The sequence below is a fragment of the Phoca vitulina genome, unplaced genomic scaffold (genome assembly GCF_004348235.1).
Source record: "Phoca vitulina isolate PV1807 unplaced genomic scaffold, GSC_HSeal_1.0 scaffold28, whole genome shotgun sequence".
Taxonomy (NCBI): domain Eukaryota; kingdom Metazoa; phylum Chordata; class Mammalia; order Carnivora; family Phocidae; genus Phoca; species Phoca vitulina.
This window is the reverse complement of record NW_022589731.1, coordinates 679,095-820,301: the sequence shown is the minus strand read 5'-3', so window position 1 is coordinate 820,301 and position 141,207 is coordinate 679,095. Positions and strand designations below refer to the sequence as shown.

Below are 141,207 nucleotides of genomic sequence, written 5' to 3'. Positions count from 1 at the left end.
AGCCTGATGCGGGGCTCGATCCCAGGACCCTGGGAACATGACCTGAGCCGAAGGCAGACGCTTAACAACTGAGCCACCCAGGCGCCCCTTAACTTTATTTTTTTAAAAAGATTTTTATTTATTTTTATTTGAGAGAGAATGAGAGCTAGAGAGATCACAGAGGGGGAGAGAGAAGCAGATTCGCCACTGAGCAGGGAGCCTGACGGGCTCGATCCCAGGACCCTGAGATCATGACCTGAGCCTAAGGCAGATGCTTAACAACTGAGCCACCCAGGTGCCCCTAAGCTTTTAACTTTAAAAAAGGTCACAGACTGGTAAATATTTGCAAATCATATATCTGATAAGGAATTAATATCTAAAATATATAAAGAACTTCTACAACTCAACAACAACAAAAAATGGCCTAATAAAAAAACTGGGGAAAGGACTTGAATAGACATCTTTCCAAAGATATACAAATGACCAATAAACGTGTGAAAGATGCTCAACATCACTAATTGTTAAGGAAAAGCAAATCAAAACCACAATGGGATACTACTTCATACCAATTAGGATGGCTACTGTATAAAAACACCAAAAAACCCCTAAACCACGGATGTGAAGAAGTTGGAACCCTTGTGTACCATGGGTGGGAATGTAAAATGGTGCAGCTGCTTTGGAAAACAGCACGGCAGTTCCTCAAAAAATAAAAAATATTAGACCCAGAAATTCCCCTTCTGGATATATGCCTGTCAGAATTGAAAGTAGGGTCTCAAAGAGGTATTTATACACCCACGTTCATAGCAGCGTTATTTGCAATAGCTGAAAGGTGGAAGAACCTAAGTGCACTGATGGATGATGGATAAGTAAAATTTGACATATACATTCAGGGGGAATATGGTTAGCCTTAAAAAGGAAGGAAATTCTGACACATACTGCAATATGGATGAACCTTGAGGACATTATGTTGAGTGAAACAAGCCAGACACAGAAGGACAAGTATTGCATGATTCCACTTACATGAAATATCTAGAGTAGTCAAATACATAGAGACAGAAAGTAGAATGGTGGTTACCAGGAGTTGGGAGAAAGAAGAATGGGGAGTTATGGATTAATAGGTACAGAATTTCAGTTTTATAAGATGAAAAGAGTTCTGTGGATGGATGGTGGTATATACAACAAAGTGGATGTACTTAATGCCACTGACATTTGAAAATGGTGAAGGGGCGCCTGGGTGGCTCAGTCGTTAAACATCTGCCTTTGGCTCAGGTCATGTTCCCAGGGTCCTGGGATCGAGCCCCGCATCAGGCTCCCAGCTCAGCAGGAAGCCTGCTTCTTCCTCTCCCACTCCTCTGCTCATGTTCCCTCTTTCGCTATATCTCTCTCTGTCAAATAAATAAAATCTTCATAAAAAATTTTTGTTTATTTATTTGAGAGAGAGAGAGCATGCGGGAGAGAAACACAAGCAGACTCTGCACTGAGCATGGAGCCCGATGTGGGGCTCTCGATCTTATGACTGAGATCGTGACCTGAGTCGATTTTTTTTTTTTTAAAGATTTTATTTATTTATTTGACAGAGAGATAGAGAGCACAAGTAGGCAGAGAGGCAGGCAGAGGGAGAGGGAGAAGCAGATTCTCCACCGAGCAGGGAGCCCGACGTGGGGCTCGATCCCAGGACCCTGGGATCATGACCTGAGCCGAAGGCAGCCGCTTAACCGACTGAGCCACCCAGGTGCCCCGTGACCTGAGTCGAAATCAAGAGTCGGATGCCCAGCTGACTGAGCCACTGAGGCGCTCCTAAACATGGTCAATTTTCTGTTATTTGTATTCTACCACAATTTTAAAAAACTTGATTGACAATTTTTTTCAGTTCAAAAAAACAAATTAGTATGGGAATTATCTTTGAATATAGCTAATATATATGTGTATATGTGTATGTATACATATATATTTATATAAAGTCACATATTAAAAATAAAAGTAGAAGGATTTTCTTAACCTCATCATCCCAGGTGTGCAGGCCCACCAGTCATGACCATCCCATTGGTCTTACTGGTGACTTGTGTACCGGTGGGTATGTGATGAGATTCTGGCTGATGGGACATGAGGGCAAGTCCACTGGAGGGGTTCTGAGAAAAGTTTTTTTTTAAAGATTTTATTTATTTGATAGAGGGAGACACAGCAGAGAGGGACCACAAGCAGGGAGAGTGTGAGAGGGAGAAGCAGGCTTCCCGTGGAGCAGGGAGCCTGATGCGGGGCTCGATCCCAGGACCCTGGGATCATGACCTGAGCCGAAGGCGGATGCTTAATGACTGAGCCACCCAGGCACCCCAGAAAAGTTTTTACATTGATAAAAAGAATGCACAGGAAGATAGGGCCTGTCTTCTGCTAGGTCTTCTCTTGTCCAGAAGAAAGTCCTAGAACTGTAGCAGCAGTCTTGAACCATGGAGGGTGCTAATGGAGTCTATGTTGATATTATGAGGATGTCAGAGTTGAAAAACAAGTCATGACACAGTGACACAATGATGACACAATGATGACATCATTGAATTATAAATTAAACAAACCTGGGCCCTCCTTCCTCCAGACTTTTTTTTTTTCCCTAGTCAATATATAAATTTGTATTTGTCTCAGAAATATTATAATCGGGTTTTTGTTTATAATTGTTAATTTGGGTTTTTTTACATTTACTTTTTATTTTTTTAAGATTTTATTTATTTATTTGACAGAGAGACAGCGAGAGAGGGAATACAAGCGGAGGAGTGGGAGAGGGAGAAGCAGGCTTCCCATGGAGCAATAAGCCCGATGCAGGGCTCCATCCGAGGACCCTGGGATCCTGGTGACCTGAGCTGAAAGCTTAATGACTGAGCCACCGAGGCACCCCTGCAATTACTTTTTTAAAAAAATTTAATTTAATTAACATATACTGTGTTACTAGTTTCAGAGGTAGAGTTCAGTGATTCATCAGTCTTACTTAATACCCAGTGCTCATTACATCACGTGCCCTCCTTAATGTCCATCACCCAGTAACCCCATCCTCCCAACCCCCCTCCCCGCTAGCAACCCTAAGTTTGTTTCCTATGATTAAGAGTCTCATGATTTGTCTCCCTCTCTGATTTTGTCTTGTTTTATTTTTCACTCCCTTCCCCTATGATCCTTATTTTGTTTCTTAAATTCCACATATGAGTGAGATCATATGATAATTGTCTTTCTTTGATTGACATATTTTGCTTAGCATAATACCCTCTAGTTCCATCCACATCATTGCCAATGGCAAGCTTTCATTTTTTTTTTTTTTTAAAGATTTTACTTACCTATTTGACAGAGAGAGACACAGCAAGAGAGGGAACACAAGCAGGGGGAATGGGAGAGGGAGAAGTAGGCTTCCCGCGGAGCAGGGAGCCCGATGCGGGGCTCGATCCCAGGACCCTGGGATCATGATCTGACCTGAAGGCAGATGCTTAACCGACTGAGCCACCCAGGTGCCCTGTACCACATCTTCTTTATCCATTCATTTGTTGATGGACATCTGGACTGTTTCCATAGTTTGGCTATTATGGACGTTGCTGCTATAAACATTGGGGTGAGGTCCCCCTCTGAATCACTACATTTGTATCTTTGGGGTAAATACCCAGTAGTGCAATTGCTGGGTCGTAGGGTAGCTCTATTTTCAACTTTTTGAGGAACCTCCATACTGTTTTCCAGAGTGGCTGCACGAGCTTGCATTCCTACCAACAGTGTAGGAGGGTTCCCCTTGCTCCGCATCCCCGCCAACATCTGTCATTTCCTGACTTGTTAATTTTAGTCATTCTGACCTATGTGAGGTGGTATCTCATTGTGGTTTTGATTTGTATTTCCCTGATGCCGAGTGATGTTGAGCATTTTTTCGTGTCTGTTGGCCATTTGTAGGTCTTCTTTTTTCCTCCAGACTTCTTATAGGAGATTACAAATGTTCTTTATTGTTCAAGCCATTTTGAATTGGGTTTTCTGTTACATGTGGCCAAAGACATCCTAATAGATACAGAATATCATAAAATCAGGATTCTCTGACAGTCAGAATGCTTTTCCTTTGTGCAGCTTCCCCAAGTCAGAGTAAATCACATTTTCCTCTCCCAAGGAAACACTGTTGCTTTGACAGCAAAAAGTGGACAGGATTCCCAGTGTAAGGCTGGGAGTTTGTGGGGCTATGGCTGCACACCGCTCCGATCTCCCTTCAAGGAAGAACTCACCATGTTGCTGCCCTTTTCAGCCAAACCCGTGCTCTTCATAGGCACCCCATGCTAAGCATGGTGGGGTTGCCTGAGCATGGTGGGAGTGCTGGGGCCTGGCCATTTCTGCCTGTGAAGGAGTCCTCTTAACCAGCAGTCTTTCCTCCAGACCCTTTCCTTGCCCAATCTGGCTTCTCCCCTCTTTTATCTTTCCCAGGCGTTACTGCCCCCTACCCCAGTCGGCTTGCATGCCTCACTGTGTCTCAGTACTCACTTCCTGGAGGACCCAGGTGACAGAGTTGAACATAGTAATGACTCCTTTTGAAGGATTTGTGCAACCTGGTCTGAAAATAGTAGGCCTGCTTGTTCCTTGTTGTCATTCTCTATTTTTTTTTTTTTTTTAAGATTTATTTATTAGAGAGAGTGAGAAAGAGAGAGTGTGTTTGTGGGACGAGAGGCAGAGGGAGAGAATCTCAAGCTGACTCCCTGCTGAGGGTGAGCCTGATGCAGAGCTCTATCCCATGATCCTGAGATCATGACCTGAGCTGAAACCAAGAGCCAGATGCTCAACTGACTGCGCCGCCTAGGCACCCGTGTATCATTCTAAACATATTCCTAGTACCTTGAATAACTGATCAGCAGACATTCAGTAATTGAGCAAATGTTAAGTGCTATTCATGCTAGCACTCCTGGAGGCCTTGCATTCCTTATCTCATTTAATCCTCAAGGAAGTCCTATGAGATGGGCATAAGTAGCCTTATTTACCAGATTGAGTAAAACTGAGTCTTGAAATGTTAGGTGATATATTCCAAGGTCACATCATCAGAAAGTGACAGATCTCATTTTATTCAGATCTCGCTGTCACCCTCTCAGAGAGCCCTGCTTTCCTGTCTAAAACACCTCCCCTACCTTCATTGTTCTCAACTCCTCTGCCCACTGTACCACTCTTGACACTATCTGTTTATGTGTTTATTGTCTGTCTCTCTCTCCGAAAGGGAAACTTTCCAGGGCAGTGGTCCTGACTTACTTAGTGCTGTATCCTCAGAACCTAGAACAGTGTCTGGCACTGAGCAGTGCTGAACTAGTCACTGAATGGATGCATAAAGGAAACCAAGCTCATCTTTAGGTCATGTTTATATTCATTGTTTTAAATAATAATACACCCTATTATTTGAATAATACTACAGTTTACCAAGTGTTTCCACTGTGTTCTCCTTTGGTCCTTGCAGAAGTCTTTGAGGAAGGACTGACACCGTTGCTCCTTCTGGAGGGTCTTCTCACACTAGCTGGTCTTTCTGCCTCCACTTCTTTGCCTACATCACTCTATGCTTCCTTTGTCACTTCCTTAAGGAGGCTGGCCGTGGTCTTACAGCCCAGGTTAAGAACCCGTGTTACATGCTCTTGGGGCACCTGGGTGGCTCAGTCGTTAAGCGTCTGCCTTCGGCTCAGGTCATGATCCCAGGGTCCTGGGATCGAGCCCCGCATCAGGCTCCCTGCTCCGTGGGAAGCCTGCTTCTCCCTCTCCCACTCCCCCTGCTTGTGTTCCCTCTCTTGCTGTGCATCTCTCTCTGTCTAATAAATAAAATCTTAAAAAAAAAAAAAAAAGAACCTGTGTTACATGCTCTCTTCATACCTTGTAAGTCTCTTGCAGGCCTTATCACAATGGTAGTTAAAGAATTATGTAATTATTGTATGACTGGATCCCCTACTAGCCAAGGCTCCATGAAGACAGGCCCTTGCTGTGCGTGTATAGGTCATAAACCTTTGTGCCTGACACACCGTGGTGCTCATCATATACGTATATGTATATGAATATGCATGTATACTTATTCACGTATATGTCTAAAAGGAATTATTTCCACTCAGTAGATGGGGAAGTCAAAACCCTATGTTCTAGGCTGTGGACTGGAAAACATTTTTGTTTGTTACTCATGTAAGAAATTTATTGTCCATCATGACCCCAGGAAACACACATCCACACACACATACAATAGAGCTTATAGTTATTATGGACTAACCACTGACATTTTTCTATTCTTTTCAACTTGACTTCATGAAAAAATGTGTCGTTCCTATTTATTTCATTGATTTCATGGCCAGCTGATGTCTGAACAACCTTGGCCTAAGTGATTTGCTCAAGGTCATCTGATTAGTATAGTGGTGGGATCAGAAAAATAATTCAGTATTCTCATACCTACTATACTCTGGTGGATTTCTTGCCCTAAGGCAAAACTATCACACAGTCTTGTGTCAGTTTTGATAACCAAAGAACCAATTTATTCTTCTGCTTTTCAGCCATAATTAAAGCAATGCCATCTCACCACCTGTAGGCATTTCAGTTTGGTTAGTCCAGATACCTTGGCTCTCTGCAATGCAGCCTTCCAGAAGGTTCCTTCTAGAAACTCTAAAGGGAAAGACTTAGCCTTAATGGGTGCACACCTATACTTGCTGGAATTCTCATCTGAATTACACCAAACATTAACATATGGGCAAAGGCACATGGCATATTAAATGATTTACTGGGGTCAAAGATCAAGTCAATGGCAGGCCTACAGTTAGCCTGCCACACATCCTCAGAGTCTGCTGGCTGACACAAGGAAGCCTGGGCTAGGCAGCGTGGTCGGCCTGGACCTGGTCAGCTGTCAGCCAGTTAATCCACAACGGCACCTTCTTTTCCTACCAGAGGGAGGTTTGCCTTGAACTCCTGGGAGACATGCCTTCTTGGAATCTAGATTTTTCTGCTTCGGAGTCTAGTTTGGCTGGTGTTGGATGCAGAAGCTAGAGAAAGCTGAAAGTTGTTTATTTGTTCTTTTATTCCTGGATTTATAATTTAACCTAATATACTGTATGTCTGTACATGTGTTGATCTCAAAAAAATGTTTGAGCTTGCCTGCTTCTCAGGCCATGTTGGCAGGCAGCTGCTAAAGCCATCAGCGATGTTTGCTTCCAGTTACAAAAGAAAACATTCTCTATTTGGGGCTATGTTGTTGTTTTTTTTCCTTTCCTGATTTAAAAGGGGAAATAATGGTTCCCAGTAGAGATGTGGGGCTGCCCCATCCCCTTCTAGAGCTAAGAATGACTAAGAACCTTTTTCGGCACACCTGGTTCAGCGTCTTTCTAATATTCATGCTCTTTTTCTCTCCCCATGGAAGAATTCTTAAGGGATTTGGTTTGGAATTGTTTGAGCAATTGGGCAGGTTTCTTGCCCTTCCCTGGGGATAGAATTTATGGCTCAACATCTCCCTCAAATTCTGGTGTGTTGTTAGCTAAGAAAGAGTCAGGTTATGTCCCATTCTCAGGTGCACTGCTGACACAGCTGCTGATGGGACCAAGAAAACACGAGTCATTCTAGCCTCTGCCCAGAACCTTTGAAAGAATGCACAAGCCCTGACCTTACTTTGGAGAGACCATCTGGGGAAAACTTCATTTCCCCAAAATATATATGAAATTGAGAGTTGCTCTGGGTGGGAAGTAGGGAAAACCATATGGCAAATGTGGGGTTTGCATATGCAAATATCTGTTTCAGAGAAAACGATTTAATGTGGTAAGTACACTCTTGAAAGACTGACCTGTACCCTGGGGAAGAACATGGGAGGAGTTGGAGGTAAAGAGGAGCGAAGAACAGAGAAACCAGACAATAGCTGGGAAACAGGACACAGGCAGCATGATTTGCTGGAGGTTGGAGATGCCTTTGGAATCGGCAGACCAAAGCTCAGTAACCAGCTGGAAGCAGGAGAGGCGGGAAGGGTTGAAAACGAGGAATGGAAACCTCCAGGGAAAGTGTGGCTGCCTAAATAAAAGAGGCTTGGAGGAAAAAAAAAAAAAGGACTCAACAAACCGTGCCTCAGAGGAATCCAGCGACAGTTAGAATTGCAGGACAGCTTGGACTGTAAGCTGAAGATGCCGTCTGGGCCACTACACGGAAGGTCTCAGGAACCCCAGGATTTCTGATGAAAGGACGTAGTCAAGTTGAAATTGCTAATCACCTGAATGCGTGACTCTAAGAAACAAGACTTTTAAGTGGTATCTTTTTCAAAATTTCAGATTCCAGTTGTTTATTGCTGGCATATAGGCAAGTGATTGACCTTCATATCCTGACCTTCTAACCCAGACTCTCTTCCCATTTATCTAGGCCTTTTATGTCTTTCATTGGTATTGTCTAGTTTTCTAGATGTAGATCCTGTTCATGTTTAGTTAGATTTATACCTGGTATTTGTTTTTTTTGGATGCTATTATAAATGGTTTTTAAAATTTCAAATCTGAATTGCTCACTGCCGGTCTTCAGGAGAGCACAAGAAACTAGAATTTATCTTCTTACTGCCATTTTGAGCTTGTTCCCAAAGACACTGAGCGAGAGGAAGCTGGGGCATGATGGGTCAATAATCACAGCTGTCTCTGCCCCACCTTTCCCCCCTTCCTCACTCTGTAAATATTTGTTTATTTCATTTGGCTGAGTTGATGTTAGGCTAAAGAGCAGCTAGGGAGGGGAAGAGGTGCTGTTGAGGAATAAGGGGCAATGTCTAAGTCTCAAGGTTAAGATCTTTGGAGGAGCAGTGTTTGAACTCAGTGTTTGAGACAGAATGGTGGTTGTGGGAAAACTAGCGGTTACAGCTGCATGAGAGAGGGCTTCACCAAGTGATGTGGGTAAAGATGAAGGCATATTGTGCCTGGGGTTCCATGTGAGTGTGCCAAAATAGCATTTAAGTTGAGATATAACTCCTCCTTTTGGCCCAGAGTAATTAGAGCATAAGCAAGCCATTGCTGTGCTCATGTTTATGCTACTGTTTGTCTCAGAAATCAACAAGATAGAGAACAGGACCAGTTCCTGTACAACTTGGGGCTTGTTATGGATTCAAGCCTTGTTGGTTGTGAGAAAGTGGGGCTTGCGGTGGAAACTGGGTTGAGAAAAATGTGAGAAAACTCTTTACCCCACCTTTTTATCCCCCAGGGCCTAGCAAGTAGTTCTCAATAATGTATATTGTATATTGAACAAATATGGAGGCAGCTCAGCAAAGTTGACTTTAGTGCCCAAGTGTCCAAGGTGGGGCAAGGAAGAAATGAGTTTAAGCAACTATTACCCACAGAATCTGGGGTAGCAGCTAAGTCAAGATTTATATGGCTTCCAGGGGTTTTTTTGTTCTGTTTTTTACTGGGACAACAGGTAGACCAACACCCTAGACAGACAAGCTGTTGCTTACTCAGTGACCGAGGTAGCTGAGAAACATGGCTCTGCTTTGGGTTGCCTGCAAACCGTCTGTGGTTTCATATCTTCCCTAAATCTGAAGAATGTCTGCTGAACTGTCAGCAGATGAGCTATGTAGCTGAGGAGGCTGCTGGGGTGCTAGAGGACCATGTAGTGCTAGCACCTCTTAGCATCTGTTCTAATCAGGATCACTTATGATTCCCTAGAGCTGTGGTTAAAGAGTTGTGCCCTTTGCTGGAGGGACCCTAATTCATGGAGGGTGACTGCAGGGGAAGAACCCCCGGGAGCCAGAGCCAAGGCCTTGGAGCAGAAGCCCCTGAGTCTTGAGGGGTGTGGGTAGAAAATCACCAAAGAAGGTCAGGAGTATAGTGGGGGAATCATTTCTAAGAGGGCTGCTTCGGGTTGCAATTAAGATATAGTGGAAAAGATACTTTTACCTTTCCACTGTAAGCCCAGCTTTCATTCTGGGTCGCAAGGAAATAATTTACACAAGGTTCTCACCTGGAGCATTTCGTTGAGCACTTGCATATCATGTATGTTTCTTTCATGCCTCTGCAAACACTAAAGAAGTTTAAGAACACCACCATCTTTTTCTTAGGCAAGGACCTAAAATTTAATGATAATATTACTTCACAGAGGGACCAATGTTCATTAACAGTCAAATATGGAGAGAGGTTTTATTATGTGAGGCCAAGAGCATGAGCTTTGCAAGCAGTAGATCTGAGTTCAGTTTTCAGTTTTGCCATACCCTAGCTTTGTGGCCTTGGACAAATCACTCAACCTCTCTGAGTCCCTAAGAAATAGGGGTGGTAATAACAATATCCATTCCGTTGACTTTACAGGCTACTGCTGTAAGCAAGGAAATGCTATACATTAATTATGATTTGTATTGGGGCAAAATTGGAATCGGAAGTGCTATACATTAATGATTTTTATTGGGGCAAAATTGGAATCCGTGCTCCCTGAAAATTATGCCAGGAGAGAGTCTATTTAGAAGGACTGATACGGGCCTACTGATACAGCAGGTCATGAAGGGCAGGGTAACTGAAAAGGGTCAGTCAACAAATATTTATTTACCGTGTACTATATGATACAGAGGGAGAAAAGTGGGGTGGAAGAAAGAGGTAGGTAGTAGGTAGTAGGCATGGTTTCTGTCCTTTGGAGAACAAAGACATGGTGAAAGTATGGCCAATACCAGGTAGTCTAGACAATTGCCAAATGAATAGTCTAGTCGGGGAGTACTAGGGATTTTCATGGGTGGGCTTTCAAGGGGGTCAAAACATGAGTTTGTTTTGATGACTAGGTGGGATTCCGATGAGAAAGGACTTTTCCAGAAAGAACAGGTGGGACCAAAGGCTGAGAGTCCAGGAAAAACAAGACATTCATGTCACTCCTCATTGTATTAACTTCTTTTACATGCTGTTGTCCAGTATAACATGTACATGATAATCCCGCAAATTAGGCTTTGTCATCCCTATTTTACAGATGAGGACACTGAGGCTCATTGAGATTAAATATTTTGCCCAAGGTCATCTACTAAAGAAATGGCAGAAGCAGGGTTCAAAATCAGGTTGTTGAAGTCTAAGTCCAAAAGTCTTTCCACAGTATGTGCTGCTTGCTGGGGATATAGTAAATAGGTCAGTTTGCATGGAATGGAAGGTTTCATGCTGGAGCAATAAGGATGGAGAGAGGTCCTGGGAAACCAGACTCTTGAGTGCTAGGCAAAGGGGTTCATTTTGACTACAAAGCCGATGGGTGGCAGAGGTCTCTGAGTAGCAGAGTGATGGAACTAAAGTTTGTCCAGGATTTCCAAGTCCAAGGCTATGTGGGGGCGTAGGCTGTACCAACTACTACTTGGACAGAAAGGAGGAAGAAAGCTCCCTCCTTTATTCCTGGATGATTCCTCCTCTTGAATTTACTTTCTCTGTTGTGTTATTCCTGGGTTTTCTTAAATACTTATGCAGTTTCCACCCCAGAGAGAGCATCATATTACAGTAAGGGGCAGAGTGAAAGAGATTCAGATTGGTCCTGGATCCACTAGTGAGCTCCAGTGATGAAAATGCTCATAACACCCGAGTACCCCTGAACCAAGCCTTCCAAGTAAGAGGCTTCTACATTCTTTTCCTAAGCTGAAGGTTTCCACATAGGTCAATGGTGAAAGGCGAATTGCTGGAGGGCTAACAGACAATACCCACTCTTTACATTGTGTGAGCGAATTTCTCAACTGATTAAGTAGTAGTTTGCTTGGGGTCTTTAAGTGTGTAGCCTCCAATCCCTCTTTTTAATTGAATTTTAAATTGGATGTTGATCTTCAAAGCTTAAAAAATGTACATGCTCTATGACCCAGCAATATCACTGTTAAGAATTTATAAGCAAATTTAAAGCAAAGTCAAGAATGTGAATATGGAGTACTCTTTATAATGCCAAAAAATTGGAAACACTTAAGTTTCTAGTAATAGGGAATTGGTTGAGTAAATTATGGTACATCTTAGTGGGATGCTATTCAGGCGTTAAAATGATATTGTTGAAGAATATTTAATGGCACAGAAAAATATCAAGGTTATATTAAGTTACACTTGAGGCTAATTTTTAATTTTTAAAAAGTATAGAATCTCTTCACACTTATTAGGATGACTACTATTAAAAACAACAACAATAGCAAAACAACCCAGGGGCACTTGGGTGACTCATCCGGTTGGGCATCTGCCTTCGGTTCAGGTCATGATCCTAGAGGGGTGCCTCCCTGCTCAGCAGGGAGCCTGCTTCTCTCTCTCCCTCTCCCTCTGCCCCTTCACCCTGCCCCCGCTTGTGCTCGCTCTCAAATAAATAAAGTCTTAAAAAAAGAAAAAAACCCAGAAAACAAGTTGTTGGTGTGGATGTGGAGGAATTGGAACCCTTGTGCATTGCTGGTGGGAATGCAAACTGGTACAGCCAACTGTGGAAAACAGTATGGAGGCTTCTCCAAAAATTAAACATAGAATTACCATTTGATCCAGCAATTCCACTTCTGGGTATATACACAGAAGAACTGAAAGTGGAGATTCAAACAGTTATTTGTACACCAGTGTTCATAGCTGCATTATTTGTAATAGCCAAAAGGTGGAAATAAACCAAGTGTCTGTTGGTAGATGAATGAATAAACAAAACGTGCTGTATACATATAGTGGAAATTATTCAGCCTTTAAAAGAAATGAAATTCTGACCTATACTACAACATGGATAAGTGAAATAAACCAGATACAAAAGGACAAATAACTGTATGATTCCACTTACATGAGGTACCTGTGTAGTCAAACACACAGTGACAGAAAGTAGAACAGTGGTTGCTAGAGGCTGGGGAGGGGGAAATGGGGAGCTATTGTTTATTGGGTACAGAGTTCCAGTTTGGGAAGATGAAAAAGTTCTCCAGATGGATGGTGGTGATGATTGCACAACAATTTGAATGTAGTTAATGGCACTCAACTGTACACTTAAAAATGGTTAAAATGGTAAATAATAAATAATAAAACAATAAAATAATTTTTAGAAAAGTATGTATACAAAAGACTATATGGAAGGCTGGGTAGCAGATTATAGGTGATTTTATTTATTTTTACTTACCTTCAGTTTGGCTTAAAAAATCATTAAGTTTTTAAAAATTATTTTTAATTATATGAGAATTACATATATACATCCTCCTTGTAAAAAAGTAAAACATTACAGATAAGATTAAAATCCCCTTAGATCACCTCCCTCGAGCCCATACATACGTGTACCTGACGTATATATAGGGTTGTTTTATACGTGTCATTTTCGTAGTATAATTTGTCAGCTTTTTTTCACTCAACACCATTTCTTAGATATGTTTCCATGTCACTCTTTTCCAGTTTCACTCTTTCAAATGATTACATATTATTCCATAGATGGACATGTTTATTTAGCTAGTTGCCCATTGATAGACATTTAGGTTGTTTAATTGTAGTTTTTGCTATTATAAACAATGTTGGGTGTACACAATTTATGTTTTTTGAGTTGATTCTGATTAAGTGTGTTACACTTATAAAGAGCAAGTATTTTAGGGGTGTCTGGGTGGCGCAGTAGGTTAAGCATTGGACTGTTGATTTCGGCTCAGGTCATGATCTTGGGGTTGTGAGATCAAGTCCCACGTCGGGCTCCATGCTGAGCGGGGAGTCTGCCTGAGATTCTCTCTGTCTCCCTCCCTCTGCCCCCTTCCCCTCATTTGCGCACATGCTCTCTCTCTTTCTCTCAAGTAAATAAATCTTTATAAAGAGCAAGTATTTTAAAATAGTAAAATATCTATTGTTTTAATTTGAGCTGGAATGAAGGCTGTGACTTTATTATTTTTATTTTTTTATTTTATATATATATATTTTTAAAGATTTTATTTATTTTATTTGACAGAGAGAGACATAGCGAGAGAGGGAACACAAGCAGGGGGACTGGTAGAGGGAGAAGCAGGCTTCCCGCTGAGCAGGGAGCCCGTTGCGGGGCTCAATCCCAGGACTCATGACCTGAGCCGAAGGCAGACGCTTTACAACTGAGCCACCCAGGCGCCCCTACTTTTATTTTTTTTAAAGATTTTATTTATTTATTTGACAGAGAGAAAGAGAGAACAAGCACAAGCAGGGGGAACAAGCGTCAGAGGGAGAGGGAGAAGCAGGCTCCCCACCGAGCAGGGAGCCGGACTTGGGTCTCGATCCCAGGACCCTGGGATCATGACTTGAGCTGAAGGCAGATGCTTAACCGACTGAGCCACCCAGGCGCCTCTGAAGGCAGTGACTTTAATTCAGTGTGTGCACCCATATTTCTAGAGACCAGGGTGGCCCAAGATGCACATATAGCCTTTCCCTGTCGATGTGTTAGGAAACTTGGCCTCCTTTTTTTTTTTTTTTCCTCCCAGAATTCAGAATATTATAAATCCATCAACTCCCCAAGTTTCAGGATCCATATGAAAACCATAAAGACCAGTGACTGCTACAGATAGGCGTTGAATCCCATTCCTTCTAAAACTTCAAATCAGAGGAACTGAGTCCCGGGGAGAGACTTCTCAGCCTACAGAGGGGAGGCAGTAACGTGAGATACAGCCACCCGTGTGGCACATCAGAATTCTCCAGTGGAGCTGAGATCATTTGATTCCTTGGATATGCAACCACATTAGCTCCTGTCACCACTGGATCTTCAGCTCCCTCCCTTATACTTGGGATGCTGGAGACGATGGAATTAATGAGGAAATCAGCAAATTCCTAGCACCTTCTGCTTAGTACCATGTCATCTTTAACCGAAGGTGCAACTGAGTGTAAAATAAGTAAAGTTCTTGCATTTGCTAAAATGAATTACAACACAAAGGCTCTCCAGTTTAAAAAAAAAAAAAAAAGAAGAAAAAGAAAAAAGGAAAAGAAAGAAACTCCCCTCCCTCTAGCCTCCCCTCAAGCCTCTAATCTCATCTGTGAAAAAGAACTGTACTTTACTGTCCACAAAACAGTCTATTTTCAAAGTGAGAGGAGAATTGCTGCGTGAGGAGAGCCATCAGTGACTGGGGTTCATGAATTCCTGCTTGTTTATAGAAAGCAGTGACTAAGGATAGACACTTTGAAACCACCTGTGAAAGAATTAAAGACCAAGGGGGGCGAAACCCCCATCACAAACAGAATCTCACTGATCAAGTGTGAAAGAAAGGGAAGAAAGAAAAAGCCAAGTAGATCTTTGCAGGCAACCACTAGATGGACATAGAATTCAAAAACATTCTTTAGTGAGATCAAGGATGGCAGGCTTTGAAGCCTGGAGGGCTGGCGAGTCTCAGAACCGGCCTGGCCGTGGCAATCCCCACACTGACGCGCCCACAGTCTTGCACTTGCTGGAGTAAAGCATTTAAATTGGAACAATGTCAAATTTCACAGCTATCTTATGTCCAGTGACCTTACGGGACCCCGGGGGAAAGACAGATAAAAAATGATTGTTCTCAACACGTTCCTGAAAGCGAAGAAGTCACACAGGCAACCTCGAGAAACAACTTTTTCAAAATGCAAACACCCACAAACTCTTGCTTGCCGGACGGCAAGCAAATTGTGCTTATTTATTTATTTGTTTATTTATTCTTTTTCCTGAGGACTCCTATTCCTTATAGAACACATGCAAAGATCAAGTTCCATCACAATGGCACATAAATTTGTGAGGATAATGTTATTGTGGGAAAAGAAGAGGTAACAACTCTTCTGAATTATTTAATCAATTTGAAACAAGTTTTATTGTTGTTACAAAGAAAGTGAGACATAAGTTCTGTCTGACAGAAAAACCCTCCGTATGTTATGTGAAAGGATAATTTGAGGACAAAGATGAGATCTCAAACCTCTGCTGTGTTTTTAGATAAGAATTTCAATGACCCTTCACATCCCCTATAACTATGCCTAAGTGAATCATCTTAGCTTAATGGGTTTTTTTTTTTTCTTTTAAAGGAAATAGATGTTACAGATGTAGCTAAAATTCCCTTTCACCACTACCCTCAATCTCATTTCCCACCTTCCTTCCCAGAGGCGGCCATTACCATGAGTTTAAGATGTATAGTTCTGTTCTCTTTTTTGTACTTTTACATACATATTCCCTCAAGAGTTAAGATATTGTTTTTTGTGTTAATTTTTTTCATAAATGGCATCATACTGTATATATTGCTTCAAATTTATTTATTTTGCTATTACATTCAGCTTTATGCTTTTCCCACCTAGCCAGATAAATGTTTCATTCCTTTCAGGGATTTAATGTTTTAAAGGAAGAAAGCAAGGAGGAAGAAAAGTTTATTCAGACCAGAACAGTTACATGTACCTATATGTTTCTGCCTGTCTCAATTTAGGAGACTAACGTCAGGAGGACTTCTTGGAGGAAGGGCAACCTAAATTCAGTTTTTAAAAGAGATGAAAAAATGCTAAGTGACAAAGAATGTCATAGGGCATTTTAGAGATACCCTTTAAAATAATGTCCTAAACTAGTAATTGTGAGGTTTGCTATATGGTCTTTCCTTCACTCTTTGGAATATAGGTTCTATGTTTTTTGTTTGTTTGTTTTTTACATTTGGCTAGATGAAGGTTTCACTGGGAAAGATGTTTAAAAAGGGATGCTATACTAATCAAGTAGGGATTTACTAAAACCAGACCACTCCAGAAATTCTACAAAACACTATCATTTAAATCCAACAGGTGGACACACATACCAATTACAAATGAAAGAATCTTTGATTAATGGGAGTCGTTGGTGTGTGCTGAATAAAATCCATTCAAAATCCAAAATGTATTTGTAGTGTGAGGTGAAGATATGGAGGTCACAAGTGAGTGCTGCTTATGTTAGTAGCTTTAATTTTACCCTGTTGGAGCCCCTGTGTACAAAACTTGAGAAAGCAAGACCTTGATTTGCTCAGGTTTCCCTGAGGAGGGGCCGCAGAATCCTTGAAGCATGATTTGAAAAAGATGGATAAGATATTCCACCCAAAATTCAACATCACCTTTAATCTTGCCCTCTCCTCCTCTAATCCCTAGGTAATGTTTTGTGCTTCTTTTGCAGGAAAGCAATTTTGTTAATCACTTTAGCACCAATTCTTGCATCCCTGGCAATACTCAGAACTGCCTCCATCCAAGTCTTTGATGTGGGAAAGAAACACACACACTCTTTCACATGTAATCTGAAAACAATTCACCTCTTGCCAATGAATGCACAGCACTCCACTTTAATAGAGAGCAAGTTTCTGTGGAGGTTTCTAATCCTTTCTGCCAAAGAAGAGAAGAGAGAGAATCACTCAGGTAGCCCAACCTCATTCAGGAGTTAAAATCACTTGGAATGTTTTGTGGTGGGTTGGGAGCTTTTTAAAAAATATTACTTGCTGAAGATTACTGCTCTCAGGGGAAATCAAAACAACTCAAGATTTAAAAAAATTAATAAATAATAAAAAAAATTAAAAAAAAAGATTCCCCATCCCCAACTCAAACAGGATATTCTTCTCAACTCAGATAACTCTTGATCTAAGTGTATTACAAGAAACCTGCTTTAATCCCTCAAAGCAATGGTGTTATAGATAAGTAGCAGTAACTCAGGTGGCTTAAATTCCAGAAATGTACAAAAGATTTGGTTGGAAACAAAACTAAAGAAGAAAGGAAGCTCAATCTGCATTGCTGTGACTTGAAGAGGTAAATTTAGGGCAGTAAAAATGCAAAGAATGACCCCTAAAAAAGAAATAGCCATAAAGTTCAGAATTGTCTTAATGGTCTTATCGGCTGCTTACAGCGTGTGTCTGAATGTGTGTGTGCGCTTTTGGGTGTGTTTGTGTAAGTGTTTGAAGACAGTGAAATTGTTTTACTGATTTCAGGATCTGCTGGAGTTCATTTGAAAACTTATTTATACATTTTACTGTGATGCTACAACATTCTGAAGCTATTTCACAAATGATTTTCTTTCTCCTTTTATAATTTGTAGTTGAGTTCCAGTATTTTCTTCCTGCTCGGTCCTTTTTCCTAACATATCACTGCTGACTTAAAATGCAATGAGATGGACTTGATGCTTTTTCCTTCTGTGAGTAATCACCATATTTTCACAGTCTGGGTATTCATTTTGATCTACTTTCTGACATCCCAGTTAACAGATTGCAAAATCCCCCTCCCCCTTGTCAACTGTAGCTCTCTATAACAAAATAATGGCAATTTATTTCATTATGGCCTCTTCCGTTTACCCAAAACATGCTTGAAAATGCCCTTTCACTTTTTAAAGCGTGCCCCCTTTTGAGAGGTAAATCTTGTGATATGATAGGTGATACATATAAATAGTTAATAGTTAAAAATTCAGAAGGTGTAAAATAGCATGCTACCCAGGTCCCCTCCTTAGAAGCAAACATTGGTACTAGATTTTTGTGTAACTCTCCAGAGATATTTGGCATACAAAAGCCAAAGCACACAAATGTAGTTTTCCCCGCAAATGGCAATATATTCTACACACTCTTCTGTATCTTGCTTTTTTCACTCAGTGTATATTAGAGATCGTTCTATAACAATGCGTATGATCTTCCTCATTCTTTTTCTTTTAAATTTTAAATCGATCTTCCTCATTCTTTTTCACAGTTGCTTAGTATCCTATTCTACAGATGTTCCATGATTTATTTAAACAGTTTGGAATACATTTGTTGGGGCGCCTGGGTGGCTCAGTTGGTTAAGCGACTGCCTTCGGCTCAGGTCATGATCCTGGAGTCCCGGGATCGAGTCCCGCATCGGGCTCCCTGCTCAGCAGGGAGTCTGCTTCTCCCTCTGACCCTCCCCCCTCTCATGCTCTCTATCTCATTCTCTCTCTCAAATAAATAAAATCTTTAAAAAAAATAAAAAAAAAAATAAAAATAAAAAAAAAATAAAAAATAAACAGTTTGGAATACATTTGTTCCAAATGCTTCTATTCTCTGTCAGTGGCTTGTTTCTTCACAGGTGGTATCTGTAACTCTGTCCCTGGTACTGTAAATAAGTGACTGAGTTGAAACGTGGAGGGCTCTTGAACAAATTTTCAAATTTATTTTATAAACATTTAAAAACTTAAAAAAAAATTACCCAAAGGGATATGGGTATATAGTTTTCAAAAAAAAATAGCGTTATGGAAGTTGTGTGGCGCCAAGACTTTGAATGATTTTTTGAATTATTTCCTCTCAGTATCATCATGGATCCCACCAGGATTGTGTCATGACCTAACTGCTTAAACATTTAAAATTCCATTTTTCATGGATTTTCCTATATGGGTTAACATAAGATTCTGTATTGAGAATTTCCTTCCAATAGCTGATATGAACTTTGATTCTCTTAACCTATGAAATATTATTAAATGTTGCTTCATACACCTTTAATTAAAAACCAGTTCGACATGCTATCTCATACATGACTAAGGACTCAAATCAGAGAAATCGGAACTTCTAGTTGACCTCAACTCTTTTGGGAGAGCGAGACAAGCTGTGGGGCCTGCCCATTGTGATTCCTCTCCTATTATTGAGTGGTCTAAGTGATGAAGATCTTGGGAGGATATAGATTAGATCCCCTGAAGCAGGAAGAGGTCCAGGCTAGCCCCTGGGTTGTGCCACACATCCGCCAAGATTGGTCATGCTTAAAGCATGCATGAGGACCTGGGCAAAAATTTCTCTCATGGTTGCTCCACAGCACTTGGAAGCCCACACCCTTGCCGAGTGAGGATTTGAACTCTTAACTCAGCCTGACCAGGGCTAATATCTATGTGATTATTGTTTGGTTCTACTGTCAGACCAAGTTCAGTTTCAGCTTTTTAATGTGTTCGTTTTGGCTCCTGATTTATGAGCTTCTATTGCAGATAGAAGTTTAGCTTTTCTTTGCTCACTCTTTTACTGAGAGACTCTTCTGGCAGAAAGCCTGTCATCTGTTGTAAAGGAGAGCTGGTGTTGACTTGAAGCAACAGAGTTGGTGGTCCAGTAGCCATTGTCCTGTGTTAGGAGCAGGTGGTCTCACTAAGCTCCATGTGTTTGGAAACTTCTCTGACCAGTGCTTGCACTGCTAAAGGAAGAAGAGCTCAAGCTGTACTCCTTGTTTTCCAGGTCAATATACTGAACCTGGGAAAATCCCCAGGGGCTAGCTTGGACCTCTTCCTGCTTTTCTCTCCATGGTGGATTTTAAATGTTGGGGATTTTCCTCATTCATCTCTGCATTTGTGTTCAAAACAGCTGCTATAGAAAAGAGAATAGGCACATTATATAGAATATATAATTTTTAAGGAGCAGTGACACAGGATCTCAAAGGATAACAGTGCAGTTTTAGTACAAAGGCCATAACTGCTCTTGATGTAGTATATGAGAGTGTGTGTATATATCCATTTTTTTTACCAAAGTAAAAACCAAAAAAATTAAATAAGACTTATCCTTATTCCATTTACATCCAAACTTTTGTTCATGTTTAAATTGAACACAACCCACCATCTATTCAAAATAATGTAATTGAAACTCCAGAAGAGTTGCTTTTTGTGTTTCTCTCTCTCTCTCTTTTTAAGAGAGGGAGAGTAGGGGAGAGGGGTAGAGGGAGAGGAAGAGAATCTTAAGCAGACTCCAAGCAGGATACAGGGCTCAATCTCATAACCCTGAGATCATGACCTGAGCTGAAATCAAGAGTTGGACACTTAACCGACTGAGCCACCCAGGTGCCCCTGTATTTTTCTCATTTTTAACAGACTCTAAACCTAGGACAAGATAAATTATATCCTGCGGTTTCATTCGGTGTAATGAATGTCTCAGATGAAAAAAATTAGTTGAAGTTAGGCATTCTTAAATAGTAATAATAATTATAGAATCAGATATAAGAATTTTATATTTGACTTGGCACTTTCTTCCAGAACTACTAAAGATACTTAATTTTTTTCCTAGAGCTTAATTATCACTCTTTTCTTGGAAGAGAACTCATAAGATCATATGTGCATGTATTCTATCTTTTTTTAAAAAAAATATTTATTTATTTTAGAGAGAGGGAGCAGGGGAGGGGCAGAGGGAGAGAGAATCCCAAGCAGACTCCCCGCTGAGTGCAGAGCCGCACGTGGGGCTCAATTTCACAACCCTGAGATCGCGACCTCAGCCAAAACCAGGAGTCGGTGCTCAACCGACTGCGCCAGTTAGATGCCCTGCATGTATTCTATCTTAATGATGACTTTATTTTTATTTGTCTATGTATGTTTGTATGGATATTTGTTTATAAGTGTATATTTATTTATTTAAAGAATTCCCCAGTTGATCATGAAAATTTCACAAGATTTTGTGGTTTCCTTCATCTTTAAGTTTTATATCTTCCATCATCTTGTGCCAAATGAGTCTTCCTACTGACAGAGATTAGAAAAATCACAAATTCTGATGCCACATGGCAACACAGGAATTTATCTTATCCTAATGCTGATTTTCTGTAAAAGTCATAAAATGCTAAAACTTTAAGAAAAAACTTTTATTCTGTAGAACAGATTTAGATTTACAGAAAAATTGTGATGCCAGTATAGAGAGTTCCCATATACTCCCATTATCAACATCTTATAGTAGTATCATGCATTTGTAACGATTAATGGACCAATCAGAATTCCTCAGTTTTTACCTAACGTCCTTTTTCTTTTTTGCTCCAGGATAGCCCATTACGTTTAGTTGTCATGTCTCCTTGGGTCTCATACTTCCCTTGTTTTTGATGATCTTGACATTTTTGAGGAGCACTAGTCAGGTAGTTTGTAGAATGTCTGCCAACTGGGATTTGTCTGATTTTTTTTTTTCATTGGAGACTGGGATTACAGGTTTTGGGGAGGAAGGCCGCAGAGGTAAAGTACAATTTTCATCACGATATATCAAGGGTACCTACTATCAACATGACTTATCACTGTTGATGTTGACCTTGATACCTGGCTGAAATAGTGTTTGTCAGCTTTCTCCACTGTAAAGTTACTCTCCCCCATCTTTCCATATTGTACTCTTTAGAAGGAATCACTATGTGCAGCCCTTACTTTAGGAGTGTGGGTGGGTGAGAGTTATGCTCTGCCTTAGTGAAGATGAAGTATAACACAAATTATTAGGAATTCTTCTGCATGGGTGATACGTAAAATGAACTTTAATATTAAAATGAACTAATACTGAAATATTAAAATGAACTAATTTAATTATTTCTGACATTTAGATATAAATACTTCTTAGGATTTTTCAAGAACTGATTATTTATGTAATACATGTTCACTGCAGAAGACTTAGAAAATGCATAAAAGTGTAAAGCAACAGCAGAAAGAACTACCCATGATTCTACTTCTCATTAAGTATCCATTTCTAGCATTTGGTCATATTTCCTTCTTTTTTTTTTCTGCATAAAGTAACTATTTTTAAACAGTACTTTATTATTTATTTTTATTTAAATTCAATTTAGTTAACATATAGTGTATTATTAGTTTCAGGGGTAGAACTTAGTGATTCATCAGTTGCATATAACACCCAATGTTCATTACATCAAGTCCTCTCTTTAATGCCCATCACCCAATTACCTTAAAATTGTTTCATATGAAATAAAAATCTTTTATCTTTGAATATGACAAAGACGGTGGAATCATAAAAAACAGAAGATCTTGGTGGTATGTCTAACATGATGAATATAAACTACCAACCTTATGATAGTTTCTGAAAACAAAACTTTAGACTCCGTCCTTCAACTTGTGAGATGCTCACATGTTTACAGATACAGTATTTACAGTGTTCACTGTTAGGCCCCTTATTTCTTCTCTTTTCTAATACTCTAATTTGTTCTTTATTTTACTAATACATGATACACATTTTAAATGGAATAAATAAAGTTTAACGAAACTTAGGTGGCTAGTTAAAAATTCTGGTAATAATCTAGGCTTCAGATCTCCAACTTTCTTGTTGCATGGTGTGTTTGGACTCATGACAACTGTTTTTCTTTTTGAGAGACTTTATTGATCTTGTAAAAGTGATACATGCTTCTTATTTAAAAAAGTCAAGGAATACAGAAAAGTACAAAGTAAAATCCAAAAATTTATTACCTAGAAATAACCATTATTTTTTAAAAAAATTTTATTTGAGGGGCGCCTCAGTTAAGTGTCCGACTCTTGATTTCAGCTCAGGTCTCGATCTCAGGATTGTGAGTTCAAGCCCTGTGTTGGGCTTCATGCTGGGCCTGGAGCTTACTTTAAAAAAATTTTTTTTTTCATTTGAGTATAGTTGACCACAATGTTATATTAATTTCAGGTGTACAACATACTGATTCAACTTCTTTATATGTTGTGCTATGCTTACACAAGAGTAGCTACCATCTGTCAGCATACAACGCTATTACAATATCATTGGCTTTATTCCCTATGCTGTGCCTTTTATTCCTGTGACCTTACTCATTCCATAACTGGAAGCCTGTGTCTCCCACTCTCCTTCACCCATTTTGCCCAACCCCCTACCCCTCCCCTTTGGCAACCACCAGCTTGTTCTCTGTATTTATAGGTCTGATTCTACTTTTTGTTTATTCATTTGTTTTGTTTTTTAGATTTCACATGAGTGAAATCATATGGTATTTGTCTTTCTCAGTCTGATTTATTTCACTTAGCATATTATCCTCTAGGGCCATCCGTATTGTTGCAAGTGGCATAATGTTATCCTTTTTAAGGCTATATAATATTCCAGCGTGTGTGTGTGTGTGTGTGTGTGTGTGTGTGTGTGTGTGTGTGTTTGTATACATATACCACATCTTCCCTACCCATCCTGTATTGATAGACACTTAGGTTGTTTTCGTATTTTGGCTATTGTAAATAATGCTGCAATAATATAGCAGTACATATATCTTTTCAAATTAGTATTTGGTTTCCTTTGGGTAAATACCCAGTAGTGGAATTATTGGATCATATGGCATAGAAAGAACCATTATTAACATTGTTTCACAAAATCTCCCTTTGTATATTTACAAATAGGGATAAATTTACAAAAAAGGCTTATATAATATGTACCGTACATATATGGTTATTTATATATTTTTTATTTATTTTAAAAAATTTTATTTTTTTACTTGAGAGAGAGCACAGAGGGTGAGTGAGAGGGAGAAGCAGACTCCCCGCTGAGCAGAGAGCATGACACGGGGCTCGGTCCCAGGACCCCAAGATCATGACCCAAGCCAAAGGCAGATGCGTAACCAACTGAGCCAACCAGGCACCCCCATATATTGTCACTTAAATTTAACAGAGGGAGTTGAAGCTGAAGCAAATTATTAAACTTTAGTTAAATGTTCTTTTGCAAGATAGATTAGTTTCTACAAGTCCCTTTAAAGTTTTGCAAAAAGATTATGAATAGCACTAAGAGGCTGGAGGTCTACATAGTTAACGCTTAAAAAGTATTGGAGATAAGAAAGGAGCTACTTTAACTGCTTAGAAGCAGCTTTTATTTAGATACCAGAACTGCTTGAAGTAAAGTATAATATTATTAAGTGTGTCTTTATCAGTTGCAGGGAATCTCAGAGGACCCTGAATTGAGTGTCCTATTCCATTCTCTGCTGTGTATGGCAAAGGCATGGTTCAGAGTACAGCTTTGGGGTTAGACTGCCAGTTAGGAACCATGTGGCCACAGGCCTCAGTCTCATCTCCTGCAAAAAACTGGGTTAATAGTATCTTCCTCATGTGATTGTTGATGGGAATAGGATAATACATGGAAAGCTCTTATAATACTGCTGGATAAATAGTGTTTAAGCTATTACTATTATACAAATATAATGGTGAGCATCTGAACCAGTATATGCCATTGAAAACTGTCATTCACAAAATTATCTCTTTCTAATTCATCTCAGAATGATCCCCCTGTTAAATCTGCCTACTCCTAAAGTTAAAGGCTGGGGCCCTGAGTGTTTGACCAATGGGTACATGGGCTCCTGTCTGAGACTGCCACCTGTGTTTATAAGAATGGACAGAACACACAATTCTAGTGTTGTTTACAATTCTAAGCATACATAATTACCTATAACAGCAATAGTCACTACTATGCACATCACTTACATGGACATACACAAAGAACTTTATTTCTATACTTAAAAATCCTCCTTAAAAGTAAATAATATTAGTGTTTCTAAATACCGAGTATGAAATTCATATTGAATCTTAAGTTTTAATATATTCTCAGCTTCATGTTTTTGGCTAAGTTTAAAGTAGTCTAATGCTCTCAGTTTATTAATATGCAAATTTAAATTTTTAATAAAAAGCTTTATAAAAATAAAGGTAAATTTCACCCCCTACATTATTTTATTATGATTGCTTCCTGAATTTGAACTTCAAGAGAGCTGATGACTTGTCTTAAAAATATTCTAAAGTCCACTCTACTCTATCTCCCTTTTGGGGAGCTATTAATATATTTATTTTCTTGACAGTAAAATGCTATTCAGGTACTCTATGAAGATATACATTTACTTTCATTATAAACCCATCTTTCAGCCATAATTGTTTTTTTTTTTCTTTTTAAGTACTCTCGCCCAAAAAAGAATTTTGAGAGTAAAAATTCTAGCTGCTTCTCTGAGCTAAGACTATAGTTTTGGGTTTCTTTTCATGCTCAGGACTTTAGGGACACACATAACCACCAAGTAACAGAATAAATGCCAATTTTCCATTTTGGCTTTGCCTTTCTACATAGTGAGTAGGCTTTTTTTTTTTGGTAAATCATTAAACCATAAATTCTAGTTCAAACAGTTCACTTGATTTCTAGTTTGGGTGTGAAAGAGGGTGATTTGATGTTTTAAATGATGGTTTGGTTTCTCCATCAATTAAGGTAACATAGGGTAAAGAGTAAGTTACATTTCTGTGACTTTACACTGACTTGATTTATGTTGGGTTAATTAAATAATTTTTTGTGTCTTCAAGTTCTCCAGTAAAAACTAGGTCATGTGCATAAACTCAGCTTTACTCTATAGAGGAATGGTTAAAAAATAGTCAAAGAGTAAGAAATTACAAACATGTCTAACACAGTCTGAACACAATGTAGGAACCATATGCTGTATTCATCTCTGTCTTCCTTCCACAGTGGCTCATGGTACACAAATGTAGCAAAATCAAATGTTGAGTTGATGACCTTACCTCAATTTGTAGTATTCCTACCTCAAACCTTCTAACGGTATGATACCTATGAATAAATTTCTTTATAATGATCTTTAAGAGATGGTCTAAATTCTTTAGTTGTACTGAAATGTCATATCAAATATTGTTTTTATTTAAGTAAACCACTGGCTGGAGTTTGGAAACCTTTTTCTACTCAAAGCCTTTGTTGTTTTTTTTTTTTTTTGTAAGGGTATTTTTTGTAACAGGATTTGACCTGTAACTATTATTGAGAATTTTCTTAAAGGAGTTCAAAGCATTTTACAGGGATCATCTCATTTATCCCTCGAAAGTAAGGCAGAGGCATTATCTCCACTATAAACTGAGAACACTAAAAGGCCAAGATAGGTGGGGTTTTTTGTTGTTGTTTTGCTAAGATCAAAAGGTAATTCTAGGGCAAAGCCAGATTCTGGTCTGACCTTGTTACATGATGCTTCTGCAGCACCATAATGCAATGTAGTAGCTTTCCTAGGTCTCCCCTTGGCTCTCCTAGGTATTGAATAATTTCCAGAGTTGATTTCTCATTCATTCTTGCTCCCTAAAAATGGGTCTTCAGATGTAAATACAAAATAAAACCCTCAAACAGGACTTGGGGTACAGGCTACACAGGGTTAGTCATCTTCCTCCCATCTTCCTGCCTAGTCCAGTGCTATGTATAGAAAAATAATTGGGGCCATAAATGCAAGTCACATGTATAATTTTATTTTTAATTTTAATTTTTTAAAAAGATTTTATTTATTTATTTGACAGACAGCAAGAGGGAACACAAGCAGGGGGAGCAGGAGAGGGAGAAGCAGGCTCCCCACTGAGCAGGGAGCCCAACTCAGGGCTCGATCCCAAGACCCTGGGATCATGACCTGAGCCGAAGGCAGATGCTTAACAACTGAGGTGCCCCTTATTTTATTTTTAAAGATTTTATTTATTTAGAGAGTGAGAGCATGGGCAAGCAGTGGGGGGGGGGGAGGGGGCAGAGGGAGAGAGAATCTCAAGCAGACTCCCCGCTGAGCACAGAGCCTGATGGAGGCTCAGTCTCACAACCCTGAGATAATGACCTGAGCCCAAATCAAGAGTCCAAGAGTCCATGCTCAACTGACTGAGCCACTCGGGGGCCTCTATAAATTACCTAGTAGTTACATTAAAATGTATTTTATTTACCCATTGTATCAAAAATCTTTATCACTTCATGTAATATGGAAGTATTAAGATAATTAACATGCTTTTTCTTGTATAAGTCTTCAAAATCTGTTGTGTATTTCAAATGCCCAGTAGCTACAATGTGACTAGCAGGATGTGTTGGACAGCATGTCTGGACTTCAGCAGGGTTTTCTTAGCTCTCCCTTCAGATCGGTGCCCTTGTGAATGGAATGGGTGGTGTGGGGGAAGGACTCCTGGGTGACCCTGGAGAATCCATTTGCACTTGTGTGGTAACTAGTAAGAAGCCTTAGGTTTTGCCATTTCCTGATAACATCACTGGTAGTTATGGATTCAGGATCTAGAGGACTGCAGCCTCCCCAAATGTCTAAAATACCAGCTCACTGTCGGGACCGGGTTCCTACCCTGTGGGAGGAGGACCTGGGCTAAGGAAAGTGCCAAGTTCCAGGGCTGCGGTTTCATGGGGCCCTGGGAGGTGGCCTGTGGAAAGGAGGCATCACCCAAGGAGAGGAGGGTTTCTAGAGAGGGAAGGCCACCCAAGTGGATGCTTCTTGAGGGCAGAGGCACTACTAGGTAGATTCCTGGAAGGCGGAAGCTCTTCTTGGGGCCTTCGCCGCCCCGCAGCCGGCCTCACATGCCAGACGAATGAATGCATGTGCTTCCACCCGGCGCTCCCGGCGGCCCTGCCGATGGGGGAGGGGGTCTGCTCCCTGGCCTGGCCCGCACCCCGCAGCGGCTCCAGGGCCGCGGGTGTGAGGGGCGGGCCCAGGTCTTGGCCCGCGCCGCCCCATGTGACCCGGTCCGACATGGTGTCGCCTCCTCCCGGGGCGGAGGTGGCGGCGGCTCGGCTGTGTTTCGGGCCGGGCCTGCGGCCGCTCATGAGCAGCCAGGGCCACCCGGGGCCGCCCGGGAACAGCGGGCCGGGCGAGGGCGAGGGCGAGGGCGAGGGCGGGGAGGCGAGGAAACTGCAGGGAGGGAGGGTCGCGAGGGGGAAGCGAAGAAAGGGGAAGGGGAAGGGAAAAGCGGGAGCAGGACAGGGCGGAAGAGGAAGCGGGGCGGAAGGGAAGCCGGGGCTGCAGAAAGCGAAGGAGGCAGCGGGGCTGGGGGCCGAGGCGGGAGCCAGGGCAGGCCCAGGGGAGGAAGGAGAGGGAGGCGGAAGCGTGGAGGAAGGGGCGAGAAGGATCGTGCTGGGAGATGAGGGGAGCGCAGGGGCGGGGAAGGAGGCCAGAGGAAGAGGTGCTGGGAAAAAGGAGGAATGGAGGGTCAGGCCTGGGCGGCGGGAGGACGCGAGGCCGGGGAGAGCGCAGGGACGAGGGGGTCAGGCGTGGGGCTGCATCGCGGGGGCTGGGGCGGCGGGGGTGGCCATGGCGGTAGCGGCCGAGGAGGAGGCGGCGGCCCGGGAGCCGGCCGGCCGCCCCGCTGCGGGGCCGGCGCTCTTGCGCCTGCCGGAGGAGCTGCTGCTGCTCATCTGCTCCTACCTGGACATGCGGGCCCTCGGCCGCCTGGCGCAGGTGTGCCGCTGGCTGCGGCGCTTCACCAGCTGCGACCTGCTCTGGCGCCGGATAGCCCGGGCCTCGCTCAACTCCGGCTTCACGCGGCTCGGCACCGACCTGTAAGCGCCCGCTCACCCGCCCGCTCCCCGCCCCGGGCCGGCCCGCGTCCCGGGAAAGGGCGGGGCGCCGCGGCCTGGTCGGCCCGGGGTTGTGTCGCACCCCGAATGCGAGGCCCAGACCCGGCCTCGGCGGGGACCCCTCCCCGAGCGCCCCTCTCCTGTCGGAGGTCCCCCTCCGAGAAAGCCTCCCATGAGCATCCCTCAGTCGGTACCCTCCTTGGGCGGCTTCTCACAATTACCCATCTTAAGCACTGCCTTCAGCTTGTAATTGTGTCTTCCCTCGCAGACGGTGACTGGCCAGGTGCCTCACCCCCCAGGAGCCAGGGTGGTCTGAGGCTTCGGACGCCTCCTCCGGTCCAGGTGTAGGACCCAAAGCCACTATGTAGTCTATCAGAACGTTTTTATGGGTATTCATCCGCTCACCCTCTTCTGAAGGTTGTTAGGCTGCAGGGCTCAGGTAAAATCGAATATGGACAAAAGGGCTCAGACCTGAAAAGAAGGCTCCTGGTCCAAGTGTCAACCGTAGTTTGACTTGATCCAGGCAGAACGACACAAAAAAGGGTGCCTGCTTATGGCAGGGGACTGGATTAGGTCTAGGTGGCATAGAAGGGCGTGGTATTGCAGTTTGGCCTGTTTTGGGTAGGATCTGAGACCTGTGCATGGAAAACTGACTTGAACGATTTGAGCTGTTAAATAGGAAGGGGGGAAAAAAAAGAATTGGGTGAGTAAAAGCTTTTATATGGCACCTAAAATTCCATCCAATTTGGGTTTTAAAAAAGGTAATTCTAAAACAGTATAACAACATTAAAGAGTTTTTTAAAACATAAAACGCTATAATACCATTACCTTTAGACAACTATTCACTATTTAAAATTACTTTTCAGTTGTATAATTTTTCCCCCTTCCCAGTTGCTGTTTTACTGATCCTGACAGAATAGGTGCATAATAAATGTTTGTAAACTCTACCATAATGAGATTAAAAACATTCTTCTAATATTAAACTTTCATGTTGTGTCTAGATTTTTGCTATTATGGATAACAGTGAAACAAAGCATTTTTGGGTAACAGCTTTTGAGATATGTCACATACCACATATATGCCTTTTTATTTTTATTTTTTTGAGTGATTTTCTTTTTAAAATTTTTTATTAACATAATGTATTATTTGTTTCAGGGGTACAGGTCTGTGATTCATCAGTCTTACACAATTCACAGCGCTCACCATAGCACATACCCTCCCCAGTGTCCATCACCAGCTACCCCATCCCTCCCACCCCCCCTCCACTCCAGCAACCCTCAGTTTGTTTCCTGAGATTAAGAGTCTCTTATGGTTTGTTTCCCCCTCCGGTTTTGTCTTGTTTCATTTTTCCCTCCCTTCCCCTATGATCCTCTGTCTTGTTTCTCAAATTCGTCGTATCAGTGAGATCAACATACGCCTTTTTAAATTAGTTCCTTAGGATAAATGCTCAAGATTGGCATTATTGGATCAAAGGTTATGGTTTGTAAAATTGTACTAAGTTACTGTGGCACCAGCAAAGAATGATTAAGCCAGTTGCATATGAAAATTTAAAAATCTGTTTTAGTTGGGCATATGATTGTATCCCAAAGTTTTATTTTTTTGCCTTTTTTTTTTTTTTACTACTGACCCCAATAAATATTTTCCCATGTGTTTGTTTCACCTGTGAGATTGTCTATACCTAGTCTTTGCCCATTTATTATTGGGATTTTGATATTTTTCTCATATATTTGGAATCCTGTGGGTCATAGATATTAGGGTCTCATCTGTCATCTTTGATGCAAATATTTTCCCCAGTCCTTTTTACTTTACTGTTTTTAGCCTATAGAAGTTTTACATTTAAATATATCAGAATCTGTCATTCTTTTGTGATTTTTTTTCTTTTTTTACCCCAAAACTGAGAAATTTACAATTTCTCCACAGACCTGATGAATCTTCTTTTTGATATTCTGCTGGTTTTCTTATATTTGATTTTTTAAAATAACACTTCATCAATATCGGTTTTGTTCTGGTGCAAGGGTGAATTTAACTTTTTTTTTTTCCTAAGTGGCTACCTAGTTATCACTGTACCTTTTGTTAAATAATTCTTCTCTTTCCCTTTGTTTTAGAAAGCTTATGTTGCCAATTATTAAGTTTATGTGTGTGTACAGACACACACACGTATGTATGTACATCTGAACTCCATTTTGTTCCATAGATATATTTTTCCATTTTTCTACTGTTTTAAATATTGTTTTTTGGTAGAGTCTGGTATCGATTAGGGTTAGATTTATCCTTGTTGTGTGTGTGTCAGGTCTCCACTCCCATTCAACTCCCCAGCAGAAAAAGATACTGTGCCTTTTCAAAAGTTTCTGTGGTTTTCACTGTAAAGTTTCTCTCTCTATATATAGTCAAATTTATTCCTAAGTATTCCTGTATGTGTTATGCATTTTGTTTTTATTGTGAATGCAGTCTCTTTTTCAGTATGTTTTTCAGCTGGGTGTTACTAATGGTGATGTACAAGATTACTATAAGCTTTTGTAAATTTTGAACCTGATTATTTTGCTTAACTTATATTCTAGTATGATTTTGTCTAGTTATCTAGTCAGGTTTGTTATCTAGTATGATGATAATGATTCTTTGGGATCTTTTGGCATGCAGTCTTGTTACCTTCATTTCTTATAAGAAAAATTCTTTCAAAGGACCTATCAGTTGACCTTTAAGGGAAGTTGGCTAAAGTGACTGAAACCCAAGCCAGCTAAGGCAAAGCTTGGCTTTCTTTCCTTATAGAGATTGAATGAATGAATTGATGTTTATTTTTCTTTCCTTTTCAAATGCTCTAAAAGAGAGATAATGGGAATGAGTGTTCGTTCTGTGAGCAAAAACAACAAAATGAAAATGAGTTTGTAGTATAAAGTGCTTTGAGACTGTTAAGTGATACGGCTTTATTATTTATTAGCCATGTGTGTTTTGATTTCTTGCCCATGTCCTAGGATGGGCTATCTCCGACCTTCTAGGGAAGTTGTTTTATCACAGCACTTGATAAAGAGCAGGGTCACTGCTCATGTTTTCTGAGTTGAGGGGAGAAGTTATGCGTGTTACAGCAGGTGGAGAGAATGTTTACCAGTGTGGTCTGTTTCTGGACAGCTGCAGAGACATGATAAGCCACCAAGAGAGGTGGTTGTCATCCCTGGAGGGAGACAGCATACACCCCAGTCCTCGTAGGGCATCAGAGAGCCTGGGCCCAAAGTATGAGACTGTGGCTGCTCGGATAGTGGCAGGGCTGTAGTGTATGGTTTGGGCTAATTAACTGCAGACTGGACAGTGGGATGTTTTTATGAGCACAACACAAAAGTTCATTTTATCAGAAGTTATACAGCCTCACTGGACCTGAGTTTTATCATCTATAAAGAGTGGGAAAGACCTACCCAGTAAAATGAGGCTTAAATGTGCAAATGTGTACAGAGTTAAGCACATAGTAGGCACTCAATAGATTGTTGTAAAATGGAACTTTTTAATTGCTTGGCTTGTCTAGTCAGTTTGTATTTAGCAAAAGAGATGGTTTGAATTGGAGGTGCTGCCGAAAGACAGGAGGTGGGGGAAAACACACACACACACACACAGAGCGCTTAGTTTCTCTCACCTGTCCTGAATGCTTTTGGAAGCATGACAACAGAACCTGTGGGTCTAGGATCTGCACTCCCTGCTATAAGATCCTCTTGATTCTCAAAAACATGAACTGCTAAGGTTTACTGACCTTCCGGCCCAGGGCAAGTCCCTTTCAGTTTGGCTGTTCCTAACTGATCATAGCTTTGTTGAGTAAGATGAACTGCTTTGGTTCCTTGTGATTTGTTAATGGTCTTATACTTGTGCTTGAAGGCATTTTGGCCACTTTTAAAACCACAAACAAATAACTTGCTTCCCTTTAGGCCTCTGGCCCAGTGAACATGGGTAGGTATCTGAGCTTTAAAAAAAAAAAAAAAAAAAAGTGCACACAAAGACAGTTTGAGTCAGTCATCTGGTTTAAAATCAGTTTTCTTTGAAGGTTTTATGAAGCCTGGGGGGAATAGAAATATCTTTAATATAAAAATCAAGGAAATGTTTCATATAGCGGTCTTTTAAGTTTTCCCTGAAGAGTAGGGGGGAAACTAACATGGTTCAGTCTTCAAGAACAAAACAGTGAAATTTAACCCTCCCAGTTTATAATGAAGGCTAAATGCAAGAAGTAGACAGACAATATGACAGGTGGAAGAGCAGAGGTGCTATCTGTAAGTTCTAATACTGGAAATGAACAAGGGCAAAGAACAGAATACAGTATACCTGTATATATAATCTAAGGGTTTTTTTAAAGATACTTTTGCCAGTCTCATGTTAATTCCTCCCAAATTAAGTCCTGTGTTTTCAAACTTGAATTTTATTTTAACCATCCTTTGAGCAATACCTGGGTGCTCCTTTGCATTTACTTGTGGTAGATTTGCCTAGAATTAACAATAGGTGTTTAGGAAGTAAGGCTCTGAGGTGTTTGCCCTGGCATGTACATTCATTCCTCAGCCAGGGTCTTGCAGGCTTGGAGCTCTTTGAGGCTGGGGAGCAGGGTATCTATTTCAGTGATGATTAACGTCCAGAGTAGTGAGATGGACACAGATAAGCAGAGTGTGTTTGTTTGTTTTAAAATGATTATACCTAAGAGCATTTTTTTGGCCCAGAAAGCATAAAGTTTCCTTTCCTAACTCTGACCTGGAGAAGGCATTGCTGCCTGGTTGCATTTAAGGTCTGAACAGTGATTTTCAGAAAACAATTAGCAACTTAAAGTAGCTTAGGCTTTCTCCTTCGCCTTTCTGCCTTACCCAGGAAGGGGAGTCACTTACTTGTTCTCTAATTGATTGAAAAGTTTCATAGGTGGGTGTATTTCTCTTTAGCTGTTATGAAAAGGCCTTATTTTTAATCGTTTTGTGAGTTAATAAACGTTGAGTTCAATTTACAAGCTTAAAATAAATAATACACCTGTGGAAGCAGGAAATGGTCCAGTGCAGCTAGTGCCTCCAAATCCAAACTGGGAGAATGGAAGAGGCCTTTTCCTCCAAGACCGTGAGAATATAGAGCTGCTTATATCATTTCCAGTCTTGTAAAACTTGAGTAGTAGAGGATGAATTTCCTAACATTCAAGGCAGAAACATGGAGGAAACCCAAAGTCTTCACAGTCTGTAAGATGAGCAACTCCTGTTGAGATGAGATCTCTGAAAATATTTCAGTGCTCTATACTTTGAATTTTCTGTGCTAGCACCTTCACCTTGTAAAGATAGTGAGCTGCTGAAATCAAACTGACAGTGAAGTTACTGAGGAACCATACAGATTAAAAAAAATTTTTTTTTGAGTGTTTGCCATAGAAAAGAATTATCTTTGTGTGATAACGTAACCTTACCTCTGGGTTGACCCTGGCATTGGACTAGTTTCTGGTTCTGACTCATAACCGTGGAACAGGGAGTATTTATTTATTTATTTATAAATTTTTTTTTTAAGATTTTTATTTATTTTTTGGTCAGAGAGAGAGAGAACACAAGCAGAGGGAGCCAAAGACGGAGAAGCAGGCTCCCCCCTGAGCAAGGAGCCTGATGTGGGACTTGATCCCAGGACCCTGGGATCATGACCTGAGCCGAAGGCAGCCACTTAACCGACTGAGCCACCCAGGCGTCCCAGAACAGGGAGTATTTCGGTAGACTCTTCTTAAGGCCAGTAAATTTTGAAAATTTAAGATGAGATAAGCTGTTTGAAAAAGTGAGGACAGTCAAGTTTTGAATTTTCAGTGAAAATTGGGATCCCCCTCACTCTGATCTACAGAAACAGATTTTGTCTAAGCTCCAGAATTTATTTCAGGTGCATCAACCATCAGACCAGGTTGGGAATCCAAAGATTTGGTTTCTTCTTCCTTTTTTTTTGGAAGATTTTATTTATTTGACAGAGAGAAAGAGAGAGAGAGTGCACAAGCAGTGGGGAGCGGCAGGCAGAGGGAGAGGGAGAAACAGGCTCCCCCGCTGAGCAGGGAGCCGGACACGGGACTCAATCCCAGGTCTTGGGATCATGACCTGAGCGGAAGGCAGACGCTTACCCGACTGAGCCACCTGGGCGCCCCAGATTTGGTTTATTCTTGAGGAAAGACTTTTCTATTCAGCAGTCTTGCTCAGATTTGAACAGAATTCAGATGAAAATCCAGTTGTAGTCAATGGAAATTAGGTGGTAGTGCTAAGTAAGAATATGTTTGTGAATTCTCAATCATGTGAACGCTTGAACTGGATCTAAAGCCAAGGATGAGACTATCTGGAGAAAGAATTTATCTTTTGTTAGAGATTTAGCTGCCTTGTGTCAGCTCTGAGTCAGTTCTCCATTAGACCCAAACCATCCTCATTGCCCTCCCTAGAAGTCTGGGCCACCCAATGGGCCGTGGGCTGCCCCTCTTTAGCCCACAATTAATTGCCAGTACATTCTTTCTTCTTCTCCTTCTTTTTGGTATTTGACATGAGCTCAAATTGCTGAGAAAGGTGACAACTGTGAAATGAAGACAGGGCTTAGAGACACCTTAAAAAATACATGCAAAGGCCACTAAATGACAAGAGCAGACCGCCAGGCTCTTTCAAAACATCGCCACGTCTGTTGACTTTCCATTCCTTGTCTGCAGCACAAAATTGGAGGTCAAAGAATCATAGGAGTTAGAGATGGAAAAGACATTTGGGGTCAGCCAGTTCATCCCTCCACCTTCATCTGCCCCTGATTCCGAATCATTCCGTACATTATATTTTCTCCCTCAGCTCTTGTACAGTTTTCACGGTCTTCACTCAACCTCGGCTGTCACCTTCGGGGAATGATGCTGGAGGCTTCATCCAGTTTCTCCTCAGCAAAGAGAGATATTGCCTCTGCCCCCAGTTGACATTCATGAACTTCTTTGTTGGTGGTCTCAGCTGAGAGACTGAAGACTAGCTGGAAGTCTCTCTGCTGCCTGGCATGGGGCTTTTCTAACAGAACTGAAGCACATTTAGTGTCTGATGATGTTGGGGAAGGGTAAAGGGCTGGGATACGGTGTAGTCATTGCTGAATTTCTTCCTAGACTTTTGTTTTTCAAGGCTCTTCACCTGAAAGGAGGTGTGTGTGTGTGTGTGTGTACAAGGCATGTGGTATTGGGGAGGTGGACAGTGACAAGGAGATTACACTGAGTAGGAGTTTGGTAAAAATCCAAACTTGGAAATTGGTGGGTTAAGCAAACAAAAGATCCTAGTCCTGTGAAGTAGTAGAGGACTATTTCAAGAAACGCATGTTACGGAAGACACAGAATGGGGCGTACTGTACACAACTTTCAGCTTACAGTCAAGTTGAGGAGATCAGATGGGTGGAGGCAAGTATTTTGGACTAGGGGATGCTGTTGTTTTTGGGGTCTCTCCTTTAAGAAAGTAGGGAAAGACAAGTCTTACGTTCACTGGATGCATGGTTTGGCAGGGGGAATGGTCATTTTAAGAGGCAGCTTTGGAAGGTTACCCCCAGCTCCCCATCTTGCTCCAGCAGCTGTTGGGAGCAGTCCGAAGGGGGTATTATGTTTCTTCTGGTAACTCTGCCAAGAATGAGAGGAAATCCACAATCTGTGGGCTTTTTGGGGGGAATGGGGATGGGGTGGCAGGTGATGGGACAGGGAAATTAAATTGTTTTATAGTAAATATGTTGAGATACTTTTCCTGGAAAGCTATTTCACCAGAAAGAATGATATTTCCCCTGCTCGTGAGCTTGTAATGGGTTCTTTCTCTGCAGAGAAGGGGAAATAGTCTTCTTCCAGTACATCTTTTTCTTTCTTTCCTGTAGCTCCAACTTTGACCTCCCATGTTTCTTTAAATTTTTTTTTAGAAAGTCCATATTGAAAAGGTGAGTCAAGATTCAGGTATAGGTGCTGTGTGAGCCTAAGAGGGTCCTCTCTTTAGAAGTGAGTTACTAAAGAAGAATCTGTCATTTATCCGGTATCTTGGCTGCAGTTTGATTTTATCATAATGGCCTCAAAACTGGAGATGTAAAAACTTTCTGGGTGGCGTCTGGTTCATGTTCTTTCCATCCCTTCATCCAGGCTGGAACGGCACCAGGGATTTTGAAGCCTGGCTACTTGGGCTGAGAACCTGTTTTAGTGATTAATATGGAAAACAGTTGCAAGATTAAAAACAATAAAAAACAACCCTGAGAAGCAGAGCAGTGTAATTATTCCTTACATTTCAGATGGGGAGCCCAGGGAAAAGTCATTTTCAAGGTATGAGAACAAAGTCCACTTGTGAAGCTGCTAGTACCTAATTCATGACTCACTGAGCAGATGGTCTGTTCACAAAAAATAGTGGCATCTTTCTTGCTGTTGTTTATGCTCAGAAACTGCTAGATCAGCCTTTCTGAAAGTTGTACTGTGGGGTTCGTGAAAAACTGATTCTGTGATCAAATGAGTGTAGGAAGTGCTGTGCTCCACATTGCCTCTCTTGGAGGTTCACAGTGCCCATTGGTAAATTAAAGACACTGAGAAGTCCTGCGATCGAGAGACCTGTTTTATTTTGTTTCAGCTAGCATTGTCTAAAGTGTTTGAGCATAAATTTTCCCCCCTGCTAATATCTTAACATCTTGGAGAACATACACGGGTCAAGTGCCCTGCAAATACAGAACTTGACCAATAGTAGGAGGAAATGAATCTGAGTGTGAACATAACCCTAAATCCTATACTCAGGGTTATGAATTGGGGTTATGCCTACTGCTTCTGAAACTTCTTTGGACAGCTTTGACATGTGGTACCACATTGAGGTAATTTATCTGCTCAAGTTCCTTCCCTCGAGCTTCTCTAGCGTAAGAATTTGGAGGCTTTGGTTGAATTCCTAAAGGTGTGGTATATTATACATTTTTAGGAAGGGACTTTGGATCTAGAAGGTAGCGTGTCTAGGCTCCTGAAAAGCTACAAGTATTGTTGGAAGTGTGACTTGCCAAAGGGAGAACTATACTTTTGAGGACTTACTTAAGCAGTTCCTAAGCAGTATCTATCAAAATACCTATTATGCTAGGCCCAGGGTTCTCCCCTTTTGTGTCTAAGACATACTTTTGTATGCTGTTAGAATTTTTGGTAGTACACGAAAGGATTAAAAGGTAAATTTTTTAAAAAAATCAAGTTTTAGAAAGTTGAAAAACCTGTATATTTATTTATTCACCATGTGGTATGTTACTGTTCTAGTAGAACTGTTTACTGCCCTGATCTTGTTCTCTTATATCCTCTCATATACCTTCCTCCGAACATACAATCTTCATCTTATTTGTAGCAAATTGGGCCAGGGGCCACATTGTGGCTCTGTGGTTTGTCTGAAGTCTTCACGAAAGTGGGTGGATCTTTAGTTGAATGAAAATCAATTCTATAAATTGTTTAAAGTTTGATGGTCCAATTATTCGGGGTTCCTGGTATACCACTGCTCTGCAGCATGCTGGCTGGGATGTACTTTTAGAAGTACTGAGAGGTTAATATTTGATCCTGTGGAATTTATGACTGTACTGGACAAACCATAAAGCTGCAAAAAGTTAACAGTGCCTCAGTTTGTGTTAGGTTCAGCCCAGGGGTTCACATGAGAGGGAGCAGACTGTTTGCAGGACTTAGGAAAGTAGAGGCATAAGCTGGATCTTGAAGGATGGGTGAATTTGACTAGTGCCCAGAAGAGGGAAGCAAGCGTTTGTCAGGGACAAGGTAGGCTGGTGCTGGCAATTTAGGAGAAGGTACGGAGGTAGGGATGAATGTAGAAGAGAGGGGCTTGGCTGGAGTTTGCTTGCATGGGGTGGGACCATGGGAGGTAAGGTCGGTTGAGCAAGGTGAGGCCTTGCAAGGGACAGGTGCGTCTGCTGCCTCACCTTGTGCATGGTCCTATCATCACTGTAGGGAGCAGTCTCACTTCACTCGCTGGTGGGGCTATTCCCCTGTTTCCTGGCCAGAAGGGTAAGCAATTTAACACAATATAATGATTTTTCATTGATTGAAAAAAATCTTAATTGGGGCGCCTGGGTGGCTCAGTCAGTTGAGTGTCCGACTCTTTGATTTCAGCTCAGGTCATGATCTCAGGGTCATGGGATTGAGCCTCATGTTGGGCTCTGTCTTGGGTGTGGAGCCTGCTTAGGATTCTCTCTCTTCCTCTCTGCTCCTCCCTCACCTTCTGCTGGTTCTCTCCCTCTCGATTGTAAATAAATAAATAAATAAATAAATAATAATAAATAAAAGTCTTTAAAAATCTTAATTATAGACCTCTGCTGCTGAGGCTGTTGGAGGATTTAGTCTGATGCAGGTGTAGACGAAGAGTGAGAGGTTTCCTTGGGCTGTGTAAATACCATGCACTGCCAGCTGCACCTCCACACTTGCCCGAGCCTTTTACCCTGGGGGTTAGCATTTTAAAGAGACCCCTCAGGAGTTCTGGCCGCTAACTGCCTCCTCCCCAGCTGGGAACTGTTGACAAGACTCTAACTAGTGATGTTTGTACCATCAAAGACTCGATTTTGTGGTTTAAGAAGAATAAAATTGACTACATTAAAAAAATACATTAAAGGGGCACCTGGATGGCTCAGTCAGTTAAGCGTCTGCCTTCGGCTCAGGTCATGATCTCCGAGTCCTGGGATCGAGCCCCACATCAGACTCCCTGCTCAGCAGGAAGCCTGCTTTTCCCTCTCCTACTCCCCCTGCTTGTGTTCCCTCTCTCGCTGTGTCTCTCTCTGTCAAATAAATAAATAAAATCTTAAAAAACAAAACAAAACATTAAAGCCAAATTCTTAGTATTGGTAGAAGGTAGGGTAGGTATAGGCAATACAAGGGACAATCTTTCTGGAAAGCAAGATCAAATAAAGAGGCAGTGTTAAAATTCCAAGCCCCGAGCATCATTTTGCATAGCCCTGTCGCCCCTCCTTAGCCCAGTGCACCCTGAGATGCCCTTGTTCTCCATTTGTGGACGGGATGCCCTCCTTTGCCGAATTCCCAAATCAGCAGGGAGTTATGCTTACGGAAGTCATGCCAGGCATGCAGGGAGGCGGCGTCCGCAGCATCAAGGGGAACCGAACTGCAAGATGGGGCAGGAAGGGAAACCGAGTCGGGATCCAGGAGTTTACTGGTCTTAGAGACCATGCACGTTTAAGTCCTCGCTGAGATACCTGCACTTCCTGCTCCTTCACCCTGAGGCATTTTTATTCAGACTTACTTGCTTTGAGTTTGGGGGGTGAGGGAGGAGAGCTGAAATGAAAGGGGACTCTAGATAACTGCCTGGATTAATTTCTGTCCCTCTGGACTCACTGGTTGCCAAGATTTGAAGGGGCCCCATAGCGTACCATGGATGCATGTTGTGTTGTTTTTGTTTGAAATAGGTCTTGCGCCCAGGAATGCAGTCAAACTGTAATAGTGACTAAGTGCCGGAAAGCTGAGAGGGAGGGGGCCCAAGTGGAAAATGAGCCTGAGGCAAGAGAAGGCAGGCTGGGAAAATGGAAGTTCCACCAGGCCCACAGGCCGGTTGGAGATTCCTCCCCACATTAACAGCCCTGTGAGAGGTTTATTTACAGGGCACTAATCATTTTGGGGGGAGCACCCCCACTTTAAACCAGCAAGTGTGTTGGAGAAACAGCCAACCAGAGAGCATTTCAAAGATGGGAACAAGGGTCCTTATTGAATTCCAAGGGGCATCTGCTCCTATCTTCTTAGGCACGTCTGCTGCCTTGTTCTACCAACCCCTTTGACTAGACTGTGACAGGTCCCAAGAGGGGGGGCGGGTACCTGTTTTCAGAGAAAGATTATTTTATTCCTTCTGATTTTTCAGGTGCTGAAGCTAATAAGAATATACGTATGATTTTGCCACCAGCTAGGGAAACTAACCATCAAAGATGATGGAGTGGACAAAAGGGATGAAAAAGCTGAGTTGTTAAGCTGCTTTTAACAAAGTGGTACTATTTCTCAAGTCAAAGCCAAAGGGAGTGGCTTTAAAAAGTCGAAATTTGATTTGAAGGGCCAGAGCCAAGTGTCGTGAGGATGGCGTTGCTTGTGGGAGAGGACGCCTGCACCTGCTGTTTGGTAGCAGCTTCTAAAGTTCAACTTTGAAAGTTTCTTGCTGATCAGGCCCGCAGGGCAGTGCTTTGACCCTTAGTAAAGTGTCAGCAAAGGGCAGTTAAGTGATCAGAGAGATGAGAGAAGTGTTGTCCTTAACCCAGTTCAGGAAATATGTTGATTCTTTCCCCCATGCTTCCTTCCTGCTGTGATGTAGAATATTCAATTTTTGTTCACCTCCACCTCTTAGCTTGGACCTAACTCCAGAGGAAAGGTGAGCTACGGAGGATGCCTTCTTTTATACCTGGGAGGGATTTGCAGATAAGATTTGACACGGAGTCTAATCTTTCTCATTAAGAGTTCAGTTCTTTGGTCCATCCTGTTAACTGTCTTTTGCTGTGCTTAGTTCTCTCTCCATCTGGTAGCGAGGCTTGCTCTCTATCAGTGTGAAACCGGGGACCGCATTCACCCAGTGGACGAATCAGTAATATATTTTAGCTTTAATGTGTATACACCCAAATCCTTATCATTCAGCCTGAAAGAGGACTAATGTTTGACATTAGAACAATTTCTAATAATTGTAGTTAAATTAGAAGAAAAATGAATGGTTATTGGATTAGCTTCAGGGATGACACCATTAATCGATATTAACTATTACCTGTATTTATATTTATGTAAGAAGAATGAACCTTTTTTGTACTTACACTGTACTTTAGAGAAGTCAGGTAACCAGAATTTTATAATTAGTAAGAGGCAGAACTGGGATTCAGATCCCAGTTTCCTAAATGTGCATTCTGGGCTTTTCCCACAACTTCATTGAATTTACTATGTAGTTAAAGGTAAATCGAGAGACCTATCAACAATTATGTGAGAGAGATATGTAGAAATGTGTAAGATCTATAAACTCACTTCCAAAGCACCATCTATTTACTTCTTCTGATGTGTTTATGGAGATGTAATTTTATGTAGCATCTCTTCACTTCTACCTTTATAAATTTGATTTCATTTTAAAATTACCATTGCTTGCTACGGTCATTTCCAAAATGTTTGGCAGTTCCACATTTGTCATTTCTAGTGGCAGTGTATTACATTGCATGAGTATACTGTTCTCCCCCACAGACAAACATTTGGGCTATTTCCAGGTTTTAGCTCAAATATATCGCCGCAACTATAAATATCTTTGTAAAAATATGTATTTTTCTTTTGAATTATTTCTTTGTGATTTAGTGCCGAAAATGGGAGTGCTGGGTCAGAAGCTGTCATATAACAATTCTCGACAGAATTCCTTCCTGAGAGACTGTACCAGTGTGCTACCTGCGATATAGAACCAAACACAAACCTGGCTATGAAACCAAAGCCAATTTCTGTTTTTTTCCACCTAGTAATAGATGTGAGGTGGCACTTTAATAATTGTTTTAGTGTGCATGTCTGTATTAATGTTGTGGGATGTTTCCCCAGTGTTTAGTTATGTGGACACCGTGTGACTGTTCTTATCTGCTGTTGGTTGTAGATAAGGGGGTATTGGAGACAGGGTGTTATTCTGGTAGATTTCTATCAGTCCCTTAAAAGTTTTAGAGGTAAAACTTGTACCTATAGTATTGTTAATTTTCCCCTGCTGTTTACTCTGTTTTCATTTTAATCTCTTTTTTCTTCTGTGCAGCATTTAAAATTGAAACACTTTAAAATCTTCTAGTCAAAAAAATATTTTGAATTCACTCTCATTTTGGGGATTTATTTTATTGGGTTATGAGATATTGTCTAAATCAGTTTTTTTCTCCATTGATACCCAGTTTTGTTACCAGCATTAATAATAATTTATTATTTTATTTTATTTATTTATTTATTTATTTTTTAAAGATTTTATTTATTTATTTGAGAGAGAGAGAATGAGAGAGAGCACATGAGAGGGGGGAGGGTCAGAGGGAGAAGCAGACTCCCTGCCGAGCAGGGAGCCCGATGCGGGACTCGATCCAGGGACTCCAGGATCATGACCTGAGCCGAAGGCAGTCGCTTAACCAACTGAGCCACCCAGGTGCCCCAATAATTTATTATTTTAATGAGTATTTTCCTCTTCACCAAAATATTACAGTGTAGAGAAATTGGAAAATACATAAAAACACAAAGAAAATAAAAACACACGAAGTTGGCTATCCACAGTTAACTATTTTGTTTTTTTACTTTTAATTGTTCATTTTATAAATATTGTATTGGTCTGACCATTCCTTCACTGTCTTATAGCGTCCCCAATAAGTGAGGGGGGGGTGGGACCTAGTTTACTATTTTAGAGTATTTACTTCCCATGTTCTTTCTAGGCATGTATATTCCTCTTCCCTCCCTTCTTCCTCATAAACTTGGGAACATGCTACATAAACCCAACAACATAATGAAGTAGTGATTTCTTTCCTTACTTTAAAATTTTACTTTGTTTGTTATATATTAAGTTCATATCAGTTTGGGTCATTTCTGGCTTTCTCTTTTTAAATTGAAGTATCAGCTAGTTTGCTTATCGCTTATTTCCAAGGTCTTCTAATTGGATAAAATACAGGAAGTATAATTGCACTATCAACAAACACATTGATACTTAATATGCATAGGCATTGGGTAAATGGAAAACAGTTCCTGGCACATCATAAACACCATATTAAATGTTAAATAAATTATCTTTTGAATTATGACCCAGAGAGATTAAAACATTCTACATCATTTTAAAAATAGTATTCAGTTGGGTTAACTAAACTCTACTCACTATGTTGAAAGGTTTTCCATAGTAAAATTGAAATAAAAATGTATTTTGGGGGCACCTGGCTGGCTCAGTCAGTAGAACATGTGATCCTTGATCTCAGGGTCGTGAGTTCAAGCCCCACATTGGGCATGGAGCCTACTTAAAAAAAAAAAAAATCTATTTTGGGTTGATCTTCTAGCCAGAAAATTAAAATAAGAAACCCCTTCCTGAACATTCACTCTCTTTAATGTGTTTCAGAAGATTGACATGAAGTCATGGATATGTAAAAATTTTTTAAGTGTCCACATGGATAAAATGCTGTAAAAAGACTAATAAATTGGAACAAAATTGACAATACAGATTATATAAAGAGGCTTTACACACTCACAAGAAAAAGACCAAAGTCCTCATAGGAACAGGGACAAAGGGTATGAACAAGCATTTCCCAGAAGAAATGCTAATGGCTTTCAAACATATGACCAGATATTCAGTCTTATCCATAATTAGAAAAAATACTGTACACATTTAAACAACAGGGAGGAAACTTTTTTTTAATAAAGATTTTATTTATTTCTTTAACTGACACAGAGAGAGAGCTAGAGAAAGAACACAAGCAGGGGGAGTGGGAGAGGGAGAAGCAGGCTTCCCACCAAGCAGGGAGCCCGGTAGGGGGCTCGATCCCAGGACCCTGGAACCATGACCCAAGCTGAAGGTAGCCACTTAACCAACTGAGCCACCCAGGTGCCCCAGGAAGGAAACTTTTTAAAAAAGATTTTTATTTATTTGAGAGAGAGAGAGAGTGAGTGGAGGGAAGGGCAGAGGGAGAGAATCTTCAAGCAGACTGCCCACTGAGCGCAGAGCCTGACACAGGACTCGATCCCACAACCCTGAGATCATGACCTGAGCCGAAGGCAGACACTTAACCGACTGAGCCACCCAGGCGCCCCTAAAACCATCCTTTCTAACCTGTATCTGTTGTAATCTTGAAAGCAGGACTTGATTGCTGCCTTTTAGCAAAGGGTAGTAAATGTGAAGGTATAGCAGAGACTGGAAGAAATGCATGTCTCTCTTTTTTTCTCAATAGACCTGGTAGTTATTACTCTGTTCCAAGCAGTGTACCTTTATTGTCCAATGGAGCAGGCCAGGGAAACACAGGGGAGCTATGGGGCTTAAGGTGAAGTTTTCAAATTCTTGCCCATAATTTCAAAATTCTGTCCAAAGGTGCATTTTCAGAGGGGCTTTGTGGTCTTCTCCCTGTCCCCTACCACTCCAACCCAGTCACAAACTATGCCATTCCTGTTGCTGGTGTGCTCCCTTCTCTCTTACTGCTCTAACTTTCCTCACCCAGAAAGTACTATTGACACTCCCAACATTTTCTTAATTGAAAAATTCAAAACAGAAAAGTTGAATGAAATGTACCATGAACACTCATGTGCCCACAACCTAGATTCTATAGTTAACATTTCACTGTATTTGCTTTATCATGCATTTCAAAGTGAGTTGTGGATATCAGTACACTTCACTTGTAAACACTTCAGCATGCATGCATATAATTGGTATATATTAGTTTATGGGCTTTTTTGTGTAAGAAAAATTTCTATACAGTAAAATGCTCAAATCTTAAGTATATCATTTGGTGCATTTTTTTTTTTTCCATTTGGTACATTTTTTTTCATTTGATGCATTTTTGACTAATGCATACATACCCGTGTAACCCAAATCCCCTTAAGATTTAGATATAGAATGTTACTCCAGAAAGTTTCTGCATGTTCCTTCCCAGTCAATCCCCTTCCCAGTGGTAGGATTCCCAGTGGTAATCACTGTTCTGATTCTACCATTATAGATTAGTTCTCCTTCTCAAACTTCACATGAACAGAATCATACAACGTGAACTCTTGTGTAACGTTTCTTTCTTTCTTTCTTTTTTTTAAGGATTTATTTATTTATTTGACAGAGAGAGAGAGAGAGAGCACAAGTAGGCAGAGCGACAGGCAGAGGAAGAGGGAGAGGCAGGCTCTCCCCTGAGCAGGGAGCCTGATGCGGGGCTCGATCCCAGGACCCTGGGATCATGACCTGAGCCGAAGGCAGCCGCTCAACCAACTGAGCCACCCAGGCGCCCCATGTGTAACGTTTCTTTCATTCAGCATAATGTTTTTGAGATTCACCCGCATTACTGTGTATATCAGTAGTTGTTTCCTTTTTATTGCCGAGTAGCATTTCATTGGATAAATATATACCAAAAGGGTGTATGCCCATTCTCCTCTTGATGGCTGCCTGGGCTGTTTTCAACTTTTGGCTGTTAATGACTGAAGTTCCTATGAACATTCTTGTGCAAGTCTGTTTGTGGACATATGCTTTCTCTTGGGTAATTGCTAAGTCATAGAGTAGGTATATGTTTAGATTTATAATAAACTTCCAGACATTTTTCCAAATTGGGTGTACCATTTTGCTTTCCCACCAAGATTGTAACAGAGTTTTTACTGGCCTTCAAAAAATATATATTCATATACATATGTATATAATTGTGTGTGTGTATATATATTTGTGCATATAATTGAGTGTTATATATTAGTTTATATATATACACACAATTACAGGTATAAAATTACATACATACATATATAAATGCATGTATAATATATACATATGCATACAATTATACATATGTATTTATAATTTCTTCATATTTTCTGGATATAAGCCATTTGTCAAGTATACATTTTGTGAACATTTTCCCCCAGACTGTGGTATGTGTATTAATTTTGGTGAGCAAAAATTTAAAATTTTGGTAACGTCTCATTTATTAGACTTTTCTTTTATGCTATTGCCTTTTGTGTTTTAAGAGACCTTTGCTTAGCCCCCAAGTTGCAGAGATATTTTGATATATTTTCTTCTATCAGCTTTATAGTTTTAGATGTTATGTTTAAATTTATTTTGAATTAACTTTTCTGTTTGGTATGAGGTAGGAGTCAGAGTTTGTGTTTTTCCTTAGGGATAGCTAGTGGTTCCAACTCTCTGTTATCCTTTCTCCATTAGATTGCTTTGGCATCGCTACAGACTCTGTAATGGACAGGCTGTTCTCCTTGGCTTCCTTGGTTATCCTAGGGTGGAGAGAGAAAGTTATTCCTTTCTGGTGTCCTAACCCCATCACTTATATCTAGACGTATTCTAGATACTCCTGAGTTCCGACTCTTAAGCCTGTGGAATTTTCTCTGGTTGGCAATGAGTTGTTGTGACTGGGTTATCTGTTCTGTCTGAACACAGGATGGCCAGTGTCCCGGTGAAGGAACGGGTGAAGGTGTCTCAGAACTGGAGGTTGGGGCGCTGCCGAGAGGGGATCCTGCTGAAGTGGAGATGCAGGTAAGTAGCCTCTTGACTCTTAAAGCTACCTGGGACAGAAAAGCGTGCTAGGAAGTAAAAAATCTGGTCCTAGCTAGAGTGGATATGTGCCTCTCCTGAGGTGTGGCAAAGGGGGCATCGGAGGGACTTTTTTTTTTTTTACATTTGTAAAAATTACCAAAAAATGTACTTTAACAAATTCCACATTTTTATGATTATAAAAATAACACGTTTATTGTAGAGATTTGAAAAAATAGAAGCATTTAAAGAGGAAATAAAACTTCCGTATAATGCTACCACTCAGAGGTAACCACTGTTAATGTACCTCATCAAAAGAAATAAATGAAGCCAGCATTTCAAACCATCTTGTTTTACAGTTATTTTTCTTTAAATCTACTCCGTGGAGTTATGCCTTCACTTCCTTCACTCCATTAGCCCTCTGCCCAACTTTATTAAGAAGGCAAAATAGGACCTAAAGGCTTGGCTATAGATGTTACAGGAGGTAGAGTTCAGAACTGCAAGGAAATTTAGACAGTGGCTTTGGATTGCTAATGCCGCAAATTTTATGCTTCACCGATGCTACGTTATTTCATAGTTATCATTTGACTCCCTACCAAAGAAGTGCTCCTTGTTGATTGGTTGGAATGGATAAGGAACGTCATGGTTCCTCATTCCAGGTTGACCTGCAGACAGGCTTCTTCATCTGAAGACCCCTTCTCTCTTGCTGGTGTCCAGTTTCTGCTGCTTTCATGGGTGGTGGTTGCTGTGAGTTATGTGGGGGTCCTGGTGGTAGTAAAGAAACTACTAGGGAGAAAGACTGATTTTTATGGTAAAAAAACCTTTACCCTCTGCCTCCTGCTTTTACCTTTTAATACCAGAAAGTGGAGTTTATTTCTGTATCAAGGTTTTGTCCCTGACGTCTTTTTTGGGGATGGTTTTCAAAGCAGTTTGGCAAATAAACACACAAAGCAGTTACCAGGCTGCCCCAGGATTCTCCACTGTTCACCTGGCATGAACCTGGTTTCTTGTCCTAGGCAAATGGCTGTTTACCAGATGGCTCTAAACACATGCATTCCAACCACCCCACTTGACTGTGCCACAAACCTGTGCAAGGGGATGTTGAAGGGGGAAGTGTATAATGAGTGAGAATGTAGGCATCTATACACACTCTACACATGTTCTGTAGAATATATGCACACACTTGTAAAACCCCCCTGAGCAGAAACTCAGCTACTACAAAGGCCAAGCTGCATTTAATGGCCCGTCAAGTCAATTTGCAGAACTTTTCCACATTCCCATGACGCTTGTATTAAGGAGTGTGGGGAAGAAACACAGCCCAGTTTGCTCAGACAGGCTTGGCAGTGGGAGATGGTGTCTCTGTAAATGCGGATGAATCAGCTGTCCCTATGCTTTGCTTGGGATCTGGTAGCTCCAGAACTCCTACATAGAGTAGGACAGGCTGCTGGGATGTCTACCTTGGGAAAGGGGCTTAGTCCCCACCAGAGAGCCTGGGGTCTGGCAGAGTCTGTCTGCCTTTCTCTTCTTTTCTTTTCTTTTTTCTTTATTCTTTTTCTGTCTATTTCTCTTCCTCTGTGTCCCTCCCTCCCTCCCTTCCTCCCTTCCTTCCTCTCTTTTTCTTTCCTTATTTTAAAAATATTTTATTTATTTGTGAGAGAGAGAGAGAGAGAGAGAGAGAGAGCACAAGAGGAGGAGCAGAGGGAGAGGGACAAGCAGACTCCACACTGAGTGGAGCCTGTCTCGGGCTTGATCTCAAGACCCTGAGATCGTGACCTGAGTTGAAATCAAGAGTTGGTCGCTTAACTGACTGAGCCATGCAGGCGCCCCTGGCAGAGTCTTCTTTCTTAAGGCTCATTCCGTGCCGTGGGACTGGCCTGTGGCTTCTAACCTTTCTTCCTCCTGCCATACTATAGAGGGAATCTTTAACTATTTGTGGATTTCTCTTATCAGCTGCCTAGGAGAGCTGATTATTTCTCTGGAGCCCCCAAACTGTAGTGGACTGCTGCGGAGCTGTGTTTTCCCATTGCCCCACTTACCCTCTAATACAGAAACGCAGATATCCCATGTGAGGATCTAGATAGCTAACTAGTACATTAGCATCCTTTCCTAAGTGGCCTTATTCCTTTCACTTATAAATAGCCCCTTTGCATAGCGGGATAAGGGAATGGGGCTTCTTGGGGCTCACTCTTCTCTTTCCTCCATCTGCTCTGTTGGAGGAAGAGGTAAGAAGTATGTGTGGGAGTCTTGGAACCTTGAAACTTATCACTTAACACTTCAAATCAGGGAGGATGCAGAATGAAAGAAAATCACTTCATCTGGGTGGAAGTTTTTTTTTTTTTTTTTTTTAAGATTTTATTTATTTATTTAGAGAGAGAGCACAAGCAGGGGAAGCAGCAGGCAGAGGGAGAAGCAGGCTTCCCGACGAGCAAGGAGCCCGATGCGGGACTCGATCCCAGGACCCTGGGATCATGACCTGAGTGGAAGGCAGATAATGGACTGAGCCACCCAGGCTCCCTGGAAGGTTTCTTTTTTAACCCTCTCTGCGCCCCAGTCATTGAATTTGCCGAGGTCTGCCTACCCCCAAGAAGTCTACGCTGCCAGTAATTTGAGTCTTAAGCATTCTCCAATTAAGAGTGATATTTAATTGGTCTTGTAGTTCTGACTTTCTTTTATAAAGTCCAGAACTTTCAAAACAAAGTTTTACTTCTGGAAGTTTCTCCTCCCTTTGCTCTTTTCTTCCTTACACTTTGTATTCTGTCAGAGACATGCACACCAGGAAGCTCTGTCTCTCTGGTTTTCTAAGGGTGGCCTAAGGGTAGGTAGTTTTACAGGAGAGTGGGGAGGTAAAGGCTGAGCCGTACAAGTTATCCTTGCTAAGTTGGGGATCAGTCAGCCTCTCCAAAGATTGGAGTCAGTTTTCATGCTGTATCTCGTTGATTCTTAAATTGTGTTTTACATCTCTGCAGTCAGATGCCCTGGATGCAGCTAGAAGGTGATTCTCTGTACATATCCCAGGCTAATTTCATCCTGGCCTATCAGTTCCGCCCAGATGGTGCCAGCTTGAACCGTCGGCCCCTGGGAGTCTTTGCTGGGCATGATGAGGACGTTTGCCACTTTGTGCTGGCCAACTCACACATTATCAGTGCAGGAGGGTAAGTGCTGCAGGAGTCTCCTTCTACTTCTTCCTTCGCACTCTTCAGGGAACTTCTGCTTGCCTGCCTCTTGACTTTTCTTTCTCAACTCCAAAGGGATGAGGAGGGAGACCATAGGAAGAGGGAGTGTTTTTGTTTTTGTTTTTGTTTTTCCATTTGAAGCAGAGAGATTTACCAAAGGCACTATTAATAGGGTTAGCTGGAGAAGGAAAACAGGAAGAGCCTTTAATGAAAAGTGAAGCTGGTTTTGATACTCTCATGGGGGAAATTTGTTTTGTCTCTCAGCTCTGTTCAGCCCCAAGTGTACTGAAGAAGTAGAGGTGTCTCAAAGCTCAGCGCCTTGTTGAGCTGAATTGCCTAAAACAGCAAATTTGGACATCACTGGAGACTCAGGCTGCTTCTGTAGCCTTGTTCTCTTCCGACAGAGAGAATAATTGGCTGTTGGGGGTGGGCTCCCTATTTCTCTCCTAGAGATGGGAAGATTGGCGTTCATAAGATTCATAGCACCTTCACTGTCAAGTACTCAGCTCATGAACAGGAGGTGAACTGTGTGGATTGCAGAGGGGGCATCATTGTGAGTGGCTCTAGGGACAGGACGGCCAAGGTGAGTGGTCTCCTCCTTACGTATGGTTATTCCCTCATGTCTATAGGGAGTGGGGTGGGAGAGGGTGGATAGGGCCTTCAGTCTTGGGATTGGCTGAGGGCGCTGGGTGGGGGCGGGAGGGGACGACACGATAAAGGACTCACTTATGTGCCTCTGGCATGCAGTTTGCGGTGCCAGACTATGTCCCTGCCAGCTGGCCTGAGAAAGGAGTGGACAGTGGCTGGGAAGCTTGCCACTCACTTGAAATGTGGCGTGAACTCAAAAACAGAGGGCCTGGCCAGCTTTTCCTCCCTGCGCTGAATTTCCTCAAGTTTGTGGGCTGAGTTCTGACCCCAATATTTTATTTTAAAATCTCCCTCCTTTTGCTTGCTCTCTGTTTAGGGAGGTTAATTTTTCACCACCGTGTTTATAAGCAATCAGGCTGATAATTAAAATGTGTTTTTACTGCTTCTCTGGAGAGTGATGTGGTCAGCAAGCAGTAGAAAGACAAGGAGGGAAAGGCGTTTCGGTGCGTCATTGCCAAACTGCCTGGGCTACAGTCAGTCATCTGCCAACAGAAGGAGGCCGATAAGTAGTGTGACCCCTGCTTTAGGGACTCTGCTCATCCATGTTTGAGTCAAACAGGCCTCCACCCATGAGACAGAGAAGAATGTCTTTCTCCCTCCCTGTGTCCAGCAGCCCTAGGCAGGGCCCGCACACATCTGGTCCTTTGGGGCTGCTGTGGGAACTTCGTTGACAATTCAGTTGAGGTGCAGGAAGCCCGATAGTATCTTACTTGCCTGTTTCCCGGCATCTGGAGACTTCATAGTGCCAACAGGAGCAAAATGCCTCTTCGTGTCAGCAAATAGGCTGCTAAGACACCTAGGGAGGGTCTCCGGAGAGGAAAGTTGCAGTTTTTACTCATTAACTTTTCTGACTCCATGTACCCTCTGGTGATTATCCCTTCATATAAAAATGCCACCAATTTATATAAAAAGAAGGGCAACATATGTTCCTTTTTACTTCTGGAAGTTTCTCCTCCCTTTGCTCTTTTCTTCCTTACACTTTGTATTCTGTCAGAGACATGCACACCAGCACAGGAAGCCTGAGAAAAGCCCAGAAAATCTTTGCAACCAACTTGGAAACTGAATTTCCTACTGCCTGTTTCCCGTTTCCCCTATCCTATACTTACTTCAGGTTTCTGATTGGTCACTGTTGTTGTACCATTCCTTGCAAACAGACTGGCCTTAACCTGCTGTACTCCTCAGAAACAATTTGCATAGAAATCTTTTTGGCAGTGTGACCTAAAAATATTCCCATCTCCTTCTGGCATCTTCCTGTCATGGCTTCAAGTCTCCCTTTCAGTGACATCCCTTTCTTCTATCCTCTTCTCTGTGGTCTGACACCCAGAGCAGTTTAAAACTAAGCTTTTTGACCAAAGGTAGCAATTCAGGGGGATGGACTGCTTGTAGTCAAAGGATAGTAATCCCAATATTTGGGATATTGGGTTAGTTTCATGTTTTAAGTACCGACTCAACCCTATTTGGTGGATTCAGTTTTTTTTAAGCATTAAAGTAGGTACTTTCTAATTACAAAATTGTCACCGCAGTTCATCCTGTTTCCTTTGAGGATTTCTTTTAAGTCAGTGACAGAATCCCTCCCCCTCCCCCGCCCGGTTCTTCAACTCCAGAAAGCTGGCCTGCTGTTTTGGGGCTCCCCAGTGACCTCCAGGCCAGCTCATCTTTGCAGATTTCTGGACGCTGCTTCTGCTCCCTCTCCGTTGCTGTCTTTGCCTCTAGCTGCGTTCATCTTCCTGACCTGTTTCTACATTACCCAGCGCTAGTCTTGTATAACCAGCCCTCCATTTCTTTTTGGTGTCTCTGCGGTCCCATAGCTGCTTCTATAGGCTTCTCATACACCCCAGCCTACATGAGAACTTAGTCATGTTTGCCTGTAAACATCTATAGCCTGTTTGTTGGGAGTTCCCCCAAATACGTACTGTGTTTTAGGAAAGAGATTTGTTTTACTGGGGTGAAAGGAACTAAAACATTTTCTTTGTAAGACTTCTGAGTTAGGGACTGCTCAGGGAGCCTTCTTCCCCACGCCCCCCCCCCCCCCCCCCCCCGCCCCGCCACTTTCAAACTTAACCGTGGCTTAGTTTGGATTGCCCCTCCATCCTGATATGTGATAGGAATGTAGGAATGTTCTCAGTGGGCCTGGGCTGGTCCTGACCATTCTTTCATTGTCTCCCTTAGTTCTCTATTCTTCCATTTATTCTTAAAAGTACCTACTGTATGCAAGGCATAGTGTGCAAGGCACTGGGGCTCTTCAGAGGTGAGGAAGAGCCAGCCTCTCCTCCTGAGGCGAGCTCAGACATGCCCGCAGTGGCTCTGAAGCTGATGGGAAGTGGCCGGGACTGTGAAGTGTGCAAGGCTCTAGGGAGAGGGCCAGAAAGTTCACAGGGTGGAGAGATCACATCTGGCTTGAAAGGGGAGACTTTATGAAGGAAGGAACATTTGAACTTGTTGTTTTTTTCTTCTTTTAGTTATTTTTCAATGCAGAGGTTTGCTTGTTTATATATAAGTAACCAGGCACGATGCTAAGCACCTTACAATTGTTCATTTTCTCCTTTTCTCCTTTAGGAGAATTGTTTCCGCACAAATTATGCTCATAATATATTTTGGATATCCAATATACCCTACTGTACCTACTTTATTTTATAAGGTTTTCTATTATTATTACATATTATTTTTAAGTGTCATCTTCAATGGCTTAATGAGTAATAAGACCCACCGTTATTGAATGCTGGATACCTGCCAGATGCTGGGTTACCGTGTTTGGTGCTTTACGCATTTCTTGACTTTTCTGCAGCTCTCAAAAGATAGGTTTTATTTTCCGTTGTACATATGAAGAAACTGAGGCTAAGAAGTCCTGAAACATCCTTAAGATCAGAGATAATAGATAACAACTGGGTTCAGACCCACATGTGTCTGACTCCAAAGCCCACGCGTGCCCTATCTGCTCTTCCTGCAGCCGTAGGCTGCGGGGAATATTTTTACTATATAGGTTTCTCTTCGTTTTAGAATTACTATCTTCAGGTAGAGTCTCAGCAATAGAATTACTGGGTGTGAGGCTTTGGTCATTTTAAGAGTCTTGATACATATCGTCAACTGCTTTTTGAAAGGACTATATAAATATCCACTTCTACTAAGTTATATCTTTTCCAGGGATGGGTTTGTTTTGGATTTGACTGCTGAGGGTGAAGATGTGATCAGCACGTTGTTGTCACCTCCCCTCCCTCAGGCGTCATGACACTTGGGTTCCTGCTAGGGCAGCGCTTCCCCAACGTCATGCTCAGCACCGGCAGCAAGCCTCCTGAGGCCCTCCTGGAGACCGGACACCTTGTCCTGTGGTTTGCACAGTGTCAGAATCCACCAGCCCCTTCCGTGGGGGGCACTGGTGAGTTCAGGACTGGAGCTGTCCCCATAGATTTTATAATCAGAGGCCTTTAGTGTCTCCTCACCCTCCGACCTGCGTCCTAGAGAGTTGGCATCTGAGAAAAGGCAAACCTCTCCTCCGGGCTGGAACTGTGTGAAAGAAGACATTAGAAATGCATTTAGTTACAGGCAAAGTGGCCTGGCTGTAGATCCAGAAGGGTAAGCCAGAATCCTGGCATTCCAGGAAAGTTGTGGTATTTACCTTTGTTTTCTGCCCCTCCTTGTTCAGGATCTTCTTGTTAAGTTTATTTTCTTTTCCCTATATTGGAAAGAACTCACACCCTCCTCCCCCTGTCATGCATACACAAAATCTTAAAACACTTTCTCCTTTTATAGGGAAGACATGTCATGTGACCCTAAGAAGGCAAGACCACCCCCACTCCGTCACCTGCCCCTTAAACTCAAGGAATGTCTCCTGAAAGTTCTTCCATCTAAGGTCCTGACTGGCTTTTGTGTGTTCCCCCTTATAGCACTGCAGGGACCTTGAGAGGTCAGTGATCCATCTGGCAGCCTCAGGATCCCTCCTTGGCCACTGTCTGGGACAGCCCTGTACATTCGAGGCTTCCTTTCTGTTTGGTTAGAGGCTTATTTCCCCAAGTGTGTCATCTGGGGTTGGGTGAGGTGAGGGGGGCCTTGTGCTTAATGGGAGATTTCTAAATGCACTGGCTGCTGAGGGCTCCCTGAGTGTTGATTAGAGCTAAGCCCGGAGTGGCTGCTAATGTACATTCCTGACTGATAGGGACCAGATAACGTGCTCCAAGCAATATTTTTAACCTGTAGGAGATATGGAAGCTTAAAAGAGTTAAGCTTTTCTGCTACTTTTGGTGACACTAGGTGCTAAATTCCCTGCTGACATGAATAGCACTGGATCCTGGGCATTATCAACAAACAAACAACAACACACCACCTTCGTGCTTTGAAGCTGCTCTTCTTCTTCCATTCTTTCCTTCCCTTGTGTCTTTCTTTTTACTCCTCTCTCTTAATTCTGCTCTAATTCCATCTTTGTTCCCCCATACTGGGCCTTGATCATCCTCCTCCCTACCGCCCAAAGAAAAATCTGGTTGAGAGATAGGAAAAAGGAAAACCCACAAACACAAGGAAGTTACTGAGAGAGGTGAGTCCCACCTGCTCACCCTGCTGAGTCAAGGCTCAGCTGAAGAGTGTGGAGCTTCTGATTCCCTGATACAAGATTGGGTGGTGAAGAGGGGCTCTCAGGTGGATGTTAAGGAGGGCAGTTCAGACTGGGAGTCAGGTGGGTGAGCCAGAGGCTGGGGAGGCTTCTCTGCTCATTCTCTGAACTCGGCATGTGCAGGACAGAAAGGAGTCTCCGTTCCCCTCCCCCACCTCCCCAGGACACTCACCCCGCATCTCAGTCCCTGGCAGTGCCAACGAGAGCGTCTCCTCTCCTGTTTCCAGGTTTGGCCTTTGGCATCAGGTCGGCTGGGGCAGTGCTTACACACCATCCAGACTGAAGACCGAGTCTGGTCCATTGCAATCAGCCCAGTACTAAGGTAAGGGGGACGTTTTGGGGTATGGTTTTGTCCTGTATAATAATGCTTTTATTTTCTGAGGTTGGGTGGGCTAGGAAATCTTCCTCCTGTATATTGTAGGTTGCTTTGAGCCTGTCTTCTGGAGATTTTGAAAATCCTCCAGAGGCTTGAAGTCTGTGGCTCACTTCATATGTGTGTGGGGTAGAGACAACATTCCAGAGGTTAACTTCCTAGGCATCTACTCCAGAAATATGAGGGGAAAAAATACCATTAAAATGTGACTGAGGCCAGCTGTTACAAGAGTGCCCCTTCTGGAGCCTATGCCCTCCGGGGTTACTTCCAAAGCAGAGGCCTATTAGCACCCCGGGGAAGTTACTGCACCAGCCAGCCTGCTCTCACAACCCACATCTGGTTTGTTCCCCTTGGAAAATGTCTTCTGGAGTATCCCTTACAGACCTGAGTCATCAGGAGAGGTGTGGGGCCCAAGTCCAATTGGGGACAGGTATGTGGCATAGGGTGATAATTGTAGCAGAAGTGCCAAATTTTTGATGGCAGCTTTACTTTACTCTTTGGCCTCTTTTTCTCTAGCTTTACCAGTAAATGAGTGAGCTCTGCATCCTGATTTCTGCTTTCTAGGCTTTCTTGAACCAAGGCAGAGCCTCTCTCCTCCCCAGCAGGGTACATAGACTCTCTCCTGCACCTGCTCTATCAGAGTGTTTGTTTTTCTAGGGTCTTCCCTCACTTCCTTCATCCCTCACTCCTCACCTAAGTGATCAGTGGGCAAGCTGTAGGGCTGCCACCCTCCAACACGGGGTTTAAGTCAGTCACTAGTTTTACGAGAGAGTTGATTCCCCCCACCAACTCAGCCCCCTTCAGCCTCCCTCTCCTCACCCCATGGAGCCTGCACCTCTCCTGCCCCCTTCTACAACTCCCTTTAAAAATTTTTTCTTTCTAAAGAATTAGAGCCGATTAGCCACGTCATTAATTCTTCAATTTGACGGCTGATATAGCAGGACCTGAAACACATTGCTGACCCCAGAGAATGGAGACCCCATTCCTTAGCATATTGACGATGGGAGAAGTTAATTAAAATTCCACAGAGCGGAGGTGTCGGCTAACCTATAAACCTGTCGCTGTTCAGAACAAATCATTCTAGCAATCCTAGGAAAGAGGGAAGGAAAGACCAGCAGGGAGTAGAGAGGCCTAAGTGTGTGGGAGCGGATGGTGGAGAACAGAGCCATCGGACACGGTCCCCTCCACAGTGTTTTTCCACTGCTGCCCCTTTTAAAGCCAGTTGGCCAGGCTTGGGGGTCTGTGGGCTGGATGTGTGTAAGCATTGAAGGAAGGCAGAAGAGCCTGTGGGAGGTGGCAGGTGGGCTGGTGACTATCCAATGGACATCTGCTGGCTTCAGGAGACTGGGATGGACTGGGGTGGGGCCGGTGGTAGAGGGAAGCTCTTCAGGGCTGGAGATTTAGGCCAAAGAACACAGCCAGCTTCAACTAGCACCCCATCCCTTGCTCCAGCCACCTCTCTGGAATGTGTCAGGCTACCCCGTAACAGAATAGAGCATGACAACTGTTGAAGATAGTTTCAGTAAAAGAGGTTGAGCTCAGGGGCGCCTGGGTGGCTCAGTTGGTTAAGCGACTGCCTTCGGCTCAGGTCATGATCCCAGGGTCCTGGGATCGAGCCCCGCATCGGGCTCCCTGCTCTGCGGAAGCCTGCTTCTCCCTCTCCCACTCCCCCTGCTTGTGTTCCCTCTCTCGCTGTCTCTCTCTGTGTCAAATAAATAAATAAAATCTTTAAAAAAAAAAAAAAAAAAGGTTGAGCTCAGAGTCTGTCTCGGCATTGAGAAGCACTTTAGAACACAGTAAACTGGGTTTTGTTTTGGCCACGACTTGCAGACCGGCTTTGAGGAAGGACCTAGCTTTCTGACAGCACCAGTACCAGCCTACAGTGGCCCCAGTGTGTGTGTATTAGTCATTTGCCCTGTGCCAGACCCTTTGCTAAGTCCTTGATGTGCCTCATTTTCGGTGAAAACCTGGGTCTTTTGTTCTCTTCTCATTCTCCTTCAGAGTCTCCTTGTCCTCTTGGTGTATTTCCTTGGCCCTAAGATGACTCTCTCAGTCACTGTTGACTGGCTTTTCAGCTCCTGAACCACAGTTGTTTGAGATGACCTTTTCCCCAGCTTGACAGATGATGTTGTGGACTCTTTGAAAATAGTTTGCATTGGGGATCCTGGCTTTACTAGATGGCCAGGGTGGATGCTGCTGCTCTCTCCCCCGTTTTCTCTCTTACCCTGAAGTGTCCTGGCTAGGGCGGTTTCATCCCATTATTAGATCCATTTCTTCCCTCCGTGTCCATGAATTTGAACCTGTCAATGAATGCTTCCATTTTCCCAACCTGGGGAGACCCTGCCTCCTGGCCTCAGGGTCTGTTCTGGAAGACTGAGGTTCTGCTTTGCCACCATCAGCAGGGTGGCCTCAGGTAAGCCATTCCCTTCTCTGAGCCTGTTTCCTCATTTTTTCAATGTGGATATTGCTTCCTTTATAGACCTCACTAGATGATTGTGAGGATGACCTGAGATAATAAGAAAATACTCGGCAGGGATGCCTGAGTGGCTCAGTCAGTTAAGCGTCTGCCTTCAGCTCGGGTCATGATCCGAGGGTCTTGGGATCGAGCCCCACATCGGGCTCCTCGCTCAGCGGGGAGCCTGCTTCTTCCTCTGCCACTCCGCCTGCTTGTGTGTGCGTGCTCTCTCTCTCTCTGGCAAATAAATAAATAAAATCTTAAAGAAAAAGAAAATACTTGGCAAAGCTAAAAGGGCTATCTTATCATGTTAAACAGAATCTCTCCTCCCCTGGGTGGCATTTGTTCAGAGGCTTTAGTTGCTCTCATGTCTCCAGCATGGCTGGGGACTTCTCGTGTCCCTCCTGGAGCTACGCTGCTCGTCTGCAGTCTTCTTGAGATGTGGGACCCTCAGCAGGAATCTTTCGTCCCCCACCCCGCCCCATGTGTTCCTGCCCTCGCTGGCTGTCTTCTGTTCCCCTCCCTGCCACCTACCCTGTTGAGTACGGTCATCGGTGTGCATGTGGTCACTACTGGCATGTGGCCGTGAACCCCTCACAAAGAACGTGAGGGGAGGTGGGCAGCAGCTACCCTCTGGGGCCGGTATTCCTGGTTGACCCGATGACTTCCCAGTCTCTCACTGCTCCCTCATCCCTTTAGAAGGATCCTGAACGGGTAGGAGACGTGCCACATGCCTTTTCTCAATTAATCTCTCTTCCATTGAAAACAGTTTGTCAGAGCTCTTCATCGTATTTATCTATGATGCTGGGGCTTTGCTGCCACCTTTTCTTAGGTGTGTGCTTAGACACTTGTAAGAAACGTGAAACCTCAAGCCTCAGGCTTTATTTGAGGTGCTCGTGACTGGGGGAAAGCCAGTATTCTGTCCTGTGTCCAAATGTCACCTTTCCTTCCTCCTGTGACCTTGAGTTCTTGATTGGTAAACAGCTGTGGAGGGTGATATTTAATATGAGATCTGGGCTTAGAGCAGTGTTTAGGTGCTCAAAACCACAGAAGGAAAACCAGTAGTCTCCACAGGAGGGTGGCAGACAAGGACCTTTTTCTCTACTTCTTGTGTGCCCTCCTGCCCGTCTTCTTGCCCTGACACCAGGGATCCTGTTTTTAAGATTCCTGACTTACTGGTGAAGCCTTTCTTCCAGAGAGGGGGCCCGGCCTGGAGTTGTTTGATGAGGGAAAGGAGGACAGGCTGAGATGGAAGAGAGAGGAGCTATGGGAGGCTCACCTGGGGCATAAGGGCGTATGTCCAGGTGTGCTTGTGTAGCTCACACACAACCTCCTGAGGTCACGTTGGATTCTGAGCACCTTTCCAGGAGTAACACAGAAAAGCAGAATTTTTAAAATGTGCAATAAATTGTATTGCCATTTAAAAACTATTTCTAGCTGAATAAATTTAGCAAATAAGCGTGAGGAAATAAGGAACTGCTAAACACTCCTTCCTTCCCTCGACTTTCCATCTCTTCCCTTCCTTCCTCCTCCCCGCTCCCCACGTATTGACCGAACCCTTGGTAGATGGAGGCTCCTGTGAGGATTTTACTCCGTGGTGAGGTGAGATGGGCGCATAACTGTAATGGCTGCCAGGTGATACTAAGTGCCCGAAACTCCGCCCTCTCCAGCAGAGGGAGAAAGTGAGGCTCGGGGAAGACTGATGCAGGGCACACGTGGTGTGGGACAGAAGAGGTGGCTGTTTGAGCTCAGGTCTCTAGCCTAGAGCCGCGTCCTGTGGTGCTGAGTGACGACCACGAGGCAGGCCCCAGGTCACTGCTGTGCCTTCATCCACCAGCATGATGGACAGTAGCTGTGACCCTTGAAAGACTCTTGGGGCCTGAGGAACATTCTCTCTTCCTAGAGGCCCGAGTTGAGGTGGAGGGGTGGGGGAGAGCACTACATGCCTGAGGCCTGGGCTCACTCAGGCGACTGAGTGCTTGCACCATCCCGGGAGTGTGAATGCTTATCCATCTTTGGTTTGCAGGGGGTTGGGGGCCTGGGGCCCTGGGGGGTGAAATGAATGCGGAGACCCAGTTGCCCTATTTGCCTGCTAGGGGAAGAGTGAGCAGTCCACAGCTCCTCCTTCCTCTGCAGACACCATATTTATTGCCCTCTGAGAACAAGGAGGTGCTCAGCAGACTCCTTTCTCCATCTCCGAACAACACTTGCTGTCGTGTGAGTGAGTGTGGTCAGGAAGGCTTCCCAGGACACTTGGGTTTTAATCCCTTCTCTCTTGTTTCTGTCATTAGGGAAATATATGAGTGGTATAGGTGTAGAAAATTGACTTAGCTGTTATTAAATATACAATATAATTTTGTGTAACTTTGCTTACTGTGGTGGCCTGTTTGTTTTTGGGGGGAATAGTCCAAGTCTGCATGAAATGTACCGATTCAAATTTGTAAAGTGAGTTGTGGCCTCTGGGGGGTTTTGATGGAGGAGCTGCTCCTGCTTGCTTCAATTCTCCCAGAGGTGAGGGAGAGTCTGGAAGGAAAGCAATCACTGTGTACTGTTTGGGGAGGGGGTGGGTTTCTGGGGAGAGCAGGGTGTTTGTTCGAGTGGCTGCAGGGTTTACTGTGTGGTGTGTGTGTGGTAAACGCATATTCCCCAGCCTGTTGAAATACACCTTTCTTTAGTGAAAGGTAATTGCATCTGGAGTTTTCTCTGACAGAGAGGTTTGAAAGATTGGAAAAAGAGACAGCCAACTTTCAGTTTGGATTCTTTTGGTTCCCAGTGGCTCAGCAATCCTGTGGCCCTGGACTGCATAACTCTGAGCTTTTAGGGGAAAATGAGTCGAAAGTAACAGTTGTGCCTCTGAGTTTTGCTCTTTCTGGTTGGTGATGAGGAGCTGGGCTGTGAAAAGGAACGCTAACCTCGATAACCTGAGGAGAGACTCTGACGGCTGACTTTGTCGTGGTTTACATTGTGGCTTGGCCTGTGGCCAACTCGTCTCTCTGTCCTGCCTTCCCAGGGCCGGGGCAGAGGAAAGCTTCCTCTGGGGCCCATCTAGGGAAGGGAGACCTTCCCTAAGCAAGGAGTGGCTCGGTGTCCTCCTTTGCCAGGCTACAGAGCACACACAAGGGAGCCGCCTGCGTGTGGTGGTCCCGGATGAGAGAGTCAGAGGCGCAAAGACACCGCGGAGGGGCCAGGGGCGGGCATGGCTAGAAGAGGGGCATGACACCTGGAGAAAGTTGGAGCTCTGGGTAATGCTAGATGGGCCTCCTGGTCCAGCCTGAAATGACTGTAAATTGGAAAAGGATCAGTGTAGGGATACAACTGAAACAGAGTCTGGTCCTGCCGAATCTCAGTGCAGTGCCGTGGAGTTCCCTGCCTGTGCTAAGCCAAGCCTCTCCGGCGGGTGCACATGTATCCATCAGTAGCAAAGATGAGATGCCACAGGGGTGGGTTTCACTTCCTCAAGACCCTGGATTTCTGCCACTGCCCAGGGCGGGATGGGCACAGGGAAGCTCATGTGCTGAGCTGCTGGCCTAAGACCAGCAACCCAACCAGCTCTGGCTGGCCCAGAACCCATTTGTGGGAGCCACTTCTTCCCTGGCCAGCAAGGTTGGCTCAGTGGTCAAGAGCGGACTTAAATAAAACATCACAAATAGAAGCAGAAGCCGCTGCAGAAGATAGGGTACTGCAGATGCAGTTGTGCCCTGAGACCCTGCCTGTCCTGACAGGGAGACCTGGCCATCCCTCAGTCTTGGTCACAGTCTTTCTCCATCTCCACGTGCCTGTCTGTCTGTCTCCCTCCCCCACTCTGTGTCTTGATACTTAAGCAGTGTTACGTGCTAGACCCTGGGGAAGCCACCGTGAACTAGACAGTGTCGTGTGACAGGGACCAGTCCAACGGGTAATACGGTGTGCTGAGTTCCCAGCTGGGGGAATAGCACACTGGAGGGACTGGCCTGCCTCCCGCTCTCCCGCCGCCTGCCCCTCCTGGCTCCAGTCCCTGCCTACACCGGCAGGCGGTTTCTTCTCTCCCCTCATCAGGAAGAGAGCACGTCCTTTCTCTGCCGAACCCTGACTTTTCTGGGTGGTGTGTGCAGTGTGCCTGTGTTTGTCCACCTTTGATCACTGTTCTGCCAACACATAATTTAGCAATCCACATCCCCAGGTGGAAGCATGGAGTTAATGTTAAAATTAGTTGGTGGGTTTTTTTTACACACACACACACACACACACACACACACTCTAAACTTCAGTGGGTGATGAGGCAGAGAGGGAGGCGGGAGGGTGAAGGGGAGCCATAAATTCTGGGCCTGGTGTAGCTGTTCTCTGAGCAGCCGGGAAGCCTCTGATGTCTCCACAGCACTTTCATTAACATTTAAATTAAGGGTTTGTTTTCCAGTCTGTTTTATAGGCAGGGACCTTTCATGGCCTGTCACATGCACTCCCCCCCCCCCCCCCCCAGCAGTGTGTAATTGTAGCCACTGCTCTATCCTCACTGGGTTGCAGCTGGAGTTCAAAGGGAATTCCTGGAGCTGGAGTTCTGGAGGTACAAGGTGTAACAGTCAGGATGTGGGTGTTCCCTCTAACACGAAGGTGCTGTGTAGGAGCCCTTTCTCCTCTCGTCTGACCTGTGCTTTCCTCTGCTCTTTCAAGGGACACACACTCCAATCTGACTCTGACCCCTTCCCACCCTTCCTTCCCTGGGGCCATGGGACATGTGGGAAAGACTGCATCCATGAGTGTCTGCTCCTTATATCACAAGTGAGGGCCTGGGACAGATGGTTCTAAGATACAGATCTTCATGCTTATCTTCCTCCTTTTGATTTTTTTTTTTTTTTTTTTTTTTGAGCCTCAAGAATACTTCTTCCTACTCTCCTCAGAGAAACAACAAAATAAAAGAGATTGCCATCTGAGAAGAATTTATAATAGGGCCCTTTGGTCCTGAAAACTGCGTTCTAGCATTGACAGATATGTGTACACACACCGTACGTAGTTGCTCGCTCTGAGGGTACGCATGTTTGAAATAGCTTACTGATCTAGGAGCTCATTTGAGACCTGTTCTCTGGCATTCAGAGGAAGCTCTTCTATGCCCTCACAGGGAGAATTGTTTCTAAGGTTCCTTTCATAAGGTATACCTGGCAGCATTTGGGGGTGTTTTGAAAAAGACATGCCTGCTCTGGTCTCTGTCCTCCCCATCAGTATCCTGTTGATGTGTAGATGACAAGAACGTGTCCCAAACACCCCACAGCATCTCATTAGTTCATAGCCTCAGGGCTGAGTTCACCCACAGCTGGTCTCCAGCTCGAGTGCCCCTCTGGACAGTGAGGAGAGGAGCATTGGTGCCTTTCTCTCTTTCTGTCCAGAGGCGGAGAATTTTCTTTCTCTCAGAGCCCTGACTTCACTGCTTGAGTTGCCGTAACCTTCCTCCTTTCTCCATGAATCCACGCAAGCCATCCGTGACTTACCTGCAGGACTCAAGGTGGCTGAGTGTCCTGCCGTCCTGCTCCAGGTAGCCTAGTCAACAGGTGGCCACCCTCACGCCCCGGAGTCCTGCCTGAGAGGAGTGCGGGAGTTGCTGGGGCGACCCCCGTGCAGGTGCTGCTGGGCTCGGATTGCAGCCTGGTGTCCAGGCCCCTTCTGGTGGTGATTAATCTGGGACACGGGCCGACAGAGGCCCAGCCAGGGCAGCTTTGGTCCCTCACTGTGAAGACCTTTGGCTCGGATGCTGAGCTGATCTCTGTAGCCTGCTTCGGCTTGAGTTTGATCTGTCAAGGCTAAAGAGGAACCTGATGGCAGGGCGGAAACTTCTAGCCCTGTCTGACTTACGGCACTGATCCGTTCCAGTGGCTCTGTCATGATAATACTCATATATTTAAGAAGATTTCCCCACCTGTTCGCTGTAACACTCAGATCCGTCAAAAGAGGCATCCTCATGAAATATCTGTGATTTTAGTTTCTTGGGGCAATGGAGCTCACACTTGCAAGTGGACTGGGGGGTGGGGTAGGGTTTGTACTGGGCCCAAGTGAATAAGGCAATGATGAGATGTGGCTGGATCCGTAGCATGTGTATGTTTGTGCATTCGGGGGTGATGTCAGGGGTGGAAGGGTCCCCCCGTCCTCCTGCTGTGAGTAGCTGGCTCTTGGGCCATTTGGGACAGATTTTGGTACTTCAGTTTGTAGTCAAGTCTTAAGTTCCTTGTTTTCATTTCAAACCAGGTATTTTGAAAAGGTGTCCCTCTCTCCCCCACCACCTTTCCATTTCCCAGAGTCCTGGTCCCTGGGCTCTCCAGCTGGCAGTCCACAGTGTCTGAGCTCAGGGCGGTCACACATGGCCCTGCTGGGTCATGGGTTTAAGACCCAAGAATGGGATTTCTACTGTCCATGACCGTTTCTGGGTGTGAGTGAGTTCCATTATTATAGTAGTTCTGTTTGGGAGGTTAGAAGCTGGGGACCTAAGAGCTGGGACAAGAAAAATAGACCCCATCGCGTAGAGCGGCCATGGAATAGGTTGACTATAGGGGAACTGTCTGTAAAGATGCTCAGAAAGCCTGTGTCGACTCTGAATTTTGCTGTGCTGACTAGAGCTTCTCCATAGGATGATGGTAAAGGATGCTTTATGCCTCAGCAAGCCGACCACTGTGTTCTCTTCCTTCAGACCGATTCTAAAAGAACCCTGGCTGTGTGGCTTGGACATCTGCTAATCCTTGTGCCTCTCTAGCAGTTTCTTGAACAGGACTCTTTCGAAGTTTCCAGATTTTAACCTTAGCGGGGAGGGGTTTTTATTTCCTGTCTTGTGTGAATTCTCTTGCCTGTGTGCTGCAGATGAGACCCCTCTGCCTCGGGAGTGCCCTACCAAGCTGACTACCCAAGATCCTTGCCCCCTTCCCCCCTTGGCCTTGCTTCTTCCTCTGGCTAGGGCGTTTTCAGAGGGGCTAGTTTGTGACCTGGTCGGTAGTACCCTGTCCGATTGGCTTGGCTCAGACAGAAGGTGCTGGCAAGACAGGGAAGAGTGGAGGAAGGAGGGGGGAGGGGGGTGTGTGCATGCAGAAGCCCATGGTAATTGCAAAGGGAATATTAGCCCAAGAGCTGCTGGCCCAGGAAATTGCTTTCTGCAGAAGCTTTCCTTTTTCATAGTTTGCAATGCAAATTTAAAACATGAATAGTGCACAAAAAAGTAAAGGAGGGGGCAGATGGAGTGCCAGTTGCGATGTGATAACCTCCAAAATCTTGAGCAGGGTCCTAATTTGCAAAAGAGAATTTCAAGTCATGGGGGAGAATCTTTTAGGAGATTAAAATAATTATAAATCATATTTTGCTGTGACCCCCCCCCACACACACACATAGACACACCTATATCTTTTCCATGTTCTTTTTTTTTTAAAAAAAAATTTTTTTATTTATTTGACATTGAGAGAGACAGTGAGAGAGGGAACACAAGCAGGGGAAGTGGGGGAGGGAGAAGCAGACTCCCTGCTGAGCAGGGAGCCTGATGCAGGGGCTCAATCCCAGCACACTGGGATCATGACCTGAGCTGAAGGCAGACGCTTAATGACTGAGCCACCCAGATGCCCCTCTTTTCCATGTTCTTGTGTTCAGACTTGTCTCTGGCCCTGCTCAGCTTACATTGCTCTCTCCACCTCTGCTTCTTCCTACAGCAAATCCATAATCCAGCTTCTAGAACAATGGTCATGTGCTCATGGTATAATATTTGATCCTCACAGCAGGTTGGACAACGGCCGCATCTAAAGTTGGTGCGCTTCAGTGTGCGCCCTGGCCCTGGGGATGGAGCCTTGTCGGTGTGCAGGCTGAAGAACCCGTGTCTTGAAGGCAGGAGCTTGCCCACCTGGAGAAGGCATTAAAGCCAAGGCTCCCATCCTCTGCTTTGTCTGACCCTCTCCACACTGTGGGTAGGCTTGATGAAGTCTAACGTGGGGTTACTGGGTTTTTTTCCTCTGATTTCCCATGCTTCATCTGCTGCATCTAGAGAGCACGTGTGGCTTTCTGCTTCCAGGCTGCAGACACTTGATGTCTGGTTGCTTCTGGATGCTCTGGTGATGCTGGAGGTGAGGATAGGCAAGGGATGACCACTACTTTCATGATGCTGGCAGAGCAACCAGTTGGTCAGGTGGGAAGCTTGAGACTGGCTTTTTTCTAGGAGCTGAGCTAGACAGGAAGACACGAAGACAGGCCAGAGGCAAGAGCTTTTCAAGTGCAAGTATGCCCCAGTAATAGAGCCACCGTGCAGCTGTGGGGTTGCTTCCGTCCCGTTCTGTATGGCTCTCTTGCATATGTGACAAACGCTGGCTGAACAGATAGGGAAGGGGAAGCTGAGCTGTTTGGGGTAAAGTGAAATGTATGTACCCTTTCTGCCTGTGGCCACCAGGAGTCTTCCTTCTTCCTTCTTCATTGGGGAATTTTGAGAGAGAGATTAGCTCCAGACTTGCCCTGGGTGTGTCCTGTGGTGCCTGGGCCAAACTCTGGAGTCTCAGGAGCACACTCCCCCTATAGGATGCTTCCAGATTCAATCGGCCACTGCTTATTAGCACATGCTCCTCACTCTGAACTTGTTGCACCATGGCCTTCAGGGACTGCAGAGAGAATTCAGCTCCGAGCACGTGACCCTCCTGTCTCTTTCTCCTGAGGACTCTCTTGTAGGGTGTTTCTCTTTCTCCTGTTACTTTCTCCCTGTCGCGGCTGTAGCTTTAGCTGTCGTGGCCAAGCCTGGGCCTCTTTTCTCTGAACAAGTCAGTGAGTGGACTGGGGCCCTACGGTGAAGGACCCAAGAGAAGGGTCAGCTGGATGTGGGGTGCGATCTGTAACATTTGGCCAAGAGAGAGGGACGCATGCGTTAATGTGTTCACAACACCCTACTTTCGTGGCCATCTTGACTCTTACTAGTATCCAGGGTGAGCTGTGGTTGAGAATAAAAACAAAAAATTAACAGGAAAAAAAATACAGATTATTCAAAGGATTCTTCCACTTGTTAAAGGTCTGTGGCCAGGAAAATCCTTTGCAGGCGGGTAAGGGTGGATCCAGGAATAAGAGGGAAAGTTAGAGTTTTAAAATTTCATTAGTTTGGCAGTGAGTACCCAAATAAAAACATGAAAACCTTTTGACACATAAATTCCACATCTAGGAATTTATCCTGAGACAACAACCAGACAAGTGTGCAAGATGCATGCATAAAGACTTACGTTAAGAACACATAAATATCCAGTAATAGGGGTCTGGCCAAATATTTTATGGTATGTTCACCCAGTAGAAGCCCAGCTCGCCACTGAAAGGATGATGAGACCTGTATTTATTGACTCCAAAAGATGTCCTAGCCTTTTATTAAATGAAAATAAAAGGCCACAAAATAGTATAATAGTTATTTGACTATCTCTTCAGAGTTATTTCTTATTAGGGGATTTCTGTTGACCTTTCCTGTTTTTTTGTTTTTTGTTTTTTTTGTATTTAAATGTTTTTGTAATGAGCACAAACATAAAGGGCATTTAAATATCCATTTCAGCACTGGGCAACTATAGAAAGAATCCGTCCTTTTTTCTTTACATAGTTATTTAAATTAAGGTTGCACAGACCTACATTTAGCTTTTTTTCTAAACAGTTGTGTGAAAGTATAATTTACATACCATAAAATTTACCCATTTTAAGAGACAATTTAAGTATACAATTCCATGATTTTCGGTCAATTTACAGAGTTGTACAACCATCACCACAATTCAGTTTAGAATATTTCTATCACCCTGAAAAAGTCCTTCTTTACTTTTACTTTTACAGCATTAAACTCGGTTTCATGCTTGGGACCTTTTGCGAGGAAAGAAATTAGCTAAAATATTGGAATTTTTAAAAAAGATAATGTAAACTCAGAACTGTGTGATGTATGTCTGAGTGCCTGCCTTATGGCTGTTTTGAGAATGCTGCTATGTGCAATGTCACATGGGGAGTATGAAGCCCAAGAGACAGTTTTTACTACCCAGGAGCTTGTAGTCCCGTTGGGAAAATAGGGTATGTACTCAGACAACAATTCATCCCAGTCTGTGTAGAGTGTAGATGTAGAGAGTGTGAGTGCCATCAACTGCCAGGGTTCTTGACAGGAAATCGGAGGAAAACAGTAGCCTTTTAGTGAAATTGTGGGGGGGGGCGCACTTTCTGGGTGACATGGAATTTGAAGTGGGACTTAAGGGTGGCTCTATTTACGTTATAGGAGGGAACTTGCGGCACAGGGACCAGGGGAACAAAGACCTGGTAAGGGATGGGGAAGCTCATTTGTAAGTCTGGGGGTTCACGGGAGACCAATTTGGCTGGCTGGGGTGGAGAGCTTACGTAAGGAGTGGTGGGCAGTGAGGCTGGAGGAGACATTTGGGGCAGGGTTTCGGAGGCTTTGAGGAGCAGTGGACTTTAACCTGAGGATGGCAAGGGACCCTTTGGAAGATTTGTGACCAGATTGAATCAGTTACAGGATTAATATGGCTGCCCAGTATGTAGGATGCTTTGGAGGGGGAGGGACTGAGGCCATTGGGATATTTTTCCAGGAGTTTGGTTTGTGAGCAATAAGGGCCTGGGCTCCCAGGGAGAGTGGGAAGACGGCCCTGGATTTAGGAATAACTTGGTGGTCGCGGCTGCACGTGACAGGGCGGGAAGGGACCCACATGAGTTCTTCCCTGAGCCTGAGAACTGAAGGGGGCCTGGTTTTGACCAAGCCAAGTTCTGTCCCCGGCCTGTTGGTTTGAGGTGGTAATGGGACAGTCAGGTAGCTGTGACCAGCGACAGCCAGGGATGGTGGCCTGGAGCTCAGTCATGGCATGGAGACAACAGCTGAAATACCATGAGGGATTTGCACCAAGGGAAAGTGCAGAGAAATCAAGCCAGCCGGGCAAGGGGAAACCAAGAGGCCGAAGGTACCATCAGAAAGGTAGGAAAGCTAGGAGCTGGGGGAGAGAGGTGCATCCAGTGAGAGTCAACAGTGGACAACTTACATAAATTAATATATCCTCCCGATTCTACGGGACACACAGGATAGATATGGTAAAAATGTATAACCTTGATATCGATGCACGGACATTTGCAAGCGTTTTATTCTCCTTGCTTGATTTAAGCATTTCGTACTTTCCAAACTACAGTAAATTCCAAGTTTTGCTTTCTCTCAGGTTCTTTCCTCTGGCTCTTGTTCTCTTCTCCTTTCTTCCCTATGGTGGTTTCCCTTGAGGGCGCCCTACTTCGGGCTTGGTAATTTTCCCCTCAGTTCGGGTTTAGAGGGTCAGCAGCTGAGCTAGATGTGCTAAGTGACAAAGTAAGGGAGTGTCCTTTCTGGTTTTCTCCCATGTTGTTTGCTCCGTGCATGATGGTGTTCGGGGCAAAGGGAGAGGCCGACTGAGGAGAAAGTGAAAAGCCAACTGACCACTTCACCGTTTGGAGCAGTTTGGCATCCGAACCACAGGGGCTGCCCAGGTCCTGGGCTTGCTTGGACGACTATGCCTGTCTGAAATCTTTCTTTAAAGGGAATTAAATAGAAACTTTCAAATCCTCCTCAGGTTCTTCGTGGTAGTAATTCCATGGGGTTTGTCATTTGTGTTTGAAGCTGCTGGTGAGGAGGGCGGAGTGAGGAGAAGCGAGGGGGTGGAGCTGGGAAGCAGAGAAGGAATCAGAGAGAGAAATTTTATTGAGGGAGAGTTTGCTGGGTTTATGGGAGGGAATCTCTCCCCTCCTCCCCATTCGGATTTGAAAGGGCCGGTGAATCTTTGATTAGGTGCAGGTCAAAAGAATTTACACATTGTGACCTTAATAACTAGAGGTGATTGGCAGGCGGGCTGTGGGGAGGGGGCCGCGGGTCCCTTTCATCTCACTTAGCACAGAGGAGAGACAATGGGCCCGCCGATTTTCCTTGTTGTCCCTTGTTTGAAAAGGTCTGGTGTCTCTACTAGGTACCTGTGACATGGGGGTCTTGATTGGGGTCTCATAAAGGCCCCTGTCAGTATGTCCAAAGGCCAAGAGTACAAAAGCAAGCAGTGGGTGGGGGTCTCAGCTGACCACTGAAGAAGGGAGGGGAGGGTCCGGGAGGCAGTGGAGGGAGAAGCAACCCCCGATGGGAGCCCTTATAGAAGGAGGGGAGGAGGGGGGCAGAGAAGGGCCATTTTTGTCCCTAACTCATCAAGCACATCTGCAGAATTGTCCAGGCTGCTGCCTCCCGGTTTCAAAAGAAAAAAATGATCGTTTGATAAACCGTCCCTGATTCACCACTTTCTCACAAGGGTGGGAGACCCAGCCCTGACCTCTGTATGATTTCACATCAGGACCAGGCTTTCTTTCCCCCACCCCCAAATTGCTAGAGAAACTTTGAAATGTATCCTGTGGCTTTCTCTCTCCCTTCTTCAAGCCCCCCACCCCCATTTCCCACCCTCTCCACCCCACTGGCCTCTGTTTTCTCCCTGGGCGCTCCAGAGTGTAGGCGAGTAATTAGTCCCCTCTTTCTGGGGCACAATGAAGCCAGGGTGTTTGGCGGGCCCCTTCCCACCGCTTACAGAGCCGGGGGCCTGGGGGGAAGGACCAGGTGGTATGTGCAGTGTGTTCCAGGCCTGTACAATCGCTGGGGCACAGGGCCGGGGGCTGAGGGACCAGTGTGCTCCTGCTTCTCGAAGGAATGTGCAGAGGCGCATGCATTCATGGTCCCCACACAATGCTTGCATTTTTTCTAGCGGAGGCATCTTCCCGGTGAAAAGGCTGCCCAGCCCGGAGCCCAGGCGGGAGCTTGCCACCGCGACGGCGTTCTTTCCCACCCTGCGCTTAGTGGCTTGGAGCTAACATGGGAGACCAACAGGCCGCGTCTCCTGAGAGCCCAATCTTTGTATCCGATGTGTGCTCCCCCTCTGCCCTGTCAGTTTTGTGTGTTCACGGAGTGTTGATTTTAATGCGGGCCTGTGTCGGGCTGAGAGGCCAGGCTGGGGGGCCTTGGGTCTTTGTCTTGCAGGGCCTCTTCTTCTTGGAGGGTCTTCGGCCCTGGAGGCAAGTGGCAGATTTGAGAGCTAGGGTGAGATGCCAACTCTGGCTGGCAGAGGGTTCCCCCATCCATGCGTCTGTCACAGACCACCGTGGGGTGCCTAGAAAGCCAGAGCACCTTGGGATGCTCCAGCACACGCTCGCCTGCCCCCCCTGCTTGAGGGGGGCAGTTCCTTCTACCGTGTAGGGCTGCCAGCTTGAAATGAGTTACACCCCCCTTGTGACTGAGTCTGGCAGAAGCACAGATTGTGAGCCTCGGGGAGTCAGGGCAGGGCCTTGTCTGCAGGGGTTTGGGGAGGTGGGGACAGGCAGGAGGGGCGCGAGGAGGCACAAGTCTGCTGGAGACGACTACCCAGCAATTGGTAAGGGTCGGAAGAGAATAGGACCAGATAGAGAAGAGGCCAGCGTCTGGGAGAATGTTGGCAAATTGCAAATGCTCCTCTCCAGCACTTGAGGGAAGAGTCCCTTAGAACGTCGGGACGGATGGGAGGTGTGTTCCCCAGTGAGGAGAACTACGGCCCCTCACAGGTACAACCGCTGGGGACTGTCCGACGGGAAGTCTTCTGTCTTTACCATTCATCTCTCTGCATCAGGAGTTGGGGGAAAGGGTCTTTACCCATTCTGAGCCCCTGGTCTTGCCGAGAGAGAAGATGTGTATGCGTGCCTCTAGGAGGGGGGACTGGGAGCATCAGCCTTGATGTTGGCCTGCTCTACTCCTGGGGCGGGGGAAACTCAGGGATCCCTCTGAGTCAGGGAGCCAATGCGTGAGGACCTCCCCACCCACCACCATGGCCAGGCCTTGGCCCTGGCATCTGGTGTGGTGCTAGAGGCTTTCGGCTGAGGAGTCCAGTGTTTAGAAAGGGACCGTGTCCTCACTTCCACACGGATCAGAAGGCAGAGATGTGGGCTGGCCCCTGAGATGAGGTGGCCCTGGGGAGGCATCCCGCCAAGGTTCCCCAAGCACAGCGTGTCCTCTGTGCTGCTGCTGGCGCCCTTCAGACTGTCTCGGGGACTGGTGCCAGCACCACTGCCGGCCTGACGAGGGGGAAGCAGCTGGAACCTCAGGGCCTGCGAGGGGCCTGAGTCCCAGAGGGGCCCACCAGCAAGGAGCAGCTCCTACTTTGGGCCACTGCGGGCCAGAGAACATTTCCTTCTTTGAGAAATAGGCAGTCCTGGCGATACCTGCCCCCTCCCTTTTTCCTTTTACTGTTCTTTTCCCTTAACTTTTCCAAATGCTGTTTCTCCCCTCCCTTCTCTTCCATTTTGTGGGCAGCTCATAAGGAGCCTAAAAGAGACACAGCTTATGTGTATGGATGTGATAATGGAGGGAGGGGTGTGAGGGATGGTCAGGTGGGGGCACCAAGATTGTCAAAAACACCGTTGGCTCCTTCCCCTACCTCCTCGGGCTGTCCTGCCAATGCCTTGCTCGGAGGGCACAGCACATCACAACCTTTTAAATGCAAACTTGATGGAGGAAAGAGGTAGAAATGTGGAAAAGAATTAGATCTAGCTATAGAGGGTGTGCAGCAGGAGAAAATGAGCATTTCCTGCTAACTGGAGTGCAGGGCATTTCATTATTAAGCTTCATTACAAGGGGGAAGAGTGCAGTCCGCCGCTCTGGGGATCCTCGGGCTGTTTTTCTCCCTTCAAAAGTACAGTTGTGTTTAGGTTGGGGGAAGAGGCGGGAATTGCTATTGGTAACTTCACGGAGCACCCGGGGATTTAAAGCCAAGTTCGGAGCAAGGTAGGAGAGAGAGGTGGACAGTGGGAGGGTGCTTAGAGGCCTCCCTCATTCTGTGACAATAAGGAAGTGAAAAAGCCCTGGTGAACGTGGGGACCTCACCTCTGGAACTAAGATTGAGGAATTTGGAATGTTAAGAAAAATGTCGATTAGAAACCCTGCCTTCCTGGGAGACCTGATATCTGACTACTTTGACTTTTGAATTCTAAGTCCAAAATGGTGGAATTCCGATGCAGTGCAGTGGTCGGACACAGCCGTTCTGGGGTGCACAGGACCTTGTCCTCTGGGCCAGGGAAGGGCTGGGGTGTGCTGCCTTCACTGGGCCTGGTGGGATGCATGTTAACTTCCCTCCAGGCCGAAGGGCGGCTTGGTCCTGTCCGTGGAAGATGATGTGAATCAGTCAGGTGAGCTTGGCTTTACGGTTCTGACTCCTTTTCCTGCTCCTGCTGCCCCAGGGCTCTTGTCCAAAGTATAATCCATCCCAAGAGAATTCTGATCTGGAGTGCTTGCTCAAAGAAGTGACTTGTCTAGGTTTTGCCTAGTCATTTGGATTATCTGGCGTTCAGTGTTCTCAGGGAAGCTGAGAGAAAATACATTTTGTCATGGGAGAATTTCTTCCCATGGCCGTGGTACCAAGTGCAGGGGTACAAAATCTCATTTAGAATCCGTGCTTGTTGTGACTTCATCAAAGACCTGGAGGTTTTGCTTTCTCCCAAACTATCCTTTGCTTTTACCACAAGTCTCTGCTTCGCTCAGCCTCCCTGAGGACTTTCAGTACACAGGCTGTCTTCTGGGGCTGGTAGACCTAATTCCTTATGGAGGCCTAGTCCCTTCGTTCAGTGGCCTGGGACTTCCCCGGTGATTGGGTGAACTTGGGACTTAGGAGCTCACCTATAGGAGGTGCTATTTCCTCCCCTCACCCCCACTTCCCTCCATTTCTGCCCCCTCCCAAAGAGGAAAAGTATCCCTCTGCACATCCCGCTTCCCAAAGAAGAGGAGACTCAGATCAATGATCTGAGGAGCTGAGTAATAGGTAGCCAGCGCTGCTTTTTGATTTGCAGGTGAAGGATCTCAGCCTTTGCATTCCCAGCTCTGTGTGTATCTGTCCCCTGTCTCTGAGCCCATGCATCTGAAAGTGTGTGTCAGGGTAGCAAGAAGATTCCTTGGTCTCTGGGTGCCCCACCCCCACCCCAAACAAGAGCTCTTCTGAGATGATACACGTGGGTTCCTCTGCCTTTCGCTTTCCTGACTTGTGTTAATGTCCCTGCTTCTCCTGGGACAGCATCACCTCAAGAAGGCACCTCAGCATAAGTGAGTGCCCACGTGTGTGGCTTCCTTTGTTTTCTTTTCCCTGGAGCATGGAGGGAGGGCTGGGAACCTGGTCATGGAGTTTTTGGCAGCCCCTGTGTTTCCTGAAGTTCTCTTGTCCCTCTAGCTTATCTTTTGCCCAGGCTTCTCCTTGGGATTCCTCTTCTCTGTGAATTTTCCTCCTATTGGTGGCAGCAGGCAAGGAAATGTTTTCTGGAAGAAGCTGTGCTCTTCTCAAGCGAGTCCCAGCAGGTGGCTGTGGGCGTGTGGGAGAATGTCGAACCTGAGCCGAGAAGGCAGGAGCCGAGGAGTTGGCAGAGGGCCGAGGCCTGTGCGGGTTGCAGCTGACCTGAGGCTTGCGAGCAGTTTATCATCAGGGTCGAAACTCTTTGGCTTTTCCACAGAAGGAGCAGAATGTGGGGAGGGGGATGGGAAGTTGGTTTTCTCTGTCAGCTGCTAACAGTGTCCGGTATTTGGCACGGGCACCGAGTAGCGATGAAAGCCCGAAGTGAGGGGGGCCACCCAGCCAGTAAATCAGGAACCCAAACCACTGTCAAGTGTGTTTGCAAATTTGTGACACTTGTTTTCATTCTTCTAAAAGATTTGTATCCCATCCCACGTGGCTTAGTGGGAAAGATAGGAAACTTCTAATCAAAGGAGCTTTTTGGTATCCTCATGTTTTTTCAAAGAGAAAAATCCATGCTTTTTATAGTTGGTGACTTCAAAAATGCATGATAAAATCATGCCACCAGAAAATATCTGTTTCAGAGCAAGCATTGGGGGTGGGGCATGTGGGGTTTGGGCTAAACTTGAGGAAATGGGTGGACTGCGCAGGGAGCTGCTTAGGGAGGGGCTCCCAAGTCCAGTGTCTTCTAAATGGCCTGTGTGAAAACCTCTCCTATGCCAGAGAGCTGTGAGAATAGTCCTTCCACTCATCCTCTAAGGTGGCAGGACCAGGAAAGGTCTGGAGTTCGTGTTCAGAGGCCCAGGGGAAGGGAGCTAACCAGAGGTAGAATGACCTGTGGGTGAGGACTCTCATCCTAGAGATAATGAAGGAAACAGATAAGTTATGGTCTCCATTGGCATCTACTCCGCACATTGTAGGGGGCCTTGCCTGAGGCTGGGGCCAGGAGGACCTGATTCTTGGGAAGACATAGACTCTGGCAGCCCCTGGTGTTAAGCTTCCATTTGAAAGCCGTGCATATTTGTGATGGGCAGGACCGCATGGGTATGTGTGGACCTGGGGAGCTTGAGGTCCTAGAGTTTTATGCTAGGACTGAAGCCATATTTATGCCCCATCTCTAACCACCCCTACCAAGAGGTAAAAACAAAACAAATGACAAACAACCCAAAAACTCCCCTCCAGGCCTCTTGGGACCAACTCTGGCTCCACTGGGACTTGAAGTCTCAGAAGGAGGGATGCTAGATATTAGGTGCTGTGGGATCACTGTTGGCTATTTATGATCTGAATCCTGGGTTTGAAATTAATTGGATTGCAGAAACAACTTTTATTATTTTTTCAAACCAACTAAATACCCCAAAACCAAAATTTAAAACTCCCAAACCTTTCATCCTTTTCCCTTTCCTTGTGGCTTTATTTGCTGGGTAGTGAAAAGTGCTTTCCCCGGCCTCCTTTGGGTTGCCATGCTGAACAAAGTGAGAAACCCAGGGAAGGAGGAAGCTGGTGCCAAAAGGGCTGGCTGTTGCCCCCCAGCTCTGCGTCCCCTGGCCTGCCCCAGCCGCCCCACCATCTGGGCCGCAGCCCAAACAAGCAAAGGCGCCTTGACCAACAACAAGCCCTAGCTTTGTTGTGCCTGTGGGGGAACTGCTTTCTGGAGCCCAGGGATCTCCTCTGAGAACCACCTGTGCCTCCCGGCCTCCTGCCTGGCCTGGGCCTTCTGGCACCCGGGGCCCCCACATTCCAGCCAGCAGGCTGATGGCAGAGTGAGGGACGAGAGAGGACGAAGGGGGCCGTGGTCAGTTTAAAGGGGGCACAAATTCCATTCTGCCCCTTCAGGGCCCCTGGTTGGCTCGGAATGTCCTGTGGCCCCGGCCAGGTTAAATTTGTCCTGTCTGTCATCAGCACTGACAGTAGCTTTCTGAAGTGGTCTACAGAATGGGGACAGTGAACCCAAGGTCTCTCCTCTTGCCTAGTTCTTGGTGCTTCAGGAGCGGAGTGATGTAGGTTCCCTTTGCAGGCTCCTTCTTGCTTGGGAGTCCCCAGTGTGTCCGTGCTGCGTGGCCAGCGAGGAGGACAGTGATGGCAGCTAAATGCCGAACGCTGTGCTGAGCACTTTATGGTTCCTTTAATCCTCCGAGACAGGTACTGTCCTCACCCCCTGTTTACAAGGAGGGAAACTGAGGCCTAAGAGAGCTTCATGAACATGCCTGAAGTCAAATCTGGTAATTGAGGCACTCGGGTTGAGCCCCTACATCTGATTCCAGAGTTCTTGCTTTCTAGCTACTGTGCAACACTGCCTTCCCTGCCTTGGGGGCAGGGGGCCTCAGCCCCCTTTGGGATTAGAACTTCTGGATGGTCTTGAATTTCTTCTGATTTTTTTTTTTAATGTTAATTGAAGATTTGACTCTCTGGCTGGACCTTAAGCTGCCTAAGGGCAGGCGTCTGTGAGTTTTTTTTTCCTGATCCCCCTGACACCCGTAGCACGGGGCTGGCTTGGGTGTGTTTGGGTCCTTGTGGAAGGAATGAGGCCCCCTGTCCGCCTCCAGTTCAGGAATGACCCAGGCAAGGCCTTGTTCTGTGAGAGGGGCGGTCAGTCCCAGAGCAAGAGCTCTCATCTGAGGGGAGAGGGCGGCCTGGGTAGGTGGGACCCGGGACTGATGAGGGGCAGTAGAAGATGGGGGACAGAAGCCAGGCCAGATGTGACTGGAGTCAGGCCAGCTGTTGGGAGCAACAGGCTGCTTGTCCCCTGCTGGTGGTTGGTCTGCACTGCTCCCAGAGGGAAGAGGCCGTTTCAGGAATAGCGGGGTGTGAGGGGAGGGTCTGCTTTCGTGTGTCTGAACTGTGGCTGTTTGGACTAGCCACCCTTTGCTTTGTGGACTCTTCTGTAGAGAATCACTTTGAACCTCTCTTGCTAGGGCTTGAGGGTGGGAATGGTAGGTAGTTCCAAGCAGCGAGGCTGGGGAAGAGCAGGGGTCAGTGGCATGACCTCTTGTAATAGTACTCGGGGCTACATCTCAGTGCTGGGTGAATGGGCACATTTGACCTGACCACCTCCTCTAAGCCATGGGCCGCCCGGCTCCAGCTGCCCCCAGCCACAGTTGTCCCTGGACACAGTTCACCTGGGCTCTCGGACTCCATCGTGTGTGGCCAGGACGGCCGGTGCGGGCCTGGTCCCGCTTCTCTTGGTGGGTCTGAGGGCAGCCGGGAGGCGGGGCTGCAGAGAGTGGCGTGTGCGGTGGGCAGTTCAGCTTTGTTCTTTTTCCTCAGCCCCGGGTTCTGCTGGGTTGGAGTGTTAGTAGTGGAGTAGCCCGGAGACGATCTGCTTCGGTTTGCGGACAGGGCTCTGAAGGTCTGCGTCAAAGGCAAGAGGGTTGGAGGCCACACAGGCGGGCTCCCCGCATCCCCTACTTCTGCTTACATGGAAGAGCCCCCCGCCCCATTTCCAGTTTTATAAATCTGTCAGAGATGCTAGCTCTCACGAGTATTCTGTCGCCTTTTTAACAAGTTAAAAAACATGTTCTGTTTCCCATTTTACAGACGAGAAGTGTGAGGCCCCAGGAGGTTATAGGCTTGCCCAAGGTGAGCCAGCTTGTGAGCAGCTGAGCCGGCACTGGACGCTGGCCTCCTGCATCCCAGCTCCTGGTCCTTCCCGGGTGCTGTGCCTGCGTGCCTGGGTCCTGGGTATTCTCGCCTGGCAACGATCTCAACTCCTCGTTCTCTCTCTCACCCATGCACAGCTCATGTATCAACCAGGCTGTCTTGTTTCTGGTTCTCAGTTTTTCATTCTTTGAAGAACTGCTGCTTTCTCTCCTGGGTCTAGGATCAGGGCTCTCCTAAGGGCTGGTCGTGAGAGGCTGGCAGACCTGTTTGCCGCTGGCTCAGTGGTTATTTCCACTGCCGGAGCCCACATTTCTGGCCTTTGGACACCTCAGCGCTGACCCCAGATAAGCCCTGTGCTGCCTGTCATCCTGGGCCTCTCTAGCCTTAAGCCGCCCTGAGCAGAGGGCTGTTTTTCCTCTGCTTAGCCGGGCGGGAGGGGCGGCGCTGGCAGCAACAGCAGACGTAAGTGTTCCAGAGGCCCTGGGGCTTCCTGTCTCGGCCCCCAGGAGAGTCTCCTTCCCTAAAGCTTCCCGACTCGGAGGTGTCCGTGAAGGCCCAAAATGTAATGTGAGCTCCAGCCCCAGGGCCTCTGGGGACAGCTGGACAGACACAGCACTGTGGCCCTCGGGTCCCCCTGGTCCTGCCCCAGCTCGGTCCACCACCTTTCCCTATTCTTTGCGTCATAAATGCAGGCTGTGGTACTAGGTACAAGTCAGCAGTCTCGTCTTGCGTGCCTCCACCTCCCAGAAAGCTAGCTGTCTGGGGCCACTGGCCCTGCCTGGAAGACTCGGATTGGGTGGGTGATGATGTAGGTCCCTCGTCCAGGCCCCACTCCCAGCTGCCCCCACCAGCTCTGGTCTGGCTCACCATGGGGCCCAATTCAGAGGCCTCTTTTGTTTGACTTGCACAGAGCAGCCTGGCTCACCATTCCCACATGCCGAACTTTCCCTACCATTCACTGGGAAGGCTGAAAAGCCCTCAGCTAATTGCGTTGGGCTGAAAATTACCACTTCCCTGCGTTCCCCTGCTGCTGAGGACATTTGTGTCACTGCTGTATTTAGGGGGAACAAAGGCCCCCTGTGGGGAGAGCCCAGGTACGAGTGTGGGATGGGGGGAATAATTGCAGTCTCTCCAGGTGAAAGCCCCTGTTAAACTTCAGTAAGTCAGTTAGGCTGGGGGGGAGGGCAGAGACCCCCATGATAAACTGTTCCCACCAAGCAATTAAAGAAAATCATCTTAGCTTTGAGGAGAGAAACTGCTTATTAGAAATTTTGTGGGTCCCCCCCTTCCCTACTCCTGCCCCTCCCTTGGGATGAAACAACAAAACGCCTTCCTCAATAGAAGTGTTTCTCCTCCTACTACTCATTGTGTGGCCTGAAAGCACTTACCGCGCAGGAGGGCAGAGGGAGGGACAGAGACAGGCCGAAGGGGGCAGAAAATGGCAGGGGCTTAACACCTGGGCTGACTAAACATCACAACTGCCCAGTAAGACTGGGTAGAGATTCCTGTGGGCACAGCGCTTACACAGGTTGTGTGGCAGGGTATCTATGGGTGGGACGTGAGTGTGTCCACTGACCTGCTGTCCCGTCCTCATCAGGAGTGGAAACATCAAGCTGTGGCGGTGGGTGTGTCTGTGTGATTATGTGTGTGGCATCCTGGGTGCCGCCTTACCCAAGGGAGCAAACACAGGCTGTGTGTGTGCGTGCGCGCGTGTGTGTGCGTGCGCGCGCGTGTGTGCACTTACATGTGTCTTCTCAGCAGAGGGTGGCAAGGCCAAGACAACCCAGCTGGGCCTGCACCTCTTTCCAAGGCTGTGACTGGGCGCATGTTCTCTCTCCTCCCAGGAGCCAAATACCAGCACCTGGGAGGTGAGCCATGACATAGCTTTCCACCTCGGACAGTCGGCCGCTGAGCTGAATGGCCAGCAGCCACCTACTGGCCCTGGGCTAGGAATGGGCTGGAGGGGAGTGATGGACGGACATGCTAATCTCCATAGTGTTCTGCCCCACATTGCTCGGGTGGGGGTGAGGTGTGGAGACTCAGCAGGAAAGAAATCAGCGGCCTGGCACGTACTTTCTTGGTATCTGACTTGGCTAATAGAGCATACGGTGGGAGTATCCAGTTGGCAACCCCCCCCCCACCCCCAATCTCTGATGGGAAACACAAGGTGGAAAGACAAGGTGATCTGATCTTATCTGGGGAAGATGGGAGGGAGGGAGGTGGACTTTTCTATCAGGAGTCTATCATTTGGTAATTTATAGGTGCGTATGCACGTGTGTACCCCCAGATCACAGGTAGCATAGGTACCACACCCCGCCCTGCCCCAAATCTTGGTACTTCAGGGGAGGGCCTGGTGGCGCTGATGGTGGGCATGGCACCGAGTCAGGTACTGTCCTGGCCTCAGCGCTTCCCTGTGGCTCATGATTATTATTATTGGAACATTATTCCAATGTTCCAAAGAGGTGAAATTAAACATCGAGGGGTTGACTTTTCCCAGAAAACAAATATGCCAAGTTATTTGCCTACCAAGGGGCCTTAGGAGGTAGAATTTGGTGCCTACAGGCTGGCAGTGGGGAGGTGAGGGCTGTTGACAAAGTCCTGAGCCAGAGTGGGGAGGGGAGGCTTTAGGGAGAGCAGGGGCTGGTTGGAATTTGGGGGGTCAGGGAGGGTGTGGAATAGCTCAGGGAAACAGGAATGGGGGCGCTGTTCACTGTGACAGGCTTCACACAGTGGCTACCTGTAAGGACATGGGTCTTCAGAGGAACATGTCACGTTTTGTTTCAGATTTTTTTATATAGATAGACTAGGTAGACAGACATCAGCACATACACGTGTCTATTTACGGACTATATGGTGATGTATTTATAAAGTTTTTATACGACATATGATATCATTTATTATTTTATGCTCCAGAATGTGGTTTTCCGTGAATGGGCCTTGGTTTCTTCATACCTGGTTTCTGATTTATGACTTTAGGTGGCTTCCTGACCTAGGTCCAGATTCATTAAAAAGAACGAGCGGGGGGCACCTGGGTGGCTCAGTTGTTGAGCGTCTGCCTTCGGCTCAGGTCATGATCTTAGCGTCCTGGGATCGAGCCCCGCATTGGGCTCCCTGCTCGGCGGGAAGCCTGCTTCTCCCTCTCCTACTTCCCCTGCTTGTGTTCCCTCTCTCTCGCTGTGTCTCTCTCTGTCAAATAAATAAGATCTTTAAAAAAAAAAAAAAAAGAACGAGCGGGTTTTTGGGGACTGTTTGAAGTATGTGTGGAGTTTGTTTTATTTCTGTTTTTTTTTTTTAAGATTTTATTTATTAGAGAGAATGAGCACACAAGCAGGGGGAGTGGCAGAGGGAGTGGGAGAAGCAGGCTCCCCCCCTGAGCAAGGAGCCCTATGCGGGGCTTGATCCCAGGAACCTGGGATCATGACCTGAGCTGAAGGCAGGTGCTTTTAACCGACTGAGCCACCCAGGCACCCCTTTGCTTTTTGTTTTTTAAGAAAAAGTTGTACCTGCGATGTGTGGGTTTCCTGCTTGGTCCCTCCTGCATTTGGTGTGTCCCTTTAGAGGGATCCAGCGGTGGAATATTTGAGTTTGCGCATATGGCCAGATCTGTTTCCCCTTGCGTTAGGAGCTGTTAGTACTGAGTCAGGGTGGGAAGAGAGAAAAGGAGCTGCGACAAAGGGGTTGCTTGGGGTTACAAAGTTTTACTTTTGTGTGTATATGTGTGTGTGTATTTTCAAATTTTTAATCTTGAAAACTCAAACACACACAAAGAGAACATAGAATCAACTTCCACATTCTCATCTCCATCTTACCAGTTGTTCTGTGTGCATCTGTAATTCAGGTCTGATCGATGCTGGGACCGCCATCTTTAAATGAGCCATGCCCTCAGGGAGCTGGCGCTCCAGGGATCCAGGTGCTGGCCCGGGAGAGGTGCCTTGTGGGTGCTGGCCAAACTTGTACTCAGTCTGTCAGGAAGGATCCAAGAGGCCAAATCTCTTAAGATCAGGGCTTTCTGCCTTCAAAAGGATGATCCAGTCCTTCAAGCACATCTTCATTATCTATTCTTTTTAAAAAAAATTTTTTTTAAAGTAAGCTCTCTGCCCAGTGTGGGGCTTGAACTCACCACCCCAAGATCAAAAGTCGTGTGCTCTTTTCGACTGAGCCAGCAAGACGCCTTTATTATCTGATCTTGTCCACCCTTTGCTGGGAGTGGGAGAGTAGACTTTTTCCTGGCCCTCTCCTTGGGCCTCAGGGTATGAGACCACTTCATCCCCTTTCGAAGTTACAGGCCAGCCTATGCTGTCCTGCTTTATCTGCTCTCGTGGTAGACACACCAGCTATTGGCTTCATGGGTGTGGTGTCCTTAGCCAGGCCTCATGGTGTGCAGCAGGTGCCTGGCAAAGCCTGTTGTGCATCTGTCAGTGAGAAACAGTCAGATGGGGGAGAAGCTCAGCAGCTACTGAACAGAGGCTCTGTGGTGGTCAGGACACAGTGGTTGTAAGTGACAGAAACCAAGTCCACATGAACTTAAATAAAGCTGGGAATGTTTGGCTCATGAAATCCAAGGGTAAAGCTGAGCCACCAAGCCAAAGGAGGAGCACAAATACAGCTGGGCTCAGGAGTGGCTGGACCCAGACAGAGGCCACAGTGCTGCCAGGACTTTATCCTTTTGGGGTACTCATCTTTGTTTCTTCTTCGACCTCTGCACCTTTCTTTCCCCAGCTTACCAGCTTATTCTGGAGGCTACCAAGAGCCCCTGAGTTTGGCAACTCATAGTTGAAGTCATGGAGAGTGACTGGCTTCCCCAAAATCCCAGGGCAGAGACTCATTGGCCCAGCTTGGGTCAGCTGCCTACCCCTTGGTCCATTAACTGTGGCCAAGGAGGAAGTCTCTCAGGAATCACCCATATGGAGGGAGATTGTAGGGCAGACAGAACAATTGGTGTCTATTTTCATAAAGGCCAAATTACTCCATGACATCTGGCCCTAAAGTGTCTATGTGAATGGCATTAGTATGTGGATGGTGACCAAGCTCAGAGCCTTGACCACCAGCTCTCAAACCAAGAGTCTGGAGAGAACTGTTAAACTATAGCCTCTTGCCTCCTCTTCCTCACTTTCACATTTTTTTAAAAAAGATTTTATTTATTTATTTGAGAGAGAGACACAGATAGTGAGCCGGGAGGAGAAGGAGAAGCAGGGTCCCTGCTGAGCAGGGAGCACGATGCGGGGCTCGATCCCAGAACCCCAGGATCATGACCCCAGCCGAAGGCAGATGCCTAACCGACTGAGCCACCCAGGCGCCCCTCACTTTATTACTGATCTGCTGATGAGAGATTCCTCCTCTCTAAGCTGTTAATAGAGTCCTTACAAAAACCTGCCACTTTCCTAACGTGACCTGTGCAGGAGAAAGGACCTGGCTGTGGATATGTGAGCTTAGACAGATGAACAGTGAGTGGCCCAGTGTCGTGCCAGTGGGACAGAGAGAGAGTCTGGGATGACAGACTCTGACCTGGCCGAGCCTCCTGCAGAGGGCATCGACTAGCAGGAGGCCTGAATGATGCTCAAGGAGTACAGTTTACCTTGCAGAATAGGATAGAAGACAGACTCCTGCCTCTCCTCTCCTGTGCCAGGGTCAGGAGGGCAGGAACAAAGTTCAGATCAGATTCCTGCTGCTGCTAACTGATGTGGAAATGAGGGGGATTCTTAGACCTTTGCCTTCCTGGAAAGCCCTGTAATGGAAGTCCGGCGGGAAACGACTTCAGTTGCCTTTTCTACCATCCCCCGCTTCCCACTGCCCCCTGTAATGTAGGCCTCGGTCTGTGTGGCCAAAGCAAGGACTCTGGGGCCCTTTCGTCCCGTTAGAAGGAGCGGACACGAGGTAGTGGTTGGGTTTGCACACCACGGTCTGCTGCTGGCCCTCCTCTACAATGGAGCCCTTCTTTCTCGAGGGAGAGGCTTCCCCTCCTGTGTACACAGACACCTCTCGTTGCTTCTTGTCATGGGCTGTACTTCTGAAGCCCTGCCGTGCATACTTCATGATGCCTAGCAGGCCCTACTGGCCGGTCGGCCTCCACGACACCCCCTTCCCTCTCCTTAACTCCCCACCTCCCCCCGCCAGCTTTCAGGGTGATGGTGGAACATGCCACAGCAGTCAGACAAGGTTGAGGAGTGGAGAGCTTCTCCTGCCCTTCTCCCAGCTTGTTTGGGTGAAAGGGAAGTGGTCCCGGGATGTGGATGGTGGCGGTGAATCCATAGGTCAGCATTCACACCCTCTGCTTGCGTGTTTTTAGTTTGCTGGGTGTCACTGTGGGGCTCTCTTTCATCGGTGTGTCACTAGGGCTTCTCTTACTTTAAGCCTTGCTAGAGTTATGAGGCCATTGGAGGAGGAAAGGGCACGCAGTCTTGTGGCGGGTCATGAGTATGGGCTCTCCTGACCTTCGTTTCATTAGAAAGCACCTCTTCCTAGAAGGTCTTGATTGTGCTTTGATGCTTGTCACATGAATATGACATTGGTGCTTCTCACATGGATGCTTATGGAATATTGAGAATAAAAAGGAGAGCCAGGTCCATCTCTAGGGACTCCATTGCTGGGCCTAAATATGACAGCAGGTCACGGATGTAAGGCCTCAGGATCGTGGATCACAGATTTTTCTTTGACCTGACCTCATGTCTCTCCTCTGTTGGTGTTATAAGTACTTAATGCCCCTACCCAAATCTGGATTAACTGAATTTCGAGGTCCCTCTGTGGTTTGTTAATGTGAGTATGTTTAGAAAGAATCAGATTATATATATATTTTAAGATTTTATGTATTTATTTGACAGACAGCGAGAGAGGGAACACAATCGGGGAGTGGGAGAGGGAAAAGCAGGCTTCCCGCGGAGCAGGGAGCCCAATGTGGGGCTCGATCCCAGGACCCCGGGATCATGACCTGAGCCGAAGGCAGACGCTTAACAACTGAGCCACCCAGGTGCCCCAAGAATCAGATTTTAAAATAAACGTGTTGAGTTTATGTCCGGCTTATCTGAGCAGTTCTCCAGGCGAGCTGTGCTCTCCTCTTTGTTTGTTTGTGAAGCCCCAGTTGATCCTAATGGTTTTCATCCTCCCACCTCATGCCCCTCTTCAAATGCCAGCCACTCATGTTCATCAGCAAACCTGAAAAAACACCAGAGCTTGTCTGGCCTCAGTGCAGATGGTCAGGTGTTTTTCTAGGAGAGATCCTTAGAAGAGACTTGCTGGATTGAGGGATGAGTGCATTGGGAAGTTCTTAGGTGCTGCCAGTTGCCCCCCAGTTGGACAGTGTGAGAATATATACACCCACGAACTATTTCCTCTTAGACTTGTCAGTACTGGGTAATGTCAGGTGGGTTTGTTGTTTTTTTTTTTTTAAGATTTAAAACAAAATTTTTTAAAGATTTTATTTATTTATTTGAGAGAGAGAGACAGATAGTGACAGAGATTGTGAGAGAGAGCACAAGTGGGGAGGAGAGGGAGAAGCAGGCTCCCGCCGAACAGGGAGCCTTACTTGGGACTCAGTCCCATGACCCCAGGATCATGACCTGAGCCGAAGGCAGACGCTTAACCGACTGAGCCGCCCAGGCGCCCCAAGATTTATTTATTTTAGAGAGAGAGTGTGTGCATGAGTGTGAGCGAGCAGGGGGGAGGGGCAGTGGGAGAAGCAGACTCCTTGCTGAGCAGGGAGTGAGACGTGGGGCTCCATCCCAGGACCCTGAGATCACAACCTGAGCTGAAACCAAGAGTCGGTCACTTAATTGACCGAGTCACCCAGGTGTTTTGTTTTTTTGAAAATTTTGTTTTTAAGAAAATTTCTGCTTCTCTCATAGGTAAAAAAAATGATCTAATTTTGGGAGTGGTTATAGAATTGTGATTATGAGCTGGACTTAAGCACGCCTGGCTGAAGTCAAGTCCTGAATCCTTCCACGTACTAGTTGTGTGACCTTGGTGAATTATGTAACCTCTCTATTCTTCAATTTCCTCATCTGTGAAAGGGGAATGACACTGGCAGTTAATACCTCATAATAACTTAAAAAAAAAACTTTTTCTTATGGAAATTTCAAAATATATAGCAGTAGAATAACTGCCAATTCTTGGTCAATCCTTCTGTTTCAGTACGCCCCACACACTATCCCTTCTGTAGTTTTGTGAAGCAAACATCATATAAATAAACATTTCAGTGTGTATTCTGAAAGATGGTGATGCTTTAAAACTTTAACTACCATACTGTTTTTATATCTGGAAACTATCATCAAATATGTAGGAGTATCTTAAGGGTTAAATGAACGAATATACACATATAATGAGCGTAGAACAGTGCCTGGTACGCAGTAAAATGCTCTAGAAGCGAATGTAGCCATTGTCACTGTTGGTCTAACTTGTAATTCTTTGATTACTAGAAGGTTTACATCATGTTCCTTGGCCATGTGTATTTTTTTTATAAATTATTAAAAATTTTTGCTCACTGGGGCAGGGGCTGCTCAGCGGGAAGCCTGCTTCTCCCTCTCCTGCTCCCCCTGCTTGTGTTCCCTCTCTCGCTGTCTCTATCAAGTGAATAAATAAAATCTTTAAAAAATATATATTTTTTGCTCCTTAATCTATCTTTTCCCCTTGTGACTTATAAGATTTCTGGATATGGGGGTGCCTGGGTGGCTCAGTTAGTTGGGTGTCTGCCTTTGGCTTGGCTCATGATCCCGGAGTCTTGGGATTGAACCCCACATCGGGCTCCTTGCTCAGCAGGGAGTCTGCTGCTCCCTCTGCCCCTCACCCCGCCCACTCTCTCTCGCTCTCAAACAAATAAATAAAATCTTAAAAAAAAAAGATTTCTTGATATGTCCTGCGTATGAACTTTTTTTTTTTTAAAGATTTTATTTATTTATTTGACAGAGAGAGAGATAGTGAGAGCAGGAACACAAGCAGGGGGAGTGGGAGAGGGAGAAGCAGGCTTCCCGCAGAGCAGGGAGCCTGATGTGGGACTCGATCCCAGGACCCTGGGATCATGACCTGAGCTGAAGGCAGACGCTTAACAACTGAGCCACCCAGGCGCCCTGAACGTTTTGATTATTTATATATATTTGGTAATTCCTTTCAGTCGACATTGATAGTGTCTTCTGTCATGTGGAAGTTTGGTTGTTTGGAGAAGAGTTCTGTCCTCTTTACCTTTATGGACTCAGAGTTCTGTTTCTCCTTAAGAATGTCTTTCCCACTCCCAAGATTGTAGAAGTATCTTCCTACATTTTCTTCTAATACTTTTATGGTCTTTCATGTAGTTTTTGAAAAGTTTTCTCCCCTTAATCCAGCTGGAATTGAGGTCTGCTCTGAGGTAGTGCTCTAATATTATTTTCTTTCCAAACGTGTATTTTGTGGTGTCTCTACCCTTTACTGATTGGTTCACTCTGTCTTGACTGTCTTTAAAAGCCATGTTTAGGGGGTTGCCTGGGTGGCTTAGTCAATTAAGCGACTGCCTTCAGCTCAGGTGATTATTCCCCGGTCCTGGGATTGAGCCCCATATCAGGCTCCCTGCTCTGCCGGGGGGCGGGGGGCGTGCTGCTTCTCCCTCTGCCCGCCCCTCCCCCTGCTTGTGCGTGCGCATGCTCTCTCTCAAAGAAATAAAATCTTAAAAAAAGCCATGTTTAGGATTTACTAATTCCTTACAAATACATGGGTATAACTTTGGATTCTTATTCTATTTTTTTTTTTTTTTAAAGATTTTATTTATTTATTTGAGACAGAGAGAATGAGAGAGAGAGAGCACATGAGAGGGGGGAGGGTCAGAGGGAGAAGCAGGCTCCCCGCTGAGCAGGGAGCCTGATGCGGGACTCGATCCAGGGACTCCAGGATCATGACCTGAGCCGAAGGCAGTCGCTTAACCAACTGAGCCACCCAGGTGCCCCTGGATTCTTATTCTAATCCATTGACCTATTCCAGCATGAACATCATACTGCAGCATTAGAGTATGTTTGATATCTGGTAGAACAACTTCTTTCTTGGGGCGCCTGGCTGGCTCAGTCAGTGGAGCATGTGACTCTTGATCTCAGAGTTGTGAGTTCAAGCCCCGCACTGGGAATAGAGATTACTTAAAAAAATATTTTTTTTAAGATTTATTTATTTTAGAGAGAGAGTGAGTGTGCGCAAGTTGGTGGAGGGGCAGAGGGGGAGAGAGAGAGAATCTCAGGTAGAGAGATTCCACTAAGAGCAGAGACTGAGGCAGGCCTTGATCCAGCAACCGTGAGGTCATGACCTGAGCCAAAGACACCCAACCAACTGAGCCACCAGGTGCCCCCAAAATAAAATCTTAAAAAAAAAAACAACCAACCAAAAACACAAACCTTCACTGGAACATAGTGCCATTTCTTCCTCTTGGGATCGGGTGGAGCAGTTCTTGTGTTTAGAGGCCATGCAGGTGGACCCCTTCTTTAAAAAATATTTCTTGATTATACTTGTGCATTTCCACTTCCAGATGAATTTTAGAATCAATTGATTAAGTAAAAAATCTTGTTTGGATGGGACTATTGAATTTATTGATTAATTAAGGAAGAAGTGACAGTTTTATTTGTTTTTGAGAAGTGACAGTTTTAGATCTTGAGACTTGCCTATCCGGGAACATGGTATATCTTTCTACATATTCAGCAATTCTGTGACCTTCAGTAAAGCTTTAAAGTTTTGTTTTGTTTTGTTTTTAATATGCGCCTGTCTTGTTTTCTGTTGGTGGTGGTTTAGGGTTTTTGTTAGGTTTATTCTTGGCTATTTTACAACTTTTAAATTCTTTTTTTGTGAATGGATTTCTAGTTACATTTTGGTTGGTGATTGCTGGTGTATAATAATAGCTGATGTCTGCAGGTATTTGCTGTGTGCCACACACCACTTAAGTAGCCTATCTCCTGTCATTTTTACAACAAGCCCATGTCTAAGCTATATTATTTCTATCTCACAGATGAAGCTGGTTATCAGAGAAGTTAAATACCTCGTCCAAGTTCATGTACTTACTAGCTGGTAGAGCCAGAAGCCCCGAGGCTGTGTGCACAGTATGCTAACCCTGCTATTCACTATAATAGTTTATTAGTTCAGTTTTGGATCTTCTCAGTAGGCAATTATATTGTCTGCAAATAATGACCATCTTGATCTCGTGCCATGCCTCTTATTGGGCACACAGTTGTGTGAGTCTTACGTCATCATTTCTCAGTCAGTCCGACCCAGCCAGCTTGTGCTTCACTGGAACATAGTGCCATTTCTTCCTCTTGGGATCGGGTGGAGCAGTTCTTGTGTTTAGAGGCCATGCAGGTGGGAAATAGAGCATAGAAGCCCTTCTCCGTGCAGCCCCCAGCACATCTTGTTTAATTCATAGATTGTACAGTGACTTCTTGTTTTTGGTGTCCTTAATTTTTCCTGTTACTCTGTTCTTCCATTGTAACAGGTTTGTGAGTTCCTACTTCTTGAATGGAATGTGTGCATTTGGGAAGAGCTCCCTCAAGATTCCTCTTTAACCTGGGCCAGGATCTTGCATCCTTTTTCGGGCTGAGTTTTTTACATTGGTTAAAATGGAAAATGACCACGTGTGTTTCTTTGGAGGCATTTTCCAGCTGTAGGACTGCCCTCATCCATGGAGTGGTGGCAAACTTGTTTTGTTGGTCCTTGTTTGTTAGGGTTGCAGTGGGAATGTGAACGCTGGAACCCAGCCTCTGGTCACTCTTATCTAGAGCCTGACCTTCGAGGTGACCATACCATCCTGTCTTGATGCACTTGAACTAAGAGAGGCTTGGGGGGGGGGGGGGGGGGGTGGGGGTGGTGGTGTGTGTGTGTGTGTGTGTGTGTGTGTGACTGAGCGGGTGTTCCGGGCCTCCCCCAGCTGTTTGGAGTCAGGAGTTGCTCTTCCTTGCAAATGCCTTGTGCCTAGTTGGGAGACAGAGGCCAGTGGAGCCCCTCACTTCTGATCTGGGCTCCCTGACTAACCTTGGGCCACTGGTCAGTCCCAAAGCTTCAGTCCAAGGTGTACCGGGGCCACTGTTGCTGACACCTGCTCTAGCAGGAAGCTCTCTATTGGGTCTACCTGCTCTCGGCCACGAGTCAGTAGACAGGAGTCCGGTTATGTTGTGTTTTCCCTTACAAGGCATAAATACAGTTTTCTCTTTAAAAATTAGTGCCTGCTCTAAGAAGATTTGGAAAATAAAATTTAAAAGAAAGAATTGCTAAGTACTCTGCTGCCCAAACATAATCACTGAGCATCTTAGCATGTTTCTTTCCACTCTTTCCTTTTCTATGCACAGGCTTTAAAAAAAGCAGTTGTTATTAAGGCTGTTTGTCCTCTACTTTTTTTCTTATAATAGTGTCCTGAGCATCTTGCCTGTACTGCTTGGGAGCATCATTTTAAATGACTGTGTAATATTCCATTAAGTAGATGGACCATCGTTTACTTAACGTATTTTTGGTCTTGACCCCTTGAAGGACTCCTTTCTCTGTTAACACATTTTGGTTCAATAACCCATGAAGTTGGCTAAACTCCCTTTTGGATTGATATTTTCTGTTTCTGCCATTTCTTTGAGATAATGTGAAATGGACCTTCTTTTTATTTGCCTTAAGCTTGGCGCATTCAAGCTTCAGATAGGCCTCTTGGTCTCATTATCCTTTGGTTTGATGAACACAGTTGTATTTACTGTCCCCTCCCTGGTCCTACAGCTTTGGTCCTGGGCACCCCCCAGCCCTTACAGGCAGGTGCTCCTGTGGACGGTAGGCCCCCCAGTGAGCTCCTGCCCCATCACCGATGTGCCTCTCAGCCTTGTGGTCCGTGTACAGCATTCAGGAGGAGGTTTCCCCAGCTGCAGTGTGGGATGTTTGCCCAAAAGAGAACAACATTTCTTTGCCTCTCTCCCTCTTTTTTTTTTTTCCTTTCCAGACACATACATTTCCCTTCCCCTTGGGTGGCCCAGGGTGCCCCATTGGCTGGATCTGGGGAGCTGGCTGCCTTACACTTCCACGGCCCCGGCCTGTGTCTCTCCCTTCTCCCATTCCTGACTTCCCTTGCCCTCGTGCTCCCACCCCACGGGCCCTCCCTCGCTGTGCTGTCACTGCGCTCCTGCTCCCGGCTGCCCTGGCCCAGCCCGTTCTGGTGACCTCCGCGCTGCATTCCTGCTCGGGGACCGAGCCGTCGTAATGATGGCGGTGGCGCAGGTTAGCAGATGGCGGCCGCAGCAATGAGACCTGACATGTTCTAATGACTCCCTCCTTCCCAGCCTTGGAGCAGCCGGGGTTTCCTTGAGGCATTTTCGGAGGGGGCCACGGGAACTCGGGGGGACCCCAGGTGCCGATGGGGCCCGTGACCTTTGCCGCTATAATATCAGTGTTTCACAAGCAGGGCGGTTCGGGAGCCCACTTGCAGCCCATCAAAAATTGATTTAATTGCAATTTTTCCTCCAATTAGGAGCACTGGAGCCTGACTAATTGGAGTAATAGAGAGTAATAAGGCTCAGATAAAAAGCCTTCCTCGGCGGCCTTTGTATCTCGTGTCCGTGCCTGTCAGAGGTCAGAGAGCTTGCATATTCTATTAGGCAGCCCGGCCTTCATTTGTACAAATTAGTTTACCCAACAGTAATTAAAATGCCAATGCGGGTTGAAGAGAACTGAATACACTTGATGGGCATGTTGGTGACTGATGTGACAGCTCTGGTGGCCTCCCTTGCCTAAGTGTGTCAGGCGCGGCTCAGAGGCGGCCGGGGCCCGGGCCGGCTGGGTGGCTCCGGGCCAGCCACAGGGCACAGCTGCGAAGCACGCCCCTCTGCCGCCGGGCCGCTCGGCCGCCCCTTTCTTCTTCCAGGTGGAGCCGTTGCTTCAGTTGTCCGTTTGTTCATCCGACAAGCGCTCGAGGTCTCAGGCGGTGTCCGGCATCATGCGAGGTGCGGCGAGAGAAGGCACCGGGCCAGGCCCTGGCTCAGATCCCGGCTCTGCTCGTGGCTCCTTGTGGGAGCCATGGGCCTCAGTTTTCTGGCCTGTAAAATAGGGCCGGTGGCATCTGCTGCACCGGGTTATGAGGATTGGATGGGATGAGGTTTTTGAAACCCTTCCTCAGAAGCTAGCACATAGCAAGTGCTCAGCAAATGATGAGTGTCATTAAGAGGCCCTAAAGGAGGGGCGCCTGGGCAGCTCAGTGGGTTAACCGTTTAGACTGCCTTTAGTCGTTAGTCCGTTTAGACTGCCTTCGGCTCAAATCATGATCCCGGGGTCCTGGGATCAAGCCCCACGTCGGGCTCCCTGCTCAACGGGGAGTCTGCTTCTCCCTCTGCCAGCCGCTCCCCCTGCTTGTGCTCACTCTGTCTGTCAAATAAATAAAATCTTTAAAAAAAAAAAAAAAAGAGGCCCTAAAGGAGCCTGCCTTCTTCCCGGCCTGCTCATGCCTGAGTAATTTCCCTTCTTCCCTCCTCCTCTCTTCTGGTTCTTGTTGTTTTCCATTCCTCAATTTGAGTACCAGAACCCCTGATGCTCCTGGGGTCTCTCTCTGATGTGGGGGCTCCTGCATCATTTTCTTGGGCCTGAGGATGATCTCTGTGATGCCAGGTTCGCTTGAGCTGGGACCAGGGGACCAGGAAGGTAGGTCGGGAATCTGGACAAGGTCTGGGGCAAGATGGGACATAGGAGGAGCCTAGATAGGAGCTTTCTCATCTGAAGAGAGTAGAGTTTATAGAATCAGAATGACTTTTATTTATTTATTTTTTAAAAGATTTTATTTATTTGAGAGAGCAAGAGAGAGATTGAGAGCATAAGTGGGGAGAGGCAGAGGAGAAGCAGACTCCCCACTGAGCGGGGCTCGATCCCAGGACCCTGAGATCATGACCTGAGCCAAAGGCGGATGCTTAACCAACTGAGCCACCCAGGCGCCCCAGAATCAGAATGACTTTTAGACCCTCAAGCTGAGAGAGTGTGTGTGCTTGTACAAGAATGTGTGTGTTTGGACATTAATGTGTAGGTACTGTTGGTACTTCTCATCTATAATCTGGTTGTGGTGCTTATGAGGGATTTCACTTCCCCAACGATGTGGGACTGTGGCATGTGTCCTTCAGGTCTGAGTCTGGTGATGTGGGAGTTATTTAGGAAGCAGAGGGACCTCTTCACAGCTCCTAGGTCTAGCTTCCCCGGCCTTGTCAGCTGTGAGCTCCACAGGGCCCTTTCGGTCCAATTCCACAGACTTGGACCAAGTACCTCTTCTAGGCCAGGCCCTGTGCCGGGCACCAGTGGACACAGGAGCCACCAGATGGTCCATGATCTCAAAGGGAAGATGGGGAGATAACCCCCAAAATACCATGTGTCCCCTGAGGGTAAGATAAAGCCTGGTAGGGACTCGGAAGAAGGCTGGTCAAGTCCCCTGGGGAGCCAGCAGCTTCTGCTTCAGCATGGGTTTGCCGTCCCTGTCCCTAGGACACCCCTAAGAACAAGATGGGACTGAGGGCAAAAGCCATTTGACTCTTCTTTCCGTTCTGAGGAGAGCTGGCTTTTTCCGTAACTTCAGACTCTAAGTTGAGATGATAGCAAAGACCTTTTAATGGGTCAGACCGCCGGAGTAGTCTCTTGGGAGGCGCCATCAAAGGGGTAGTGCGTGTGTCCGTTTAGGGTGCCTCCAAGCATTTGTTGGGAACCTCGGGCACGCGGGGCGCAGGGCCGGGCACGGTGAGGGCGTGGACCATCTGCTGGCAGACGAAGGCGGACTGCTGCCCGTGGAGGCCGCGAGATGGCCTGGTGGAGGCTGAGCTCGTGGGGGCAGGAGGCCTCCTGCGAGGCGCACATCCCACCCCACCGGCTCCTAAGGTTGGGAGCACCTTATCCAGTGCGGCTCTGGGGAGGGGAACAAGTGTGCAGAGGGAGTTGATGAAAATCCCTGGGAGGCTGGCCGGCACTTCGTTTTCCCTTCTTGAACAGTGGGAACCATAGCTTCTATCTGGTGAACTTACCGTGTGGTGGGAGGCATCCTTCGGGCGTCCCAGGACCGCGAGTTCCGTCTTCTCTTGTGCTCCACGTGTCTCCTACGCTTGAGCAAGACTGCACGTGGGCACACCCTTCTCATCTCCCGACCCTGGATGTGGCTGGTCTGTGGCTTTTGCCTGATGCCTCCTGAAGTCCATGGAAAGTGGAGGGTGAGGCGGGGAGCGAGCGTGGCCGCAGCAGGGAGGAATAGTGGGAGGTGTGCAGGGCCGTGTCTGCAGCCAGCTTCACCCCCGTGAGTCCTGGCGGTCCCCGTGGTTTGGGCGTGAGGCCCGGTGTGTGTCCCCAGCGGAACCTGGCTCCCAGGCTGCTTGACTGCTGCTTACGGGGCTTGTACCGAGTGTTAAATTTGATTACACACTCAGGTCCCCCTGTGTGCCGGGTGGGGGTCGGGGGGGCTCTCTGCTTTGCTTCGTTCTCTTCCTCCCTGCACCACAGGGTTGGGCAAGGGAAGAGGGCGGCTTTTGGAAAGCAACGTTTCTGGGTGCTGTGTCCAGGTGATCATGACAGGCCTTTGTGTGGCGTGAAGGTGAGAGGCACTCCTGCCAGTGGCAGATGGACGGGGCCGGGGTGGGGGTGGGGGGCAGGAATAGAGAGGGACGGGGGTCCCAGGAGAAGGCGCTTGTGGCCCCACCCCAGCCTTCTGGGAGCTGTTGGGAGTGGCAGATTCAGGTTCAGGGGCTTCCTCCCCTTCCCCTCATCTCAACTTACCTCGTCACTAGTTAAGACTGTGGCCGGTCAGAGGCCTGCCGCAGGCCTCCCTGGATGTCTGTGCATCCTCGCTGGCGCCCCTCACCTGGCCTGCGCCCCTCACCTGGCCTGCACGCCTCGAAAGTCTGAAGGGCCCAATTGCCCGCTCGAATGCTTTCCAAGTGGCTATTATGTTTCCAACCCAGGGTAATTGGCTTTACCAGTTATTAATGGATTACCCTCAAGAGAAAAATGTGGAGGGGAGGGAGGTGAGGACAACCTCCCCTGGCTTTGTAATTCGGGGCTTCCGTGTCCAGTGGTTGGGAGTCACTCGGGGCAGGACAGAGTGGCTGCTTTGGCTGCCATTCCAGTGGAGTGGTCGCTGGCACTCCTGGGGGTCGGGAGGAAGCCGGGCTGAAGGAGCATGTCCCAGGAGGAAGTCTTGGCTTGAGGCATGGAAGCCCCAGGATGGCTCATGTGGCCTTTTTTATCAGCTCGGGGTTGAAAAACAGACACCTGCCGTGCAATTTGGATTGTCCATCAGTGGCTTGGCCAATGCCTGCCCCCATCAGCAACTGCAGGCCACCTCCCCCACCCCCCCCACCGCCCCCTCTAAAGCCCCTGGCTTCTTCAGAGCCCTCGCTACAGAACTGTGTCTGCCCGCTGACCTGCTTAGGACCAGAGAGCCACAGGTGCTGGGCAGGGCCAGGGCGGATGGGCCAACGGGTCATTAGTCTGTCTAGCCCCCTCTCCCCAGCGCCTGACCTGTAGGGACAAGGCCCTTATCCAGCCCCAGGGCTCCTGAGTGACACGACTGCTTTCAGCTCTCCTGCTCCGGGTTAGGGGTTCCAGCTGGAGTTCCAGCTGGGGTTCCCGCCGGCATCCCTCCCCACCCAGCAAGTCCTCCACCAAGGTGTGGTCTGGCACCCAGGTCCCAGGTGCGGCCCTGGGGCTCCACCAGCCTGGCTCACGGCGCAGAGCTTGCCCACCGGCCTTGTGCCTCCACCTAAAAATGGAGCTGCACATGGCATGTGTTGAACTTTTTAGGGGTTTAAGAGTTACTCTGGGGAAGTAGTGTCACTGTGCCCTCAACTCCGCCTGCCTGCCACCCCCCACTCCACGGCAGCGGCGCCCCCGCCCCCTCGCCCCGGCCCTTCGTGCGCTCTCCTCCCGGCCTCGTGCACCAGCACACCCGCAGTTACTGGCCTTTGATGGTTCGCTCTGCGCAGTTCGGTGCCGTTACGTCTGCCCTGGGCTTGCAGCCCGTTACCTAGCTCTTACCGCCTTCAGCAGTGCCCCCCAACCACCCTGACCTCTGACCAGGGCCTCCTCTTCCCCTCCCCAACAGCCTGTTCCCGGGGGGCCTTTTCTGCAGCCTGACAGGCCTGCCCTCCCTTGGCCTGAGGGTTGCACATGTAGAGATGTGGTGTTCTGGCGGGCAGAGACCACAGGACCTTTCTGAGCGGCGAGCTCCCCTGTCCTTTCACCTGTGGGGGTCCCCGGGGGGTTGTAGACCTCCCTGCACTTCCAGTCGTCTTCCTGCAGCTTCTCCGACACGCCCCTCCCCAAACCCCTTCTCTTGTCCTGGCTCCACTCCGTGATCCCCGGAGAACGAGCACTGCACCTGCGGCTGTGTCGCCGTCCCCACCACAGGTTCTGACAAGCCCGTCCTGACTCTGCTCTCCTTTTGTTTGGCAGCTCTTTTGTGACAGGGACGGCTTGTTGTGGGCACTTCTCACCCCTGAGAATCTGGGACCTCAACAGGTAAGAGATTCCTGAGCCACTGTGGCTTCCCGTGGGGGTGGGGCTGGAGCAGCCAGGGAGGCACAGCAAAGACCGTCGGGCCCACCTGCCCCGTTGGCCGCCAGGTGGCCCAGGAGGAGGCTGGGAAGCACCGGGCCCACGACCCACTGACCACCTCCAAGGTGCGCGCGCTCTCCTGGCCTCGTTAGAGTTAGCTTGGGAAACTGTTGGAAGGAATTTGTAATAGGTAAATAATTTCACTTAGAAATTAGGATAACAGCAACCATTTGGATTTGCGATACTTTTTCTCTAAGGAGTGTCTGATTATGTGGCTACATAAAATCCCATCTATCCTAAAATAAAGATTTCGGAAGTGACCTGCAGATCCATAAAAAGAATTATACAGAACAGTTAAAATACATCTAGGTTTTATTCACAATTCTCTGCCTTGGCAGGCTTGACACATTCCCGTCGGATTATCTACCATTCTGATGAGCTTTTGTCTTGTTTTTTTAGCTTTTTATTTTGAAATAATTATAGATTCGTAAGAAGTTCCCAAAATAGGACAGCAAGGTACCTGTGTAACATTAGATAATATGTAGGATAATACGTAATACAAATCAGAACCAGGAAATCGACATTGGTATAATCCACAGAACTTTATTTAGATTGTAGTCATTTCTGTGTGTGTGTGTGTGTGTGTGTGTGTGTGTGTGTGTAGTTCTGTGCAATTTTATCCCATGTGTAGATTCACATTACCGTTACCACAGTTAGGATACGGAACTGTTGGAACCGTCACTTGCCCCGTCACAGTCACACCGTCTACCTGCCATCCCCTCTGGCACTCCCTCTTGTCCCTAACATCTGGCAACCACTATATGTTCTCCGTCTCTATAATTGTGTCAGTTTGAAAGCATTATATAAGTGGAGTAATGTACGTAACCTTTTGAGATTTGCTTCCCCCCAGCGTAAGCCTCGTGAGAGCATACCGGTAGTTGCGCCGAGAGGGCTCTACTCGAGGTTGCTCAGTAGTGGTCCCTGGTGGGGACGCACCACAGCGCTCTCCCATTGAGCAGCACTCCCCCGCTAAGGACATTGGGTTATTTTCAGTTTTTTGACTATTGCAGATTAAGTTGTCATGAACATTTGTGTATAAGTGTTCATGTGGACCTAGGTTTTCATTTCTCTGGGATTAATGCCCTAAACTCTTTGAGTATCTGTACCATTTTATAATCCAACCCTGGTGTAGGGGAGATCTAGTTCCTTCACATCCTCAACAGCATTTGGAACGATCATTGTTTCTTTTTTTTTTTTTTTAATTTTTTTATTGTTATGTTAATCCCCATACATTACATCATTAGTTTTAGATATAGTGTTCCATGATTCATTGTTTGTGCATAACACCCAGTGCTCCATGCAGAACGTGCCCTCCTCAATACCCATCACCAGGCTAACCCATCCCCCCAACCCCCTCCCCTCTAGAACCCTCAGTTTGTTTTTCAGAGTCCATCGTCTCTCATGGTTCTTCTCCCCCTCCGATTTCCCCCCCTTCATTCTTCCCCTCCTGCTACATTCTTCTTCTTTTTTTCTTTCTTAACATATATTGCATTATTTGTTTCAGAGGTACAGATCTGAGATTCAACAGTCCTGCACAATTCACAGCGCTTACCAGAACACATACCCTCCCCAGTGTCCATCACCCAGTCACCCCATCCCTCCCACCCCACCCCCCACTCCAGCAACCCTCAGTTTGTTTCCTGAGATTAAGAATTCCTCATATCAGTGAGGTCATATGATACATGTCTTTCTCTGTTTGACTTATTTCGCTCAGCATAATACCCTCCAGTTCCATCCACGTCGTTGCAAATGGCAAGATCTTATTCCTTTTGATGGCTGCATAATATTCCATTGTATATATATACCACATCTTCTTTATCCATTCATCTGTTGATGGACATCTTGGCTCTTTCCACAGTTTGGCTATTGTGGACATTGCTGCTATAAACATCGGGGTGCACGTAGCCTTTCGGGTCCCTACTTTTGTATCTTTGGGGTAAATACCCAGTAGTGCAATTGCTGGATCATATGGTAGCTCTATTTTCAACTTTTTGAGGAACCTCCATACTGTTTTCCAGAGTGGCTGCACCAGCTTGCATTCCCACCAACAGTGTAGGAGGGTTCCCCTTTCTCCGCATCCCCGCCAACATCTGTCATTTCCTGACTTGTTAATTTTAGCCATTCTGACTGGTGTGAGGTGGTATCTCATTGAGGTTTTGATTTGGATTTCCCTGATGCCGAGCGATATTGAACACTTTTTCATGTGTCTGTTGGCCATTTGGATGTCTTCTTTGGAAAAATGTCTGTTCATGTCTTCTGCCCATTTCTTGATTGGATTCTTTGTTCTTTTGGTGTTGAGTTTGATGAGTTCTTTATAGATTTTGGATACTAGCCCTTTATCTGATATGTCATTTGCAAATATCTTCTCCCATTCTGTCAGTTGTCTTTTGGTTTTGTTGACTGTTTCCTTTGCTTTGCAAAAGCTTTTTATCTTGATGAAGTCCCAATAGTTCATTTTTGCCCTTGCTTCCCTTGCCTTTGGCGATGTTTCTAGGAAGAAGTTGCTGCGGCTGAGGTCGAAGAGGTTGCTGCCTGTGTTCTCCTTTAGGATTTTGATGGACTCCTGTCTCACATTGAGGTCTTTCAACCATTTTGAGTCTATTTTTGTGTGTGGTGTAAGGAAATGGTCCAGTTTCATTCTTCTGCATGTGGCTGTCCAATTTTCCCAACACCATTTGTTGAAGAGACTGTCTTTTTTCCATTGGACATTCTTTCCTGCTTTGTCAAAGATTAGTTGACCATAGAGTTGAGGGTCCATTTCTGGGCTCTCTATTCTGTTCCATTGATCTATGTGTCTGTTTTTGTGCCAGTACCATACTGTCTTGATGATGACAGCTTTGTAGTAGAGCTGGAAGTCTGGAATTGTGATGCCGCCAGCTTTGCTTTTCTTTTTCAACATTCCTCTGGCTATGCGGGGTCTTTTCTGGTTCCATACAAATTTTAGGATTATTTGTTCCATTTCTTTGAAGAAAGTGGATGGTATTTTGATGGGGATTGCATTGAATGTGTAGATTGCTCTAGGTAGGATTGACATCTTCACAATATTTGTTCTTCCAATCCATGAGCATGGAACGTTTTTCCATTTCTTTGTGTCTTCCTCAATTTCTTTCATGAGTATTTTATAGTTTTCTGAGTACAGATCCTTTGCCTCTTTGGTTAGATTTATTCCTAGGTATCTTATGGTTTTGGGTGCAATTGTAAATGGGATCGACTCCTTAATTTCTCTTTCTTCTGACTTGTTGTTGGTGTATAGGAATGCCACTGATTTCTGTGCATTGATTTTATATCCTGCCACTTGACTGAATTCCTGTATGAGTTCTAGCAGTTTTGGGGTGGAGTCTTTGGGATTTTCCACATAAAGTATCATATCATCTGCAAAGAGTGAGAGTTTGACTTCTTCTTTGCCAATTTGGATGCCTTTGATTTCTTTTTGTTGTCTGATTGCTGTGGCTAGGACTTCCAATACTATGTTGAATAGCAGTGGTGATAGTGGACATCCCTGCCGCGTTCCTGACCTTAGGGGGAAAGCTCTCAGTTTTTCCCCATTGAGAATGATATTCGCTGTAGGTTTTTCATAGATGGCTTTTATGATATTGAGGTATGTACCCTCTATCCCTATACTCTGAAGAGTTTTGATCAAGAAAGGATGCTGTACTTTGTCAAATGCTTTTTCTGCATCTATTGAGAGGATCATGTGATTCTTGTTTTTTCTTTTGTTAATGTATTGTATCACGAGGAACGATCATTGTTTCTTATCTTAGCTATTCTCATAGGTGTGGTGTCTGGTGGCTTTAACTGGAATTTCCTTAATAGTTAATGATGATGAACATCTTTTTATGTGCTTTTTTTGCCTTCTGTATGTTCTCTTTGGTAAAATCTCTGCTCAGGTCTTTTGCCCATTTTCTAATTGAAGAGGTTGCTTTTTCACTGTGGAGTTTTGAGAGTTCTTTGTATGTTCTAGATGTGAGTTCTTTGTCAGACATGAGGTTTGCCTATACCTTTTAAGTCTGGAGCTTGTCTTTTTATCCTCTTGAAGGATAAAAGACCAAAGTTTTAAATTTTGATGACGTCCAAATTATTGACTTTTTCGTTTTGTGCTCTTGGCGTGAAGTCTGAGAAGTCTTCCCCTAGCCCCAGGCCCCCACGTTGTGGTTTGCAGTGCCGTGATTTACAGGAGCCGTAAGGGGGCGCTCTGCCCGCCTGTCTCCTGCCTCAGCTGCTCTAGCACGTCTCCTCCTCTCTCCATCTCCCCAGGAAAGTATTAGCCATATCTTTTTGTTTTCCTGAAATATCTGTCGTATTGTCAGTATTTCCAAAAGATTTTTTTTTAAAAGATTTTATTAGAGAGAGGCAGAGGGAGAGGGAGAAGCAGACTCCCCACTGAGCAGGGACCCCCCCCCGCCCCTCAATGTGGGACTCGATCCCAGGACCCTGAGATCATGACCTGAGCCGAAGGCAGACGCTCAACCTACTGAGCCCCCCAGGCGCCCCTCCAAAAGATTTTTTTTTTAAACACATGAGATGTTTTCATTAAATATGGTTTTCTTTTTTTTTTTTTTTTTTTTTTTAAGATTTTTTATTTATTTGAGAGAGACAGAATGAGAGAGAGCAAGCACATGAGAGGGGGGAGGGTCAGAGGGAGAAGCAGACTCCCTGCCGAGCAGGGAGCCCGATGCGGGACTCGATCCAGGGACTCCAGGATCATGACCTGAGCCGAAGGCAGTCGCTTAACCAACTGAGCCACCCAGGCGCCCCTAAATATGGTTTTCTTTACAACATTCTCTGGTGGTCATCCAACCAGAGGGATAGGAGACTCCCAGCTTCCCCAGATACCACATTACATCTTTGGATAGCTCTGAGAGTTCTCATGCCTGTCCTTCATCAAGGGTTGATCTGCTTCCAGGAGCTGTGATCCTGGATAAGAAGCAAGTTGAATCGTGCCTCTGAAGACAGGCCTTTAAATATCTGAAAATTTTGGTTCTGCTCCTCCAGCATCTTCTCTCTCTCTTTTTTTTTTTTTTAAGATTTTATTTATTTATTTGACAGAGAAAGAGACAGCGAGAGAGGGAACACAAGCAGGGGGAGTGGGAGAGGAGAAGCAGGCTTCCTGCTGAGCAGGGAGCTTGATGCGGGGCTTGATCCCAGGACCCTGGGATCATGACCTGAGCCAAAGGCAGACGCCTAACGATTGAGCCACCCAGGCGCCCGTGTCTTCTCTTTATCAGGCCAGAAGTCTGAGGACCTTTAATTGTTGCTCATAAACATCAGTAAAGGTGCTTTTGGCTAAAAGTAATGAGGACCTAATTCAAAGTGGCTCAAACAATAAAGGGGTTATTATTATCTTGAATGACAAGGAGTCCATCCAGGAGTTGGGTGGTTCGCTGCTTCCAGGATTGATGGGTTCGGCAGCTCAGTGAAAGCTTGAGAGCCCATCTCAGCTTTCTGCTTTGCCACCTCAAAGTGGGTTTTGCCTTTACTTACCCTCAGGCTTGTTCACAAAAGCTCTACCAACCCATAAGGCAATACCCAAAGGGAAGAAGGAAGGAAGAGGACATGTCCCTGCCTGGGGTCTCTTTATAAGATGGGGAAACCTTTTAGAGGAGCCTCCAAGCAGACTTTTCATATTTAGTGAGCCACAAGTGTGTTCTGGTACTCACCCCAAACCAAACTGTGGCAAGGGAAATGGAATGAGCAATCCAGATTGACCTGGGCCTGGGGAAGAGCCCAGTTTCCCCTACACGCACACAGGCAGTGGGGGAGGTGGGTGGGCACAGAATCCGCTCTTGGTCAGCAAGAAAGAAAGTGAGCAATAGCTGGGTGGGTGACCTGCAGTGGGTGACCTGTGGGGTTGGTCTCATACTTGTTTTAGGACATTCTCACCTGAAAGTTTCTCCAGTTTATCTGGTTGCATCCCTCTTTTTTTTTTTTTTTTTAAAGGATTTTATTTACTTATTTGACAGAGACACAGCGAGATGGGGAACACAAGCAGGGGGAGTGGGAGAGGGAGAAGCAGGCTTCCGCCAAGCAGGGAGCCCGATGCGGGGCTCGATCCCAGGACCCTGAGATGACCTGAGCGGAAGGCAGACGCCTAACGACTGAGCCACCCAGGCGCCCCTGGTTGCATCCCTCTTGAAGTGGGATGTTCACAGCTGAGTCATGAACACACCGGGCGTGAGCTGATGAGTGGCAGGTGCTATATCATCTTCCTTATTCTAGATCTTTGGCTTTTGTTAACATAGCCGATGGTCGCATCATACTGTTGCCAGCACAGTGGAAACTTCCAAGGCTTCCTTTGTTCTGTAGCCTCTGGGATGTTGGAGTGCCTGCGGTCTGTGAAGGTTGGTCCCGTGGCTTACCCTGCCAAACTCCTGCCACTGGCAACTTCTTGCTTCTGCATGGGATGCAGGCAGAAGGAAGCCCTCCTCTGGTGTGTGCTGGGGAGGCTGTGAGGCCACAGAGGGAGCACAGGCTGTGGTCGGACAGACTTGGGTTCTAGAACTGACACTGCTGCTGATTAGCTCTGTGATAAGGGGGCCTCTCTGGGCCTCGGCTTCCACATTTGTAAATGAGATTTAATTATCTCTGCTTAACAGAACTAGTATGAAGAAGGCGTTATTTTGAGAAAGTGCCCATACAGTACCTGTCTCCTTCACTCCCTCCCTCCTCACCCGCGGCTGCCTTCCGCCTTAGGACCTTAGAGTTTGCAGAGGCTCAGCTTTTTAATTCTCCAAATACCTGTGGCCTCATGACCACTAGAGGAGGAGCGGTCCTGCTGACCTCGTGGCATAGAGAAGGCTCCTGACGGTCCGTGAGGCTGCAGGCCACAAGAGAAGTGTGGCTGCTGGAAGTCCGTCTCAGTCCCCCTCCCTGACCTGGGCTCAGGATGGCGAATGAGCCGGAGGGCAGGGGGTGCACCACTGTGGCCCACTCTTCTCTCTGAGGTCGAGTCATCTTGGAGGGCCTCTTCTGCCTGTGGTCTCCTCTGTGGGGGCTACTCCTGGGCACACAGTTATGGTCAGGATGTACTTACAAGGCACCAACTCCTCGAATAGCACTCCCTTATGAAATCCCTAGTCCTCCTAAACCCCAAACCCTGGGTCTCTCCAGAACCCAGGAAGAACCCAGGAGAAACCGCCCTGCTCCCTTTGGGCGGCCCATGGCAGGGCCGCCCCGGGCCACAGGTGGTGGTGTCTCCTCTCTGGCCCTCAGACCCCCAGGCCTCGTTGAAACATCCGTCCCGTTCCCAGGGAAGCCTGGAAGCCTGAGTGGTGCAGGGCTTGAAGGAAAGGTGGCCTGCTGGAGGCTTCTGCTTCTGGTGGGAGGAAGCGGCTGGACAGGGTGACTGTAGCTGTCTTTCCCAGAGAAGCCCAAGCAGATAATAAAGCCATGTAGAAAATAGGATTAAGGTAATGAACAGGCAGGACAGAGTTTGATCTTTCAATAATGCCAAAGCCTGAGTGACAGGCCAATCTGGAAGGTGGAGCAGCACCGCCGGCAGGACTTGGTGGCGGGCGCTGTGCGGGGCTGGGTGGATTCCTTGCTTTTAACCTGTCACTGCTGAAACCTGAGGAGCGCCGGGATTTTCTCTTTTATGTGTGTGCTGTGACTTGGGGGAAGGAGTGCTGGAGGGGCAGTTTTGCTCGGAGCATCACCCCTCTGGGGCCGCCCTCAGGAGGACGGTGGGGGCTGGGACACACCTGGGGGGTGTGGGGGCCCTGCTGGGCACGTTTTCTCCCTGCTGTCTCTCGGGGACCCGCTGTCAGGTCACTTAGGCTACTTCTCACAGTGCCCAGGGACCCCTTCAAAATCACCATGGCTCCCTGAGCCCTTCGTTCCATCAAGACTCCTGGAGACTGTTATCCCTACGGGCTGGGGAGGGGGAGGTGCCGGCTGGGCTGCACAGGGCGGAGGGCGGCTGTGGGCATACACCGTTGCCTAGATGGCAAGAGCGTGGCTGTCTCTCTCTCCCTTCTTCCTTTTCTGCCTTTCTTTCCCCTGGAGTTGGAAACCATGGGCAGGGCCCAAAGACAGGGCGTTTCTAACCTGTCTAAACCAGGCAGAGAGAAAGATGGAGTCCTTTACCCAACCTGGAGGTGCCAGGGTGTTCCTGCTTCCAAGGGTAGATGGTCTCCAGGTCCAGTTGCAGCCCCCCAAGGGCTCCATCTTGACAGAGAGTGCCAGCAGCCAACCACTGAAGCATCCCTCACTAGGCCCCGTGGTCCCATCAGACCCCAAGGAACGGGGCCCATACTGTCCCGTTCTGAGCCTGGGGTCTGAAGGAATCCAGGCCCATCTTATGTCCTCTGTGTGCATTTGGGCAGGAACCTCAGCTAGGTCCCAGGGAAGGTGCTGTCTGTGTGTATACCTCCCAGCTGCTGAAAGGCCTGGAGGTCGGACTGGCCAGACATATACAGCCCTCCTCCCGGGCTTGCTCTCACCATGGGTTCCTCATTTCCGCCACGGGCATTTGAGCTGGATCTAGCAGTGGTGCACGTGGGCAACAGGATGGAGAGGCCTGTGGTCCTGGACCTGCAGGGATCCTAGTGGGTACAGCCACAGCCCTGAGCCAGCGGGGGGAACTGGGAAGGGAATAGGGGTGGGCTTAGGTGACCTGGCTGCTCCTAGGGCATTGCCGGTTCAAGTCCTAGGTGTGTGACTGTATGTGGGCCCCGGCACACATCCCCTCTTCTCCCCTTCCAGCCAAGGCCATCCTGGTTCCCCATTGCTCTTCCATTTCTATCCTAAAGCCCCTGAGTCTCCTCTTTCTCACCAAAGTTGCGGCAGATAGGCTTCTCACACATTCCGACAGGTGCCCTCTATTTTCCCCTCCGAGCCTGTGCTCTGGCTGCCCCCTGGGCCTGGATTCCGCCCTCTCCATCCTGCTTACTCTTCGGTGCACACCCGCCACCACAAAGCCTTCCCTGATCCTAGCCCCCGTGGCTGGAGTCGGTAACCCTTAGAGCACTCACGGGGCCGCCTTGTCGGCCACCAGGGATGAGGGACCCCGGGGGGAGCACAGGAGATGCATATCAGAGCATTCTAGTGGCCTTTTGAAAGGCGAGGGGTGCCTGGCTGCAGCCCCTTCCGGCGGCCTGCGGAGGGGAGCCGTGGCCGAGCACAGAGCGGGCCCACCGGCCCAGGTGTGGCTCCGTCTCTGCCTCCGCCTTCGCCTCCACCCCGGGCGGCCCGGCCCTCAGTCAGGGTGATTGGGGAACTGCCCTCTTTAAAGGACCTGCCTTCTCCTTTGAAAGTATTACTGACAGATTTTTTCATTTTCTTTTTTCTTTACCTCTTTAAGGAAACCTGTAATTTCTTTCTTTCTTTCTCCCCCCTTGCCTTTTTCTTTCTTGTCCCCTCTGTCCCCCTGAACTCTTTGAAATTGGCTCTCTGCCTGCTGACACCAAACTGATACTTTGCGTTTCACTTCTCCTTATCCCTTTATGGCAACAGATGTTGAAATTTTGTATCCTTTTATCTGCCCGGCTGCCCCTTCCTGTAATTACGGGCCCCTTGTTAGCAGTACAAAGTGGGCTGCCCGGCTCCCTGGCCTTTGAGCCATTGTGTCTGAACACGTGTGCGCGGGCGGGCGTGGGGGGCCGTGCACGCGCGCACACATGCAGGGGAGAGGCCGTGGGCTCGGGCAGGGCCCTTCCCGCTCGCCTGATGGGGCCGAGGCAGGAGAAGCTTCCATGGGCTTCTCCTTGTCACCACCACTCTGGTGGTAACATTTGGGACATCCCGTGCCTCCTTGATGCCCGCCCTCCCCACCAGAGGGCCGGACAGGACGAGCTCCTCCCTGCTGAGAAGCCCGGTGACTCCCTGCCCCGCCCAGAGTTGGTGCCCGCTGAGCAGTGTGCACCCGAGGGCCGTCACGGCCCGAAAGCCAGATCCCGGGCAGACCGGAGTGCCTGCCAGCTGCAAACATGGCGCCGGTGCCCCGGCTCTGCACGCCTGCTGGGGCGGGTCCTTCACCTGGGCCATCCCCGTGTTCCTGTCATGGCCTGTCCCACTTCTGTCACTCCCTGGAGAACCACTCCATGCCCACAGGCCGAAATGTTCTCTCATCTGTTCTCTTACAGTAAAACTTTCATTTCTCTTCGGGGACCCACCCGGTCACCCCTTGTATTGTTAGCTGGATACATGACAGACTCCCTCCTTCCCTGGACTGAGAACTCCTGGAGGACAGGGAGAGCTCCTTCAGAGCTGTCCCTGACATCTCCCTGCAGTTCCTACTAAAGCACAATGCCTGGTATCCAGAAGGTGCTCATTAAATGATTGTTGCTCAAAGAAAGGAAGAGCGGGAAGGAGAGGGGTGGGAAAGAGGAAAAACCTGCCCTCCTGAGTGACCGTGTCTGGCCCAGTTTATACCTTCAGGTCCTCTGTCCCTGGGAGCCGACCTGCGGGAAGGTGAACTGTGTGTCACTCTTCCATCCTTGCCGTCCCCTGAAAGCCACTGTTGCGTCTTAGGGTCACACATACATGCCAGGCGGAGGAGCGAGAACTTCTAGGATCTCCAGGGAACATCCTCTGTCCCGAGCACAGACCAGGCCCCGCCGAGGACGGGAACCCGCGTGTTAACAGTGGCTGTTAAGGGGTGTGGGGGCCACAGGTATTTGTAGGTGCAGGCCGGGAGGTGGGACGGGGATCTGGCTTCTCCTAGCTCAGGGCCCTCTAGCACAGGGGGACTTCCTGCGGGCTGTGGCTTGTGTCGGGAGCAGAGGCAGGCTGGGCAGGGAGGCAGGTGGAGGCTGGGATGAGCGGACTCGGGACAGGGTGGCCACTGGCTTGCGGCTCAGCAAGGCCCAGAGCAGGAGAGGGAGGGGCCCTCCCAACTGGGACATCTGGGTCTTCAGGGCCCACACCTACCTCCAGTTAGCTGTCCCTAGATGTCCCCTAAAGATGGTGATGGAGGGGTCCTTGTCTTACTAGATTTCCTTCTGTCAGGAACCTCCTCCCTGGGCTCCCTCTTCCCTTGAGCTGGAATCGCTGTGCAGCAGGGTGGGAGCCCCGGTTCCCTCACCTGCTCGCCCCAAGTCCCTGGGCTGAGGCCGCCCTCTGCTTGTTCTTCCCGCCCAGGTACTCTGGGGCCTCCCGGGGAACGCGGCACGCAGCCCGGCCTCCTTCAGGCTGCCCTCCCCGGCCTGCGCTCGTTCATCAAGCTCACAGGGGTGGCCCCATCTGTCTTTATCTTTCCCTGGGTGGAAAGAGAATTGCTGGAGTCAGGCTCGGGAGAGGCTGGGGTGTGGAGGCCCCCCCACTCCAGCCCCCAGCGGCTCCTGGAGGCCCAGGCTTTGTGTGCAGGAGTTGTAAGGGAATGGACTTTTTGTCTGGCCCTCGGTAGTGACAGAGCCGGCCCTTGCTGCCGTCTTGGCCCGGGACTCTGAGGGGCAGTCCTGTTCCCACACAAGTTGTGCGACAGCCAAGGCTCTGCACCCCCCTCCTGCCCCCCACCGTGAGAGGCCGAGAAGCATTCTTGACATTCTTTCCAGAGAAAAGGGGTGAAACGTCTGAATTTGGGGGTCACCATGTTATACAAATTGCAATCTAATCGTTTTTACAAGAACACACTTGCAGGAAGAAAAGGAGCCCGAGAGGAGGGGCTGAGGAGACAGACAGCTTGTTTTGTCCCCCTTTCCCCCGAAGTTTGAGGCTATTGTCGGGCCGATCTTGCTCCCTTCCCCAGAGCTGTTGAGCTAGAGTTTTCTAGTTAAATTGGTCTTGGGGTGGGGGCCACGAAGGGCCCACGGTGCCATTTCTGTTTGTTTTCCCAAATCAAAGCCCCAGCAGGGCTCCCATGGCAGCGCTGGGCCGCTGTTCGGAGAGACGGGCCCTTTCCCAGAGCCGGCTGGGTCCGCGGAGGCCCTGGACTTCACCTCCCGGGCACCGCACAGCAGAGTTGCGAGGGTCCCAGGCCCAGAGGCAAAAGAAATTGTATCTTTTTATTGGCCCATTTGAAGTGTGTGTGGCCGTTTCAGAGAATTGGAGCACCGGGCAGCCGCAGAAAGAAACTTTTCTGTCTCGGGCCAGGCTGGGCCAGCGGACAAGGGGCTGCGGGACTTGGGCTGGCCTCGGGGAGGCTGGTGCTCACTCTGGCCCTCAGGTTTCCCCTGGCGGGCAGGGTTCTGTTTCTTGTCGCAGACACTGGCAGGACCCTTTCCAGGGGTGGCTTGGATGCTGGGACGGGGGCCCAGCGTGGCCACTTGGTCTGGGTATCGCCCTGAGGCTGCCGGTCCCGACGCCGCTGTCCAGCCCCCGGGTGCCCCGCTGTCTTTCCCTCTGAGCCCTGGGACCGGGGGTGGGCAGGCAGAGCCGTGCTGGGCTTCACGCCCCCAACCCCCACCGCCTTTCATCTTCTATTTCAAACAAACATGAAATTACTTCTGCAGATTAAAGGGGAGAGCTCCTCAGTCATTCCTGAAGGCCTCACTAATGGAAGGGGCAGGGCCCCCAAATCTGGAAGGAGGGAGAACTGTGGAGCCAAACAGCCCCCTACCCGGGTGTGCACAAATGTCCAGAAGTAGCTGTAAAAAAGAGGTGGGGGGGGCGCGGCACGGACTCCTCTTAGGACTCTGGCCTGCCCGGGGTGGGTCAGTCATGGCTGGTGGCCCTTCCTGGGAGCCAAGGTCAGTGATCTCTAGGAGATGCTGATCTGTGGGTGGTAGCCTTCTGCCTGATCCCTCTCAGGGTCCCCCACCACAGAGGCTTACCTTCTACCTCAGACAGAAAGAGGAATATCTCCCCAAGGAGGCTGGGGGCCAGGGTGCTGACTTAGGGCCTGACCTCCCACAGACCGCAAGTGTCCCTTGCTGGGGGTCACCTCATTGCCCAGGGCTCGAGGGGAAAGGTAGAAGGGAACCCCAGGCCGCCTCCTCTATTCCTTCAGCTTCTGGGGAAGATGGTGGCTGCACTGGGGAGGAGGGAGGTTGAGGGTCAGAGTCTGTGTGAGCTGGAAGGCCTGAGACTGAGGTCTGCTTTCACTTGGGGCTGGTAGCATCTGCCTCGGCCCTTTGGTGAACACTGCTTACGAGATTGTGGCGTCCTCCCTCCCACTGCCGGGGCCCTTTACCTGGGTGTCCCTGGGAAGTGTTCATGGCCTTGCTTCTCCTGTCCTGCCAGGGAAGAGAGCCCAGCATCTCTTGGGTGAAAGTGCTGGATCAGGCCTGGAGGGTGCCCCTCTTCTCCTTCATCCCCCCCACCCCCGGTCATTCTGCAGAAACTCCCTGCTTCTCCCCGTTCCCTAGCCACAGGGATTAGCGGGTGCACTTGATGTTGAGGGGTAGTTGCTAGGGCCAGAAGGCCCCCCTACATGGTTGCTAAGGGTCTGGCATCAGGGCGAGGGGTCTGCCCACTGCCGCGGTCACGGAGGGAATTACACAGTCACAAAGAAATTGTTCTTCTCAGTAATCTGCTCTCGGCCACCGGGAGGGGCGAGGGTGGGGGAGCACGCTGGAGCCCAGCAGGCTGGGGGCTGTGATCACACAGGCGTGCTAGCCCCGGGCTGGGGGCCAGCCGGGCCAGGAACACCGGGGACCGGCCCGCTAAGCTGCTTTCTCAGCGATTTTTCTCCCCAGACACAAAGGTGTTTACTTGTTTTAACATCTCCTGGGACTCCCCTTCTCCCTTTGTGTGGTCTTTATCCCCAATGAGGTTTGAGCCCCAGATTACAGGCAGGAATTAAGGCATTGGACTCAGGCAGCTCAGAACTGCATGACCTGCAGGATCAAGAAGTATAAAGTAACCAAGTGTGTGTGTGCGCACGGGAGGGGGGCCGGCCCGTCCGTGAGGCCCATTCTTCCTCCCCGAGGGGCAGTGGCCAGGCGGCGAGCAGCTGTGATGCAGGCAGGGGCTGGGGGCCGATGGAGGCCTTTAGCTGCGGGAGGGGCAGCACGGCGACTGGGGTGACAGGGTGGGCATCCTGGGCCGTTTCTTCCCTTGGCTCCTTCCTAAGGGAGCCTGATCTTAGCTTGGGGGGGGGGGGGGGGGAGCTGCATTTCCCCAGGGACTGAGGCCATTAGGTTAAAAGCTGGTGTGGGGACCAAGGCGGGACAGTCTCTCATCCTCTGCCCCTTTGTTCTCTCCCCAGTGGGCAGCTAATGATGCACCTGGGCAGTGACTTCCCCCCAGGGGCTGGGGTGTTGGATGTCATGTATGAGTCCCCGTCCACACTCTTGTCCTGTGGCTATGACACCTACGTTCGCTACTGGGACCTCCGAGCCAGTGTCCGGTGAGTGTGCGGCAGTCCCGGTGCGCCCCCAGAAGGCCCGGGCCCTCCAGCTGGAGGCTAGGAGCGGCAGCCAGCGGGGTCAGATCAAGCTTGGGCTCCCCGTCGGCGGCCGTGGTCCCATGGCCTGGGAGACCATAGCCACCAGCCGCTGATTAAGAGCCCGGGGAGTCGTCAGGGTCCTGTCCCTCAGCATCCTGCCTTTCTGCCCTGCCGCCCAAGTCCTGTGACACGTAGCCAGCAGTGAAGCACAGACGAGGGCCTCATCGGGCCTGGGGTTCGGGCATTGGCGAGAAGGAGCCCTTTCCAGAGGCGGCTTTCCCTGAATTAAGTCTGGTTTCGAAAGAGTCTGGTGATTCAGCTTCTGTCTCCCGGCCAGAATGGATTTCTAAGGCCCCTGTGGAAGCTGGGGTGGAGGGCACCCTGACCCTCCCTCTGATGGCCGATTCCCGGACAGGAAGTGCGTCATGGAGTGGGAGGAGCCCCACGACAGCACCCTGTACTGCCTGCAGACCGACGGGAACCACCTGCTGGCGACGGGGTCCTCCTACTACGGGGTCGTGCGGCTGTGGGACCGGCGCCAGAGGGCCTGCCTCCACGTAAGCGCACCCTTATTAGGGGCTGGATCTGGGCGCGGGGGTGCCTGGAGAAGGTGGGGGAGTCTGCGCTGGGCCCGGGCAGCTGAGGTTAGGGCTCCGCCCTCGGTTGCAGGCCTTCCCGCTGACCTCGACCCCGCTCAGCAGCCCCGTGTACTGCCTGCGCTTCACCACCAAGCACCTCTATGCCGCGCTCTCCTACAACCTCCACGTCCTGGACTTCCAGAACCCGTGACGGGGCCGCCCCGGCCTGCGGGCCAGGGAAGCCAGCTACTCAGGGACCTCTACGCCTGGAGGGTGCAGGGATACCTCCGCCCCCACCGTGCCTGTGCTCCTAGACCTGTCACCACAGTGCTTGGGCACCGTCAGGTAAAGGCTGCTGACTCCTGGGAATTTGGGGGTACCCCCCCCCAGGAACTAATTGGAGAGAAGGGATCTGCTGCTTTGAGGGAATGGCTGAGCCTGGCCGGGCCTTGCTTCCCTGTTGGCCAGAGCAAGGATCTGGTCTGGACAGGCCTGCCCTGTACCTCGCCCCTTCTTAGAGCCACGATAGCTTAGAGTGAGGTGAGGGGCTCCAGCCATCCCAGTTGGTCCCTTTCTGCCCCTTCCTTGGAAGGAGGGGTGAGGCTGCCAATCCTCTGCTGTGGCCCCTACCTCCTCAGTCCCCACCCTTGACCAAGCTCTTGGGGCTCATTCCTGGGGCACTGTGGCCTGGTCTTGCTTTGAAACTGAGGAAGGACAAAGGAATGAGTCCTAAGCCAGCCCAGTCTCAGGCCGGCTGCTAAGACATGCTACCATGTTCATTTTTGTAAAAATAAAGCTTGATTGTTCACAGATCCAGTTCCTCTCTGGCTGGGGAGTCCTGGGAGGCCCTAAGAGGGGACCGACATCTTCAAATATGAGGATGGGCATGTTGGGGAAAGGGTAAGACCAGCCCCATGGCTCAGTGTCCCAAAGACCAAACCTGTCATTACCACTCACCCCTTTGCCCCGGTGGTGGGTGGGTGTCACCTGTGGGGTGGAGGACTGTGGAAGGGCTCTGCGCTGTTGGGGAGCTAAGCTACTCCCCATCTGCGGTAACCCTTCTTCACCCTACTCTGACACACCCACACTCTTTGCAATGATACAACCCTCCTTCTGCCTTTACACCCACAATGTCTTAATCTCCTGGGCTGCTTCTAAGGTTTCTGTATTTCAAAACCTTCTTTACCTTACCTCCCCTTACTGTGGGGAGCTCATCTGGGCCCTTCTGCAAGCGAAGACAGCCCAGGGTCTCTGCCAGCCTAGTGTCCCTCTGAATTTATGCAAACAGGATGGGGAAGATGCCCCCCCCACCCCCAGCGCTAGGCTCAGGGCTTCCCTTTATGTGAAAGGCTTGATGTTGAAGGTCCCTGAGGAGAGGAGAGAAGGGAGTGTCCTCACCAGCACCCTCCCTGGTGACAGCATAGAGCGGTGGACAAAAGGGCAGTCCCCCAACAGTGACTCAGAATGACTTTACTTGGGAGATCAGACCATGATATGGGGGCTAGGAGCACCCCAAGGCCCAGTTCTCACAGAGCCTGGACAGCTCATGGAAGAGAGGACATACCCCTGCACCAGAAAGGGGTGGCCCAAGCCACAAAGTCCAGAAGAGCCTCACCCACCCACCATGCTGCCGGAAGGGCAGGCTCAGGGATGCTCCGCTACTGGGTCTTACAGTCCCCGTCACTGCTGTGGGCCGTCTTCACTTTCTTTAGCTCCTTCTGAAGCTCTGACTCAGCCGCCAGGACCTCCTTTGGCTTCTGGTACTGTGGATGGAACCAGGAAGAGCACATCATTCAGCCACATCTCCCCTCCCTACATACACACTCCGGGCCTCCTCTGATCCCGTTATTTGAAAATGAGGAAATTGATGCCTACAAGGCTGAATGATTTGCTCAAGGTCACATGGCTGGATAGGAGCCTTCCACCAAAATCCCAGGCCTGTGATTTCCATCCCTCCACGTCACCCTCTGTCTTCTTCCAGCTGTGACTTCTAAGATCAGCTGAGCCCCCCCACCCTGAAGGAGAGGTGCCTGTTCTCTAGCAAGCACAGGCCAGGTGTTGGGGCTGGAACCGGGGACTCCTATGGGATGGGAAATGGGCAGGGAAAGGACGAGTGTCTCCCTGATTCAGTGGCCAAGAAGTCTGGGTAAATCTTACAGAGATGATCAGGGTGCAGTTGGCATGAGCAAAACTCAGCGAGGACTCATCCAGAGGTAGCTGGTATCTGTCTAGGTCGGGAATGGAGAACTTCTTGTAGTACCTGTGGGAACACCAAGAGGTCGTCGGCACATCCAGCAAAGTGACCCCCAGCAACTGGGCAGCAGGCCCTCTGGTGCCAACTTTCTACACTGTTCTTCCACACTTTCCACAGAGCCAAAGAGGAAGAAGGGAAGCCAGTTAGAACATCAGTATGAATGAAAGGCGTTCTGGCGAAGCCAGCAGTGGAAGGGCAGGACCTGTCATGGTTCCTTGATTAGACCAGGGATTAGAGTGACTCCTTCAGGCTCAGGCTCCCAAAGACATGCAGAAGAAGCCTCTTGTAATACATAGCTCGGGCAGGCCTCCGCTGAACCCCAAGAACACGGGAACATGTGTGCCAACAAGGGACAGAATAAATCTGGCTAGGGCTGTTCCCCAAAGCTGGGGACCAAGAGTTGCCATTTACATGCAACTTTCTCTGAAGGCCCCAGCTACTTTTTCCCTCTTTTGGGGTCTTTCAAGGCCCTGTGGGCCTGACTCCTCTTGTAGGCCAGAGAGGGAAGTACATCCACAAAGAGAAATCTAGGAGGACAAACCACATGACTCATCTCAGAAGCTGGATCTCTGGACTACTTTGCTGGCCCTGAAACATCCCCCCTCCATTTTCACACACAGTCCCTATCATCTGCAAGGGCCAGTCCAGAGATTAATGATCCTTTTTAGTAAAAACAAACCCAAAAAACCCAGAGAGCAATACCTAGCCCAGATGTATACAACTGGACTTCATTCTACAGGAAATCTGACCTTTACCGAAGCGGGAGGTAACGGGTCTCGCCTGGCTTCATGGCCAGCTGTCCGTGGAGTCGGGACCCAGCTCCTTGCCCCCGGTCAGGTGCTTGTCACCAAGAGCGCCTCCTCTAGCAGCAGGCCTGTGTGGCGTCTAACCTGGTGCAAGTGGAGCCCGGGGCCTCAGCCAGTGGCCGGCAGACCTGCTCCCCAGGCCTGGCATCCCCCCTGCCGCCGTGGGGCTGTGGGCTGGGAAGGGAAACGCTGCGGGCAGGTACACACAAACTCAAGTGAGGGGCCTGGAGCGGACGGGGCTTTGACTACTTCAGAGGGGCCTGGGCCTGGTGGTGACAGCTACTCCGGGTCCACTTCAAAAGCCCTGCTGCCCCGGGGACTCAGAGTTGACATCAATGCAGCACTTCTGCCCTGCTCTCCTATCCAAATCCCCGGGAGTTCAGCGGAGGCGCTCAGGGCCCCTCTCCTCCCAGGTTCTCCGCTCCCCGCCAAGGTGCTGGGACCCACAGCAGGAGAAGAATGTTTACTTAAAGGCTGACAGTTCAAAAGGAGTGGGGGTTGGGGGATCCTAATGGCACCACAAGCTTGCTTTATTTCCCAAAGCTCTGCCCCAGGGAAAGGCGATCCATCTGCCTGCAAAACCGGGGTGGAATGCGGCCTCATCCTCCTCCTAGCTGGCCAGGCTGAGGGCTCTTCCTGGGGCCCTTGGGCTGGCCAGCAAAGGTGGCAGACACTGATAATAGGGGGGAGTCAAAGGTTAAACAGCAGAGATTAGATGAACACAAAGGCTTGTTAGGAAGTGTTAACATCTTCCCTGCAAATATACACAAGCAGCAGAACTGGGAGAGAAGCAGCCCGGGCACGCGCGCAGCCTAGCCGACGCAGCGGGGCCTGCGTGAGCCTCACCGTGCAGAGCATGGGGCCATCGTTTCTGCCTGCCTGGCTTGTGCTCCACGTGGGACAGGGACATGCCTGGGTACTCTCAGAGGGGTGCCGGCTGGGACACTGGGACTGAAAAGAGAAACCCAGGGGGCTTGGCCTCCGCCCACACCTGTCACTAGGAGGCGAGGGGGATGGAGGCAGAGTGAGTGGATGCTCTGCTTTGTCTTGAGTCTGTTCTAATGGATTTAGTTTACTGGCTGAGGTTACACAACTTTGATGGGCAGTGTTCAAGGGAATCTGGGACATCTGCTTCCCCTCCTCAGGGGTGCAGCCCAGCCCCTTCTCACCTCCGTCCCCTGGCCTTGGGGTTCATCCTGCGAGGAACCACACTTGACTTTCTCACTGGCACCTGGACTAGAGAGGGACGCACTGTGCTTCTGGAAAAGACAGAACACTCAGCCTCAGGCAACCCTGAGGAGGCAGCAAACATGTCTTTAGGCATCAACTGTGTCCTAGGTCTTGAGCTGTGAGCTGGGGATTTAAAGATGAAGAAGAAAGAAGGCCCTATCTCTGCCTGAGGAGAGCTTGTGTTTCTGCTGAAAGCTAGGCCCTCATAGTGCAGCGGTTCCTGGGCTTTTGGCAGACACGTGACACTCCCCTGTTCCCATCTCCTACTACTGTTCTCAGCCTCAGTCACACAATGAAAGGGGACGTTTGTTAATGCTTAATGGGGCCAGGCACTGCTCCACACACATCGAATCCTCAAAACAACCCCCTCAGGCTGGTTGCTTTTATTATCCTCTTTCACAAAATAGAAAACAGAGATACAGATAGGTATCTTGCTGGAGTCACAAAACTGGTCAGTGGAGAAGCCCTTATTACAAGTAATAATTCCCCAAATCTCCTGACCCTCCATCTCTCCATACCCTCTCCTCCAAGTAACAGACCCCTGGTCTAGGTTCCCTGCTGTCCAAGGACGGAGCAGATATGGGGGGATCTCCCTTAGGATCCACCCACCCTGCAGGTCCTCCAGGTACTCTAACACAGTGGCTTTCCTTTCTGAAGGTCAGAAGTTTTCGAAAGACATGGGGAAGCAAAGGCTCTCAGGACAACTCTGGTCCTGGCCTGTGACCCTGGGCAGGCCACTTCACTTCTGGGCCCCGGTTTCTTCCTCCAGATGCCTTCCTCCAATAAAGGAGCTGAATGAACTTTAGTCACCGAACTAGATGAACGAGATGAACTTTAAGTCACTGTCAAAGGGACCAGAAGAGGCCAACTCTGTGCCTCCCCCCAAACTGTGCTGAAAGGATGGCTCCTTCACTTGGGCTGCTTCAGAAATGACCCACAGTACCCCACCGCTCTCCCGCTGTATCCTCTTCCCAATTTCCAGTTGTTTCCCAACCTATTCTTTGCAGTGAACTGAGAAAGGACACAAGAGGCCAGGCCTCTGGAGACAGACTCGGAGGAGAGGCTGAAAAGCAGAAGCAGGGCCGCCGTGGAGAGTTACACGGGCCGCGCCCCACACAGCTCCAGGGCGCCCTGCACACCCACACACGGGTTTGGCAAGACTGGGCCTGACAAGCCTCTAGCCAGTCCCACCCTTAGAAAAGCAGTAGGCAAACCTTCCTTCTTTCTTAAACACCACAGCTCCAGGCAAGCCGGTCATCCCTGCCTACAGCAGCCCTTCCTGGACTCACCATGCACATTCACATACTAAGACCGCCATACGTCCTACGAAAGAGAAACTTGTTTAATCCGGTTCCCTAAATTTATTTGACCACGGAATCCTTTTTTTCTAGTGATGCCTATTAACACCTCCCAGTGTTAATGTTACCAGTGTCAAATCAGCCAAGTTCTAATTTCCAAAGAATTGCTAAAGACATGCTTCAGGCCGGCCATTGTCCCGGACGTTTGTAAACATATGATTTCATCAAATTACCCAAACAGTCTGTGAGGTGGGTATGAGTATTCTCCTGTGTGAGGAAGCCTTGCCCAAAATACTACAGTTAGTACGTGGCAGAGGCCAGATTTAAGCCAACCCCTTCCCACTCCAGTGCCCTTCCTTGTCCATTCCACTTACTGGCTGCCAGCTTCTAGTCTGAGGCTAAGAATCTTCTTTCTGCACACTCTTATCAGGAACAGGCAGTACCACACTGGGATCCTGGAAAAGCACTTTCTTCCCTGATTCATCCCCTCACTAATACATGAGGCCAAGGACATGATACATTGGAATCGATCCTTTCCAGAAAAGTGACCAACCCAGTCCTTCAGGGACAAGGCAGGTATGGACAAGGAACGTTGGCTTTTACTAGTAACCACATTCCAGAATATTAGAACTCAGGCAGGCACAGAACTAGCAGGTAATGGAAGAAGGCAAATCAGAGAGAGCTGCCACGGTGTGGGTGCTGCACATGTCCGGGCAGCGAGACCGTCGCTAACTTTCCCTTCGCAAGTCAGCTCATCACACTGCCTTTACAGACACATTTATATAATCATTACGATATAACACAAGAATGAAAATATATACCCTGCCCAACACTGGATGGTGTGACGATCAGAAAACAGATTTTTTTTTTAAAAGATGTTATTTATTTATTTGACAGAGACAGCGAGAGAGGGAACACAAGCAGGGGGAGTGGGAGAGGGAGAAGCAGACTCCCCGCTGAGCAGAGAGCCCGATGCGGGGCTCGATCCCAGGACCCTGGGATCATGACCTGAGCCGAAGGCAGACGCTAATGACTGAGCCACCCAGGCGCCCCAGAAAACAGATTTTTAACGTACCCTGAAAAAAACAGTATCCTGCTCAAAAGAATAACCACTGAGTTGTTTAATTAGTGGTAGTAAAGGTGTAAGACACATTACTGCCCCTGGTAGGAGATGAAAATGCCACTAGGCTCAAGAAAGAGCCGGTTAAAGGTTTAGTGGCCTTTTTCTCCTACCTCTGGACAGAGGGACCCGAGGAAGGCTGGGCTGAGCCAGGCAGGGCCACTGGACCAGAGGCTCAGTGCGGGCTCCGAAGTGGGCACTCCCATACTCCTCTCCCCTCTGTGGGGATCCAGCCCGGCCCTGTCCCGTCTAGCGGCATTACTCCCATCCCACCTGGCCTCACCCATCAGTTCAAAAATGTCTCCAGCTGCCTTGAGCGCAGGACTGGGCTTCTAGCCATGTTGCTCGTGGCCAACAGCGCCGCCTACAGCTGGGTATGTGCAGCAGATGGGACCCAGAGGATCTGCCCGCAGATGAATTTTTTGGTGAGCTAGCTGGCCTCTCTTCTCTCACTCCCCAGTAATCACATTTCTGCCTGATATCTGTATTCGACAGTGACCTCTGGGGGACAAAAGGGAGGCAGCAGCCAGCTCTACAAACTGCTAGGCTGCAGATTCAAGTGCTATCAGAAGCACTTTTGTTCCCAGTTTGGACCCAGGGCCTCTTACGCCAGGGAATGCTTGCTGAAGCACAGAGTTTGTTTTCCTAAAGGCAATTTCTCTGTTGTCTGAAATTGCTAAATTCCACTTTAGGCGCTGACTCCCATTAATGATGAGAACAATAACAGGAATAAACTGCCTTTTATCTGAGGGCTTCAAAGTGCTTTATAAACGCAAACCCTTATTATTATGACTTTATAGACAAGGCCCACTGCAGGGGCTGCTGGCTACATGAAGAGCAATAATCTTGAAATTAATTCATTCATCTCCACCCCTTCCCCATCCCCTTAACCCTGCCAAAGTGAGAGGGCATGGGGGTCATAAGCAGAGGGCAGAACCCAAGGCTGCGCCGGGGGAGCCTGGGAGCTGTGCTGCTTTCCTGTGGGCCTCGCGGACCTGAGGGAGCTGGGAGGGGAGGCGGCACCACACCCCCCAAGGAGCCGGACAAGGAGCTGGGTCCTCCTGACTGCACGTAAACGGATGGATGGCGGCACCTCTGGCCCAAGCTCAGCACCCACAAGGCATGTTGGGTGGCTCCAGTGTGTGGACCAGTCACTCATAAAACCTTCCATTTTAATACCTCAACTGTATTTCATGGGAGTTGGTCCTATACTGCAATCCCTCTGGCCCAGGTCAAGACCAGCTCATTAACACGGTTCTCCTGTGATCAGTCAGAGCTCTGGAAATCTAAATGCATTTCCAAGATGGTCAGCCCAGAAATAGCCCTGCCTGGACCACATCTCCTCCTTGGCTACCTTCTGTTCCCTCTCCCCTTGCCTGCCCCCAGCAGAACAGTAGGAGAGAAATAAAGGGAAGTTAGGTGCCCCTTCTGAAACAGAACACAAGAGACTTCCAGGAGGCCAAAGTACCTGCCTACTGCCCGTCAGCCCCGGGCGGGATAAGGTTGGCTAACCCCAGACCAGTACTTTAAGTCCTCTAACTGCCAACTCAGCTGGGTGTGCCCTCTAGGCCATGGCTCCCTGACAGCCCCGACAGTGATGTCACCAGGCCAAGTTCATCACGGACTGGATCCAGCCAGGGGGTCAAGGTAATAATCTTACAGCAGAACCACCTACGATCACAAGTTAATGGCCAGGTGATTCCTCATCCCCTCATTCAACAAATATTTGTTGAACCCCAGTATGTGCCAGTTACCGGAACAGACATTCCTTGTTCCAATTTCCCGCCCTGAGGGAGCTGATTACATTATTCAAGCTGGTCCCGCGGAGAGGAAGCCCTCCCACAGGCCGGCAGGTGCCCATCATGCCACTTACTTTTTGTTGGTTGTTCGGACAACGATGCAGCGCTCCTTCTGGTCCACACAGACACTGTAGACGTCCTTAGGGTAGGGGAGGTTTCGAATCCGCCACTGGAAGCTCATCTTGGTGTCCTTGCGCATGAAGATGGGCTGCAGAAGGCAAATGCAACTTAGGACCGCTCTTGGTGAGGGCCAGCAAGGGATGGCTTCCTGCTCTGCAAAGCTCTACCCGGGGCCCACAACAGGAGACCCTCAGCTCTTCCCACAGCTCCCCCCCTGACAATGCTGTTGCTGTGACATTCCAGGCCTGGAGCCCTTGTCCTGGGATGACCAAGCCAAGCATTCATTCATTCATTCATTCAAGGATGACCATACCCAAGTATAGGTATTCATTCAGGCAAACACTTCCAGAACTCTGTGCCCAGGTGGGCACATGGGAGACAAGGTGGTGAATAAGACATGGTGTCTGCCCTCCAGGCCCACTCCCACCACCCCCTCCCCGACACCTAACAGATAGACATACATTGGCATTGTCTTCCTTGATGAATTCAGACCCCAGGCTCCCTGCTCCTGGGAGTGCTGGCTCTCCCACCTCAATCTGCCATTGGCCCAAGGCTCCCAAGGCACTTTTCACTCGCCACTTTCTCACTGGGGAGAGAAGGAAGCAACGGGATTACTGGGAAGGAAGGGACTCTGCTCTTCCTGCTGAATCACATTAGATGACGGGACGGGGAGAGAAATGGGCGGGGCATGGCCTTTACACCAGCTCTGTCCATGTGAGCAGGACCTCCCAGCTGCCCAAAGCCCAAAGCCCAGCAGAGCATTCCGATACTGGATAACCTGGAAAGCCCGTACGTATCACGGGTACCCAAACCAAAGGGATTGAACAAAGCTCTGAAAGGAATCGAGTGGAGTTAAGAATCCTCCAGGTGTGATATCAAGCAAGGGAGAGATGTGCTGGTTAGGAAAAGGGGAGCTACTGGTAACGGGAAACATTTGGATCCCAACAGGTATGAACTGAGATGCATTTTTTCCGTCTACAAATGTGTAAAGGAAAAATAAGAAGATGAAAGCTGACAGGCAGATTTGTCTCATGATTTGTAAAGTCCAAATACAGAAATTCACTCATTTTAGGTATACCTGGCTTAGAACAGCCCCAGAATTGTATTTAAACAAAATGTTAGGCACATACCAGATCTTAAATGCATTATTTATAGAAGATCTCATGTGAGTATTTTTGTAGAGTAGGATCATTCTTTTAAAATGCAAACAATTGTCTCTATTTTACCTTGGTTTACAACCCAAATGTTTACAGAAGTTTTTTTTTTTCCCCCAAGTAAGGTGCATACGGTATGGCAATTGTAAGTGACAAAACTAGTTCAGTGGACATTATCTGAGGACCGCTGCCAGGATTCTGGGAACCCCAGTCATCCATGTCCTCTGGGCGCAGCCATCACAGCAGGAGATCCTTCCCTGCCCCCCACCCCCAGCTGTAACCCCAGGGCTTCTCTCTCTTCCTGCAGCATCTGCGTCCTCTAGGAGGGCAGCCTAAGTGCCACCAAAGGCCAGCAGCCTTCCTGAAGCCGTTGTAAGCAGCTACAAGGTCAGAAAGTGCCTGGTGTGCCGCAGCTGCTCCCGGCCACTCCTCTCTCTGGGCTGGGGGGTGAGACCTGGAGTCGGAGTCTCAGGATGGGTTTCTCCGAGACCTTTGGAGCCGCTGTGCCAAACCCAAACGCCCTCCCTGCTCCAAATAAGGCACGCAAGCTGAACACAAAAGTGTGCTGTAAAATTAGAATTTTCCCTTGAATATGTGCTTTTATAAGGTCTGCTGCATTCTGCAGTGTGATTTTATTATGTCTTAGGGCCAAAAATTCTCCCTAGAAACACATTTCCAAGTTTATAATGAAAATTAATAAGGAAGAGTAAAAACTTGGAAATATGCTTTACAGGCAACTTTTTTTTCACAAATACTTCTACTCTCTTAAGTGAATGGACTGTGACCGGGAGTATATCCAAATCTATTCGTGTAATACCTCGCTTAACTGGAGGCCAGCCTTCTGGCTCTTTCACCACCCTTTTTTTTTTTTAAAAAAAAAAACACCTTGGGATTAAATTCTTTGCTAGAATGTAGAAGAAAGTCTCCCTACTCATTCCATTATAAGATCCAATAAATGGCTTTGGTGAAGTCCTTGTTATTTTCCCCATGTATATGGGCATGAATGCACACATGCAAATACTCACTTTGTCTTGTCTTTCTTGTCCTGTCTTTGTTCCTAACTCAAGGACAGTTCCTGCAGCAACAGAGGGCTGTTTCCACCTGCTGTCACTCTGATTTGATTATATGTTAAACCCAAACTGGTGTGTGGAGGGTAGCTCCCTGGGACGCTGTCGTATCCTCCCGGCTGAGCCAGGGCCAGTCCTTGGAAAGGAGCCTCTCAATGACCCTAAGGGGTCTGATGGGGAGTATGTGAAGGAGACAGTGCCTGGGGGCTTCTTCCTGAGTCAGCAGGAAGCAGGCTGATGTCCTTGACTGCTGAAAGGAAGCCCCATCTTTCAGGTGGGCTGGAAAGTGGAGGTCCTACAGGCTCTTTCCCCAAAGCTCCAAGCCGTGGCCTGCTTCCAATGTGGATAATTACATTCCCCTTTCCTAAATACTCCCTGCAGCTTAAACTGGATGCAGGATTCTTCTTTTCTGCCCTAAAACACTGCAACATTGCTCTGTGGCTATTAAACAGCTGCCGCGTCCCATCCCTGAGGAGGCGGAAGGGAATCGAGTGGGTCATTTATAAAGCCGGTGAAGTGCTTGGGGATGAAAGTGCTCAATATCCTCCAAATGCAGCCTGGGGTGGTTAGGCTGGCGGTCAAATACCAAAGCAGATTAAGCCGGTAATCCAAGGTAATCCGAATGTAACAATGGGGGATGGCCTGCCCTTCAGCCTCTGGGCCCCCCCCCCCCCCCCCCGACATGCTGTGTCCTTCTGGGGCTGGTTTGATGTTCCGATCATTGTTACAGGGCCCTTCAGGTTTTACCCCTATGACTACATACAGCACTCATTGTGCGGGGTGGGAACGAATAGCATTGAGACTGTTGAAAAAAAATATGACACCACTATGCTTATTAACACTGACTGGAAGAACTCCATGCTACACAGATGCACCACTGGCAAATTACTTTCTGGGTTTCTCTAACAGAAAACCAGTTGAGCCAATTATCAAATTTGTATAGTTAGCTGGAAAAATGGGAACGATTCCCATCTGTGGCCATCACAACCCTGTCCGTATTTTACTTCAGAGAGTGCTCGAGCTCAAGTTAGTTCAGGCCCTGAGATTGTTTATACTTAAAAATTAATAATTTTGCAAGGGCAGCTGGTGGGGGTAGGGTGGAGTGGGTGGAGATGGGTAAGAGAAGGACCAGCTGTTCAAAGGGTCCAGTGGTTTGAGTGGGGTGTTCCTGTCTGCCCATCTCTGTCCTGCTCCCACCAGCCCCTTCTCAGTCATTCTGGGGGGAACAAAATTTAATAAGAAGAAAAGAGAGCAGGATTAAATATTCTCAACTCCCAATAGTATGTTGTGCATTATAGCATGGGCTCTTAACCAGGCAGACTCAGACTTAAATCCTAACTCAGAAGCTAACCAGCTATGGAATTCTGAGCAAGGTGCTTAATTAACCTCTTAGAGCTTCCATTTTTTTCTGACTGTAAAAGGGGACAACAGTGCATACCTCATCAGGCTGTAATGAGGATGATTCAGTGAGATAACTCATATAAAGCACTTAGCACAGTGCCTAATAAAACTTACGGTATTAATATCATTATTAGGTAAACTTTAGCCAGTGTTCTATCAATCTCCATTTCTGCTTTTAAGAAAAAAAGGAGTTTGTAGGCCCTTGTCTATTCCCCACCTGCCAAGAGAAGTGACAGGTTAATGTGGGACGCTACAGAGGAAGGTACCGAAACTTGTTTTTCATTTTAATTTCATATCCAAGCACAATGAAGAGGCTGGGGGTTATCTGTTTGCTTGTTTTTATGGCCACAGCAGCTCTAGGTGGGTTATTTGCTCTGAGTGGAGGAGAGAGGTGGTGCTGGGGGCTGCGGGAAGGAACTGGCCTGGCAATGGTGGTGCTTAGCCCACGTGACCTCTGCTTTTATAAGCTCGCCCCTGTTAGGCATTCCAAGGCTGTCACCCCCTGGGAGCGCTATAAATTACAATGCATTGTGAGGATATTACTACTGTATTGGTTTCCACCAAATCAGTGTCATATGCTAAACACATCAAGATTTTTAATAGCACCAGACTAAACCAATTGGGACTGGAACCCAAGCAGCTCATAATAAGGAGGGATCAACACTTCACTCTGCGACTGAACATGCGCAGGACACACATTTTAAGACTGGAGACTAAGAAAATGCAAACCAGTGTAATCCGTGTTGTTGGTTCTAGACACTTATGAGCTGTCAGAAAAAGGGAAAAAGAAATTCCCTTGCCAATACTACCTGTCGATCAGGCCCACGAAGAAATTAAAGTCAAGAATAATGACAAGAAAATAACCCAAGCCATGATTCCACCATTGGATTTAGCATTTCAGGTGGAACTTAATAAAGAGACCAACTCCCACTGCTGAGAGCCCCAGGCCCTGGGTCAAATCAGCAGCCACCTAGCTCTGGGAAGTCCGTTAATGCTGATGTGCATACCTGGGCACAGGATGGACAAATCAAGTCATTCCCAGAAATCTGAGCTGGAGCCCCTATTCATGAGACTAGTCTTAGAGGAAAAGAGCTGCAGGAATGAAAACAACAATGTTGCAAAATCCCCATTTCTACTCAGGACCCCTCTGATTCAGACATTTTCCAAGGCCAGGGTCAGATTTAACAGCGCAGCCTCTGAGCCTGGACCAGTACCTGCTGCGGCTGCGGCTTCAGAAAACAAACAAACAAACAAGCAAAACAACTGCAGTTAAAGCCTGTCCTCACCTCTACCCACTCAGCCTGGAGTAGAGGCCCACTTCCAATTCTGCCTTCACTCTACAGTTTTTTTTTGTTTTTTTTTTTAAGATTTTATTTATTTGACAGAGACACAGCGAGAGAGGGAACACAAGCAGGGGGAGCAGGGAGAGGGAGAAGCAGGCTTCCCGAGGAGCAGAGAGCCTGACGCGGGGCTCGATCCCAGGACCCCGGGATCATGACCTGAGCCGAAGGCAGATGCTTAACGACTGAGCCCCCAGGCGCCCCTCTCTCTATAGTTCTATCCCAGCAGTTTCCCTACAGAAGACTTTCTCACACTCTCACTGATCTAGGGGTCTGGCAGAGTTTACCCCTCAAGCGGACGCCCACTCCACCCCTGGTGGCCAGCCCTGACCTCACATTATTCTCAGGAACAATCTTGCCTTGAGGGCCTCAGTCTCCCCTGGCTTCCACCTTTGGTGCTCAGTTCCTCCCGCAAGCCTCAGGCTAGAACTGCTTACCCGTGCTTTAGGACACCCCAAGTGTTCCTATGGGCCAGTGGAAGCCCCCGTCACTTACCAAGTAGTTTGCCTGTCTTCTCATCATATTCTTCGGCCATTTCCTTTCCATCTGGGAACAAATAGTGCACCTTCCTTCTCCCTACGCACAAAGCAGAGTGCCTTACCTTCACGCCTCTTCTTACCTTGCGCCTTGCACATCAAGGGATCTACCTGGGAAATACCAACAGCCTTGGGCTTGGGCATGAGAAACCCTCCCATGAACTCCTTACCAATCATTGCCCACCGCTACTTTAAGACAAGTCCCGGGACGCCTTTCCTTTCTGCAGCTTTCTCTGAATGTGTCTTTGCTCTGCTGTTCCCTCTACCAGCAAAGCTCCATAATTCTTCTCATCTGTTGAACTCCTTGCCCTTCAAAACCCAGCTCAAATGTCACTCCACTGGGAAGTCTTTAGCCACCCTGGCAAAATTCATCACTTCCTTATTTGTTTGGGCCTCCCTAGTGCTTTATTCATATCCATAGTGGAGCATTTATCATATAGTATGGTACTTTTTTTAAAGAGCATCCCCTCTCCAGGAACAGTGCCGTATTTATCGTTGTCTCCCCAGTTCCTAAAACCAAGCCTATGTGCTCAGGATATTGAACTGGGTTTCCTGACCAAGCACTCCATCTAGCCACACCATTGCTGTGCCTTCTGCACGTCTCTAGGCCATTCCTAGCACACAGCCACATGTTAGTCCTCTTATGTTTTCTTCATGGCACTTACCCCTGTTACGGTTTACATTTGTGATTCTTTGATTATCGCCTGTCTCTATTAGATAGGAGGGGTTTTATCCTGCTTGCCTATGGTTTCCCTAACACCAAGCATAGTACCTGGCATATGTTAGCTCAACTAAGTATTAATTGAAGAATGAACACTGATTCAACTTTCATTGAAAGAATGCAAGAATCCAGGGGAGTTTCCTAGCCCAACTCTTCCACCTATATATTATAATCATAAGTATTTTTCTTTAAAGTGACTACGTAATTTCCCCTATTTTTACAAATGGGTGAGTTGACATAGATAGGCTCCTCAGTGACCCTAATAACAGGGACAGGTACCCAACCTACACTTGATAAATAAGAGCTCCAAGGAGCAGCTAAAGGAGTCACTACCTAAAATTTGCAACTGTATCTGATCTACCAAGACTTTTTCCCATTTAATTCACTCCCCTGGACACAGTTCCCTTGAGTCATTCCTAATTTGTATTCTGGGGAAACTCATCTCCAAATTTGCAGGGCTTCTCAGCACCCTAAATCATTTGGATGGCTAATAGAGCTGGAAGGGGTTTTCCTGTCAGGAGTGGGATAAAAGGTGCTGCCTGTGAGTAGCTGAAGGTTTCTGGCCTGACCCTCTTCTCCCCCTGGAGTCCATCTTGAGTCCAGGCAGGATGCAGTGCTTACTACTGGCCAGGCATTTTATGTGTTTTATTGAACTTAATTCTCAAAATAATCCTATCTGCCCCCATTACTCGTATTTTACAAATGAGGGAAACTGAGGCTTAAAGTTCAGGTAACTTGTCCAAACTCATAAAGCTATGAAAGGACAAACCCAGACTTAAGCTCATTTGAGGCCAAATTCCATGCTCTAATAACCATACTAGGATAATGTCTATAGCTTTAAATATTTGTAAGGTTGAACACTGTTCCAAAGGTTTATTGGTCATGTTTCTAGTGAATTATTACCTGTTTAGACCTTAGCATATTTTATTTGGGTATTCATCTTTTTCTTACTAATCTGATTGACCTTTATGATATTAACCATTTAATTTTTATATAGTCAACTACTTTTTCCTTTGTGGTTACTACCCAGGAGTTGTGCTCAGAATATCTTCCCTTACCCGAAGATTATATAATAATTATCTGTACTTTATTCTAATACATATTTACTCTATAGGTATATATGTAAATGTATATATGTGGATAATAAACAATTTTTTTTTTAAAGATTTTATTTATTTATTAGAGGGAGAGACAGTGAGAGAGGGAACACAAGCAGGGGGAGTGGGAGAGGGAGAAGCAGGCTTCCCGCTGAGCAGGGAGCCCGATGCGGGGCTCGATCCCAGGACCCTGGGATCATGACCTGAGCCAAAGGCAGATGCTTAACGACTGAGCCACCCAGGCGCCCCAATAATAAACAATTTTATTAGTATACTTTGGTAAAAAAAAAAATACATGTATGAGTGTACATGCATGGAAGAAATATGGAAGTTTATGCATGAAAATATAAATTACGGGGGTGCCTGGGTGGCTTAGTCAGTTGAGCATCCAATTCTTGTTTCCGGCTCAGGTCATGATCTCGGGGTTGTGGGGTTGTGGGATGGAGCGCTGCGCTGGGCTCTGCAGGGAGTCTGCTGGAGATTCTCTCCCTCTGCCCCTCCCTCCCTTCGTTCTTTCTCTCTCTAAAATACTAAATAAAAATCTTTTTTTTTTTTAAAGATTTTATTTATTTATTTGACAGAAAGAGACACAGCGAGAGAGGGAACACAAGCGGGGAGTGGGAGAGGGAGAAGCAGGCTTCCCTCAGAGCAGGGAGCCCGATGCGGGGCTCAATCCCAGGACCCCGGGACCATGACCTGAGCCGAAGGCAGACGCTAAACGACTGAGCCACCCAGGCGCCCCATTTTTTTTTTTAAGATTTTTATTTAGGGAGCTTCTCCCGCTCCCTCTGCCATACCCCCTGTTTGTGCTCTAATAAAGAAAATATTTTTTTTTAAAGTAAATTATGATTATCTCTAGATGGTAGTTGATGGGTGATTTTACTTATTTTTCATATTTCCATAATGAGCATAAATTCTTTCTGGAAAAAATTTGGAGTATTGGGTTCTTATTACCAATAGCAGTGCTTTTTCGTGGGAGGGAGGTAACATCCTCCTCACAGCCACACATCCATCAGGAGGGTAAATCTATAGGAGAGGTTTGACAAGACGTATCCATACACTTAACATTATTATTATTATTATTTGGTTTGGGGAAAAAAGACCAACATTGTTTTGTGATGCTACTAACAAAAAAACCTAACAAAATCCTAGATGATGAAATATTTGTTTAGATACCATCCTGTGACCAAAGGAAGTGAAAGCAGGGACTTGAATATTTGTACCCCCATGTTCACAGCAGGATTATTCACAATAGCTAAACAAATGGAAGCACCCCGAGTGTCCATCAACAGACGAATGGATAAACACAATGTGGTGTACACGTACAAACAGGGGAACACTATTTAGCCTTGGTACATACAACACAGATGGACACTGAAGTGAAGTAAGTGGATGGTAAGTGAAATAAGCCAGTCACTAAAGGACAAATATTGTATGACTCCACTTAGGTGATTATATTCCTGCCGCAATCAAATTCATAAAGACAGAAAGTAGAATTGTAGTTGCCAGAGGCTGAGAATGGGGGAGTTAGTGTTTAACAGGTACAGAGTTTCAGCTGAAGAAGATGAAGAAGTTGCTGGAGATGGATGGTGGTGATGGCTGCACAACAATGTGAATATACTTCATGCCACAGAACGGCATCCTTAAACATGGTTAGAATGGTGAATTCTAGGGGCGCCTGGGTGGCTCAGTTGGTTGGGCGACGACTGCCTTTGGCTCAGGTCATGATCCTTGGGGTCCCAGGATCGAGTCCCACATTGGGCTCCCTGCTCGGCGGGGAGTCTGCTTCTCCCTCTGACCCTCCCCCTCTCATGCTCTCTCTCTCACATAAATAAATAAAATCTTTAAAAAAAAGAATGCTAAATTCTAGGTTATCTATTTTTTTTTTTTTTAGATTTTATTTATTTATTTGACAGAGAGAGACATAGTGAGAGAGGGAACACAAGCAGGGTAGGAGTAGGAGAGGGAGAAGCAGGCTTCCCCGCGGTGCAGGGAGCCCGATGTGGGGCTCGATCCCAGGACCCTGGGATCACGACCTGAGCCGAAGGCAGACGCTTAACGACTGAGCCACCCAGGCGCCCCTAGGTTATCTATTTTTTACAATAAAACCAGAAACCACAGTCCTATGAGAAAATGTCCAAAATCTTTAGCTTGGCAAAGGAGATCACAGCATACCCCAATTTATCCAAAATCCCTCTTCATTTCCCACCATTTCTCCTCACTGCTCCTTGAGAAAAGAGAACTTTTATTCACCCTTGCATCCTAGCACCTAGTACCTGACACAGTGTGGGGGGCTGTTTGAACGGGGGAACACTTAAGCCTCACTATATGTTGTTATTCCCCTAGTAATCAGCCATATACTTCCACAAATCCATACCTCTCTTTACATGTGGGTCATTCCCTCTTCCACACTTAGCAAACCGTATTAATTCTTTAGGACCCATAAACATCACCTTTTCTGTCAGATCTTCTTTCAAAGGGACGAACATTCCCACCTTCGTGCCCTCATACACTTTATAGAAGATTCCAACCTCTACTTAACACACACTCTTATTCATTTACATATCTTTTTCTCCCCCCTCTCTGCTCTAGTACACAGCCTAGCACATAGTAAAAGCCTCCTTAAATGCTGCGTGAACGAATGAACAAATGAGGTGATTTTAATTTCCGTGCTTCCCTGATTGGCCTCTGCCTGTGGATGTGCGCCTCCAACTGGTCTACAAGCTACAGAAATTTAGACCTAATTCATCTGGCTGCCGGGGGGGGGGGGGGGGGGCGGGGCAAGGAAAGGACCCCTGCAGCACTGGGGGTCCTACATCCGTCAATCCTAGGGTGAGACAAAATCAGGACCCTATGCCCACCTTTTCCAGGCACAGTGCTGGGACCCTTGCTGTTTTCCCTACAGACCCCAGGGAACATTTAGAAGTTCACTTACAAACATTACAGCTGGAAAGGACATCAGAGGTAGCCCCTCCAGCTCATTTTACAGATGAGGAAAATAAGGCCCAAGCAAGTAAAGAGGCTAACTATGACTTAATGGCAGAGTAGTAACTAGAGCCCAGGTCTCCCGCCTCTTCATGACGCCAGGCTGCGTTCAGCAACAGAACCCTACTGACTGGACGAGGGGCTAGCGCTGGTCTAAAACCCTCTTTCATTTGTTTCCTCTTCTGTAAAATGGGGTGGCAAATTAACAGCCTCTTGGGACAGCTGTCGGGAGCAAATGACATAACGAATATGAAAGGAGTTAATATTTATTAGTAACAGAACTCAGAGCGGGGCGAAGTGGTGTAGAGGAAACTAGGAGGTATCCAGAGACGCGTGTTCCAGTCACGTCATCTCTCCGGGCCTCAGTTTCCTCATCTGCCATACAGGACTGGGCCTAGTCTGGCAGCCGCGGCCCTTCCAGCTTGGCCGTCCCAGGCTCGGAGGCCCTTCGCGGAGGCGCCAACGCGGAGGGCTGCACCCTGGGGGAAAGGACTAGGGAGCTCGTGGGGGCCTCGAGTTACCGTCCTGCAGCAGCGCCGTCTTCTCGGCGGTCCGCAGACTCTCCAACCAGCCGGTTACCGCCATCTTCCCTCTGCCCAGCCGTGCGACCGGCCGCTACCATGGCAACCATTCCGCCTACGGTCACTTCCGGCCGACCCGGAAGGTGTTCTGGGCATTTGCCCTCCCCCCCCCCCCACTTCCCACCGGCCACGCCCTTCGTCCGCTCTCATTGGCTGCCCTGGTAAGTGGTTTACTCGTGCCCACCCGCGGGTGACCCGAGGGGCCTGAAGTTGACCGCCCCCCCCCACCCCCTCCATCCCCCCCCCCGGCTAACCGAATCGCCGCGGCGGGGAGGGGCCCTTAGGGCAGGGTCCGGACACTCCAGCCCTCCTCTGGTCCCCAGCTGGGAGTCGCTGGCGCGCGCCAGCTGCAGACGCGGCGGGTGCCCAACAGCTGCCGGTTGTCTTCACCCCCAGCTGTGAGGCCGAGACTCCCCCAGGCTCGGAAGGCGCCCCACACCTGCTGCGGCCATGCCCCATCTCCCCGCAGCTGCGGGGCTGAGCACTCCTGTGACAAGAGGCCCGCCACCGGGGCAGGTGTAGAGCGTTCCCCCGCCTCCCGAACACCCGCCACCACCAGGGTTTCCTCTGCGGGTCTGTGATGGGATAAAGATCATGTGGGGTCTATATGTAGAGTCCTCTCAGTCCTTCAATTCTCTTGGGAGCCCAAGCCCTTTCTAAAGATGTAGCTCCATTTCCTAGCCTGGCATGCCCTTTTGGTAAAGCCCTTTCAAAGTGGGCTGCAGCAGGGCAGACACTGCACTGAATCTTTAGAGCAACCCCTCTGGGGAGTATCATTTTGTACCCCTCAAGAGTTCCCCAGTAGTCCCATTCTTCCCCTTATTTCCCTCAGTACTCTGACTTTGAAAGGCTGGTAAGTGCTATGCTAAACTGCTGAAGTTCAGTTGGGTTTTGGGAGACCCCCAGGGACTGAGCTACTGCCCCCAAAGCCTGGTCATTAGAGATGCCCACCTCCATAGGCAAAGGGTTGGGTAACCTCAATTCTGGGTTTCCACATGACAGTTGCCCTGATTAAACCTAAAACCATAAGGCCGTGATCTGGCCGTACCTCAATGGACCCTGGGGGCATCCTGAAGGCATTTCCCAAGCGGAGGAAAATTCATGCCAATCCATCATCAAAAGCACTTACAAAGATTCCCAAGCAAGAAGGTGGAGAAGAAGCAGGAGGTGAGTAGATCCACCCTCAGAACCCTCACGTACTTGAACCCTCAAGCTTCCTATATTGTTTATGTCTAGAATCAGATATTAGAGCTGGTTCTGCCAGTCCATGGCCTGCAGGTTGGTTTGTATCTTCATTGCAGTAGGCTTGGGCCCCAGTCTTTGACAGGCCACTTGCTGTGTTCTTTTCTACCCCACCCCTAGACCTCCATCAATCAGAAAATACTCTCTGGTCCCTAAGGAAATGACTAGCAGAAGCCTTTGCTCTCCAGGAGGTTGCCTGAAGAGGGATGGAGGGGGTGGGAGACTCAGGTCCCCAGAGCTACATTATTTTGCAGCCAAGCTGACAAATAACAGCTCACGTGGCGGGGAGAGGAGGGGAGTAGCTCTTACACGATGAGGCCTGTAATGGCAAGTCATATGTGCCTTATGCCTTGTGCAGAGGTAGGTGTGTATTAATACTTGAAAGAATAAATGATCAAAGGAAGCGATATACAGGATACCTACAATGTGCTCTAGCAGTGTTTACACTGTTCTAGGTTACATGAGGGAACAGGACATATTGAAATCCTTGCCCCTTACATCAAGTGATGGTTCATGGGGAAATTAACTGTATGCTTGCATCAGAATCCCCAGAAGGCTGGCTCTCTGGATGGAAGGAAAATGATCGTTTGGGGGCACAGGACTGTAAAGGGTTCGTTTGGATCATATCTGACAGTTATGACAATAGGCATCTGGATGTCCCCTCCACAGAGTGGTTGAGCTCCCTGCGGGCCCATGTTGTGCCCAGTGGCATTGGGCGAGCCCGGGCAGAACTCTTTGAGAAGCAAATTATCAAGCATGGTGGCCAGATATGCGCTGCCCAGGCCCCAGGGGTCACTCACATTGTGGTGGATGAAGGCATGGACTGTGAGCGAGCCCTCCGCCTCCTTCGACTGACCCAGCTACCCCAGGGTGTTCAGCTGGTAAAGTCGGCCTGGCTGAGCCTGTGCCTGCAGGAGAAAAGGCTAGTGGACACAGCAGGATTCAGCATCTGCATCCCCAACAGGTGAGCTGGCCTCTGTCTTTCCTCAAGTGCTTCCTAGCAGCATCTTGAGCTTTCTTCTTGGATTATTAAAAAATAACTTTCATTGTCTTAATTGGACACATTAGAAAACCAAGATTTCAGAATAGAGGATTGGGAGCAGAGGGAGGGCCAGGCCTTTGGGTGTTAAACTTGCCATCACCATCCCTGCAGGTGCCTGGACCAACCACAGCTCGGCAAGGCAGACCAAGACTTTTCTGTGCCTCCTGGAGCCCATGAGGCTGTGCTCAGGACAGCCCTTTCTCCTTCCCGTCCTCCCACCAGGCCTGTATCTCCTCTCCGGAGGACAGAGGAGGCCCCGAGCACCCAACCCCAGGTCAGGAGCCTCCTAGCCTTCAGAGCTCCCTTCCCCTGGGAACTAGGTCACAGAAACAGGGAGGGCCTGGTGGTTGTTCAGAAAGTCCCAGGCCCCTGACAGAGGAAGGATCTCTTTATTGTGAAGCCATTTGGCTCTGCCCAACACTCATCATGCCTGCATTTGCCCAGGCCCACATCTACCACACACCACTGGGGATTCTAGGGCTGGGCACTGGGGGAAGCCAAAATGAACATGGCCCCACAGTTAAGGAGACCCAGGTCTGATGCAGGAGACCCAGCCTCATTCCTGGGTCTGACTAGGAGACTCCGCCCCCACCTTTGAGGAGCTCTCCTGGGGGCTGCTGGGGGCATGAATTTCTCGTCTCTTCTCTTTCCTTACCTCAAGCCTGGCTATGATGATGAAACCAGTGACGAGGAAGAGACCCAGGTTAGCGCAGCTGATCTGGAAGCCTTTATCAGCGGCCACTACTCCACCCTCCTTGAGGGAGATGGTGAGCCTAGTCCAGCCCCTAAGGGCCTGGATAAGTGGGTCTGTGCACAGCCTTCGAGCCAGAAGGCGATCAACCACAACCCCCACCTCACAGAGAAGCTGGAAGTGCTGGCCAAAGCCTACAGTGTTCAGGGAGACAAGTGGAGGGCCCTGGGCTATGCCAAGGCCATCAATGCCCTCAAGAGCTTCCACAAGCCTGTCACCTCCTACCAGGTACCTGGGGGCCAGGGCAGGGGATGCGGGGAGATGGGGGGCTTTCTGTTTACTGGGCACCAGTCACAAGTGGGGATCAGGTGGAGTGCTTAAGATTTTATGATGTCAGAGACTTGCACAAAAGAAATAAAATGGAGAGATGGATGAAAGCAGATTGATAGAACCTTGATAATTATAGAAGCTGCTGACGGGTAATGGGGGTTTATTATACTGTTCTCTCTACTATGGGAATTTTTCCCATAGTAAAAAGCTTTTAAAAAGTTTACTCTGGAGGCCAACAGACCAGGGTTTGAATTCTGGTTCCTATCATTCATTAACTGTGTGATTCTAGGCAAGTTACTTAAACTCTTTAAGCAATGAAAAGGAACTAAGACTAGTGAGAGACTCAGGTGCTCCTGGAGGACCAAATGCCATGCTCCCTGCAGTGCGGGACCTGATCCGCAGAAAGGCCTCAGTGAATGCCCCGCTCTCACTGTTGCCATGACAGTGGTGACTAGTGTGGTCACTGCTGCCTTTTCTCTACTTGCTGTGCTGATCTCCATTCCTCTGAGAACCAAAAGACAAGTGACCCGCCCATTCCATCCAAACTTCTCATCTTCATTTGTGCCCAGGCTTTACACCAGCTGCTAACGGGCCAAGCTGGCTTTTACTCAGATACCTGCTAAAGGAGTCTGCTAACCCACCGCTGGCTCTACACCTCCCATCTTCTCACTCTGCTTTTCCTGCCTCTGCCTCCCCCTACCCCCAGGAGGCCTTCGGTATCCCCGGGATTGGAAAGCGGATGGCCGAGAAAATCGCAGAAATCCTGGACAGCGGGCATCTGCGGAAGCTGGACCATATCAGTGAGAGTGTGCCTGTCTTGGAGCTCTTCTCCAACATCTGGGGAGCTGGAACCAAAACTGCCCAGATGTGGTACCAACAGGTCACACCATGTCCCAGCACCCACTTTGGTTTTACTTTCTCAGAGGTCCTGCCCCCCAGTTTTCATACCCTGTGCTCTGATGGGAATGAACCAGGACTAGAGGGAGACCACTTTTCAAGGGGACTAGGGCTCATGTAGACCCCTCTCTTGCTCCCAGAACTGCCCTGTTGCCTGATAGCCTCAAGGAATTAATCAAGGAGGCAGAGAGACAGGAAGTGTGTTTCTCTGTCTCCCAGACTAGCAAGGGCCTTCCTGAGAAGATCAGGCCTCAAGGCTGAGTATCCAGATCAGTGGTTCCCCAACCTGGTGATGCCCAGAATCCCCCAGACCTATGGACTTATGAACCAGTATTTTAGGGTTGTGGCAGAGCTGGATTGGGGTGTGTCTACCATGCTCCCTACCTTTCTTGAGTCCCGCTAATTACAGATCCAACCACTCCTGGGGTTGATCCTGCCTCAGGCCTTCCTTGGAATCTGGGGGTGATGGAAGCCTTGTGTATGTGCTCATTCACTGCCTCTCCCTTGGTCTTGGCTGCTCATAGCCTCCTCATCTGGCTTGTTTTTTCCAGGGTTTCCGGACCCTAGAAGACATCCGCAACCAGGCCTCCCTGACTACCCAGCAGGCCATTGGCCTGAAGCATTATGATGACTTCCTGGAACGCATACCCCGGGAGGAGGCTACAGAGATTGAGCAGACAGTAAGCAGTTGTCCCAGAGCAGTGAGGAGAGCCAGGCCTTGCTATAAGGTCAGGACCTGGCTCGAAGTCAAGAACACCTGATCCCTCAGCTGGGGAGCCAGGCGGAGGAAGCTGTGAGACAGAGGTTGGGACCAGTGGGGATAGGGCCAGCTGAGACTGAAGCTGGAAGTGTGGGTGGCTGTGGTAGGGAAGGGCTGTAACAGCAGGTCTCTGGATTAGGGTAGAGTAAGCATTGGCTTAGATGCTAGCATGGCGTTAGGGCTGGATTAGAGGCGGATTACTGTCAGAACTACTTGAGGATATTGGGGTTTGAACTGGATTAGGTCAGGGTGGGTCAGGGCAGAGGTTCTTAATGTTCTCTGATTCACAAACTTTTCTGAGAACCCAATGCAAACTATGGACTCTTTGTCTCCAAAATTTGTGCAGATGTACAAAGTTTTCTATTTCCAGATGTGCAGACCCTCTGAAGGATCCCCCCTCCACCCAGCCCCCTACAACCTGAGGCTGGTTCAGGGTTTGGATTAGAGTTGGTGTAGAAGCACAGTGCCAGTATGATTAGGTTTGGGGTCAGAGGAAAGCTTAGGTTGAGTTGAATTAAGGTTAGGCCTGAATTAAGAGTAGGGTTTTTTTAGTATTGGATGCTTTTAGTTAAGATTTGTTGTTGCCCTAAAAATAAGATTTGGCCAACATTAGGGTTTGATTTAAAGTTGGGTTAGGGATTAAATTCCTATAAAACCTAGATTAGAAAGAGACTAGTGTATATTTGGGGTTAGATATATAATTTGTTCAGTTGGTGTCAGGTTTAGGGGCTGGTTGCTGTGGGCAAGGTTTGCTACTTTGGAATCAGGTTTTGATAAGTAGGACTGTATGGAGACCCTGGCCCACCTTAGTTGAAATCAGCCTCCAGCTCTATTCAGGCCTCCAGCCTCCACGCTCTACTCTATGGGACTATGAGGCTGGCACAGGATGGATGGGCAGGCCCTTTTGTCCATCCATCACCAGGCCTTGGTGCTAGTGATGACACCGTCACTCAGCCACGGTATCCAGGCATGGAGAATGTCCCGGTGAGCCTCCAGCCCCCAGCCCATTGGAAGGGGCTTCCCACATGGCATTGAAGGGCTCTAGCTTTAGTTTTTGATGGGATTACTCATCCTAGGTCTCCTCCCATCCTCTTGGGAGGCTCAAGAAGGGAGTGAGGGGATTAGCAGAGCCTGGCCTGTCAGGAGAATTGAGGTGTCCTGGCCAAAGTATCCAGGGTCCCAGAAATCTCAGTGTCCTGGGGTAAAGGCGTGGAGGCCATCTGCATACGAAAGGCTTCCATGTCGCTGGGGTAGAGGCTAATGGGCTTATTTCCCTCAGTGAGGGATGATCCTTCAGCTGACAGCCCCCTCTTTCTTGGCTCCCTCTCCAAGCCCCAAGCCTCCTTCCTCCAAGCACTGGCTCAGAATTGCCTCCCTCTTCGCTTTTTTTTCTTTTCTTTTATTGTAGGTACAGTTGTATTTCTGGGCTCCATTTCCCCCTAGACCTGGCCTGGGGCACCCTGCTAGCCACCTGCTCAGGCCTCAAGCCCTAACTCACACACTCTGCCTTTAGCTCTAGATCCATACCTGGGGCTGCTGAGACCTGGCAGAGGGCTTCCAGGCATCTGGCCCTTTGTCCTAAGTGGATAGAGCTGGGCACATGGTTCGGGGCAGGGGCCGAGAGAAGGGGTGTCTCTCTGCTCTTAAAGAACCCTAGGAGGAAAGATCAGTGCCTTCCCTCAGAATCTGAGTATACGCCTCTTAGCTCGCTCTTCAGGCTGAGTCTGGTGGTGGGAACACATTTTCTTTTCCATCCTAGTGAAGCTGGAGAACTGCCATTCCCCAGGGTAGACTGCTGGCTCTGCTACTTGAGGCTTTCCCTCGCTTGTATCACACCTCCGGGGATTGGCTCGGGGCATCAGCTGGACATGTGGGCTCCTAAGTCAGGGAAGTCTCTCGTGCTGCCCTGGGAGAGGAACTCCATGCAGGGCTTGAGGCCCACAGGCCCTCCTTGCTGCCCCCTGCCACCCCCTCTCCCCCGCTCTTTCCCAGGTCCGGGAAGCAGCTCAGGTCTTCAACCCCGGGCTGCTGTGTGTGGCATGTGGTTCTTACCGCCGGGGGAAGGCAACCTGTGGTGATGTGGACGTGCTGCTCACTCACCCGGATGGCCGGTCTCACCAGGGCATCTTCGGTCCTCTCCTCGACAGCCTTCGGCATCAAGGTATAAGCTCTGTCTCTGGGTGAGCGGGCTGGCCGGGGCAGTGCAGGGAGGGCGACCCCTGGGAGGGAGAGGCTCAGAGTCGCAAGCTCTAGGCAGGAAGCAGGGGAGGGCTGCTTTGTGAGAATACCACCTCTCCCTCGAGGCCAGAGCCATTGCAGGGAAGAGACAAAACAGCCCACCACTCCTCCCCTCAGTAATAGGTGCTCACTACTGCCTGCAGGTCGAGGTTCATCCCACCTGCCTGTGACACTGCAGGGGGACATGAGGAGGAATGACTATGCATGGTTTAGAGAGGCAGGCCCAGAGAGGGCAAGGTCAGCCAGCAACGAAATTTGTGAGCTGGAAATGGAGGACCCAGGGATGAACAGGAGAGACCTGGGAGGACAGGGCAGCCCGGGCCTGGCTCCCTGCCCTCCCAGCGGCCTTCTGATGTTGCGCCAGGGTTCCTGACAGATGACCTGGTGAGCCAGGAGGAGAACGGCCAGCAGCAGAAGTACTTGGGGGTGTGCCAGCTACCCGGGCCGGGGCGGCGGCACCGACGACTGGACATCATCATTGTGCCCTACAGCGAGTTTGCCTGTGCCCTGCTCTACTTCACTGGCTCTGCCCACTTCAACCGCTCCATGCGGGCTCTGGCCAAGACCAAGGGCATGAGCTTGTCGGAGCATGCCCTCAGCACCTCTGTGGTCCGAGACACCCAAGGCCTCAAGGTGGGGCCTGGCCGAGTGCTGCCCACCCCCACTGAGAAGGATGTCTTCAGGCTTTTAGGCCTACCCTACCGAGAACCAGCTGAGCGGGACTGGTGACCCATGGCTTGGGGGGAAGGAGGTGCCAAGCTGGACTGGCTGCCCCACCTGGCCATCCAGTACTTGGCTCCAGCCTTAGTGGGCTGAACGTCACCACTTCAGCCACCTGGGCCTGAGGGAAGGGGCCAGCCTGGCTCCCAGGCTCGGCTTGGCCCGGCCCTCTCCTCAACAGGAGCAGACTGCTGTCCTACCTCACCCGTGCCCCTGGTAGGGTTTTGTACACGGCCCCTTGCCCCATTTTAAGCAAGAACAGGTGCTGGTGTGAAGCCAGCTTCCTGTGCTGAAGGCCCATGACACCCCTCTTCCCTACCCAAGGAGGGTTTGGCTGCTGGGGGCGGGGCAGGGGCTGCAGGGGAAGGGGCAAACAGCTGTGGCTGAGCATCACCTAAGACCCTTTGGAGCAAGAGACTGCGCTACTCCACATGGACTCCTATGCGGCCCACTTCCTCTGCAGCTGGAGGTGTGGGGAGGGGGCAACTGAGGCTCGGTAAGGACAGCATTTGAAGGCCCAGGGGCCCAGTAAAGTGCACTTGACATTCCGACTGCCTAGTGTCTGTGAGCGGCTGCAGTCCCTGCCTGCCTTCCACCCGGGTGGGGATGGAGATGGGAGCTGAATGGGGGCCCAGAAAGACAACTGCTCTCTAGACGGGCTGGCCTGAGTCAGCTCCTGAGCTCAGAAGGGGGCAGGGGTGGGTGGGTAAGAGAATTCATGGAGTCAGGCATTAGGAGCGCCTGTCTCCCCATCAGCAGCTCTTGTGGGCCCTGCCCTAGAACAGGCTATCGGGACATAAACAGAGGTGACAAGACTCATTAGGAACAACTAAATGGTGACTTGTGTGCCACCAACAGGGCTGAGGCAGTCAGAGAAGGTTGCCTAGAGGAGGGGAGGGGCGGGCTGGCAGGGAAATTGCCTGTCTGTTTGGGGACAACTAAAGACCGTGCTTTAGATAGAATGCTTCTGCTGAAGTCAGGAGGAGGCCAGACATGGAGGACTGGGAGTCAGGCTAAGGGGCTTAGTTTGATAGAACAGATAGGAGCAAGCCCAGCTGGCGGGACCAGGATGGTGCTCGGAGGTTGGACCTTGCAGGATGGCGTTGGGCATACCAGCTATGAAGAATAACGGGCATAAGGCAGGAGAAGGTGGCTGTGTTGGAGGAGCCTGGAGAGGCCTGATGGCATGGGCGTTTGGTGGCTTCAGAGATGGACTCAAGCTGGAGCATGCCGACTGGGAGGCAGGACTGGAGGGTAGGTGCTGAGTCTTGCCTCTCTGTCAGTAACGAGAGTCCCAGAGCTGGCCTTTGTTGGCCTGATTTTTAGTCAGGGGCTCCTGGCAGCCTCAGAATAGGCACCCTAGTTCAGAACCCTGAAGTCCCAACCCTGGGGCCCCACCTACATGGGTCATGCCAGGGAAGGAATCCAAAGCTCATGGAGTCTGGGGGACCCTTACACAGCCTGGTACCAACCAGAGACAGTCAATCAAAGGCCCAGAACCTCTGTGAGAGGTGAGTTCCTCAGAGCTTCCACTCCCAAGGAGGCATGGCTGACTGGCACCTGGAATGAATAAGCTGGGTAAGTTCCTGGGCCCCCAAGGCTGCTTCTGGCCCCCGCTCACAAGCTCTGCCAGTTCTATTCTGGACTGGACCCCCAGTGTCTGCCATCATTCCCAGCAAGGGTCAGAGTTGGCAGATACCCAAGCCTGGAGTGTCCAGGTCCAAATGTGGAAGTTGCTTCTCTCCTTTTGCTTCTCTCTTCGGGGCCCTGGCCTGCTCAGCAGCCTCTCTAGGCCCAGAGGAATAGGGCCTCCAGGGCTACAAGAGGGAACCAGTGGGTCATGGGGTAACTTGGCCAATTAACCCCTTCCCACACACAGGAAGTCCCCAGAACCACACAGAAGGACAGTGCTGACTTCTGTGTCTGAAAACAGGGACCTGACCCCATTCCTGGCATCTCCTCCTCCTCCTCCTCCCAGGAGATTCAGAATTCCAGACATTACCTTCAAACCATGTAAACTTATGGTCCCACCTCCTGGCAAGGACAACAGGAAATCGGGATAGAAAGGGAGAATGCCCACACCTTCCAGAGAGACCCATTCTGGAGGTGGTACCCTCTTGGTTGCTCAATCTGACACAGGAGCCCAGGAGAAGAGCTGATGGAGGGATTTCTATCTTGAGAAAGGCTGCCCAGTTTGGGGTAGTTCTCCAAGTCCAAACTAAGCAAAGAGTGTGTTGGAAGGTTCTCCAGGTACTTCAGGGTCTGGACTTGGTTTCTGAGTAAGCTTGCTGCCCAGTGTCCCATTCTGCTGGAAACCTGGTGGGAACTGGCATCCTGTCTAGCAACTGAGTACCCCAAAACTACCACCCAGTCACCATGTGGTCCTGAGGAGGAGGAGAAGGGCCCACAAGCCTGCTTTCTGCCCCAAACCCAGCTGTTATCACTCTATGAGCCAAAGT

The 141,207-nt window shown here is 47.9% G+C and overlaps 3 protein-coding genes across 8 annotated transcripts; 2 read left to right on the top strand and 1 right to left on the bottom strand.

Moving 5' to 3' along the window:
* Positions 1–27,651: 27,651 nt before the first annotated feature.
* FBXW4 (F-box and WD repeat domain containing 4) lies at positions 27,652–111,633 on the top strand. The gene is made up of 9 exons (XM_032422954.1): positions 27,652–28,762; positions 46,795–46,890; positions 49,854–50,039; positions 50,511–50,643; positions 55,536–55,630; positions 96,317–96,382; positions 110,562–110,702; positions 111,157–111,298; positions 111,411–111,633. Exons 1-9 carry the CDS (start codon positions 27,804–27,806, stop codon positions 111,528–111,530), a joined length of 1,938 nt encoding a protein of 645 aa, XP_032278845.1. The 5' UTR covers positions 27,652–27,803; the 3' UTR covers positions 111,531–111,633.
* Positions 111,634–112,020: 387 nt separating this feature from the next.
* DPCD (deleted in primary ciliary dyskinesia homolog (mouse)) lies at positions 112,021–130,893 on the bottom strand. Of its 4 annotated transcripts, XM_032422958.1 has the most exons (7): positions 130,769–130,893; positions 125,404–125,484; positions 120,408–120,532; positions 119,901–120,034; positions 115,549–115,638; positions 113,477–113,579; positions 112,021–113,082 (listed from the first exon to the last, which is right to left on the bottom strand). In XM_032422958.1, the coding sequence occupies exons 1-7, from the start codon at positions 130,830–130,832 to the stop codon at positions 112,978–112,980; spliced, it is 702 nt and encodes a 233-aa protein (XP_032278849.1). In that variant the 5' UTR covers positions 130,833–130,893; the 3' UTR covers positions 112,021–112,977. The 4 variants fall into 4 exon arrangements, with proteins under 4 accessions (XP_032278849.1, XP_032278851.1, XP_032278852.1 ...); XM_032422960.1 differs by lacking the exon at positions 125,404–125,484; XM_032422961.1 differs by lacking the exon at positions 115,549–115,638 and having other exon boundaries at positions 112,771–113,082.
* A 21-nt stretch (positions 130,894–130,914) lies between these two features.
* Positions 130,915–139,328, top strand: POLL (DNA polymerase lambda). Of its 3 annotated transcripts, none has more exons than XM_032422956.1 (9): positions 130,915–130,989; positions 131,831–131,995; positions 132,740–133,034; positions 133,224–133,386; positions 133,774–134,091; positions 134,840–135,013; positions 135,582–135,710; positions 137,783–137,951; positions 138,393–139,328. In XM_032422956.1, exons 2-9 carry the CDS (start codon positions 131,881–131,883, stop codon positions 138,755–138,757), a joined length of 1,728 nt encoding a protein of 575 aa, XP_032278847.1. In that variant the 5' UTR covers positions 130,915–130,989; positions 131,831–131,880; the 3' UTR covers positions 138,758–139,328. The 3 variants fall into 3 exon arrangements, with proteins under 3 accessions (XP_032278847.1, XP_032278846.1, XP_032278848.1); XM_032422955.1 differs by having other exon boundaries at positions 134,840–135,058; XM_032422957.1 differs by lacking the exons at positions 130,915–130,989; positions 132,740–133,034; positions 133,224–133,386; positions 133,774–134,091 and having other exon boundaries at positions 131,930–131,995.
* Positions 139,329–141,207: the final 1,879 nt, after the last annotated feature.

Excerpts from the sequence above, each read along its gene's own strand:
- FBXW4 (XM_032422954.1), top strand. The coding sequence starts at position 27,804 with ATGTGCTTCCACCCGGCGCTCCCGGCGGCCCTGCCGATGGGGGAGGGG. Across the intron at positions 50,644-55,535 it reads CTAGGGACAGGACGGCCAAG|GTTTGGCCTTTGGCATCAGG; the intron begins GTGAGTGGTCTC and ends TCCTGTTTCCAG. Across the intron at positions 110,703-111,156 it reads GACCTCCGAGCCAGTGTCCG|GAAGTGCGTCATGGAGTGGG; the intron begins GTGAGTGTGCGG and ends ATTCCCGGACAG.
- DPCD (XM_032422958.1), bottom strand. The coding sequence starts at position 130,832 with ATGGCGGTAACCGGCTGGTTGGAGAGTCTGCGGACCGCCGAGAAGACG. Across the intron at positions 120,533-125,403 it reads GAAGACAGGCAAACTACTTG|TGAGAAAGTGGCGAGTGAAA; the intron begins GTAAGTGACGGG and ends TTCTCTCCCCAG. Across the intron at positions 113,580-115,548 it reads CCCAAGGCCAGGGGACGGAG|GTACTACAAGAAGTTCTCCA; the intron begins GTGAGAAGGGGC and ends GTGTTCCCACAG.
- POLL (XM_032422955.1), top strand. The coding sequence starts at position 131,881 with ATGGACCCTGGGGGCATCCTGAAGGCATTTCCCAAGCGGAGGAAAATT. Across the intron at positions 133,035-133,223 it reads AGCATCTGCATCCCCAACAG|GTGCCTGGACCAACCACAGC; the intron begins GTGAGCTGGCCT and ends CCATCCCTGCAG. Across the intron at positions 135,711-137,782 it reads CTACAGAGATTGAGCAGACA|GTCCGGGAAGCAGCTCAGGT; the intron begins GTAAGCAGTTGT and ends GCTCTTTCCCAG.